Source organism: Coregonus clupeaformis, chromosome 19 (genome assembly GCF_020615455.1).
Source record: "Coregonus clupeaformis isolate EN_2021a chromosome 19, ASM2061545v1, whole genome shotgun sequence".
NCBI lineage: Eukaryota > Metazoa > Chordata > Actinopteri > Salmoniformes > Salmonidae > Coregonus > Coregonus clupeaformis.
In genome coordinates, this window is record NC_059210.1 from 58,158,187 (window position 1) to 58,302,365 (window position 144,179).

Sequence of the window (144,179 nt, forward strand, 5' to 3'; positions counted from 1 at the left end):
AAAATAAACATGAAATAAAATCAACACATTAACCCACCTTAACAAACCATCAAAACCAAAGAGACTGCCATCATTAATCAATATATCACACAAATAATGGAAGAAAAACATCTAGCAATCACCATCAAAGAAAATAAACAGCTTCAAAGCAATAATCAAACATGTTTGAAGGCTATGGTTTTAAATTCCCAATGCAGCCGTTTTTTATATCAATATCAAATCATTTCTAGGTAACAATTAAGTAACTTACTGTAATAGCTTTCCAATAAAATGGGCAAAAATAGCTTTTAAGCAAAAAAACATTTCTCAAGCAAGAATTTTGCTAGGGCTGTCTGGGAGTGGTCTGAGTGGAGATGGGAAAACTGAAAACTAATTGTTATTGACAGAGAGGTTTGGAATTCTCTTTGTTATTGGTCTATTAACCAATTTACCTCATTGCGATGTTACCATGGAAAGCCGAAACTCCCGCCAATGCAAACCTGCTGATTAGAAGGTTCTGTGTAGATTGTATTTTCAACCAGCAACTATCAGGAAATAACAGTGATATCATTTTTTCACGCTTTTACAGTGTTAATTTCATGAGCTGTTGTACAATATGATTTTAAAAATCTGGAAAAACAGAATTTTGACTGGGCCATTAAGGCTGCAGAAAAAGGGAAACACCTCTAAGAGGGCTGAATGTCTGGGTATGGATACTTCTTGCAACAATGAAACACAAAGACAATATACAATAGTCACAAAACACAGCCAGAGAGATACATGAAAAAGTAAATTCAAAAGTAGAAGGACATTGAATCAGATACCCTAACGACTCACTACTGCACCTCCCAAGGCTCAGTCCAGACTCCAAGTCCCTGGAAGTCAAACAGAGAGAAACTGTTTACTTTGTGTGTGTGTGTGACTGTGTGTGTGTCCCATATCATCATCAACACTGTCCGCGTGATTGGCAGCCAGGTTGTTGTTGGTAGAGGTTTAATACTCACAGCTGATTGGACCGATGGTGACGGGATTAAGGGGGACGGAACTGGAGATGGAACGGGATCTCCTTCGCCTAGAACACAACTGTGGAAAGAAACCAAATTGTTTTAGAAGGGTAAGAGAGTACTGCACCAGAGAGACTAGACAGAGAGAGAGAGAAGTGGAACAGACAGACAGAGATTGATGAAGAGTCCATGGCCAGTATTCACAAAGGATCTCAGGAGTGCTGATCAAGGATCAGGTTACACCTCTAATTCACCATGATCTAAAAGGCCAAACTGATCCGAGATCAGCGCTCCTACTCTGAAACGCTTTGTGAATACGGGCCAAGGACTCACTGGAGAGCAGGAGGAGGTCCTCTGGTCACACAGGCTGAGACTGCAGTGCAGGAAGACGTCCCGGTAGTCCCCCTGGAACAGAAACAGCAGCGCAGAGAAGCGAGCCTCGAGTGATGAGCCACTCTCCTCCACCCTGACCTGGGTATGATCACTAGGACATCTGGGGAACAGAGAGGGAGGACCAGGGTTTAACTCATACACAGCTACAAAAATACACAACCAAAAATGGGACCTGATGCCTCTCTGCTTTGCACTCATATCAGCATAAAACAAATTGATTGGGTGTAAGGCACATGAGGTGTGCTTGTACATCAAGTTGCCTCGTGCTACAGTCCTATGGGCCGTCTGGCTCGGACAAGTCCACTCACAAATATACACAGACATATAGCCAAGCACAAACACACACACTCACAGGCCATCATTGTAAATAATAATTTATTCTTAACAGACTTTCTTAATTTACTTGCTTTGTTCAGTCTATAAACTATAAAGAAGCATAAATACTTGTTCTGAATGATGAAATATCTCATAGGGTCGTCAGGGTTGGGGGAATGAGTGGCGTAGCAGTTGTCCAGGACAACCACAAATCGCTCCGTCTCCGTCTCCTTGACGGACACGCCCACATGCAGAGCGGAGCCCAGTGGCAGAGTGACTCTCTGACCCGCTGGGTAAGGCTCTGTGTAGTTGGAGTTGTGGTACAGAGACATGCAGGCTGACGCCTTGGAGCCAATACCTGAAACTCCACCCTCCACCCTGGATCCAAGAGAACAAGCTAAGACAAATGTATTTTATTTATGACAAAGTTACAAAGCTGTAGCTTGTTATGTGCATATTTGTCTGCATTTAATAACAACAAGATTGGATGTGTAAAATGCCATGAAAAAAAACAACATTATAAATATTTCCAGATATCTGACTGACTATTGTTAGAATCCTGAACTAATCAGGGTGTAACACAGATGGGGCGGGACTACAATGTTACATTTACATTTACATTTTAGTCATTTAGCAGACGCTCTTATCCAGAGCGACTTACAGGAGCAATTAGGGTTAAGTGCCTTGCTTAAGGGCACATCGACAGATTTTTCACCTAGTTGTGGTGTGTTGTGGTGTGTTGTGTTGTGATGTGGTGTGGTGTGTTTTGTGGTGTGTTGTGATGTGTTGTGGTGTGATGTGTTGTGGTGTAGTGTGTTGTGGTGTGTTGTGTTGTGATGTGGTGTGGTGTGTTTTGTGGTGTGTTGTGATGTGTTGTGGTGTGGTGTGGTGTAGTGTGTTGTGGTGTGTTGTGTTGTGATGTGGTGTGGTGTGTTTTGTGGTGTGTTGTGATGTGTTGTGGTGTGGTGTGTTGTGATGTGTTGTGGTGTGTTTTGTGATGTGTTGTGGTGTGGTGTGGTGTGTTGTGTTGTGATGTGGTGTGGTGTGTTTTGTGGTGTGTTGTGATGTGTTGTGGTGTGGTGTGGTGTGTTGTGTTGTGATGTGGTGTGGTGTGGTGTGTTTTGTGGTGTGTTGTGATGTGTTGTGTTGTGTTGTGTTGTGGTGTGTTGTGTAGTGTGTTGTAGTGTGTTGTGTTGTGATGTTTGTATTGTTTTCTGTAAAGTGACGTCTCCACTCACGGTAGGTAGGGTACGACGGCCACATCTAGGCTGCTCTCTGTGTCTAGCGGATAGGCACAGGAGAAAGGTATGCTCACGGGTCGGGTGAAGGAGACATTGTGCACATGGTAGATGAATAAACTGTTGGAGTAGATGGCATGGGTGCTGTTGGTCTGGAACATAGATGAAGAGAGGACAGTTGGGAGGACAGTTGGGATGACATTAACAAAATGCTCTGTGGACATAATATAATATAATATAATATAATAAAATATAATAAAATATAATAAAATATAATAAAATAAAATATAATAAAATAAAATATCATATCATATAATATCATATAATATCATATAATATCATATAATAAAGACCTGGTCATGTCTCCCTGAAGTGTGGAAATTATTATTCACATGACACATTATTCATGTGTAGAGCCAGGAGTTTGTCCAGACCACCTGGCCAGTTTCAGAGAGGCAGGCAGCAAGGTTTAGACAAACTCCCACAGTTGTAAACAAAAAGCTAGGCTAGAAGCATGGGTAAATAATGTCTAGACGCTTTTTTCCAGTGTAGATTAAGTTAATGAATTGCCTAGCTGGGCTGTGGGACAGTGGATGCGCATTGATAATTCAAATGGAATTGTGAAAATGATTTCCCCCCAGGATTATCGGGAATAACTAACAGCTATCAACCATTCAGCATCCCAGATCTGAATTTACATTTTTCTAAATATTAATTAACAACTGACAGATACAGTATGAACTGCCCTTCAGTTGAAGTTAATTGATCGTAAGAAGAGAGAATATTGAAAAGGGACAGAAGTCAGTGTTCTCACTCCTCACCGTCAACGTGTTTCCACAGCTGCCCTCCCTGCGCTCCACCTGGAACCACACTGTTCCGTTAGCCTCCTGATGGGAGGAGCAGCGGAGGTCAGCCAGGTGAGCAGAGAACGCGTTCAGACCTGCAGTCTCCAGACCAGCCCGGCTGAGACCCACCTCTAGGAGGCTCCGCCCACACACCAGCTCTGGGCCTGAGATGGAAGGACGCTCTGAGTCTGAGAAAAAATGGGAGGAGGGTAAGAAAGTGAGGAATGAGAGAGAAGAGAGAAAAGGTATACATTTAGGGAGTAATTCACCTGAAGTCAACATGAGCCTGGGTACTTTAAGCCCATAACCATGTGTGTGTTTAAGACTACCAAGAAAACACTGTGTGACCCCCCCCCCAACAAGAAAAATAATATGGAAAAGAAACGACAGGCCCTGGTTATAGCCAAGGCCCGGAATTGACCCTGGTCTAAAAATAAGACACCAGAATGGTGATCTAACTATATCCATAAAGCCTTAAAGAAGTTCTTGATTGAATGATAAAAAATCATGAATATAGATCATTAAAGAATGATACTCCTACCTGAACAGACGACACCAGCATCTTCACCATGATTACAGTTATGTCTCCCAAACCCATTGTGACTGCACCTTGTGAGATTAGATTCGCTGCCTGTACATCCAACGTCATCCATCCATATTGTCCCGTTCCCCTGTCCGAAGTGGGCTTCAGGTGGTGCAGACAGAGCTTCCCCACAGCCCAGCTGTCTACACACCACCTGGGCGTCACTCAAGTCCCACGAGTCATCACACACCGTCCCCCAGCTACCACTGTGGTAGACCTCCACTCTCCCAGAGCAGGAGTTAGGACCGTTGACCAATCTGATCGGGGCATCTGACAAAGTAAAAAAAAAAGAAGAAAAAAAACAGAATGACTTATTGTAACAGCTAGACGTCACAGCCTGCGGTGTTCAATTCATTACCAAGTGCAGGTCGCCATCTGCTGTTGTGGCTAGAATCTCCAGTTTTGCACATTATTATTTTCTAGCTATTTTACCCATCACTGTGCGTGAATACCAAACTGTGAGTACAGCCCTTGTTTGTCAATGTTTTACTGACAAAGTTGTCAATAGTTAAATCATATTTTTGTCATTCTTACAGCACTTATGTATCTCGTTTTTTAATGCTAGCTCTGTAACATTGTTAGCTACATTTTACCAGTCATTGTTAGCAGGCTATTCTTGTAGCTAGCTACCTGTATTTTCGTTTCAGTCATTGTATTATTACAGTATCTTGTTTCATTAATATGTGCCTTTTCCTAGTATTGATGCCATTGTATTCATGTTTATTATTTCCAGACCACATTGTGATCTGGATAAATGGATAGTTCACTAGATAATCATAGCTGGGTGATAATCTCCAATCAACAATAAAGAACCCTAAACTGAGGAATTGTCTCTCTCACCATCTCTCCAATAGGAAGGAGAACAATCTCCATATCTCTGCCTACTCAAACCAGTATAATAGTCTCAGAGGCTTCAGCCCTTTTCAACACTTATCCAAGTTACAATTTAATTGTAAGTGCATTTTACACAAGACTTTCTTAACACTCACCTTGCCACGCTGTCATTGGTGTAATTGCTGTGGTGTTACCAGCCAATGTGGTTGTTTGGATTGTTGGTCCTGCTGTTTCTGTTGTGGTGTTCCAGTAGAAAGGTGGTGATGTTGACAGAGCTAAAGACAGGAGTTCAGTACAAATGTACCTTATATGTCATTTGGTCAGGAAAACCTCTGCATTAACAAGAACACCATTGATCTGACAATACCACTTATAATACCAATTAAGCTGCATCAGACAAGGTTTTAACCTGCAGAGGTGGAGGTGGGATATGGGAAGGTGAGGCACGAGAGAAAGAGACAGATTCACAACAGAACACAACAGAACACAACAGAACACAACAGAACACAACAGCTATTATGTGGCTATTTTCTGAACTGCAGAAACAGAATATTAGATTATCTATGTAAGGGGTTTTCAAACGTTTCTAGCCCAGGGACCCCTGCCCAGGCAAACAGGTGACCCAGGGACCCCCGCTCAGGCAAACTGGCGACCCAGGGACCCCCGCCAGGCAAACCGGCGACCCAGGGACCCCCGGCAGGCAAACCGGTGACCCAGGGACCCCCGCCAGGCAAACCGGCGACCCAGGGACCCCCATCATATGTTAGAAGAAGAAAAACATTCACGTCTTGTCTTATCATCAGGTGAATGATAATGGCAAATAGAAGTTAATCAACATTTTAAAATGAATAGATTTGGTAGACAGTTCAATTATTTTGACCTCCTCACAGGAAGAGGAAGTGTAAACTAGCCTATTAGCTAGAATGATATAGTGCATTCGGAAAGTATTCAGACCCCTTGACTTTTTCCACATTTTATACAGGTATGCCAAGCTTGTAGCGTCATACCCAAGAAGACTAGAGGCTGTAATCGCTGCGAAAGGTACTTCAACAAAGTACTGAGTATAGGATCTGAATACTTATGTAAATGTGATATTTCCATTTTTGCTTTGTCATTATGGGGTAGTGTGTGTAGACTGATGAGGGGAAAAAAACAATCTAATCAATTTTAGAATAAGGCTGTAACGTAACAAAATGTGGAAAAAGTCAAGGGGTCTGAATACTTTTCCGAATGGCAGTGGAGAAAATGTTGCTGTTGTAAAGCACATTTTCTGCAATTCTATACATTTTTTCATTGAGCTGAGAGCAAATTTAGCAGTTTAAAAACGAATGGGCATGTGCCTTGAATGCCCAGTATGGGGAATTTTTTATTCTCCCTGACTGTCTAGCTTTTATTTGATTGTTAGTTCTCAAAGATGGTATTATTTAAGCATACATATAGTTCAATATATTTTCTGCTTTCTATCTAGTTTTGGTCGTACGTTTTTTCCGTCCTGAAAATTCCTACTTAGATGGCCTGCCTAAGAATTTTCTATACAGAAACCCCCCTGTAATTAGTGCAAAGACTGTAATTTCCTCCATATTAAAGGGGAATTCAAGATTTTGGCAATGAAGCTATTTATCTACTTTCCCAGAGTCTGATTAACAGGAACAGCTAGCATGCTAACTGTTCTTGTAGACGTCCAGTCATTGCGCTAACGCTAGTTAGCATTGGCTTGTGAAACTACCTCTAACCTCCTTCATACTGGACACAGAGACATGAAAATGGTCTCCACGATTGTATTATGTTACAGCTAGCGATACTCATAAAATAAATATTTTCCCCTACAAAAAAATTCCCTCCCCAAAATTGTTTGACAAAAAGATACCCCCACAAATTACCAGTACCTCGGGCCGCGGACCCCAGTTTGATAACCACAAATCAATGTTATTTTTAAGAATAGTCAAATTCACGACAGCTAGATCATGTAGGAGTCTGCAAATAAAGCTGATGATAACCAAAAATTCGGAACAGCTGATGTTCTCATCTGTCTGGTAGTGGAATTGTGATGAGTGGGATGGAAGGAGTCAGGCGCAGGAGGGTAATCACCGAATACAGAGTTTATTCCTTCGTTACACAAAATACGCTGGAATAGCGACAAACGAAATAGGCACAGGGGAAACTATCTACCCTGGCAATACACTGTAACGGTATCTCCATACAATACATAGGCACAGGGGAAATATCTACCCTGGCAACAAAATGGTACGAGTAGCTCCACCGAGCTACACTACTCTCACATTCAAACAATCACCCACAAGGACAAGGGGGCAGAGGGAACACTTATACACGGACTGATGAGGGGATTAGAACCAGGTGTGTGTGATTGACGACAAGACAAATGTGATGATGATAATATGGGGCGGCAGTGGTTAGTATGCCGGTGACGACGAAAGCCGAAGCCTGCCCAAACAAGGAGGGGAGGCAGCCTCGGCGGAAGTCGTGACAGTACCCCCCCCTTGACGCGCAGCTCCAGCAGCGCACCGACCCCGGCCTCGGGGACGGCCAGGAGGACGCGGTGCAAAGCGAGTTGGATGGCGACAGTGGAAATCCCGCAACAGCGAGGGATCGAGGATATCCCTCACCGGGACCCAGCACTGTTCCTCCGGACCGTACCCCTCCCACTCCACGAGGTACTGAAGGCCCCCCACCCGACGTCTTGAATCCAGGATGGAGCGGACAGAGTATGCCGGGGCCCCCTCGATGTTCAGAGGAGGTGGAGGAACCTCCCATACCTCAGACTCCTGGAGCGGACCAACCACACCCGGCCTGAGGAGAGACACATGAAACGAGGGGTTAATACGGTAATCAGGGGGGAGTAACAACCTATAAGTGACCTCGTTGATTCTCCTCAGGACTTTGAACGGCCCCACAAACTGCGGGCTCAGCTTCCGGCAGGGCAGGTGGAGGGGCAGATTCCGGGTCGAGAGCCAGACCCGATCCCCCGGTACGAAGACTTGGGCCTCACTGCGGTAACGGTCAGCGTTGTCCTTCTGACGACGCACGGCGCGCTGGAGGTGAACATGGGCAGCGTCCCACGTCTCCTCCACGCGCCGAAACCAGTCATCCACCGCAGGAGCCTTGGTCTGGCTCTGGTGCCACGGTGCCAGAACCGGTTGGTAACCTAAAACACATTGGAATGGTGTTAGGTTAGTAGAGGAGTGGCGGAGAGAGTTCTGGGCATATTCTGCCCATGGCAAGATTACCGACCACTCCCCCGTCCTGTCCTGGCAGTAGGACCGCAGGAACTACCACCTGCCCAGACATTCCATGAACGCCTTCCAAACCTTGGACGTGAACTGGGGACCTCGGTCGGACACTATATCCTCTGGCACCCCGTAGTGCCGGAAAAGTGAGTAAACAGGGCCTCCGCAGTCTGCAGGGCCGTTGGGAGACCGGGCAGAGGAAGGAGGCGGCAGGACTTGGAAAAGTGGTCCACAACGACCAGTATGGTGGTGGTACCTTGGGAGATGGGAAGATCAGTCAAAATAATCTATACAAAGTTGAGACCATGGTCGTTGTGGAACTGGTAAAGGTTGTAACTTACCCGCTGGGAGGTGCCTAGGTGCCTTACTCTGGGCGCACACCGAGCAGGAGGAGACGTACACCCTCACGTCCTTAGCCAATGAGGCCACCAGTACTTTCCGATCAAGCAGCGCACTGTACGACCGATACATGGGTGACCAAGGAGGGTGACATGTGTGCCCAGAAGGTCAGATGATCACGGATAAGAGCAGGCACGTACCACAGCCCAGCTGGACACTGAGGTGGAGATGGATCTGTGCGTAATGCCTGCTCTTTATCCGCGTCCATCGCCCTGTATGACACAGAGGAGAGGCCCAGAGACAACACCCCCATACTCCCGGCCTCCTGCATTGTGGCGCCGGTAGTATGGGGGTGTTGTCTCTGGGCCTCTCCTCTGTGTCATACTGTGTGTCTGCCTTCACGTTCATCGTACCCGGTGTGACGTCACGAGAGGCTACACAGCTTTCAGCGGGATTGCTCAAGTAGTGCAAGGAGACAAGGTTCAAACAAAACAAGGATTTTATTATAGGTCTTGGGAAATTAACGAAAATATAACAAAATTCTGTTCTCTTGTGGCTCTTTAAGGGTTAACAGTTCAGGGATGTCTCTTCCACATCCAAAATCATAATTCTCACTCGCTCAGATAACTTTTCCCCAGCCTTACTGTAGTCCACGTTGCAGCTAGTGGCCAACCCAGCAAAAAGTCCTTCCAAATGTCTCTCACGTATTTCCACAGGTGCATATATCCAAAGGTGAGTATTTCCCAAAGGTAAGTATCTCCAAATCCTTATATTCCTCATGGAAGTGGACGTGCAGCACTCTTGTCCTCCAGAGAGCCCAGGTTGGAGACTGTGTCTCTTCCCTTCCCAAACCTTCAGCTCATCAGCTCCTCATTTGTTTCAGCTGCGTGGGAAGATTGGCCATAGAGGGGTGGAGTTCCCGACCATACCAGCAGATGGAGCCATAGCTGTCTGGGTTTGCAGCCACCTCAGGGGGATGTAACGTCCCTCCAGGACACAGCCTCTCGTGACATCACACATCCCCCTCCTCGGGACCGACGTCCTCGTCGGGGTAAAGGCAGCGAAGAAGGCATCACGCCGGGAGAGGGCGTCCGCATTGCCGTGGTGCTTGCCAGACTGCTCTCTCTTCAACTCCTCCAACTCTAGGACCAGGGACTCAGCCTCCTGTTGTCTCTCCTTGAGTTTCTTACTGAACGCATCAGCCTTGGTTTTAGCAGAGTTTAGCTTCTGTTGAGCAGCTTTCAGTTCCTTCTCTCTCTCTGCCTCCGCATTCTTCATCTTGTTCTCCAACACCTTGTACTTCTCCTCTGCCTTCTTCTGGACCTCCTTACTACTGCGCAGGGTCTCCTCACACTCCTCGATGGTCCTGCGCAGCCTCTCCAGCTCCTCCTGTTGCTTAGGAAGGAGCTCTGTTGGAGTTTAGCCTGGAGGATATCTAACTCTTCTGTCTTCATGTCTAACTGTTGCTTTAACAAACGATACCTCTCAGCGGTCCCCTTCAGACCAGACAGTTCTTTGTCCAGATTCTGTAGCTCCGTCTCTGTGTCGGTCTGGGCACCTGCCATCCCTATCAGAGCCCGGGCGGGAGTGAGTAACTCGGAGGATTGCACCGGAGCCTTCCCAGGATGAGTCTTGCCTCTCCGTTTCCGAGGTACTCGGGTTATCCTCTCCTGAGACTCTCTCCAGAGTGGGTAAAAGGCTGGGCAGTCTCGTCCAATTAGGACAGGGACGGGAGGGAATCAACCACCCCCCCGCCGTCGTGTGTATGGTTCCCCGTGTGCTGGTCATTGTAAGTTCAGTAATGGGGTATTCTCTGGTGTCCCCATGGACACAGGAAACTGGGAGGACTTTCCCCGGGGGTCAGACACGTTGGGCCCACCAAATCCTTACGCACCAGGGTGGCCCGGCTACCAGAATCCAGTAAGGCCTCCACATCATGGTGATTCACAGTTACCGGGCAGGTGGGGGGTCGATCTGGGCCGCCATCTACGACTCCCAAGAGCGAGGCAAAACGGTGTGTGGGTGCTGAGCTGGAGGACTCCGCAGTGGGCATAGGTTCATCGGCTGGTTTCCCACACTGCCAGGAGATATGTCCCATCTCCCCACACCGGTAACACTGTCGAGTTTCCCCCCTCCTGGTGTACTCTTCTTGGACCCGCCTGGTTTCTGGCTCCCCCTGGAGCCGGGATAAGTCCTGACGTGGCTGGGTTCGAGACCTTGGGGTCCTTTGGACGGGTTCTTCCCATTTGTGGTGGGGCTGCCCTCCTGGGGTCTTTTTCGGGAAGCATTCAGCATCTCCGCTGTGGCCTGGTACTTTTCCACAGCTTCCACGGTCAGATCAGCCGTGGTCAAGGCCTGTTGACTGATGAACCGTTTTTGCCTCATAAGGCAGGGCGCGTAGGTAACGATCCACCACAACGGCCTCCACCACCGCCGCTGCTGTATTCCTCTGCGGATCCAGCCATTTCCTTGCGATTCGGACAAGTTCATGCATCTGCGCCCGAGGAGGTTGGTCTGGTTGGAAGGTCCAGCTGTGAAAGCGCTGGGCCATACCAAACTTTGTGAGTCCATATCTGCTGAGGATCTCAGACTTCAGGGCATCATAGTCAGTAACCTGGTCAGGGCCCAGGTCCCGGACAGCATTCAGCGATTCCCCGGTTAGGAAGGGGGGCTAACAGACCAACCCACTGTTGCTTGGGCCAGGCTTCCCCTAGTGGCCGTGGCCTCAAATGCATGCAGGTATGCCTCAATGTCATCGGTAGCTCCCATCTTAGATATAAAGTCACTTGCCTTTATTGGCGGGTATTTTGGACCACCCTCTGTCTCTGCAACTGCAATTCCTCTGCCTTCAGAAGGTTGGCTTTCTTTTGCTCCTCCAAGAGAGCCACGTTTGCTTGCATCTGGGCTTGCTGGCCAGCAACAAGGGCTTTCAATATGTCCTCCATTTCAGTCGGCGGGGAGCCTACGGCCAACTTGGAAAACTGGGTGATCAAACCTTCGGTATCCTCCTCTGACATGCACTATTAACGCTTGAGCGTGCCCGTATTCTCCACCATCTGTGACGTCACGAGAGGCTACACAGCTTTCAGCGGGATTGCTCAAGTAGTGCAAGGAGACAAGGTTCAAACAAAACAAGGATTTTATTATAGGTCTTGGGAAATTAACGAAAATATAACAAAATTCTGTTCTCTTGTGGCTCTTTAAGGGTTAACAGTTCAGGGGATGTCTCTTCCACATCCAAAATCATAATTCTCACTCGCTCAGATAACTTTTCCCCAGCCTTACTGTAGTCCACGTTGCAGCTAGTGGCCAACCCAGCAAAAGTCCTTCCAAATGTCTCTCACGTATTTCCACAGGTGCATATATCCAAAGGTGAGTATTTCCCAAAGGTAAGTATCTCCAAATCCTTATATTCCTCATGGAAGTGGACGTGCAGCACTCTTGTCCTCCAGAGAGCCCAGGTTGGAGACTGTGTCTCTTCCCTTCCCAAACCTTCAGCTCATCAGCTCCTCATTTGTTTCAGCTGCGTGGGAAGATTGGCCATAGAGGGGTGGAGTTCCCGACCATACCAGCAGATGGAGCCATAGCTGTCTGGGTTTGCAGCCACCTCAGGGGGATGTAACGTCCCTCCAGGACACAGCCTCTCGTGACATCACACCGGAATGTATGATGGTGTAAAATCAAACCGGATGAAGATTAGGGCCCACCTGCTCTGGCGAGATTTCAGCCTCCTCACTGCCCAGATGTACTCCAGGTTACGGTGGTCCGTCCAGATGAGGAAAGGGTGTTTCGCCCCTTCGAGCCAATGCCTCCACACGGTCAAAGCTCGGACAACAGCCAATAGCTCCCGATCACCAACGTCGTAGTTCTGCTCCGCCGGGCTGAGCTTCTTAGAGAAGAAGGCACATGGGCGGAGCTTGGGTGGCATGCCCGAGCGTTGGGACAGGACAGCGCCTATCCCTACCTCGGATTCATCCACCTCCACTACGAATGGTAGTGATGGATTGGGGTGGGTCAGTACCGGGACTGTGGTGAACAGACTCCGCAGTCTCCTGAAGGCCAGGTCAGCCTCAGCAGACCAGCGGAGCCGGGACGACCCACCCTTCAACAGGGATGTAATGGGAGCTGCGACCTTGCCAAAGCCCCGGATAAACCTCCGATAGTAGTTGGCAAAGCCCAGAAAGCGCTGCACCTTCTTAACCGTGGTGGGAGTCGGCCAATTACGCACGGCTGAAATGTGATCCCCCTCCATCTCCACCCCTGAGGTGGTAATGCGGTATCCGAGGAAGAAGACGGACTGCTGGAAAAACATACACTTCTCTGCCTTGGCATAAAGGTCATTTTCCAACAGTCGGTCCAGCACTTTGCGAACCAGGGACACATGCTCGGCGCGCGTAGCGGAATACACCAGAATGTCATCGATGTAGACCACTACACCGCGACCAAGCATGTCCCAAAACACCTCGTTCACAAAGGACTGGAAGACGGATGGAGCATTCATCAATCCGTAGGGCATCACCAGGTATTCACAATGCCCCGTGGTTGGGCTGAATGCTGTCTTCCACTCATCCCCCTCCCGAACACGCACCAGGTTGTACACACTCCTGAGATCTAATTTGGTGAAGAAGCGCCCCATGCTTTGACTCGATCACTGACGGAATGAGGGGGAGAGGATAACTAAATCTGATCGTCTCCTTGTTCAGTGGTCGATAATCAATGCAAGGGCACAAAGAAGAAACTCGAGGAGGCAGGTGAAGTGGAGGGACGTATATACCCCTGGCGCAGGGACTCGGTGACGTATGTTTCCATAGCCGCCGTTTCAGCCTGCGACAGGGGGTACACATGACTCCTGGGAGGTACAGCGTCTACCCGGAGGTTTATCGCGCAATCCCCCGCCCGATGAGGTGGTAACTTGGTAGCCTGCGTCTTTGAAAACGTATGCGCCAAATCGAGGTATTTGGGGGGAATAGGCACGGTGGAGGTACTGTGTGGACTTTCCACCGTGTTTGCACCAACGGAAACACCTAGACACCTACCCTGACACTCTCGCAACCACCCCGTGAGAACCCTCTGCGGCCATGAGAAGGTGGGGTTGTGGAGTGCTAACCAAGGGATACCTAATACCACAGGGAAAGCAGGGGACTCAATAATAAAAAAAGTAATCTGCTCACAATGAGTCTCCTGGTAATCATGGTGACTGGTGCAGTAACTTCTTGAACAAACCCGGACCCTAATGGTCGACTATCAAGTGCTCTGATGGGGAGTGGAATGGATAGGGGAACCAATGAAATACCTAGACGGCGTGAGAATGTCCTGTCCATAAAGTTCCCAGCTGCGCCTGAATCGACTAGCACCTTACACTGGGGAACTACCATGTGATCGGGAAAGTAGATGGGTAGGGTACAGTGCGCAGCAGAGGGCTCTGAACCAGTGTGGGTGTTCGATACCTGGGGTGATGCGAAAGTGCCCTGCCTGCCGCCTCCAGACCCAAAAGAGTGTTGACGACTCTGTGTAGTGTACTGTCGCTGTCGTCCTCCGCTCTCTCGGATGGCGGCTCCACCGAGCTCCATCAGCTCGGGATCCGAGTCGGCCGGGGTGGGAATGAGCAGACCCCTTCCAGGACGTCCTCTGGCTGCCAGCAGGTTGTCCAAATGGATGGCCATGTCCACCAGTTGCGTGAAAGACAACATGATGTCCCGGCAAGCTAGCTCCCGTCGGACGTCCTCCCGCAGATGGCACTGGAAATGGTTGATAAGGGCCCGCTCGTTCCACCCAGATCCCGCTGCCAGAGTCCGAAACTCCAAAGCGAAGTCCTGCGTGGTCCTCGTCCGCTGCCTCAGGTGGACCAGCCGCTCGCCCGCCTCTCGACCTTAGGGCGGGTGATCGAAGACCGCCCGAAAGAGGCGACCGAACTCCCCGTAGTTCTCCAACGCGGCTCCTCCTTCGTTCCACACCACGTTGGCCCACTCCAGGGCTTTCCCCGAGAGGCAGGAGACGAGGCCGGACATCTTCTCCCGCTCCGATGGGGCCGGCCTGATGCTGGAGAAATAGAGCTCCAGTTGGAGGAGGAATCCTTGGCAGAGAGCCGCCGTCCCGTTGAACTCCCGTGGTCTGGATATCTGGATCCCTCCGGGTGCTGGGGTGTGGGTGGCTGGATCCGGTTGACCAGCTGGTCTCGACAGATCGGGTCCTCTCCTCTCCAGGTGTAGGACGACCTGAAGAACTCGATCCATTGCTTCTCCCAAGCTGGCCAGCATTGTGGAATGCTCCTGGACCCGTGCCACGACTCCAGGCATGCGCTCCTCTTCCGCTGACTCCATAGTGCGGGTGGGTGATTCTGTGAGAGTGTGATTTGAAGGAGTCAGGCGCAGGAGGGTAAATCACAGAATACAGAGTTTATTCCGTAGGACACAGTTACGCTGGATAGCGTCAACAAAATACAGGCACACAGGGAACAATATCCCCGGAAATACAAGGTACGGGTAGCTCAACCGAGCTACACTCAACTCACAATAAACAATCACCCACAAGGACAAGGGAGAACACTCATACATGTACTAATGAGGGGATATGAACCAGGTGTGTGTAATTGACAAGACAAGACAAATGGAATGATGAGATATGGAGCGGCAGAGGCTAGTAGGCCAGTGACGACGAACGCCGAAGCCTGCCCGAACAAGGAGGGGAGGCAGCTTCGGAGGAAGTCGTGACAGTCTGTGTGCCAAAGCACAACCTGTTTGTGCAACCCTGTCTTTAAGTGCAATGTTAAGTGTAATATGTCTTGAAGTGTAATTTTACACAAAAACAAGACAGCACTTTCTAAAAATAGAAGAATGAAATGCAGAAAAAAATTTGTTTTCCTCTTACCTTGCCACCCTGGCGTGGAGTTAACTACCGATGTGGTTGTTGGGTAGATTGGTCCTCGTGTCTCTGTTGTATTATTCCAGTAGATTGGTGGTGCTGCTGTGGTGTTGCTGCCACCTGACGAAGCTATAAACCGGAGTTCAGAACAATCTTACTTCATGGTCTTAAAAAACTACAGGCTCTAGTGGAGGTTGGGCCAAAACAACAACTATGGCCCCAGGTTATAACCAGGGCCCAGAGTTATAGCCAGGGCCCAAAGTGTAACTTGCCCAGAGTGTAATTTGATCAGAAAAAAACTTTGGGCCGTAATCAAATCATAATGCACAAGATTGATGGTAATCTAACAGTATCCATGAAGTTAAAAAGAGTACAGAATTATAAAGAAGGTTAGTTAAAGAACGATACTCCTACCTGAACAGACAACACCCGCGTCTTCACCATGATTACAGTTGTGTGACCCAAACCCTAGGTGGCCACACTGGGTGAGAGAAGACTCCCTTCCAGAACAGAGAACATCATCCAACCATATCTGTCCATTCCCCTGTCCGAAGTGGGCTTCAGGTGGTGCAGACAGAGCTTCCCCACAGCCCAGCTGTCTACACACCACCTGGGCGTCACTCAAGTCCCACGAGTCATCACACACCGTCCCCCAGCTACCACTGTGGTAGACCTCCACTCTCCCAGAGCAGGAGTTAGGACCGTTGACCAATCTGATCAGGGCATCTGACAAAGAAATTAATTCCCTTCAGTCAAGTTACAACTTTGTCGGATTTGTAGGTGCATTTTACACAAGAAGAGCAAACTTTCTACAGATAAAAAGGATGGAATGCAAAAAAACTCAATGTCTGTGTCCGAATACCCATGCTTGCGTCCTAAACAGTAGTCCGTTTGAGTATGCGAAAAAAAAGTTTAATAGTATGCAACATTTCAAAAATCAAGTATATTTTAAATGCCTGGATGTCATGCTACGTTCGGCTTTGACAACAGCTGATCAATTCGATATGGGGATGCGCCACCGAAATCAACGAATAGCGGGAAACAATGCAATCGCGCATGATGCGTTCTCAGTATTCAAAAATAAAATGTTGTATATTATGTGAATTTTCAAAAATCGAGTATGGTTTAAATGCCAGGACATTATACTGATTTCGGCTGTTCATCTAGTAGAATTCGATGCACACTTTTCAAAATGTTCTACAGCTGCACCATCGAGAGCATCTTGACTGGCTGCATCACCACTTGGTATGGGAAATGCACCGCCCTTGACCACAAAGCGCTACAGAGGGTGGTACGGACAGCCCAGTACATCACAGAGGCCGAGCTCCCGGCCATCCAGGACCTCTATATCAGGCGGTGTCAGAGGAAGGCCCAACAAATTGTTCTAAGCTGTCATATGGAATTGTTTTAAGATGGTCATTTGACTATTTTATTTATTTTTAGGTATAATTTTTAAAAATAAAATAATAATTTGATTAAATATTGAATTAGGCTTTTACTACTATAATGGAAACATATTGAATAACACATTCATAAATGGCAAAAAAAGACAGTAAAATTTTTTATAATTAGGAATAAGGTTTTGAAGTGTCTGTCCCATATCTAGGAGATCTAAGAAAGCTCAGGATATATATATATATATATATATATATATATATATATATATGTATATATATATATATATACACACACTGCATTCGGAAAGTATTCAGACCCCTTGACTTTTTCCACATTTTGTTACGTTACATCCTTATTCGAAAATTGATTAAATACTTCTTCCCCCTCATCAATTTACACGCAATACCCCATAATGATAAAGCAAAAACTGTTTTTGTGAAATGTTATCAGATTTATAAAATAAAAAACCCGGAAGTATCACATTTCCATAAGTATTCAGACCCTTTACTCAGTACTCTGCTGAAGCACCTTTGGCAGCGATTACAGCCTTGAGTCTTCTTACGTATGACGCTACAAGCTTGGCACACAGAGTTCCTCTGTGGAGATGGGAGAACCTACCAGAAGGACAACCATTTCTGCAGTACTCCACCAATTAGGCCTTTATGGTAGAGTGGCCAGACGGAAGCCACTCCTCCGTAAAAGGCACATGACAGCCCCCTTGTAGTTGCCAAAAGGCACCTAAAGGACTCTCAGACCATGAGAAACAAGATTCTCTGGTCTGATGAAACCAAGATTAAACTCTTTGGCCTGAATGCCAAGCGTTACGTCTGGAGGAAACCTGGCACCATACCTACGGTGAAGCATGGTGGTGGCATGTTTTTCAGTGGCAGGGACTGGGAGACTAGTCAGGATCGAGGGAAAGATGAACGGAGCAAAGTACAGGGAGATCCTTGATGAAAACCTGCTCCAAAGCGCTCAGGACCTCAGACTGGGGCCAAGGTTAATCTTCCAACAGGACAAAAACACTAAGCACACAGCCAAGACAATGCAGGGCGGCAACAATGTCATACTCTTTCTGACCAGACGGCACCAGATAGATACGCTACGCATACGGAGACAGAGGGGCACTGTTTCGTTGGCTCGGATGCTTTATCCAGTGAGATACATAAAGCCTCTTGAGAATTGAAGGAAATGTATGAAACACAGAGAGATGAAAGACAAAAGAATGTGTATGTTAAATCTTTTATTTGGCAATTTCTTTGGGAGCCTGGCTTCCCTTGGCATCCATGAATACACGCCACTGTGTACTACGCTATTTGATTTAAATTATATATATATGTAGCTCAATTGGTAGAGCATGGCGCTTGTAACACCAGGGTAGTGGGTTCGATCCCCAGGACCACCCATACGTAAAAATGTATGCACACATGACTGTAAGTCGCTTTGGATAAAAGCGTCTGCTAAATGGCATATTATTATTATTATTATTATAACACTTTGGTTTCACTAATAATATGTTGAAATGGAACCAAATTATATTTTTCTGTCTTCAGTCCTTTTTAAATATGATAGATGGACTATGTGGGCTATGGTATAGGTCGAATGTGATAGTCTGCCTATACCCGCCTTAGTATGCCTATAACTCCATTCCTATTGTATTCAGAGTTTAGATAAATTAAACAAATTGGAAATGAGCTATTATCAGGCTGGTTAATGCGATGCATGTCTGTTGAATTTGGAAAACTTCACCTGCACTCGGCCCCGCCCCATCTACGCAGCCAGTCAGGAGCCTCTACTGCGTTGCGGCTGTAGCATACTGCATACTGCATACTTCTTATTAAATGGTACGTGCTAAAGAGTATGCAACGATGAGTACATAGTATGCAGTTTAAGTATGTAGTACGCTAGTATAGGTATTCGGACAGGGCAAGCATCTGGGTGTGATTCTACATCTGCATTGCTGTTTGGGGTTTTAGGCTGGGTTTCTGTATAGTACTTTGTGATGTCTGCTGATGTAAAAAGGGCTTTATAAATAAATTGGATTGATTGATTGATTGATCTTGCCACTCTGTTATTGGTTCTGTGGAGTTACCTGCCAATGTGGTTGTTTGGTTGGTTGGTCGGGCTGTTCCTGTTGTGGTGTTCCAGTAGGTAGGTGCTGCTGCTGTGGTGTGGCTGCCACCTGATGGAGCTAAAGACAGGAGTTCAGTACAAACTTACTTTACACAATTTTATAATAATAAAGTCCCTAGTGGAGGTTGGGTTATAAAGGGATGGGGAGAAGTGGAGGTTGGGTTATAACGGGATGGGGAGAAGTGGAGGTTGGGTTATAAAGGGATGGGGAGAAGTGGAGGTTGGGTTATAAAGGGATGGGGAGAAGTGGAGGTTGGGTTATAAAGGGATGGGGAGAAGTGGAGGTTGGGTCCAAATAGAATAAACATTTAAAAAATGAGGAAAATTAATACATGAACGAGAATAGGACATTTCCTAAAGAAAATGTGTGCTTGCTTGTCTTGACGTATTTATGGTTGTGAAATCAGTTGTTGTGGGGTTTAAACCATAAGACACCAGGATGGTGATCTACCTGTATCCAGAAAACCTTTACTAAGGTTGTTGATCGAAAAATAATTGATAAAGAAGCTTAAAAAACAATACTCCTACCTGAACAGATGACACCAGCGTCTTCATGATGTCCACAGTTGTGTAATCCAAACTCATTGTGACTGCACCTTGTGAGATTAGACTCGCTGCCTGTACATATAACGTCATCCAGCCAGATCGTCCCGTTCCCCTGTCCGAAGCGGGCTTCAGGTGGTGCAGACAGAGCTTCCCCACAGCCCAGCTGTCTACACACCACCTGGGCGTCACTCAAGTCCCACGAGTCATCACACACCGTCCCCCAGCTACCACTGTGGTAGACCTCCACTCTCCCAGAGCAGGAGTTAGGACCGTTGACCAATCTGATCGGGGCATCTGACAAAGAAATGAATTCCCTTCAGTCAAGTTACAACTTTCTACAGATAAAAAGGATGGAATGCAAAAAAAACTAAATGTCTGTGTCCGAATACCCATGCTTGCGTCCTAAATAGTAGTCCGTTTGAGTATGCAAAAAAAAAAGTTTAATAGTATGCAACATTTCAAAAATCAAGTATATTTTAAATGCCCGGATGTCATGCTAAGTTCGGCTTTGACAACAGCTGATCAATTCGATATGGGGATGCGCCACCGAAATCAACGAATAGCGGGAAACAATGCAATCGCGCATGATGCATTCTCAGTATTCAAAAATAAAATGTTGTATATTATGTGAATTTTCAAAAATCGAGTATGGTTTAAATGCCAGGACATTAAATCAAATCAAATCAAATCAAATCAAATTTTATTGGTCACATGCGCCGAATACAACAGGTGCAGACATTACAGTGAAATGCTTACTTACAGCCCTTAACCAACAGTGCATTTATTTTAAACAAAAAAGTAAGAATAAAACAACAACAAAAAAGTGTTGAGAAAAAAAGAGCAGAAGTAAAAATAAAGTGACAGTAGGGAGGCTATATATACAATAGAATAAAGTGACAGTAGGGGAGGCTATATATACAGGGGGGTACCGTAGCATAGTCAATGTGTGGGGGCACCGGCTAGTTGAGGTAGTTGAGGTAATATGTACATGTGGGTAGAGTTAAAGTGACTATGCATAAATACTTAACAGAGTAGCAGCAGCGTAAAAAGTATGGGGGTGGGGGCAGTGCAAATAGTCCGGGTAGCCATGATTAGCTGTTCAGGAGTCTTATGGCTTGGGGGTAGAAGCTGTTGAGAAGTCTTTTGGACCTAGACTTGGCACTCCGGTACCGCTTTGCCGTGCGGTAGCAGAGAGAACAGTCTATGACTAGGGTGACTGGAGTCTTTGACAATTTTGAGGGCCTTCCTCTGACACCGCCTGGTATAGAGGTCCTGGATGGCAGGGAGCTTTGCCCCTGTGATGTACTGGGCCGTACGCACTACCCTCTGTATTTCGGCTGTTCATCTAGTAGAATTCGATGCACACTTTTCAAAATGTTCTACAGCTGCACCATCGAGAGCATCTTGACTGGCTGCATCACCACTTGGTATGGGAAATGCACCACCCTTGACCGCAAAGCGCTACAGAGGGTGGTACGGACAGCCCAGAACATCACAGAGGCCGAGCTCCCGGCCATCTAGGACCTCTATATCAGGCGGTGTCAGAGGAAGGCCCAACAAATTGTTCTAAGCTGTCATATGGAATTGTTTTAAGATGGTCATTTGACTAATTTATTTATTTTTAGGTATAATTTTTTAAAATAAAATAATAATTTGATTAAATATTGAATTAGGCTTTTACTACTATAACCCATAGAAACACATTGAATAACACATTCATAAATGGCAAAAAAAGACAGTAAAAAATAAATCATAAGGAATAAGGTTTTGAAGTGTCTGTCCCATATCTAGGAGATCTAAGAAAGCTCAGGATATATATATATATATATATATATATATATATATATACACACACTGCATTCGGAAAGTATTCATACCCCTTGACTTTTTCCACATTTTGTTACGTTACATCCTTATTCGAAAATTGATTAAATACTTCTTCCCCCTCATCAATTTACACGCAATACCCCATAATGATAAAGCAAAAACTGTTTTTGTGAAATGTTATCAAATTTATAAAATAAAAAACCCGGAAGTATCACATTTACATAAGTATTCAGACCCTTTACTCAGTACTCTGCTGAAGCACCTTTGGCAGCGATTCCAGCCTTGAGTCTTCTTACGTATGACGCTACAAGCTTGGCACACAGAGTTCCTCTGTGGAGATGGGAGAACCTACCAGAAGGACAACCATTTCTGCAGTACTCCACCAATTAGGCCTTTATGGTAGAGTGGCCAGACGGAAGCCACTCCTCAGTAAAAGGCACATGACAGCCCCCTTGGAGTTGCCAAAAGGCACCTAAAGGACTCTCAGACCATGAGAAACAAGATTCTCTGGTCTGATGAAACCAAGATTAAACTCTTTGGCCTGAATGCCAAGCGTTAAGTCTGGAGGAAACCTGGCACCATCCCTACGGTGAAGCATGGTGGTGGCATGTTTTTCAGTGGCAGGGACTGGGAGACTAGTCAGGATCGAGGGAAAGATGAACGGAGCAAAGTACAGGGAGATCCTTGATGAAAACCTGCTCCAAAGCGCTCAGGACCTCAGACTGGGGCGAAGGTTAATCTTCCAACAGGACAAAAACACTAAGCACACAGCCAAGACAATGCAGGGCGGCAACAATGTCATACTCTTTCTGACCAGACGGCACCAGATAGATACGCTACGCATACTGAGACAGAGGGGCACTGTTTCGTTGGCTCGGATGCTTTATCCAGTGAGATACATAAAGCCTCTTGAGAATTGAAGGAAATGTATGAAACACAGAGAGACGAAAGACAAAAGAATGTTTATGTTAAATATTTTATTTGGCAATTTCTTTGGGAGCCTGGCTTCCCTTGGCATCCATGAATACACGCCACTGTGTACTACGCTATTTGATTTAAATTATATATATATATGTAGCTCAATTGGTAGAGCATGGCGCTTGTAACGCCAGGGTAGTGGGTTCGATCCCCAGGACCACCCATACGTAAAAAATGTATGCACACATGACTGTTAGTCGCTTTGGATAAAAGCGTCTGCTAAATGGCATATTATTATAATATTATTATAACACTTTGGTTTCACTAATAATATGTTGAAATGGAACCAAATTATATTTTTCTGTCTTCAGTCCTTTTTAAATATGATAGATGGACTATGTGGGCTATGGTATAGGTTGAATGTGATAGTCTGCCTATATCCGCCTTAGTAGGCCTATAACTCCATTCCTATTGTATTCAGAGTTTAGATAAATTAAACAAATTGGAAATTAGCTATTATCAGGCTGGTTAATGCGATGCATGTCTGTTGAATTTGGAAAACTTCACCTGCACTCGGCCCCGCCCCATCTACGCAGCCAGTCAGGAGCCTCTACTGCTATGCGGCTGTAGCATACTGCATACTGCATACTTCTTATTAAATGGTACGTGCTAAAGAGTATGCAACGATGAGTACATAGTATGCAGTTTAAGTATGTAGTACGCTAGTATAGGTATTCGGACAGGGCAAGCATCTGGGTGTGATTCTACATCTGCATTGCTGTTTGGGGTTTTAGGCTGGCTTTCTGTATAGTACTTTGTGATGTCTGCTGATGTAAAAGGGCTTTATAAATACATTGGATTGATTGATTGATTGATCTTGCCACTCTGTTATTGGTTCTGTGGAGTTACCTGCCAATGTGGTTGTTTGGTTGGTTGGTCGGGCTGTTCCTGTTGTGGTGTTCCAGTAGATAGGTGGTGCTGCTGTGGTGTGGCTGCCACCTGATGGAGCTAAAGACAGGAGTTCAGTACAAACTTACTTTACACAATTTTATAATAATAAAGTCCCTAGTGGAGGTTGGGTTATAAAGGGATGGGGAGAAGTGGAGGTTGGGTTATAAAGGGATGGGGAGAAGTGGAGGCTGGGTCCAAATAGAATAAACATTTAAAAAATGAGGAAAATGAATACATAAACGAGAATAGGACATTTCCTAAAGACAATGTGTGCTTGCTTGTCTTGACGTATTTATGGTTGTGAAATCAGTTGTTGTGGGGTTTAAACCATAAGACACCAGGATGGTGATCTACCTGTATCCAGAAAACCTTTACTAAGGTTGTTGATCGAAAAATAATTAATAAAGAAGCTTAAAAAACAATACTCCTACCTGAACAGATGACACCAGCGTCTTCATGATGTCCACAGTTGTGTAATCCAAACCCATTGTGACTGCACCTTGTGAGATTAGACTCGCTGCCTGAACATATAACGTCATCCAGCCAGATCGTCCCGTTCCCTGTCCGAGCGGGCTTCAGGTGGTGCAGACAGAGCTTCCCCACAGCCCAGCTGTCTACACACCACCTGGGCGTCACTCAAGTCCCACGAGTCATCACACACTGTCCCCCAGCTACCATTGTGGTAGACCTCCACTCTCCCAGAGCAGGAGTCAGGACCGTTGACCAATCTGATCGGGGCATCTGACAAAGAAATTAATTCCCTTCAGTCAAGTTACAACTTTGTCGGATTTGTAGGTGCATTTTACACAAGAAGAGCAAACTTTCTACAGATAAAAAGGATGGAATGCAAAAAAACTAAATGTCTGTGTCCGAATACCCATGATTGCGTCGTAAATAGTAGTCAGTTTGAGTATGCAAAAAAAAAAGTTTAATAGTATGCAACATTTCAAAAATCAAGTATATTTTAAATGCCCGGATGTCATGCTAAGTTCGGCTTTGACAACAGCTGATCAATTTGATATGGGGATGCGCCACCGAAATCAACGAATAGCGGGAAACAATGCAATCGCGCATGATGCATTCTCAGTATTCAAAAATAAAATGTTGTATATTATGTGAATTTTCAAAATCGAGTATGGTTTAAATGCCAGGACATTATACTGATTTCGGCTGTTCATCTAGTAGAATTCGATGCACACTTTTCAAAATGTTCTACAGCTGCACCATCGAGAGCATCTTGACTGGCTGCATCACCACTTGGTATGGGAAATGCACGCGCCTTGACCGCAAAGCGCTACAGAGGGTGGTACGGACAGCCCAGTACATCACAGAGGCCGAGCTCCCGGCCATCCAGGACCTCTATATCAGGCGGTGTCAGAGGAAGGCCCAACAAATTGTTCTAAGCTGTCATATGGAATTGTTTTAAGATGGTCATTTGACTATTTTATTTATTTTTAGGTATAATTTTTTTAAATAAAATAATAATTTGATTAAATATTGAATTAGGCTTTTACTACTATAACCCATAGAAACACATTGAATAACACATTCATAAATGGCAAAAAAAAGACAGTAAAAAAATTAATCATAAGGAATAAGGTTTTGAAGTGTCAGTCCCATATCTAGGAGATCCAAGAAAGCTCAGGAAATATATATATATATATATATATATATATATATATATATATATATATATATATATATACACACACTGCATTCGGAAAGTATTCAGACCCCTTGACTTTTTCCACATTTTGTTACGTTACATCCTTATTCGAAAATTGATTAAATACTTCTTCCCCCTCATCAATTTACACGCAATACCCCATAATGATAAAGCAAAAACTGTTTTTGTGAAATGTTATCAGATTTATAAAATAAAAAAACCCGGAAGTATCACATTTCCATAAGTATTCAGACCCTTTACTCAGTACTCTGCTGAAGCACCTTTGGCAGCGATTACAGCCTTGAGTCTTCTTACGTATGACGCTACAAGCTTGGCACACAGAGTTCCTCTGTGGAGATGGGAGAACCTACCAGAAGGACAACCATTTCTGCAGTACTCCACCAATTAGGCCTTTATGGTAGAGTGGCCAGACGGAAGCCACTCCTCCGTAAAAGGCACATGACAGCCCCTTGTAGTTGCCAAAAGGCACCTAAAGGACTCTCAGACCATGAGAAACAAGATTCTCTGGTCTGATGAAACCAAGATTAAACTCTTTGGCCTGAATGCCAAGCGTTACGTCTGGAGGAAACCTGGCACCATACCTACGGTGAAGCATGGTGGTGGCATGTTTTTCAGTGGCAGGGACTGGGAGACTAGTCAGGATCGAGGGAAAGATGAACGGAGCAAAGTACAGGGAGATCCTTGATGAAAACCTGCTCCAAAGCGCTCAGGACCTCAGACTGGGGCCAAGGTTAATCTTCCAACAGGACAAAAACACTAAGCACACAGCCAAGACAATGCAGGGCGGCAACAATGTCATACTCTTTCTGACCAGACGGCACCAGATAGATACGCTACGCATACTGAGACAGAGGGGCACTGTTTCGTTGGCTCGGATGCTTTATCCAGTGAGATACATAAAGCCTCTTGAGAATTGAAGGAAATGTATGAAACACAGAGAGACGAAAGACAAAAGAATGTTTATGTTAAATCTTTTATTTGGCAATTTCTTTGGGAGCCTGGCTTCCCTTGGCATCCATGAATACACGCCACTGTGTACTACGCTATTTGATTTAAATTATATATATATATGTAGCTCAATTGGTAGAGCATGGCGCTTGTAACGCCAGGGTAGTGGGTTCGATCCCCAGGACCACCCATACGTAAAAATGTATGCACACATGACTGTAAGTCGCTTTGGATAAAAGCGTCTGCTAAATGGCATATTATTATTATTATTATTATAACACTTTGGTTTCACTAATAATATGTTGAAATGGAACCAAATTATATTTTTCTGTCTTCAGTCCTTTTTAAATATGATAGATGGACTATGTGGGCTATGGTATAGGTCGAATGTGATAGTCTGCCTATACCCGCCTTAGTATGCCTATAACTCCATTCCTATTGTATTCAGAGTTTAGATAAATTAAACAAATTGGAAATGAGCTATTATCAGGCTGGTTAATGCGATGCATGTCTGTTGAATTTGGAAAACTTCACCTGCACTCGGCCCCGCCCCATCTACGCAGCCAGTCAGGAGCCTCTACTGCGTTGCGGCTGTAGCATACTGCATACTGCATACTTCTTATTAAATGGTACGTGCTAAAGAGTATGCAACGATGAGTACATAGTATGCAGTTTAAGTATGTAGTACGCTAGTATAGGTATTCGGACAGGGCAAGCATCTGGGTGTGATTCTACATCTGCATTGCTGTTTGGGGTTTTAGGCTGGGTTTCTGTATAGTACTTTGTGATGTCTGCTGATGTAAAAAGGGCTTTATAAATAAATTGGATTGATTGATTGATTGATCTTGCCACTCTGTTATTGGTTCTGTGGAGTTACCTGCCAATGTGGTTGTTTGGTTGGTTGGTCGGGCTGTTCCTGTTGTGGTGTTCCAGTAGGTAGGTGCTGCTGCTGTGGTGTGGCTGCCACCTGATGGAGCTAAAGACAGGAGTTCAGTACAAACTTACTTTACACAATTTTATAATAATAAAGTCCCTAGTGGAGGTTGGGTTATAAAGGGATGGGGAGAAGTGGAGGTTGGGTTATAACGGGATGGGGAGAAGTGGAGGTTGGGTTATAAAGGGATGGGGAGAAGTGGAGGTTGGGTTATAAAGGGATGGGGAGAAGTGGAGGTTGGGTTATAAAGGGATGGGGAGAAGTGGAGGTTGGGTCCAAATAGAATAAACATTTAAAAAATGAGGAAAATTAATACATGAACGAGAATAGGACATTTCCTAAAGAAAATGTGTGCTTGCTTGTCTTGACGTATTTATGGTTGTGAAATCAGTTGTTGTGGGGTTTAAACCATAAGACACCAGGATGGTGATCTACCTGTATCCAGAAAACCTTTACTAAGGTTGTTGATCGAAAAATAATTGATAAAGAAGCTTAAAAAACAATACTCCTACCTGAACAGATGACACCAGCGTCTTCATGATGTCCACAGTTGTGTAATCCAAACCCATTGTGACTGCACCTTGTGAGATTAGACTCGCTGCCTGTACATATAACGTCATCCAGCCAGATCGTCCCGTTCCCCTGTCCAAGCGGGCTTCAGGTGGTGCAGACAGAGCTTCCCCACAGCCCAGCTGTCTACACACCACCTGGGCGTCACTCAAGTCCCACGAGTCATCACACACCGTCCCCCAGCTACCACTGTGGTAGACCTCCACTCTCCCAGAGCAGGAGTTAGGACCGTTGACCAATCTGATCGGGGCATCTGACAAAGAAATGAATTCCCTTCAGTCAAGTTACAACTTTCTACAGATAAAAAGGATGGAATGCAAAAAAACTAAATGTCTTTTTCCGAATACCCATGCTTGCGTCCTAAATAGTAGTCCGTTTGAGTATGCAAAAAAAAAAGTTTAATAGTATGCAACATTTCAAAAATCTAGTATATTTTAAATGCCCGGATGTCATGCTAAGTTCGGCTTTGACAACAGCTGATCAATTCGATATGGGGATGCGCCACCGAAATCAACGAATAGTGGGAAACAATGCAATCGCGCATGATGCATTCTCAGTATTCAAAAATAAAATGTTGTATATTATGTGAATTTTCAAAAATCGAGTATGGTTTAAATGCCAGGACATTAAATCAAATCAAATCAAATCAAATCAAATTTTATTGGTCACATGCGCCGAATACAACAGGTGCAGACATTACAGTGAAATGCTTACTTACAGCCCTTAACCAACAGTGCATTTATTTTAAACAAAAAAGTAAGAATAAAACAACAACAAAAAAGTGTTGAGAAAAAAAGAGCAGAAGTAAAAATAAAGTGACAGTAGGGAGGCTATATATACAATAGAATAAAGTGACAGTAGGGAGGCTATATATACAGGGGGGTACCGTTGCATAGTCAATGTGCGGGGCACCGGCTAGTTGAGGTAGTTGAGGTAATATGTACATGTGGGTAGAGTTAAAGTGACTATGCATAAATACTTAACAGAGTAGCAGCAGCGTAAAAAGTATGGGGTGGGGGGGCAGTGCAAATAGTCCGGGTAGCCATGATTAGCTGTTCAGGAGTCTTATGGCTTGGGGGTAGAAGCTGTTGAGAAGTCTTTTGGACCTAGACTTGGCACTCCGGTACCGCTTGCCGTGCGGTAGCAGAGAGAACAGTCTATGACTAGGGTGACTGGAGTCTTTGACAATTTTGAGGGCCTTCCTCTGACACCGCCTGGTATAGAGGTCCTGGATGGCAGGGAGCTTTGCCCCTGTGATGTACTGGGCCGTACGCACTACCCTCTGTATTTCGGCTGTTCATCTAGTAGAATTCGATGCACACTTTTCAAAATGTTCTACAGCTGCACCATCGAGAGCATCTTGACTGGCTGCATCACCACTTGGTATGGGAAATGCACCGCCCTTGACCGCAAAGCGCTACAGAGGGTGGTACGGACAGCCCAGTACATCACAGAGGCCGAGCTCCCGGCCATCCAGGACCTCTATATCAGGCGGTGTCAGAGGAAGGCCCAACAAATTGTTCTAAGCTGTCATATGGAATTGTTTTAAGATGGTCATTTGACTAATTTATTTATTTTTAGGTATAATTTTTTAAAATAAAATAATAATTTGATTAAATATTGAATTAGGCTTTTACTACTATAACCCATAGAAACACATTGAATAACACATTCATAAATGGCAAAAAAAAGACAGTAAAAAAATAAATCATAAGGAATAAGGTTTTGAAGTGTCTGTCCCATATCTAGGAGATCTAAGAAAGCTCAGGATATATATATATATATATATATATATATATATATATACACACACTGCATTCGGAAAGTATTCATACCCCTTGACTTTTTCCACATTTTGTTACGTTACATCCTTATTCGAAAATTGATTAAATACTTCTTCCCCCTCATCAATTTACACGCAATACCCCATAATGATAAAGCAAAAACTGTTTTTTGTGAAATGTTATCAAATTTATAAAATAAAAAAACCCGGAAGTATCACATTTACATAAGTATTCAGACCCTTTACTCAGTACTCTGCTGAAGCACCTTTGGCAGCGATTCCAGCCTTGAGTCTTCTTACGTATGACGCTACAAGCTTGGCACACAGAGTTCCTCTGTGGAGATGGGAGAACCTACCAGAAGGACAACCATTTCTGCAGTACTCCACCAATTAGGCCTTTATGGTAGAGTGGCCAGACGGAAGCCACTCCTCAGTAAAAGGCACATGACAGCCCCCCTTGGAGTTGCCAAAAGGCACCTAAAGGACTCTCAGACCATGAGAAACAAGATTCTCTGGTCTGATGAAACCAAGATTAAACTCTTTGGCCTGAATGCCAAGCGTTAAGTCTGGAGGAAACCTGGCACCATCCCTACGGTGAAGCATGGTGGTGGCATGTTTTTCAGTGGCAGGGACTGGGAGACTAGTCAGGATCGAGGGAAAGATGAACGGAGCAAAGTACAGGGAGATCCTTGATGAAAACCTGCTCCAAAGCGCTCAGGACCTCAGACTGGGGCGAAGGTTAATCTTCCAACAGGACAAAAACACTAAGCACACAGCCAAGACAATGCAGGGCGGCAACAATGTCATACTCTTTCTGACCAGACGGCACCAGATAGATACGCTACGCATACTGAGACAGAGGGGCACTGTTTCGTTGGCTCGGATGCTTTATCCAGTGAGATACATAAAGCCTCTTGAGAATTGAAGGAAATGTATGAAACACAGAGAGACGAAAGACAAAAGAATGTTTATGTTAAATATTTTATTTGGCAATTTCTTTGGGAGCCTGGCTTCCCTTGGCATCCATGAATACACGCCACTGTGTACTACGCTATTTGATTTAAATTATATATATATATGTAGCTCAATTGGTAGAGCATGGCGCTTGTAACGCCAGGGTAGTGGGTTCGATCCCCAGGACCACCCATACGTAAAAATGTATGCACACATGACTGTTAGTCGCTTTGGATAAAAGCGTCTGCTAAATGGCATATTATTATAATATTATTATAACACTTTGGTTTCACTAATAATATGTTGAAATGGAACCAAATTATATTTTTCTGTCTTCAGTCCTTTTTAAATATGATAGATGGACTATGTGGGCTATGGTATAGGTTGAATGTGATAGTCTGCCTATATCCGCCTTAGTAGGCCTATAACTCCATTCCTATTGTATTCAGAGTTTAGATAAATTAAACAAATTGGAAATTAGCTATTATCAGGCTGGTTAATGCGATGCATGTCTGTTGAATTTGGAAAACTTCACCTGCACTCGGCCCCGCCCCATCTACGCAGCCAGTCAGGAGCCTCTACTGCGTTGCGGCTGTAGCATACTGCATACTGCATACTTCTTATTAAATGGTACGTGCTAAAGAGTATGCAACGATGAGTACATAGTATGCAGTTTAAGTATGTAGTACGCTAGTATAGGTATTCGGACAGGGCAAGCATCTGGGTGTGATTCTACATCTGCATTGCTGTTTGGGGTTTTAGGCTGGCTTTCTGTATAGTACTTTGTGATGTCTGCTGATGTAAAAGGGCTTTATAAATACATTGGATTGATTGATTGATTGATCTTGCCACTCTGTTATTGGTTCTGTGGAGTTACCTGCCAATGTGGTTGTTTGGTTGGTTGGTCGGGCTGTTCCTGTTGTGGTGTTCCAGTAGATAGGTGGTGCTGCTGTGGTGTGGCTGCCACCTGATGGAGCTAAAGACAGGAGTTCAGTACAAACTTACTTTACACAATTTTATAATAATAAAGTCCCTAGTGGAGGTTGGGTTATAAAGGGATGGGGAGAAGTGGAGGTTGGGTTATAAAGGGATGGGGGAGAAGTGGAGGCTGGGTCCAAATAGAATAAACATTTAAAAAATGAGGAAAATGAATACATAAACGAGAATAGGACATTTCCTAAAGACAATGTGTGCTTGCTTGTCTTGACGTATTTATGGTTGTGAAATCAGTTGTTGTGGGGGTTTAAACCATAAGACACCAGGATGGTGATCTACCTGTATCCAGAAAACCTTTACTAAGGTTGTTGATCGAAAAATAATTAATAAAGAAGCTTAAAAAACAATACTCCTACCTGAACAGATGACACCAGCGTCTTCATGATGTCCACAGTTGTGTAATCCAAACCCATTGTGACTGCACCTTGTGAGATTAGACTCGCTGCCTGAACATATAACGTCATCCAGCCAGATCGTCCCGTTCCCCTGTCCGAAGCGGGCTTCAGGTGGTGCAGACAGAGCTTCCCCACAGCCCAGCTGTCTACACACCACCTGGGCGTCACTCAAGTCCCACGAGTCATCACACACTGTCCCCCAGCTACCATTGTGGTAGACCTCCACTCTCCCAGAGCAGGAGTCAGGACCGTTGACCAATCTGATCGGGGCATCTGACAAAGAAATTAATTCCCTTCAGTCAAGTTACAACTTTGTCGGATTTGTAGGTGCATTTTACACAAGAAGAGCAAACTTTCTACAGATAAAAAGGATGGAATGCAAAAAAACTAAATGTCTGTGTCCGAATACCCATGATTGCGTCGTAAATAGTAGTCAGTTTGAGTATGCAAAAAAAAAGTTTAATAGTATGCAACATTTCAAAAATCAAGTATATTTTAAATGCCCGGATGTCATGCTAAGTTCGGCTTTGACAACAGCTGATCAATTTGATATGGGGATGCGCCACCGAAATCAACGAATAGCGGGAAACAATGCAATCGCGCATGATGCATTCTCAGTATTCAAAAATAAAATGTTGTATATTATGTGAATTTTCAAAAATCGAGTATGGTTTAAATGCCAGGACATTATACTGATTTCGGCTGTTCATCTAGTAGAATTCGATGCACACTTTTCAAAATGTTCTACAGCTGCACCATCGAGAGCATCTTGACTGGCTGCATCACCACTTGGTATGGGAAATGCACCGCCCTTGACCGCAAAGCGCTACAGAGGGTGGTACGGACAGCCCAGTACATCACAGAGGCCGAGCTCCCGGCCATCCAGGACCTCTATATCAGGCGGTGTCAGAGGAAGGCCCAACAAATTGTTCTAAGCTGTCATATGGAATTGTTTTAAGATGGTCATTTGACTATTTTATTTATTTTTAGGTATAATTTTTTTAAATAAAATAATAATTTGATTAAATATTGAATTAGGCTTTTACTACTATAACCCATAGAAACACATTGAATAACACATTCATAAATGGCAAAAAAAAGACAGTAAAAAAATAAATCATAAGGAATAAGGTTTTGAAGTGTCAGTCCCATATCTAGGAGATCCAAGAAAGCTCAGGATATATATATATATATATATATATATATATATATATATATACACACACTGCATTCGGAAAGTATTCAGACCCCTTGACTTTTTCCACATTTTGTTACGTTACATCCTTATTCGAAAATGGATTAAATACTTCTTCCCCCTCATCAATTTACACGCAATACCCCATAATGATAAAGCAAAAACTGTTTTTGTGAAATGTTATCAAATTTATAAAATAAAAAACCCGGAAGTATCACATTTCCATAAGTATTCAGACCCTTTACTCAGTACTCTGCTGAAGCACCTTTGGCAGCGATTACAGCCTTGAGTCTTCTTACGTATGATGCTACAAGCTTGGCACACAGAGTTCCTCTGTGGAGATGGGAGAACCTACCAGAAGGACAACCATTTCTGCAGTACTCCACCAATTAGGCCTTTATGGTAGAGTGGCCAGACGGAAGCAACTCCTCCGTAAAAGGCACATGACAGCCCCCTTGGAGTTGCCAAAAGGCACCTAAAGGACTCTCAGACCATGAGAAACAAGATTCTCTGGTCTGATGAAACCAAGATTAAACTCTTTGGCCTGAATGCCAAGCGTTACGTCTGGAGGAAACCTGGCACCATCCCTACGGTGAAGCATGGTGGTGGCATGTTTTTCAGTGGCAGGGACTGGGAGACTAGTCAGGATCGAGGGAAAGATGAACGGAGCAAAGTACAGGGAGATCCTTGATGAAAACCTGCTCCAAAGCGCTCAGGACCTCAGACTGGGGCGAAGGTTAATCTTCCAACAGGACAAAAACACTAAGCACACAGCCAAGACAATGCAGGGCAGCAACAATGTCATACTCTTTCTGACCAGACAGCACCAGATAGATACGCTACGCATACTGAGACAGAGGGGCACTGTTTCGTTCGCTCGGATGCTTTATCCAGTGAGATACATAAAGCCTCTTGAGAATTGAAGGAAATGTATGAAACACAGAGAGACGAAAGACAAAAGAATGTGTATGTTAAATCTTTTATTTGGCAATTTCTTTGGGAGCCTGGCTTCCCTTGGCATCCATGAATACACGCCACTGTGTACTACGCTATTTGATTTAAATTATATATATATATGTAGCTCAATTGGTAGAGCATGGCGCTTGTAACGCCAGGGTAGTGGGTTCGATCCCCAGGACCACCCATACGTAAAAATGTATGCACACATGACTGTAAGTCGCTTTGGATAAAAGCGTCTGCTAAATGGCATATTATTATTATTATTATTATAACACTTTGGTTTCACTAATAATATGTTGAAATGGAACCAAATTATATTTTTCTGTCTTCAGTCCTTTTTAAATATGATAGATGGACTATGTGGGCTATGGTATAGGTTGAATGTGATAGTCTGCCTATACCCGCCTTAGTAGGCCTATAACTCCATTCCTATTCTATTCAGAGTTTAGATCAATTAAACAAATTGGAAATGAGCTATTATCAGGCTGGTTAATGCGATGCATGTCTGTTGAATTTGGAAAACTTCACCTGCACTCGGCCCCGCCCCATCTACGCAGCCAGTCAGGAGCCTCTACTGCGTTGCGGCTGTAGCATACTGCATACTGCATACTTCTTATTAAATGGTACGTGCTAAAGAGTATGCAACGATGAGTACATAGTATGCAGTTTAAGTATGTAGTACGCTAGTATAGGTATTCGGACAGGGCAAGCATCTGGGTGTGATTCTACATCTGCATTGCTGTTTGGGGTTTTAGGCTGGGTTTCTGTATAGTACTTTGTGATGTCTGCTGATGTAAAAAGGGCTTTATAAATACATTGGATTGATTGATTGATTGATCTTGCCACTCTGTTATTGGTTCTGTGGAGTTACCTGCCAATGTGGTTGTTTGGTTGGTTGGTCGGGCTGTTCCTGTTGTGGTGTTCCAGTAGATAGGTGGTGCTGCTGTGGTGTGGCTGCCACCTGATGGAGCTAAAGACAGGAGTTCAGTACAAACTTACTTTACACAATTTTATAATAATAAAGTCCCTAGTGGAGGTTGGGTTATAAAGGGATGGGGAGAAGTGGAGGTTGGGTTATAAAGGGATGGGGAGAAGTGGAGGCTGGGTCCAAATAGAATAAACATTTAAAAAATGAGGAAAATGAATACATAAACGAGAATAGGACATTTCCTAAAGACAATGTGTGCTTGCTTGTCTTGACGTATTTATGGTTGTGAAATCAGTTGTTGTGGGGTTTAAACCATAAGACACCAGGATGGTGATCTACCTGTATCCAGAAAACCTTTACTAAGGTTGTTGATCGAAAAATAATTAATAAAGAAGCTTAAAAAACAATACTCCTACCTGAACAGATGACACCAGCGTCTTCATGATGTCCACAGTTGTGTAATCCAAACCCATTGTGACTGCACCTTGTGAGATTAGACTCGCTGCCTGTACATACAACGTCATCCAGCCAGATCGTCCCGTTCCCCTGTCCGAAGCGGGCTTCAGGTGGTGCAGACAGAGCTTCCCCACAGCCCAGCTGTCTACACACCACCTGGGCGTCACTCAAGTCCCACGAGTCATCACACACTGTTCCCCAGCTACCATTGTGGTAGACCTCCACTCTCCCAGAGCAGGAGTTAGGACCGTTGACCAATCTGATCGGGGCATCTGACAAAGAAATTAATTCCCTTCAGTCAAGTTACAACTTTGTCGGATTTGTAGGTGCATTTTACACAAGAAGAGCAAACTTTCTACAGATAAAAAGGATGGAATGCAAAAAAACAAAATGTCTGTGTCCGAATACCCATGCTTGCGTCCTAAATAGTAGTCCGTTTGAGTATGCAAAAAAAGAAGTTTAATAGTATGCAACATTTCAAAAATCAAGTATATTTTAAATGCCCGGATGTCATGCTAAGTTCGGCTTTGACAACAGCTGATCAATTCGATATGGGGATGCGCCACCGAAATCAACGAATAGCGGGAAACAATGCAATCGCGCATGATGCATTCTCAGTATTCAAAAATAAAATGTTGTATATTATGTGAATTTTCAAAAATCGAGTATGGTTTAAATGCCAGGACATTATACTGATTTCGGCTGTTCATCTAGTTGAATTCGATGCACACTTTTCAAAATGTTCTACAGCTGCACCATCGAGAGCATCTTGACTGGCTGCATCACCAATTGGTATGGGAAATGCACCGCCCTTGACCGCAAAGCGCTACAGAGGGTGGTACGGACAGCCCAGTACATCACAGAGGCCGAGCTCCCGGCCATCCAGGACCTCTATATCAGGCGGTGTCAGAGGAAGGCCCAACAAATTGTTCTAAGCTGTCATATGGAATTGTTTTAAGATGGTCATTTGACTATTTTATTTATTTTTAGGTATAATTTTTTTAAATAAAATAATAATTTGATTAAATATTGAATTAGGCTTTTACTACTATAACCCATAGAAACACATTGAATAACACATTCATAAATGGCAAAAAAAAGACAGTAAAAAAATTAATCATAAGGAATAAGGTTTTGAAGTGTCAGTCCCATATCTAGGAGATCTAAGAAAGCTCAGGATAATATATATATATATATATATATATATATATATATATATATATATACACACACTGCATTCGGAAAGTATTCAGACCCCTTGACTTTTTCCACATTTTGTTACGTTACATCCTTATTCGAAAATGGATTAAATACTTCTTCCCCCTCATCAATTTACGCGCAATACCCCATAATGATAAAGCAAAAACTGTTTTTGTGAAATGTTATCAAATTTATAAAATAAAAAACCCGGAAGTATCACATTTCCATAAGTATTCAGACCCTTTACTCAGTACTCTGCTGAAGCACCTTTGGCAGCGATTACAGCCTTGAGTCTTCTTACGTATGATGCTACAAGCTTGGCACACAGAGTTCCTCTGTGGAGATGGGAGAACCTACCAGAAGGACAACCATTTCTGCAGTACTCCACCAATTAGGCCTTTATGGTAGAGTGGCCAGACGGAAGCAACTCCTCCGTAAAAGGCACATGACAGCCCCCTTGGAGTTGCCAAAAGGCACCTAAAGGACTCTCAGACCATGAGAAACAAGATTCTCTGGTCTGATGAAACCAAGATTAAACTCTTTGGCCTGAATGCCAAGCGTTACGTCTGGAGGAAACCTGGCACCATCCCTACGGTGAAGCATGGTGGTGGCATGTTTTTCAGTGGCAGGGACTGGGAGACTAGTCAGGATCGAGGGAAAGATGAACGGAGCAAAGTACAGGAGATGCCTTGATGAAAACCTGCTCCAAAGCGCTCAGGACCTCAGACTGGGGCGAAGGTTAATCTTCCAACAGGACAAAAACACTAAGCACACAGCCAAGACAATGCAGGGCAGCAACAATGTCATACTCTTTCTGACCAGACAGCACCAGATAGATACGCTACGCATACTGAGACAGAGGGGCACTGTTTCGTTCGCTCGGATGCTTTATCCAGTGAGATACATAAAGCCTCTTGAGAATTGAAGGAAATGTATGAAACACAGAGAGACGAAAGACAAAAGAATGTGTATGTTAAATCTTTTATTTGGCAATTTCTTTGGGAGCCTGGCTTCCCTTGGCATCCATGAATACACGCCACTGTGTACTACGCTATTTGATTTAAATTATATATATATATGTAGCTCAATTGGTAGAGCATGGCGCTTGTAACGCCAGGGTAGTGGGTTCGATCCCCAGGACCACCCATACGTAAAAATGTATGCACACATGACTGTAAGTCGCTTTGGATAAAAGCGTCTGCTAAATGGCATATTATTATTATTATTATTATAACACTTTGGTTTCACTAATAATATGTTGAAATGGAACCAAATTATATTTTTCTGTCTTCAGTCCTTTTTAAATATGATAGATGGACTATGTGGGCTATGGTATAGGTCGAATGTGATAGTCTGCCTATACCCGCCTTAGTAGGCCTATAACTCCATTCCTATTCTATTCAGAGTTTAGATCAATTAAACAAATTGGAAATGAGCTATTATCAGGCTGGTTAATGCGATGCATGTCTGTTGAATTTGGAAAACTTCACCTGCACTCGGCCCCGCCCCATCTACGCAGCCAGTCAGGAGCCTCTACTGCGTTGCGGCTGTAGCATACTGCATACTGCGTACTTCTTATTAAATGGTACGTGCTAAAGAGTATGCAACGATGAGTACATAGTATGCAGTTTAAGTATGTAGTACGCTAGTATAGGTATTCGGACAGGGCAAGCATCTGGGTGTGATTCTACATCTGCATTGCTGTTTGGGGTTTTAGGCTGGGTTTCTGTATAGTACTTTGTGATGTCTGCTGATGTAAAAAGGGCTTTATAAATACATTGGATTGATTGATTGATTGATCTTGCCACTCTGTTATTGGTTCTGTGGAGTTACCTGCCAATGTGGTTGTTTGGTTGGTTGGTCGGGCTGTTCCTGTTGTGGTGTTCCAGTAGATAGGTGGTGCTGCTGTGGTGTGGCTGCCACCTGATGGAGCTAAAGACAGGAGTTCAGTACAAACTTACTTTACACAATTTTATAATAATAAAGTCCCTAGTGGAGGTTGGGTTATAAAGGGATGGGGAGAAGTGGAGGTTGGGTAATAAAGGGATGGGGAGAAGTGGAGGCTGGGTCCAAATAGAATAAACATTAAAAAAATGAGGAAAATGAATACATAAACGAGAATAGGACATTTCCTAAAGACAATGTGTGCTTGCTTGTCTTGACGTATTTATGGTTGTGAAATCAGTTGTTGTGGGGTTTAAACCATAAGACACCAGGATGGTGATCTACCTGTATCCAGAAAACCTTTACTAAGGTTGTTCATCGAAAAATAATTAATAAAGAAGCTTAAAAAACAATACTCCTACCTGAACAGATGACACCAGCGTCTTCATGATGTCCACAGTTGTGTAATCCAAACCCATTGTGACTGCACCTTGTGAGATTAGACTCGCTGCCTGTACATATAACGTCATCCAGCCAGATCGTCCCGTTCCCCTGTCCGAAGCGGGCTTCAGGTGGTGCAGACAGAGCTTCCCCACAGCCCAGCTGTCTACACACCACCTGGGCGTCACTCAAGTCCCACGAGTCATCACACACTGTCCCCCAGCTACCATTGTGGTAGACCTCCACTCTCCCAGAGCAGGAGTTAGGACCGTTGACCAATCTGATCGGGGCATCTGACAAAGAAATTAATTCCCTTCAGTCAAGTTACAACTTTGTCGGATTTGTAGGTGCATTTTACACAAGAAGAGCAAACTTTCTACAGATAAAAAGGATGGAATGCAAAAAAACTAAATGTCTGTGTCCGAATACCCATGCTTGCGTCGTAAATAGTAGTCAGTTTGAGTATGCAAAAAAAAAAGTTTAATAGTATGCAACATTTCAAAAATCAAGTATATTTTAAATGCCTGGATGTCATGCTAAGTTCGGCTTTGACAACAGCTGATCAATTTGATATGGGGATGCGCCACCGAAATCAACGAATAGCGGGAAACAATGCAATCGCGCATGATGCATTCTCAGTATTCAAAAATAAAATGTTGTATATTATGTGAATTTTCAAAAATCGAGTATGGTTTAAATGCCAGGACATTATACTGATTTCGGCTGTTCATCTAGTAGAATTCGATGCACACTTTTCAAAATGTTCTACAGCTGCACCATCGAGAGCATCTTGACTGGCTGCATCACCACTTGGTATGGGAAATGCACCGCCCTTGACCGCAAAGCGCTACAGAGGGTGGTACGGACAGCCCAGTACATCACAGAGGCCGAGCTCCCGGCCATCCAGGACCTCTATATCAGGCGGTGTCAGAGGAAGGCCCAGCAAATTGTTCTAAGCTGTCATATGGAATTGTTTTAAGATGGTCATTTGACTACTTTATTTATTTGTAGGTATAATTTTTTAAAATAAAATAATAATTTGATTAAATATTGAATTAGGCTTTTACTACTATAACCCATAGAAACACATTGAATAACACATTCATAAATGGCAAAAAAAAAGACAGTAAAAAAAATTAATCATAAGGAATAAGGTTTTGAAGTGTCTGTCCCATATCTAGGAGATCTAAGAAAGCTCAGGATATATAAATATATATATATATATATATATATATATATATATATATATATATATATATATATACACACACTGCATTCAGAAAGTATTCAGACCCCTTGACTTTTTCCACATTTTGTTACGTTACATCCTTATTCGAAAATGGATTAAATACTTCTTCCCCCCTCATCAATTTACCGCAATACCCCATAATGATAAAGCAAAAACTGTTTTTGTGAAATGTTATCAAATTTATAAAATAAAAAAACCCGGAAGTATCACATTTCCATAAGTATTCAGACCCTTTACTCAGTACTCTGCTGAAGCACCTTTGGCAGCGATTACAGCCTTGAGTCTTCTTACGTATGATGCTACAAGCTTGGCACACAGAGTTCCTCTGTGGAGATGTGAGAACCTACCAGAAGGACAACCATTTCTGCAGTACTCCACCAATTAGGCCTTTATGGTAGAGTGGCCAGACGGAAGCAACTCCTCCGTAAAAGGCACATGACAGCCCCCTTGGAGTTGCCAAAAGGCACCTAAAGGACTCTCAGACCATGAGAAACAAGATTCTCTGGTCTGATGAAACCAAGATTAAACTCTTTGGCCTGAATGCCAAGCGTTACGTCTGGAGGAAACCTGGCACCATCCCTACGGTGAAGCATGGTGGTGGCATGTTTTTCAGTGGCAGGGACTGGGAGACTAGTCAGGATCGAGGGAAAGATGAACGGAGCAAAGTACAGGGAGATCCTTGATGAAAACCTGCTCCAAAGCGCTCAGGACCTCAGACTGGGGCGAAGGTTAATCTTCCAACAGGACAAAAACACTAAGCACACAGCCAAGACAATGCAGGGCAGCAACAATGTCATACTCTTTCTGACCAGACAGCACCAGATAGATACGCTACGCATGCTGAGACAGAGGGGCACTGTTTCGTTCGCTCGGATGCTTTATCCAGTGAGATACATAAAGCCTCTTGAGAATTGAAGGAAATGTATGAAACACAGAGAGCAGAAAGACAAAAGAATGTGTATGTTAAATCTTTTATTTGGCAATTTCTTTGGGAGCCTGGCTTCCCTTGGCATCCATGAATACACGCCACTGTGTACTACGCTATTTGATTTAAATTATATATATATATGTAGCTCAATTGGTAGAGCATGGCGCTTGTAGCGCCAGGGTAGTGGGTTCGATCCCCAGGACCACCCATACGTAAAAATGTATGCACACATGACTGTAAGTCGCTTTGGATAAAAGCGTCTGCTAAATGGCATATTATTATTATTATTATTATAACACTTTGGTTTCACTAATAATATGTTGAAATGGAACCAAATTATATTTTCTGTCTTCAGTCCTTTTTAAATATGATAGATGGACTATGTGGGCTATGGTATAGGTCGAATGTGATAGTCTGCCTATACCACGCCTTAGTAGGCCTATAACTCCATTCCTATTCTATTCAGAGTTTAGATCAATTAAACAAATTGGAAATGAGCTATTATCAGGCTGGTTAATGCGATGCATGTCTGTTGAATTTGGAAAACTTCACCTGCACTCGGCCCCGCCCCATCTACGCAGCCAGTCAGGAGCCTCTACTGCGTTGCGGCTGTAGCATACTGCATACTGCATACTTCTTATTAAATGGTACGTGCTAAAGAGTATGCAACGATGAGTACATAGTATGCAGTTTAACTATGTAGTACGCTAGTATAGGTATTCGGACAGGGCAAGCATCTGGGTGTGATTCTACATCTGCATTGCTGTTTGGGGTTTTAGGCTGGGTTTCTGTATAGTACTTTGTGATGTCTGCTGATGTAAAAAGGGCTTTATAAATACATTGGATTGATTGATTGATTGATCTTGCCACTCTGTTATTGGTTCTGTGGAGTTACCTGCCAATGTGGTTGTTTGGTTGGTTGGTCGGGCTGTTCCTGTTGTGGTGTTCCAGTAGATAGGTGGTGCTGCTGTGGTGTGGCTGCCACCTGATGGAGCTAAAGACAGGAGTTCAGTACAAACTTACTTTACACAATTTTATAATAATAAAGTCCCTAGTGGAGGTTGGGTTATAAAGGGATGGGGAGAAGTGGAGGCTGGGTCCAAATAGAATAAACATTTAAAAAATGAGGAAAATGAATACATAAACGAGAATAGGACATTTCCTAAAGACAATGTGTGCTTGCTTGTCTTGACGTATTTATGGTTGTGAAATCAGTTGTTGTGGGGTTTAAACCATAAGACACCAGGATGGTGATCTACCTGTATCCAGAAAACCTTTACTAAGGTTGTTGATCGAAAAATAATTAATAAAGAAGCTTAAAAAACAATACTCCTACCTGAACAGATGACACCAGCGTCTTCATGATGTCCACAGTTGTGTAATCCAAACCCATTGTGACTGCACCTTGTGAGATTAGAGCTCGCTGCCTGTACATATAACGTCATCCAGCCAGATCGTCCCGTTCCCCTGTCCGAAGCGGGCTTCAGGTGGTGCAGACAGAGCTTCCCCCACAGCCCAGCTGTCTACACACCACCTAGGCGTCACTCAAGTCCCACGAGTCATCACACACTGTCCCCCAGCTACCATTGTGGTAGACCTCCACTCTCCCAGAGCAGGAGTTAGGACCGTTGACCAATCTGATCGGGGCATCTGACAAAGAAATTAATTCCCTTCAGTCAAGTTACAACTTTGTCGGATTTGTAGGTGCATTTTACACAAGAAGAGCAAACTTTCTACAGATAAAAAGGATGGAATGCAAAAAAACTAAATGTCTGTGTCCGAATACCCATGCTTGCGTCGTAAATAGTAGTCAGTTTGAGTATGCAAAAAAAAAAGTTTAATAGTATGCAACATTTCAAAAAATCAAGTATATTTTAAATGCCCGGATGTCATGCTAAGTTCGGAAGCTTTGACAACAGCTGATCAATTTGATATGGGGGATGCGCCACCGAAATCAACGAATAGCGGGAAACAATGCAATCGCGCATGATGCATTCTCAGTATTCAAAAAATAAAATGTTGTATATTATGTGAATTTTCAAAAATCGGAGTATGGTTTAAATGCCAGGACATTATACTGATTTCGGCTGTTCATCTAGTAGAATTCGATGCACACTTTTCAAAATGTTCTACAGCTGCACCATCGAGAGCATCTTGACTGGCTGCATCACCACTTGGTATGGGAAATGCACCGCCCTTGACCGCAAAGCGCTACAGAGGGTGGTACGGACAGCCCAGTACATCACAGAGGCCGAGCTCCCGGCCATCCAGGACCTCTATATCAGGCGGTGTCAGAGGAAGGCCCAACAAATTGTTCTAAGCTGTCATATGGAATTGTTTTAAGATGGTAATTTGACTATTTTATTTATTTTTAGGTATAATGTTTTTAAATAAAATAATAATTTGATTAAATATTGAATTAGGCTTTTACTACTATAAACCATAGAAACACATTGAATAACACATTCATAAATGGCAAAAAAAAGACAGTAAAAAAATTAATCATAAGGAATAAGGTTTTGAAGTGTCTGTCCCATATCTAGGAGATCTAAGAAAGCTCAGGATATATATATATATATATATATATATATACACACTGCATTCGGAAAGTATTCAGACCCCTTGACTTTTTCCACATTTTGTTACGTTACATCCTTATTCGAAAATGGATTAAATACTTCTTCCCCCCTCATCAATTTACACGCAATACCCCATAATGATAAAAGCAAAAACTGTTGTTGTGAAATGTTATCAAATTTATAAAATAAAAAAACCGGAAGTATCACATTTCCATAAGTATTCAGACCCCTTTACTCAGTACTCTGCTGAAGCACCTTTGGCAGCGATTACAGCCTTGAGTCTTCTTACGTATGATGCTACAAGCTTGGCACACAGAGTTCCTCTGTGGAGATGGGAGAACCTACCAGAAGGACAACCATTTCTGCAGTACTCCACCAATTAGGCCTTTATGGTAGAGTGGCCAGACGGAAGCAACTCCTCCGTAAAAGGCACATGACAGCCCTTGGAGTTGCCAAAAGGCACCTAAAGGACTCTCAGACCATGAGAAACAAGATTCTCTGGTCTGATGAAACAAAGATTAAACTCTTTGGCCTGAATGCCAAGCGTTACGTCTGGAGGAAACCTGGCACCATCCCTACGGTGAAGCATGGTGGTGGCATGTTTTTCAGTGGCAGGGACTGGGAGACTAGTCAGGATCGAGGGAAAGATGAACGGAGCAAAGTACAGGGAGATCCTTGATGAAAACCTGCTCCAAAGCGCTCAGGACCTCAGACTGGGGCGAAGGTTAATCTTCCAACAGGACAAAAACACTAAGCACACAGCCAAGACAATGCAGGGCAGCAACAATGTCATACTCTTTCTGACCAGACAGCACCAGATAGATACGCTACGCATACTGAGACAGAGGGGCACTGTTTCGTTCGCTCGGTTGCTTTATCCAGTGAGATACATAAAGCCTCTTGAGAATTGAAGGAAATGTATGAAACACAGAGGACAGAAAGACAAAAGAATGTGTATGTTAAATCTTTTATTTGGCAATTTCTTTGGGAGCCTGGCTTCCCTTGGCATCCATGAATACACGCCACTGTGTACTACGCTATTTGATTTAAATTATATATATATATGTAGCTCAATTGGTAGAGCATGGCGCTTGTAACGCCAGGGTAGTGGGTTCGATCCCCAGGACCACCCATACGTAAAAATGTATGCACACATGACTGTAAGTCGCTTTGGATAAAAGCGTCTGCTAAATGGCATATTATTATTATTATAACACTTTGGTTTCACTAATAATATGTTGAAATGGAACCAAATTATATTTTTCTGTCTTCAGTCCTTTTTAAATATGATAGATGGACTATGTGGGCTATGGTATAGGTCGAATGTGATAGTCTGCCTATACCCGCCTTAGTAGGCCTATAACTCCATTCCTATTCTATTCAGAGTTTAGATCAATTAAACAAATTGGAAATGAGCTATTATCAGGCTGGTACGATGCATGTCTGTTGAATTTGGAAAACTTCACCTGCACTCGGCCCCGCCCCATCTACGCAGCCAGTCAGGAGCCTCTACTGCGTTGCGGCTGTAGCATACTGCATACTGCATACTTCTTATTAAATGAGTACGTGCTAAAGAGTATGCAACGATGAGTACATAGTATGCAGTTTAAGTATGTAGTACGCTAGTATAGGTATTCGGACAGGGCAAGCATCTGGGTGTGATTCTACATCTGCATTGCTGTTTGGGGGTTTTAGGCTGGGTTTCTGTATAGTACTTTGTGATGTCTGCTGATGTAAAAAGGGCTTTATAAATACATTGGATTGATTGATTGATTGATCTTGCCACTCTGTTATTGGTTCTGTGGAGTTACCTGCCAATGTGGTTGTTTGGTTGGTTGGTCGGGCTGTTCCTGTTGTGGTGTTCCAGTAGATAGGTGGTGCTGCTGTGGTGTGGCTGCCCACCTGATGGAGCTAAAGACAGGAGTTCAGTACAAACTTACTTTACACAATTTTATAATAATAAAGTCCCTAGTGGAGGTTGGGTTATAAAGGGATGGGGAGAAGTGGAGGTTGGGTTATAAAGGGATGGGGAGAAGTGGAGGCTGGGTCCAAATAGAATAAACATTTAAAAAATGAGGAAAATGAATACATAAACGAGAATAGGACATTTCCTAAAGACAATGTGTGCTTGCTTGTCTTGACGTATTTATGGTTGTGAAATCAGTTGTTGTGGGGGTTTAAACCATAAGACACCAGGATGGTGATCTACCTGTATCCAGAAAACCTTTACTAAGGTTGTTGATCGAAAAATAATTAATAAAGAAGCTTAAAAACAATACTCCTACCTGAACAGAGCGACACCAGCGTCTTCACGATGTCCACAGTTGTGTAATCCAAACCCATTGTGACTGCACCTTGTGGATTAGACTCGCTGCCTGTACACGAGCGTCATCCAGCCAGATCGTCCCGTTCCCCTGTCCGAAGCGGGCTTCAGGTGGTGCAGACAGAGCTTCCCACAGCCCAGCTGTCTACACACCACCTGGGCGTCACTCAAGTCCCACGAGTCATCACACACTGTCCCCCAGCTACCATTGTGGTAGCCTCCACTCTCCCAGAGCAGGAGTTAGGACCGTTGACCAATCTGATCGGGGCATCTGACAAAGAAATTAATTCCCTTCAGTCAAGTTACAACTTTGTCGGATTTGTAGGTGCATTTTACACAAGAAGAGCAAACTTTCTACAGATAAAAAGGATGGAATGCAAAAAAACTAAATGTCTGTGTCCGAATACCCATGCTTGCGTCCTAAATAGTAGTCAGTTTGAGTATGCAAAAAAAAAAGTTTAATAGTATGCAACATTTCAAAAATCAAGTATATTTTAAATGCCCGGATGTCATGCTAAGTTCGGCTTTGACAACAGCTGATCAATTTGATATGGGGATGCGCCACCGAAATCAACGAATAGCGGGAAACAATGCAATCGCGCATGATGCATTCTCAGTATTCAAAAATAAAATGTTGTATATTATGTGAATTTTCAAAACTCGAGTATGGTTTAAATGCCAGGACATTATACTGATTTATCGGCTGTTCATCTAGTAGAATTCGATGCACACTTTTCAAAATGTTCTACAGCTGCACCATCGAGAGCATCTTGACTGGCTGCATCACCACTTGGTATGGGAAATGCACCGCCCTTGACCGCAAAGCGCTACAGAGGGTGGTACGGACAGCCCAGTACATCACAGAGGCCGAGCTCCCGGCCATCCAGGACCTCTATATCAGGCGGTGTCAGAGGAAGGCCCAACAAATTGTTCTAAGCTGTCATATGGAATTGTTTTAAGATGGTCATTTGACTATTTTATTTATTTTTAGGTATAATTTTTTTAAATAAAATAATAATTTGATTAAATATTGAATTAGGCTTTTACTACTATAACCCATAGAAACACATTGAATAACACATTCATAAATGGCAAAAAAAAGACAGTAAAAAAATTAATCATAAGGAATAAGGTTTTGAAGTGTCTGTCCCATATCTAGGAGATCTAAGAAAGCTCAGGATATATATATATATATATATACACACACTGCATTCGGAAAGTATTCAGACCCCTTGACTTTTTCCACATTTTGTTACGTTACATCCTTATTCGAAAATGGATTAAATACTTCTTCCCCCTCATCAATTTACACGCAATACCCCATAATGATAAAGCAAAAACTGTTTTTGTGAAATGTTATCAAATTTATAAAATAAAAAACCCGGAAGTATCACATTTCCATAAGTATTCAGACCCTTTACTCAGTACTCTGCTGAAGCACCTTTGGCAGCGATTACAGCCTTGAGTCTTCTTACGTATGATGCTACAAGCTTGGCACACAGAGTTCCTCTGTGGAGATGGGAGAACCTACCAGAAGGACAACCATTTCTGCAGTACTCCACCAATTAGGCCTTTATGGTAGAGTGGCCAGACGGAAGCAACTCCTCCGTAAAAGGCACATGACAGCCCCCTTGGAGTTGCAAAGGCACCTAAAGGACTCTCAGACCATGAGAAACAAGATTCTCTGGTCTGATGAAACAAGATTAAACTCTTTGGCCTGAATGCCAAGCGTTACGTCTGGAGGAAACCTGGCACCATCCCTACGGTGAAGCATGGTGGTGGCATGTTTTTCAGTGGCAGGGACTGGGAGACTAGTCAGGATCGAGGGAAAGATGAACGGAGCAAAGTACAGGGAGATCCTTGACGAAAACCTGCTCCAAAGCGCTCAGGACCTCAGACTGGGGCGAAGGTTAATCTTCCAACAGGACAAAACACTAAGCACACAGCCAAGACAATGCAGGGCAGCAACAATGTCATACTCTTTCTGACCAGACAGCACCAGATAGATACGCTACGCATACTGAGACAGAGGGGCACTGTTTCGTTCGCTCGGATGCTTTATCCAGTGAGATACATAAAGCCTCTTGAGAATTGAAGGAAATGTATGGAACACAGAGAGACGAAAGACAAAAGAATGTGTATGTTAAATCTTTTATTTGGCAATTTCATTGGGAGCCTGGCTTCCCTTGGCATCCATGAATACACACCACTGTGTACTACGCTATTTGATTTAAATTATATATATATATGTAGCTCAATTGGTAGAGCATGGCGCTTGTAACGCCAGGGTAGTGGGTTCGATCCCCAGGACCACCCATACGTAAAAATGTATGCACACATGACTGTAAGTCGCTTTGGATAAAAGCGTCTGCTAAATGGCATTTATTATTATTATTATTATAACACTTTGGTTTCACTAATAATATGTTGAAATGGAACCAAATTATATTTTTCTGTCTTCAGTCCTTTTTAAATATGATAGATGGACTATGTGGGCTATGGTATAGGTTGAATGTGATAGTCTGCCTATACCCGCCTTAGTAGGCCAATAACTCCATTCCTATTCTATTCAGAGTTTAGATAAATTAAACAAATTGGAAATGAGCTATTATCAGGCTGGTTAATGCGATGCATGTCTGTTGAATTTGGAAAACTTCACCTGCACTCGGCCCCGCCCCATCTACGCAGCCAGTCAGGAGCCTCTACTGCGTTGCGGCTGTAGCATACTGCATACTGCATACTTCTTATTAAATGGTACGTGCTAAAGAGTATGCAACGATGAGTACATAGTATGCAGTTTAAGTATGTAGTACGCTAGTATAGGTATTCGGACAGGGCAAGCATCTGGGTGTGATTCTACATCTGCATTGCTGTTTGGGGTTTTAGGCTGGGTTTCTGTATAGTACTTTGTGATGTCTGCTGATGTAAAAATGGCTTTAAAAATACATTGGATTGATTGATTGATTGATCTTGCCACTCTATTATTGGTTCTGTGGAGTTACCTGCCAATGTGGTTGTTTGGTTGGTTGGTCGGGCTGTTCCTGTTGTGGTGTTCCAGTAGATAGGTGGTGCTGCTGTGGTGTGGCTGCCACCTGATGGAGCTAAAGACAGGAGTTCAGAACAAACTTACTTTACACAATTTTATAATAATAAAGTCCCTAGTGGAGGTTGGGTTATAAAGGGATGGGGAGAAGTGGAGGTTGGGTTATAAAGGGATGGGGAGAAGTGGAGGTTGGGTTATAAAGGGATGGGGAGAAGTGGAGGTTGGGTTATAAAGGGATGGGGAGAAGTGGAGGTTGGGTTATAAAGGGATGGGGAGAAGTGGAGGTTGGGTTATAAAGGGATGGGGGAGAAGTAGAGGTTGGGTTATAAAGGGATGGGGGAGAAGTAGAGGTTGGGTTATAAAGGGATGGGGAGAAGTGGAGGTTGGGTTATAAAGGGATGGGAGAAGTGGAGGTTGGGTTATAAAGGGATGGGGAGAAGTGGAGGTTGGGTTATAAAGGGATGGGGAGAAGTGGAGGTTGGGTTATAAAGGGATGGGGAGAAGTGAAGGTTGGGTCCAAATAGAATAAACATTTAAAAAATGAGGAAAATGAATACATAAACGAGAATAGGACATTTCCTAAAGAAAATGTGTGCTTGCTTGTCTTGACGTATTTATGGTTGTGAAATCAGTTGTTGTGGGGTTTAAACCATAAGACACCAGGATGGTGATCTACCTGTATCCAGAAAACCTTTACTAAGGTTGTTGATCGAAAAATAATTAATAAAGAAGCTTAAAAAACAATACTCCTACCTGAACAGATGACACCAGCGTCCTCATGATGTCCACAGTTGTGTAATCCAAACCCATTGTGACTGCACCTTGTGAGATTAGACTCGCTGCCTGTACATATAACGTCATCCAGCCAGATCGTCCCGTTCCCCTGTCCGAGCGGGCTTCAGGTGGTGCAGACAGAGCTTCCCCACAGCCCAGCTGTCTCACACACCACCTGGGCGTCACTCAAGTCCCACGAGTCATCACACACCGTCCCCCAGCTACCACTGTGGTAGACCTCCACTCTCCCAGAGCAGGAGTTAGGACCGTTGACCAATCTGATCGGGGCATCTGACAAAGAAATTAATTCCCCTTCAGTCAAGTTACAACTTTGTCGGATTTGTAGGTGCATTTTACACAAGAAGAGCAAACTTTCTACAGATAAAAAGGATGGAATGCAAAAAAACTAAATGTCTGTGTCCGAATACCCATGCTTGCGTCCTAAATAGTAGTCAGTTTGAGTATGCAAAAAAAAAAGTTTAATAGTATGCAACATTTCAAAAATCAAGTATATTTTAAATGCCCGGATGTCATGCTAAGTTCGGCTTTGACAACAGCTGATCAATTCGATATGGGGATGCGCCACGAAATCAACGAATAGCGGGAAACAATGCAATCGCGCATGATGCATTCTCAGTATTCAAAAATAAAATGTTGTATATTATGTGAATTTTCAAAAATCGAGTATGGTTTAAATGCCAGGACATTATACTGATTTCGGCTGTTCATCTAGTAGAATTCGATGCACACTTTTCAAAATGTTCTACAGCTGCACCATCGAGAGCATCTTGACTGGCTGCATCACCACTTGGTATGGGAAATGCACCGCCCTTGACCGCAAAGCGCTACAGAGGGTGGTACGGACAGCCCAGTACATCACAGAGGCCGAGCTCCCGGCCATCCAGGACCTCTATATCAGGCGGTGTCAGAGGAAGGCCCAACAAATTGTTCTAAGCTGTCATATGGAATTGTTTTAAGATGGTCATTTGACTATTTTATTTATTTTTAGGTATAATTTTTTAAAATAAAATAATAATTTGATTAAATATTGAATTAGGCTTTTACTACTATAACCCATAGAAACACATTGAATAACACATTCATAAATGGCAAAAAAAAGACAGTAAAAAAATAAATCATAAGGAATAAGGTTTTGAAGTGTCTGTCCCATATCTAGGAGATCTAAGAAAGCTCAGGATATATATATATACACACACACTGCATTCGGAAAGTATTCAGACCCCTTGACATTTTCCACATTTTGTTACGTTACATCCTTATTCGAAAATGGATTAAATACTTCTTCCCAGTCATCAATTTACACGCAATACCCCATCATGATAAAGCAAAAACTGTTTTTGTGAAATGTTATCAAATTTATAAAATAAAAAACCCGGAAGTATCACATTTCCAGAAGTATTCAGACCCTTTACTCAGTACTCTGCTGAAGCACCTTTGGCAGCGATTACAGCCTTGAGTCTTCTTACGTATGACGCTACAAGCTTAGCACACAGAGTTCCTCTGTGGAGATGGGAGAACCTACCAGAAGGACAACCATTTCTGCAGTACTCCACCAATTAGGCCTTTATGGTAGAGTGGCCAGACGGAAGCCACTCCTCAGTAAAAGGCACATGACAGCCCCCTTGGAGTTGCCAAAAGGCACCTAAAGGACTCTCAGACCATGAGAAACAAGATTATCTGGTCTGATGAAACCAAGATTAAACTCTTTGGCCTGAATGCCAAGCGTCACGTCTGGAGGAAACCTGGCACCATCCCTACGGTGAAGCATGGTGTTGGCATGTTTTTCAGTGGCAGGGACTGGGAGACTAGTCAGGATCGAGAAAAAAAGATTAACGGAGCAAAGTACAGGGAGATCCTTGATGATAACCTGCTCCAAAGCGCTCAGGACCTCAGACTGGGGCGAAGGTTAATCTTCCAACAGGACAAAAACACTAAGCACACAGCCAAGACAATGCAGGAGTGGCTTCACGACAAGTCTCTGAATGTCCTTGAGTTGCCCAGCCAGAGTTTGAACCCGATCGAACATCTCTGGAGAGACGTGAAAAAAGCTGTGCAGCGACACTCCCCATCCAACCTGGCAGAGAAGAATGGGAGAAACTCCCCAAATACAGGTGTGTCAAGCTTGTAGCGTCATACCCAAGAAGACTTGAGGCTGTAATCGCTGCCAAAGGTGCTTCAACAAAGTACTGAGTAAAGGGTCTGAATACTTATGTAAATGTGATATATCCGTTGAAAAAAAAAATACATTCTTATAAAAATGTTTCAATAAAATGGTTTTTGCTTTGTCATTATGGGGTATTGTGTGTAGATTGATGAATATTTTTTTTTTTTATAAGGCTGTAATGTAACAAAATGTGGAAAAAGTCAAGAGGTCTATATACTTTCCCTACGCACTGTATTTAACCGATTTGGAATTCAGGCTGTAATGCAACAAAATATGGAATAAGTCAAGGGGTATGAATACTTTCTGAAGGCACTGTAATTGTTTAATTTGTGGATCAACCCTTAGCAGTCATTCTGATTGTCACGCCCTGGCTCTAGGGACTCTTTTAAGTTGAGCCAGGGTGTGTCACGATCGTCTACCAATGAGGAGGACCAAGGCGCAGCGTTGAAAGCGAACATATTTATTAAATAGGAATGATCACACGATCAAAACAACAGACGATAACGTGATGTCTACGGTTTTACACAAACCAAAATAGAACAAAATCCCACAAACCCGAATGAAAAACAGACAGTTTAAATATGGCTCCCAATCAGAGACAACCCACGACAGCTGACACTCGTTGCCTCTGATTGGGAGTCACTCTGGCCAACATAGAAATAAACACCCATAGAAACAAAACCCATAGATCTACACACCCTGGCTCAACATAACAGTGTCCCCAGAGCCAGGGCGTGACAGTGTGTAGAGTTTATGTTTTGTGCTCGTTGTGTCTAGTCTAGTTTTGTATATCTATGTTGGCCAGAGTGGTTCTCAATCAGAGGCAACGAGTATCAGCTGTTGCTGGTTGTCTCTGATTGGGAACCATATTTAGTCAGGTGGTTTTCCCACAGTGTTTGTGGGATCTTGTTCCGTGTTGGTTTGTGTTTTGCACCTGTGGACGTCATGTATTGATTTGTTGTTTTGTTCGTGTATCATTTAATAAATAAGTATGTTCACCTTCCACGCTGCGCCTTGGTCCTCTATATCCACGATCGTGACACTGATCTCTTTCCCAATGATTAGTGCTTTAGTTTATTATGTTGCTGTCCAGCAGTTCTGAATTTGCGATGCACCCAACTGCCCACGTTTTTCTGTGAAATAATAGCCTTTTGATTTGAACATTTGAAAAGTTTTGGTGTTTATGTTACCAGTAGCGGTGCCTTGGTAAAATCACTGGGGAAGCCAATCCAGAAAAAAAAGCCATATTACAACTAGTGTTGTGATAATTGCGTTGTTTGCTCTATAACCTGTTAGTTCATATGCCTTGCCACCATGATATATAGGCCTAAGGCCGAGACAATAAGAAGACACAGTGGCAGAATAGATTCAACCACACATTTGTTTCATTACAAAACTGGAGGGCAACATCTGTCCGGTGAAGTCCACAAAATAAATTGCATGTAACAAACAGTTCATGGCCTACAGCATTGTCAAGCAAGGTAATGTTACCGACATTTCCATTACCGCAAGTCGCAAAGAAAACAGGAGCTGCCTCCACTATTCCAGCACCATTTCAACTTCAACATTTCAACATCATCTAATCACCTATGCTTAGTCTAATATAGTGGCAACTAAATGATACCAAAAACTATTTAGTCCAATCAACGTAAGCTAAATATGATGTGGCTGTCCATGGGACTGATTTGTGTGTGTGTGTGTGTGCGTGCGTACAAGTAGAAAAAACATGTTGACTCACCCTACTTGTAGAGAAACTCCTGCTCTTTCATGTTGCCTAAATGATCTATGACTCTGTCATACAGTACACACTTTTAGTTTTTGTTGACCTAGGCTACCTTGCTAAAATACTTGCTCGCTAGCCTAACTTCCTTTCATGGGAAACAATACGCCAGGCCAGCTAGTTAACATTAGCATACTACATCTAGCTACATGTTGAACTTCCATCCTCTCAGGCCAGGGGCACAATGTATTAATTTATGGTTGGAACAGAATCGTTGTTATAATCATTGGCCAGTACAGAGAATTAAGTAAAATCCAAATCCCTATCTCCATCCATGGCTAATTTAGGTAAGGGCCCATTTTTGCTAGCTAGCTAGCCACCGGAGGACAAAAACACAACGAGATGCAACAATTCAATTTTTCTGTCAATAATGATGTTTGGCTTGTGATGTGATTGGTCTGAAGCCAAATCCAAACTGGCTTCCCTTGACACTTTTGTTTGGTTGACCAGGACCATTCACAGCTGGGCTCACTCAGTTTAGCTCAACGCTTATTGGCTATTATTCTTTTATAATAGCCAATAATTTGGGAGGCCAAATGCTCGCTGAATACACGCCACTGTGTACTACGCTATTTGATTTAAATTATATATATATGTAGCTCAATTGGTAGAGCATGGCGCTTGTAACACCAGGGTAGTGGGTTCGATCCCCAGGACCACCCATACGTAAAAATGTATGCACACATGACTGTAAGTCGCTTTGGATAAAAGCGTCTGCTAAATGGCATATTATTATATTATTATTATAACACTTTGGTTTCACTAATAATATGTTGAAATGGAACCAAATTATATTTTTCTGTCTTCAGTCCTTTTTAAATATGATAGATGGACTATGTGGGCTATGGTATAGGTTGAATGTGATAGTCTGCCTATACCCGCCTTAGTAGGCCTATAACTCCATTCCTATTCTATTCAGAGTTTAGATAAATTAAACAAATTGGAAATGAGCTATTATCAGGCTGGTTAATGCGATGCATGTCTGTTGAATTTGGAAAACTTCACCTGCACTCGGCCCCGCCCCATCTACGCAGCCAGTCAGGAGCCTCTACTGCGTTGCGGCTGTAGCATACTGCATACTGCATACTTCTTATTAAATGGTACGTGCTAAAGAGTATGCAACGATGAGTACATAGTATGCAGTTTAAGTATGTAGTACGCTAGTATAGGTATTCGGACAGGGCAAGCATCTGGGTGTGATTCTACATCTGCATTGCTGTTTGGGGTTTTAGGCTGGGTTTCTGTATAGTACTTTGTGATGTCTGCTGATGTAAAAAGGGCTTTATAAATACATTGGATTGATTGATTGATTGATCTTGCCACTCTGTTATTGGTTCTGTGGAGTTACCTGCCAATGTGGTTGTTTGGTTGGTTGGTCGGGCTGTTCCTGTTGTGGTGTTCCAGTAGATAGGTGGTGCTGCTGTGGTGTGGCTGCCACCTGATGGAGCTAAAGACAGGAGTTCAGTACAAACTTACTTTACACAATTTTATAATAATAAAGTCCCTAGTGGAGGTTGGGTTATAAAGGGATGGGGAGAAGTGGAGGTTGGGTTATAAAGGGATGGGGAGAAGTGGAGGTTGGGTTATAAAGGGATGGGGAGAAGTGGAGGTTGGGTTATAAAGGGATGGGGGAGAAGTGGAGGTTGGGTTATAAAGGGATGGGGAGAAGTGGAGGTTGGGTTATAAAGGGATGGGGAGAAGTGGAGGTTGGGTTATAAAGGGATGGGGAGAAGTGGAGGTTCGGTTATAAAGGGATGGGGAGAAGTGGAGGTTGGGTCCAAATAGAATAAACATTTAAAAAATGAGGAAAATGAATACATAAACGAGAATAGGACATTTCCTAAAGAAAATGTGTGCTTGCTTGTCTTGACGTATTTATGGTTGTGAAATCAGTTGTTGTGGGGTTTAAACCATAAGACACCAGGATGGTGATCTACCTGTATCCAGAAAACCTTTACTAAGGTTGTTGATCGAAAAATAATTAATAAAGAAGCTTAAAAAACAATACTCCTACCTGAACAGATGACACCAGCGTCTTCATGATGTCCACAGTTGTGTAATCCAAACCCATTGTGACTGCACCTTGTGAGATTAGACTCGCTGCCTGTACATATAACGTCATCCAGCCAGATCGTCCCGTTCCCCTGTCCGAAGCGGGCTTCAGGTGGTGCAGACAGAGCTTCCCCACAGCCCAGCTGTCTACACACCACCTGGGCGTCACTCAAGTCCCACGAGTCATCACACACCGTCCCCCAGCTACCACTGTGGTACACCTCCACTCTCCCAGAGCAGGAGTTAGGACCGTTGACCAATCTGACTTGACTATTGGCTATTGCTGATGTTGTATCGGATGTCATTGTTGAGAACATAGTGTCTGCTATGCCGGGTGGGGTGGTAAGCGGTGGTGTCGACACCTGTGTTGGAGAGGTGGTGTTGACATCTGACCGAACTGACAAAAGAGAGTCTCTGATGAAGCATAGGCTACTAGCCACAGTATCATGTACCATCATTATGTATGACTAACAAGACCTTCAAAAAAAATGTCAACTACAATGATGGAAATTGAACTCTGCCCAGATCTTAAACACAAGGACCTGAAACACATAATACCAAATGACCATCAACCATGTTACCTGAGCTATGACCAGTGGTGGCCTGTATGAACAGGAGCAGCAGTGGAGCCCCTGAGGACGTCATTAGGAACACCATCATTCAGATCCAAAACACACCTGAGAAGAGGTTCAGAGTTAGTAGTGGATAGTTAGTGGAACAATTGGTTGATACTGTATATAGTTAAACATCTATAAACCATCTATAGGTGACAATTCACATAAAGTGTTAGTAGGAATTACAAATAAAATAAAGCATAATTGAAACCAAATCCAACAATGTCGTTTCAGTCTGCTAGAATAGTCAAGTCTTCCAGGACCCCTCCGTTGTTGACTTACCACTCAGAGGATGTGAGTGTTCTGGATTTCACCTGGGAGCTCCATTTATACCGTTTCCTAGGACACATCATGTTATTTATACTGTGATTACCGGCATCAAGTTACTTATTCATCGCTTTTAAATCCAAGCAGAAACTAAACTGACAGATGAATAAAATGACTCTTTGTCAGAAAGCCTTGTATCAATATACTTACTTTTCAATAATATGGACACAACCTCCAAATAGAATAGGTTGGGGGTTATGAACACAAAGACAGTTTGTACATTCCAGATAATACCACAGCCAACCCCTTTGTTCCTTTGGCCAACAGCCATGTCTATAACATTTATTTAATGTGTTACTATCAAGAAGTCCTTTGAAGTCATTTGAGTCCATTGCAAAACTGTGAACAAAATAAAAAAAATACATACATTTTTTAAAGGCAAAACTTTAACAGCTCAATTGTAAAAGTGAACTATTTGTTTGATTGTACCCGTTTCTTTGAATGTTTGATACTCCTTTAATTTCCTTCTGCAAAATGAGTTATTTTCACAAAGTAAACTTTCCTATTGCACAAAGTAAACTTAACCCAACCTGCACAAAGTAAACTGACCCTAACCTGCACAGGACAGTTGCCATAGATTCAAAGTGTGCAAGAATGCAGAGAGGCTTTGTCTTTTGTGTAGTAAACCATGACAAACAATCCTGTAGAGCATTTCCACTATCTAAATCAAACATACTAACCCTGGTGGTCAGATAACCTACATTCCCAAATTGTCACGTCATGTTTGCGTCGTGTTGCTGGGAAATACCCAGGATGCGTCCCTAATGGCACCCTATTCCCTATATAGTGCACTACTTTTGACCAGGGAAAAGGGTGCCATTTGGGACTCAATTCAATGTCATTTCTTACAGAAATAACAATTTTCATTATAGGCCTCCACACATGCTTGAGGCTGTTTACCAAAACTAAAGAAGTTGGCGAAGTAACATGGTGGTGTTTTGGAATTCCCACCCCATCTACTAATAAGATTAATTGTCATACGTGTGAGATTTGCTTTACTAGAAGTGTTGTTGGTGCATGCCTCTTGTTGTATAGCTCCTGAAGTCCTAACTGTGCTGTACACTCTCAGATCAAAATAAAAGGGTTTTATTACAGACATAAATACTCCTCAGCACCCCCCCCCCACCCCCCCTCAGAGGATCTCGCAGGTGAAGAAGCCAGATGTGGAGGTCCTGGGCTGGCGTGGTTACACGTGGTCTGCGATGGTGAGGCCGGTTGAATGTACTGCCAAATTCTATAAAATGACATTGGAGGCAGCTTATGGTAGAGAAATGAACATTCAGTTCTCTGGCAACAGCTCTGGTGGACATTCCTGCAGTCAGCATGCCAATTGCATGCTCCCCCAAAACTTGAGAGATCTGTGGCATTTTGTTGTGTGACAAAACTGCACATTTTAAAGTGGCCTTTTATTATCCCAAGCACAAGGTGCACCTGTGTAATGATCTGATAGATTAATTATTAATGACTAATTATTACACCCTGAAACTGTGTATAATGTGTGAGTGTAGGACCAGTAAAGGCTATGGCATTGAGCCACTATTTAGCAATGTGAGTAAGAGTCAGGCCAGACAACAAAGACAACTGAGAAACTAAGATAAAGAGGCCTCCCAATTTAGGGAGGGGAGAAACTGTTATGAAAACATGGTGCAGAATATTGTGAGAACGTGTAGTATATTAAGATTATGTCTTTGTTAAATGTTTTTCATGAAGAAATGGAATGTTGGTTATGTTAGTATCAGAAGGCAATGTTTAGTATAATGTCATATACAATAGACAGGAAGTGTGTGTTGTAGACAGGGGAAACTGGTGATTGGCCAGAAGGGGGAGCCCATCTTGTTGCATTGTTTATAAATAGGGGTACACGAAGAAGAGCGGGCAGAGCAGCCATTAGAATTGGAGGACACTGCTCTCCAGACCTCGCGAGTCTGTCACTCATGCTAAAGCTTGTGATCTGAATAAACCTTATGATCAACGTTCCGTATGAGCAGACTCCTTTTGTTCATCAGCAATAATTGCCACCACTCACTCGATACGACAAATGGCGAGCTTGCCAGGAGTGGTTCTGCAATCCTTCTTTGCTGCATTTGGAGTCGCCAAGCTAACTCAAGCTGACTTCGGTCTGGAGTCATGACCCGACCAGACACAGCTAAGTTGTTGGTTTTGTTACTGCTTGTGTACACTGGAGGAATGTACCATTATGACCGTGCCTCAGGTGGTGTTTTTGCTGATGACTGGGGTCTGGCTAATCATTATACAATTTTAAAAACAGCGCAAAAGTGGTTAGAGTTTAGGGATTGTTTATAGAGATGTGTTGCTTGAATAGTAAGTCAAGAACAGTCGGGGCCAAGATATGTATACAATTTTAGAGCATTGCAGGTTTAGATAAGCCCTCGTGACACACGAGGCGACCGCAGGGTGGGCCAAAATCCGGGAAACGCGTTAGGAGTTTTCAGGTCAGTCTGGGACTGGAGGTGGTGGGACATTTTCTTGGGGGTTGGCTGCTCATCTTCTGTCCGACGGGATATTTGCGTGGGTGGAACTGCTCATTTAAATAGCCATACTCACGGCAGAATAAATTTAGGGCAAACGAAACAGTAATCAATTAAAGACGCAATGCGGGTTTTGTTACATGTTGTAGGCCGCAGTTGGCTAAAGGCTAATGTTAATGCTAAATGCTAAATGTGTGTTGTGTCACAGTGTACCTAAAGCTACTGCTAAATGCTAATTGCTAAATGCTAATTGTGTTGCGTGCTACATGATAACCTCAACCTTAGAGGTCCACTGCGATGGATTCAAGCCTCTTAAACTTGTTTGTATGTGGTGGAACTGAAAGTTCTACGCAAATGTGAGCTCTGTTATGTGTAATTGTGTGAGTATAAGGTATAAAATAGTGACGCTGTAGCGTAATGCTATCGTTCTATTGTGTGGTAAGCATGGGCTTAAGTGGATGTGCGCATGCGTTTGATTTTACGGGGCTAAAACTACAACATGCGGTTGTGCTAAGCCTATAGAACACGGCATTTTGGGTAAGGGTCATAGGTATTTGGCGTTACCCTGCAAGGGGGAAATGGACACAGACAAAGAGGAGAGATTTTAACACAAGTATTTTAGTTTCAACGGCGGCTGGTTAAAGATGAAACTTGTTTTGTGACCTATTGAATTTATAAATTAAATATATGTTGGCGAAGTATAATGAATTGAATTAAATGACGGATTAAAATTAAATAAAAATGTTTTTGAGCGATCTATTTAGTTCTGGGTTAGTCTTAGAGGGAATAATAGAATGAAGGAATATTGAATATGGTTGAAATAACTCAGTGATTGCATTAACTACTAAAATGTGATTCTGTGTCTCTGTTTTTCTGTCATATGAGTGGAGCAATACGATACGACAGGAGAGAGGAGGCTAACGTGTGACTGACGTGCGTCACGTGACAAGGTGTGACGAGGCAGAGTCAGACGATCGGATCAGATATCAGGCTAGTTCACAAAATCATCTTTTACAAAATATGTGATATTTGATGACAATTTCACATAGGCTTGGCAAATACTATTTCATTAAAAATTGCATTTTGAGGCTCTGTGCATAACTGGAGTTTGATTGGAATTGGGTTGGAAATCAGGTACTGACATTATTCGGCAATTAAGATACTTGGGTGCATATTAAACAATGGAATTTATAAAAATCAAAGGGTTGTAAGGTTAGAAGGCTTTGTTTTTGGGATTGCTTTGAAGTTGACTAACTTACATTTACTTGCATTTGATGGGTTCTGGTAAGATAGCCAACACTAATTGATAAATTGGTGATATAGGAAAAAATTGGTTTTAAATTATTCATAATTTTTAATTGGTTTTTTAATTGGTTTTTTATTTTTAATTAAATGGGTTTTGAATAAAACATTTAATTGAATTTTTTAATATTCATATTTTGGGTGATTTTTTTTTTTTTTGGAGTTGTTAGTTTTATATTAATAATTACAGGGGGGAAGCCATAGGCTATACAGTCTAAAATAAGATAGTTCACAATAAAGGAATATAAAAGGGTTGATATAGGGGAAAAAATAGTAATTCTTTAACTAAAGTAGTGTTAGGAGAAACTAATGGCAGATGTTAGTACACCTTTCTCACATACGGATTCAGCAAAAAGACATCCACCTTATGAGAAGAAAGCTTTCAGTGATCATCCAGGAGGGTGATTGTTGCATCAGAGATGAAGATGAACGAATAATAGATAGAGGACAAGCAGAAACGACGATGAAGATGGATCAAAACTCCAGAAGGAAGAAAATGTGAGGTCTGGAAGAAAAGAGGGAGGTTAAGGAGGATGGAACTTAAAGAGGATGAGGATGATGAAGATGAGTGATGATGAAGAGGTCATGGGTGGATATGACTCTGTGATCAGAAGGAAGTTGGCAAGAGAGGAAAGAAGAAGGATACTAGAGATTTGATCTCTGATGGAAGTTGAAGATGAAGAAAGCGATGAAGATTTGGAGATTAAGGGTGCTTTATGTTCAAGAGGATTTTATCCTACAATGACTGGCAAAGAAGAAATAGGAGATATAGACCGAGGCTTATCAGGCCTGGAGGAAGCGACGACTTTGGGAGAGGTAAGAGAGCTAGAGGAACAGCTCGAGACGCTGAAGATACAGAAGAGACAAGGAGAAAACCTGTGGAGAACATTTTTAATCCCAAGAATTGGAGGAGAAGAAGAATACATTGAGGCAAAGATGCTGAAGAAAAGTAAGAAGAAGGAGGAAGATTTCAGCTACACTTCCAGCAACTTTCAGAAGACGGTTATAATTATGGACAGGTTGGTTACTTTACCTGTGATGGAAATGCGCCAGGAGAAAACAACAGAGGAAGATAAAGGAGCAAGTGAAGATCACCTGTTAGTGCCTAGAAGAGACGAAGGGGGGTGTCAGCTGAGGGAATCGATTAGAGAAGAAGAGAAAATAGCTAACAATTGAAGTTAGGGAATCAATGGAGCTCTGCTATAAAAATCAAAGAGAAATCAAAATAGACATACTAATATTAGAAGATACTGTTATGGCAGTGTTGGGAAGAGATGCATTGTTTAAATTGAATTGTACAATAATATGTACACTAGACGACTGGGTTTTTGGGAATCTGGGAATCATGTGCTTAAAAAAGATAATATCATAGGAAGGATGATAATCTATTGTTCTGTCTATTAGACAATCTGTCTGGAAAAATAAAGTTAAAAGGGGTGACTATTATTCTGGGTTACATTCTTACACTAAGGGATTTCAGGCTAGGCTAAAAGGTGTTTAGTCGTTTGCCAAGTGTGTGTAAAGAAGTCAAAGGCAGTTGGGAATTTTCTCAATCACATATTCTAAAAATTTGGTGGTAAAGGGATTTTGTGAATATATCAGTGGAAAAAGGTTTAAAAGTTATGGGAGAAAAGATTAGATTAAAATAAGTTAGGAGGACTAGGTTGAAGGAACTCTAAGACAGTAAGCTAAGTTTCAAAGTTAGTAGTAAGAGAGAGAACAATGGTGAATGACACTTTAGAGTAGGGAGATCAAGGTAATTATGGGTGTATTTTTTATAATCAAAAGTTTGAAAGTCAGGGATTAGAGAAAGGACTGAGAGTGGGGAAAAAGTGACACTAGTGGTGATAGATGGAAGTACAAGCAAAGACAACTTTTTTCTATTGGGGGAAAACTAGGAGTAACTAAGGACATTAACACTTCAGTTTATTAGAACAACAGGGAGAAGCAATTTAACTCTTTCAACATTGATAGTTATTAAAGCCATAAATATATCGCATTTGATTATAAGGGAACCAATACAGCACCAATTTTAGGGGAAAGAATACTTATTAGGGTTAGGATGGGGACGTTCCTCCCATATGGAGAGATAATTATGGAGAATAAGTATTGTTATCAGGACCAGGAGTAGAAGCTGTTGCACCTAGTCAAAGGAGGGATAGTTTGTACAACGATATGAAGTGGAAGAGGTTAGGAGTGACTGTTCACTTATGTTGCGTAATGTTACAGAGAAAGGTCAGGGAGAATATATGTGTACTTATCTAGGGCAAGCATTAGAAGTTGTTCCGGTTAAGAATTATTGGTTAAAAGGCTATGTAATTCGTAAAGTGACGCTTATGATGGAAGATTTCAAATCTGTTGAAGTTTCACAGTCACCAAGGGAGTTCAGGAAGAATATGTTACAGTAGTCACTCCAACAGTGAATAATACACATAGGATAATGGGAACTTTTGCACTAGAAGTAATTAGGGTTGATACAGCAACTAAGTCAACTACTTTAATGGTAACTTTGGAAGGGATTAATGATACGATGGCAATAGCAAATGTAGGGAGTATGACATCGACAACAACTTTTCTGAAATTAAGGGGTTATGTTACGGATGGAGAGTGCTGTCAATGATAAAATAGGAGAACAGATAGTAGTAGAGAGAATATAGATCCATCATGGAGGACAGGATGAGGTCTTTGATTTTAATGACAGACAAGGAGAGGTATCTGATCAGTACCGCTCGTTCTTCTGTTGTGGAAGTTAGAGATAGATTAACTCATTCTGTAAGATCAGTGAGGAATCTTGAGGGTCCATGTCTGTTGAGAATTCCAGCACCAAACATGTTAGACGGTCGCGCGGCCTCTATCAGGTATGGGTCAGTCTTATGCTTTGTCATGACTGTGGTATCAGCAACAGTCATTGACGGATAAAATAATGTCGTTGTCAGAACAGTGGTTTAAGCCTAGGTTTAAGTGTTCTTGGTTAAATGAATTACCCTATGGGAATTGTTAAATGGGAAAGGAAAATCAGGTAACAACGGAACCCTGAAGTATTCAGGTGAAACATTGAGGGCTAAAAGTAGTTTTTGTTCTAATAAAACATATGAGGTAAAGGGTATGTTTATGGGAATAACAGATTGTGATGATTATATGATGACTTTGGATAAGCATGACCTTAAGGGTAGTAATGAGAAATATAAGGTTACTTTTTAATATACCAGGTAGTAAGAAGAGCAGGACTTTGATGGTTAAACGATTAGCTTTTTGACTGACAATGTGACTATTGGGAATTTTAGAGATATTTGGTGGGTTTGTGATGATAAAACGTATATATTCTTACCCTATGGATGGATAGGATGTTGTTAATGTCAACGTTGAAGCTTCCATATGAGGCTTTTACTATTAAAAGAGGAGTAGCACCGAACACAGATCAATCTGAAACTAGAGTTCAAAATAGGATGAAAAGGGACATGTCATAGGCTTCAAGCCTATCATTGAAGGATAAGTCTAAGGGAGAAGGGGGACTTTATTCATGGTATGGTGTAACATTTGGGAAGATCATATTGATAAATATTAGTTATACTTTGAGTCCAGATAGTTCAGATAATATCACTGGGGTTATAGATGCATTGAAGGAAATAAGGGATGCATTTGGAAGACTTGGTTGCAAGATCAGTTAGGCCAGTAGGGGCAGTGATGGGTTACATTTTAATGGCAGCTTTGATAGCACTGTGAATTTGTTACTTACCTTTGAGAAAGTTATGATATTGAGATAGGTTGGAGAGTGATGCCTGGAGACAACACTCAGATGCCGGTGGTGACTGTTCCTGATCTGGACAAGTGGAACTGATGGATAAATATAATTTTTGATTATTGGATCATTTTTCAAATTTTTTTTTTCAATATTAGGGTGATGTTGGTATGATTTATGAATCAAAGGGGGGAATAGGTTTATGTGATTCATACATCATTTATATATCATTTCTATATTCTTAGTTGATATTGATGTTCAATTTGAAAGTGTTTTTTTGGAAAAGATACTGTTTGGTTTCTTTTCTTTTCTTCCAGAAGCATGTGGGGGAACATATGGAGATTGAAATACTCAAACAACGACAATATGAAGGGACAATATGAAACAATATGACGGGAGGAGATGAAACAAGGAGGGTGTGGCCGATTCCATCATCAACAGTCCATTGGAAGTCGAGACTACGGGGAGATGAAGTGTAGTGGACAACATTCCAGTGTCTGCAATGAAATATAGACATGTGTATTTAATTGCATCATAGTTTCAAATGCATTTGAATGGTTTATGAGTTATCTGGAGTACCGAGGTGGTTGCCTGGGGCAGAGGGACCGTGAGAGAATTTTACTGTCTTGATTGATATGGATGGAAGGTTGCCGGACAGTTTTTCGCTCTTACACTCCATAGAGATTTGTTCATATTTCATAGTAATGTATTCATACTTCATAAACAGTTGTTCATATTTCATAGAAGGGTATTTACACTCTAGAGGAGAATGTTTTTGGTTTAAGGTTAAAGATACTCAATAAGATAAATTGTTACTGGTCATAATCCTATTGTGGTCGAGACTTTTTAGTTTTGTCTCGAAGGGGGGAATATGTAGTATATTAAGATTATGTCTTTGTTAAATGTTTTTCATGAAGAAATGGAATGTTGGTTATGTTAGTATCAGAAGGCAATGTTTAGTATAATGTCATATACAATAGACAGGAAGTGTGTGTTGTAGACAGGGGAAACTGGTGATTGGCCAGAAGGGGGAGCCCATCTTGTTGCATTGTTTATAAATAGGGGTACACGAAGAAGAGCGGGCAGAGCAGCCATTAGAATTGGAGGACACTGCTCTCCAGACCTCGCGAGTCTGTCACTCATGCTAAAGCTTGTGATCTGAATAAACCTTATGATCAACGTTCCGTATGAGCAGACTCCTTTTGTTCATCAGCAATAATTGCCACCACTCACTCGATACGACAAACGGCAATAACTGAGTAAAGCAGGGAGTAGGATATGTGTGTGTGTGTGTGTGTATGTATGTGTGTATGCATGTGTGTATATTTGTGTGTGTGTGAACTGAAGGTCAGTAGAGCAGTTTTAGAGTGGAAAACTACAGCCCGCCTACAGAGGGAAGGGATTTCTTTTTGTATGACGTATGAGTATAAAAGATGGACTCTGAAATTGTGATGGCAGAATTCTCAATGAATAAATATCTCTGACTATGCAGACCGGGACTCTGGCACGTTACTTAAATCCCAAAAGACTTACAACCTTTTGGGAGACGCACAGAGACACTAAAATAGTTTGTTAAATAATTCACATAACAGCTTGGTCCTTCGAGCGGATTCCAATACCCTGTTTCTGTCATTCCAGGTAACTCTGAAAACCGTCGACGGGCGAATGATACATTCGTAAATAGAAAGTCCTGCCCTTTGACATTAAGGGTTAAAACAGGCCAGAGGACACCTGATTAATGACAGAGACGGTGACGGAATCCAAACCTACATTGAATCTCGGCTGCAAGGATAAGGTCAGTAGTCTTTATTCATTAACTTGGTGAAATTGATTTGAGGACTTGCTAAAATATTGAAAAGTAGCAAATTGATCAATGCGTAGCCATTTTAAGTGAAATGTGGGGTTGACTGTCAGGAATTATCAAGATTACATTGTGGGGATCAATCCCTCTGTAAAAGTATGAGATAATTCTGGGGGACTAGTCAAGACTACATATACAGGGAGAGGTGGTTGTATAGAGGAGGGAGAACCCATTCCTGTTGTATGAGACTGTCAGGAATTATCAAGATTACATTGTGGGGATCAATCCCTCTGTAAAAGTATGAGATAATTCTGGGGGACTAGTCAAGATTACATATACAGGAAGGGGGTGATTCAAGGTGTTGTTGTGTGAAGCTATTTTGAATTACTTGTTAAATTGACTTGTTATATAGAAGAGGTGGCTAAGGGATTTTTAACAGTACCAACCATGGGGGGCAAATCCTCACAAGAGGTCCCAGAATTTACTGGGGACGAGAAATACTTGATGTAATTAAAATGGAATCCAGGGATAGAAGAAATCTCCATTATGTAACCAGGTGGAGGGAGAGGTATGGTTTTGAGGGACGTCTAGACGCAGATAAATCTCGAATCCATGCTTAAACAGATACATAAGGTGTGTAAAGGAGAAATAAGCAGTGAGAGAGAGAGAGAGTAGGAGGGGGGCCAGTACCCACTGATAGCCTTACCTAATCTATTGGCGGGGAATGAAAGGGGCCCCAGCAACCTTAGATGTATACAGTAATAATAATAATATGCCATTTAGCAGACAGGCCATGAACACAGAGGACGTGGCCAGAGCGGTAGAAGGAATGACCCACCCCAAAACAGGAATAGTAAGGTTTGGGCTGCCGTTAGAGGGCAGTGGGTTTCAGGGGATGCCCAGAGGACACTTTTGCCATGGGCCGATTACGGAGAGTATGTTGGGAAAATAACTGAATTGTGTAATAGCCTCAGAGAGACATGCAATCCATCATGAGCAGAATAACAGACAGGACAGAGCCAAGAAAGAAGAGGAAGATGCAGAGTAACTAATTGCCACTCTGGGAGAGATGGCGGGTAGAACTAGAAACTTAGGAGAGAGAGGAGATAAGGCAGGAAGAAAAGAGAAGTGAGTGAGAGGGAAAGAGAAGTGAAGGTTGAGGTCTCCGTGCCTCCCCCAGAGCAGAGGGCAGAAAGGTTATATCCAAACTTGGCAGACCAGGCATGGAGAGAAAATCCAGATGATGAATACGTAGGGAGGAGAAGGAGAGTGCAGGGGAATAATGTTGCCCCCCACCGGCCCCACCTCCCTATGAGGAAGAAGGGGCTGGAGGAGGAAGGGAAGATGAAGGTGAGGAAGAGCCAGAGGTAGAGGAGTACAGGACAAGGGCAGAGAAAGTCAGACAGGAGAGAAAAGAGAGAAAAGAGAGAGAGAAGTCCATCCCCCAGCTTTGAGCGTGAGGAAGAGGAAGATAAGGCGTGACTAGTCCTTGAGGGAGAAATAGTAGACTCTAGTGGGGGGAAGACTAAGGAACCCTTTGATCCAAATTGTGAGGTGTTTGAATTGGCTACTATTGACTTAGCACTTCAACAGGAACAGAAACCTTATTTGACATTGACAGTAATGGGTATGAAAATTAAATTCCTTTGTGATACGGGAGCCTGCAGGACAGCAACCTGTGCAACAGACAAGCCAGATGGAGTCAGGATTGATGGGGAGAAAATCATAGTGCGATCTGCCTCTGGTCATCAATTTATTGAAAGGTTATCAGCCCCAATAACCCTAAAACATGACCAATCAGGATGAGAGGCAACCATACCCATCCTGATATCTAAGCTGTGTCGGGTAAATTTACTAGGACGTGATGTAATGACTAAATTGAATGTGGCTGTCATTTCCGCTGAGAGGGGAATGAAAGTACACATAGTCAGAGACAATATGGTGGTCTGTGGGGAAGGGGAGCCATGTTATTGGGATAGGCAAGATTTGTTTAGGGTGGGAATAACTGATATTCCCCGAACCTTGATGGAACTTGCTGATGATGTAGTACCAGGCCCCACTAAAATGTCCCCCGATGACCTACACTGTACTCTCTGGTATAACAAACACCCAGGTCCAGATGCAATCTATGAGAAAGCATTATTTAAAACCACAGAAAGGACTATAGCCTTGAAATGGTTTCACTATGACAACACCCACGCAGTAGTGGAGGTGGAAATAGGGCCCCAAAGTCAGAGACTGTTCAGGGAAATATGGAGCCCACATGTGTCCCTAGCAAAGGAGCCAGCAGAGGACTGGAAAGACATGGGCCAGTGGGTATCCAAGGGTAAGAGGATCACTGATTGGGTCAATATTGTGAGTGGCGATCAACACAGCCCATCCACAGATAGTACATTTAGATGAGAATAGCAGATGCTGAGGAGAGGAATACCTGTTGACAGAACAACAGGAGTCAGACTTAAAAGAAGTTCCAGAGCATTTGTGGTCCCGGGGTCCAGCAGACGTAGGATTAATAAAAGGGGTAATTCCAGTACAGGTGATACCCAAATCTAATCATAGGCCATATCAGAAGCAATACCCTATGAAACCAGAAGCAATAAAAAGGTTTGCAGTTTACCAAGAGCAGATTGGGAGGGACCTTGAGGGAGGGCCAATTCCCGGGGAGATAGTGAGGCCAGAAACAAAGGTGCAGTGTCCTGGAAATCACAGTCTGTTTTGTTTTTTTCAGTTCTGCTGGGAGTACATTGGATGATGGGGTTTTGTGTTGAATTAGAGACAGTGAGACTATTAGTCAATACCTAGGAGAGAAGAGAGGTTACGGTAGCAAAGACAGACAAGAAGGAAATGGTAATAGTGGAGACAGGAGTGAGTGGAAGTGTTACAATTGTGACAAAACGGGACATTTTGCTAGAGAATGTGAGGAACCGTGTAGTTACTGTGCAAGGAAAGGGCACCAGTTAAGAAACTGTGGGCAGAAGGGGAAGAGAGAAATCAGGAGTCCTCATGACCTGGTTGTTTGGTTGTTGTTTTTTAATTGGGGTTTTCAAATAAAAAACAACACACCTAGTATGATGTTTATAAAGCCTTGTTGTTTCAATTTTTGGGGGGTTTTCAGCAGGTCAAGGGTGATAGGTCTTAGAGGAGCACACAGTGAATTTTATGGAGTTTTTTAGGTTTTGGCTGAGTTTGGGGTATATATGATTTCTTATGAGAATGAATGTCATGAGGATTAATGAACACTTGGGATAAGTAACATTTATTAAATATTTAGAATAATGGTAATGTTTGGTATTCTATGGGATGGTATTTCAATTGCCTCTGAACTCTGTTTTAACTTTCTGGTGTTAATTAATCATCCACACTGGTAAATTCTGAAGGCATGAGAGGAGGACTTCAAGATAGTTTATTTTACCAATAAATAAAAATAAGGGATGGCAATTGGATGATAAATTACCAATATTACCTAAGTGATTGTTAGGTAGGTGATAATATTGACACATGGGCAGTGACATGTGTCAAAAGGAGGGATGGATGGTAGAACAGATTAGACAACACTTTGTTGCACATGGGATTACTAATTATTTTTAAAAAAAGATGTGTTATCTGTGCTCAAAATAATCACCAGGGCAGACAAAGGGCACCTCAGGGTGAGTATCCTCCGGCTAAGTACCCTTTCCAGCAATTGGAAATGGATTTTATAGAGTTATCACGGAGTGACGGGAAGAAATTTAGAGTAACCCCAGATAAAGATGGGTTATCCTCCTTTGAGAAAGTGTTTGGAAGACCTTACAGAATGCCACAGTTGGCAGGACCAGACAGGCAGACATAGAACTAGAGAGCACCCTAGCAGAACACGTGAGAAGGTCGTTTATTAACCACACCTGTATGTCAGAGGTTTTGTGCCCCCACAGGTGAATTAAAGGAGAAGGTGACCCACTCTATCTAACCAGGAGACTGAAGCAGGCCTGGCGGGAAGGGCCCTACCAAGTACTGCCTTTGCCAGCAGAATAGCTGAGAGATCCATCTGGGTGCATGTCACACACTGTAAAAAGGTAAAACCAGCTACACCTGACGAACAAACACAGAGTTAGGAGAAAGATCCGATCACCACTAGGGCTCCGGGTTGGCTCCTTAACGAAGATTCCCTTACCCTGTCTGATCATCCCTGTGTGAGTTCGATAGAAGGTAAAGCAATGGGTTGGCCTCTGGCATCTGACATGTTCTCAGGGCGAGGTGGGGGATTCACAGGTCTCCCGAGCGGTAGGTAGCTGTCTGATTGTGGGGGCCATATTCCTAACACACACGGACCCTCCTGTTTCAGCCAGAAGTGGTAGTTAACCTAACACAAGTTGAAAAGGCATAGGAGACAGCTAGACGTAGGGAAAGGGGAAATTCTAGGGACTTTAGGGAAGGACATCACCATATGTATGTCACCATGTACATCCTGGGACTATGTAGTTGCTTATACCAAGCGGGGGGGTATGTCAATCTCCATACACAGTTCAGGGACAGGTGTAGTATTGTGAAAGTAGGGAATTATCAGAAATGGCAGTGCGACCCATATGAGGGTAGGTACTGTCTGAAAGTCTGAACTATGCTAAAACAGATTACAGACCTGACAATGAGATATCTTCTTCAACTGGGGCACCCTATAGAGTAAACCTCTCTGAGGGAGGTAGTGACACCGGGGCCGTGGTGAAGATAGTGCAAACTATAGACCTGAAGGAAGTAGTACAGGTGGAAACGTGGTATAGAAATCTTAACCTGTGGTTGGAATGGATTCAGTATACGGCAAGAACTATGTCTAAAGAGGACTGTTTTGCCTGTGGGACAGCCAAACCAGGGTTAACAACTACTCCGTTCCCCTTGACAGGCTTTGACTCTGTCAGGTTTATCCTCCATGCAAGCCACCTGGGAATGTGGTGAAAGAGTCTTGTAGTAACTTGCACTTTCTGTATCCCCTGATAACAAAGTCACCCCGACCTAGGTTGCCTCCGTTTGAAGTCTCAGGGATTCTTATTATTGTTTTTCTAGGACTAGTAAGGATAGGATACAGGGTAGGGCATCTTAGCTCCTGCTCCCACACAGAGAATGTCACACCTAAAGAGACCATGACTAATCTCTCCTCTTTGTTGCAGCCAGAGGATTTTAGGAACCAAAACCAGGCCCATGCTGACATCTGATGGTTGTGTGGTGATAACTGATTGTGAACTCACCTACATACGCAAACAATCAAACGTGTCAGAGACTGGTGAGTTGTCACGTAGAAAGTAGGACCTCCTCCCGGGATCCTTTGATGAAAGGATATATATTGATGGGATCCACAATCAGATCGCAGCTGGGTTTGAATCAAGTATTTTCTGGTGGTCAACAATTAATAAAAACGTAGATTGGATGAATTATGTTTACTATAACCAGCAAAGATTTATAAACCACACTTGTGATGCAATAAAGGGATTAGCTGAGCAGACAGTGGCAACTAGCTTAATGACATGGCAGAATAGAATAGCTTTAGATATGCTTTTGGCTGAGCGGGACAGGGTTTGTGTTCTGTTTGGATCTATGTGCTGTACTTTCATCCCCAAACAATACAGCACCGGACGGGTCCGTGACCAAAGCGCTTCAGGGACTCACCACGCTGGCGAACGAACTGGCTGAGAACTCTGGTATTGATAGCTCCCTAAACGGTTAGTTTGATAACATATTTGGTAAATGGAAAACTATTGTTGTAACTATTCTGGGTGAAGTTATAGCTTCTATGGGTATACTTGTTCTTTGTGGATGTTGTCTTATTCCCTGTGTCTGAGGGTTGGTGAGCAAGGCGGTTTCCCAACAGATGGTGAGATACGGCCCAATCCCGGACTCCGACTGAAGGATATGACCTACCAGGCTTGGTGGAGGACGACGACGATCCAGATAGTTTGAGACTGGATGTTTTCCTAGAACTATAGATCTCTAGTTTAAAAGTTATTGTAATGATCTTTTGTGTATTAAAGTCTTGTTTTAAGTATGATGTACTAGTTACCATTGCTAAAAAGTAACGTTATGCTTTTAATCATGGGGTAACCCTGATGAACCTGTAATGTTTTAATATGCAAACCAACTTATATACTTCAATGAGTGTGATTCATTTCTATAACAACATATATTTTTGTATGTGTGTAATATTTAGTCAAAGGGTGGAATTGATAGATTAATTATTAATGACTAATTATTACACCCTGAAACTGTGTATAATGTGTGAGTGTAGGACCAGTAAAGGCTATGGCATTGAGCCACTATTTAGCAATGTGAGTAAGAGTCAGGCCAGACAACAAAGACAACTGAGAAACTAAGATAAAGAGGCCTCCCAATTTAGGGAGGGGAGAAACTGTTATGAAAACATGGTGCAGAATATTGTGAGAACGGCAATAACTGAGTAAAGCAGGGAGTAGGATATGTGTGTGTGTGTGTGTATGTATGTGTGTATGCATGTGTGTATATGTGTGTGTGTGTGAACTGAAGGTCAGTAGAGCAGTTTTAGAGTGGAAAACTACAGCCCGCCTACAGAGGGAAGGGATTTCTTTTTGTATGACGTATGAGTATAAAAGATGGACTCTGAAATTGTGATGGCAGAATTCTCAATGAATAAATATCTCTGACTATGCAGACCGGGACTCTGGCCGTTACTTAAATCCCAAAAGACTTACAACCTTTTGGGAGACGCACAGAGACACTGAAATAGTTTGTTAAATAATTCACATAACATGATCATGCTGTTTAATCAGCTTCTTGATAAGCCACACCTGTCAGGTGGAAGGATTATCTTGGCAAAGGAAAAATGCTCACTAACAGGGATGTAAAAAAATGTGTGCACAAAATTTGAGAGAAATAAGCTTTTTGTGAGTATGGAACATTTCGGGGATTTTTTATTTTAGCTCGTGAAACATGGGACTAACACTTTACATGTTGCCTTTATATTTGTGTGCAGTGTAATTGGGGTACAAATGCTTGTCACTGGGGAGATACCCAGTAAGGTACACTATACAGTGCCTTCGGAAAGTATTCACACCCCTTGACTTTTTCCAAATTTTGTTACATAACAGCCTTATCCTAAAATTGATTAAATAAAAATCCTCCGCAATCTACACACAATACCACATAATGACAAAGCGAAAATAGGTTATTCGAAATGTTTGCTAATTTATAAAAAGAAAATAACAGAAATACCTTATTTACATAAGTAATCAGACCCTTTGCTATGAGACTCAAAATTGAGCTCAGGTGCATCCTGTCTCTATTGATCATCCTTGAGATGTTTCTACAACTTGATTGGAGTCCACCTGTGGTAAATTCAGTTGATGATTGGACATGATTTGGAAAGGCACACACCTGTCTATATAAGGTTCCACAGTTGACAGTGCATGTCAGAGCAAAAACCAAGCCATGAGGTCAAAGGAATTGTCCGTAGAGCTCCGAGACAGGATTGTGTTGAGGCACAGATCTGGGGAAGGGTACCAAAACATTTATGCAGCATTGAAGGTCCCCAAGAACACAGTGGCCTCCATCATTCTTAAATGGAAGAAGTTTGGATCCACCAAGACTCTTCCTAGAGCTGGTCGCCCGGCCAAACTGAGCAATCGGGGGAGATGGACCTTGGTCAGGGAGGTGACCAAGAACCCGATGGTCACTCTGACTGAGCTCTAGAGTTCCTCTGTGGAGATGGGAGAACCTTCCAGAAGGACAACCATCTCTGCAGCACTCCACCAATAAGGCCTTAATGGTAGAGTGGCCAGACGGAAACCACTCCTCAGTAAAAGGCACATGACAGCCTGCTTGGAGTTTGCCAAAAGGCAACTAAAGACTCTCAGACCATGAGAAACAAGATTCTCTGGTCTGATGAAACCAAGATTGAACTCTTTGGCCTGAATGCCAAGCGTCACGTCTGGAAGAAACCTGGCACCATCCCTACGGTGAAGCATGGTGGTGGCAGCATCATGCTGTGGGGATGTTCTTCAGCGGCAAGGACTGGAAGACTAGTCAGGATCGAGGGAAAGATGAACGGTGCAAAGTACAGCGAGATCCTTGATGAAAACCTGCTCCAGAGCACTCAGGACCTCAGACTGGGGCGAAGGTTCACCTTCCAACAGGACAACAACCCTAAGCACACAGCCAAGACAACGCAGGAGTGGCTTCGGGACAAGTCCCTGAATGTCCTTGAGTGACTTGAACCCGATCGAACATCTCTGGAGAGAGCTGAAAAAAGCTGTGCAGCAATCCCCATCCAACCTGACAGAGCTTGAGAGGATCTGCAGAGAAGAATGGGATAAACTCCCAAATACAGGTGTGCCAAGCTTGTAACATCATACCCAAGAAGACTCGATGCTGTAATTGCTGCCAAAGATGCTTCAGCAAAGTACAGAGTAAAGGGTCTGAATATTTATGTAAATGTATTTTTTAGCAAACATTTCAAAAAACCTGTTTTTGCTTTGTCATTATGGGGTATTGTGTGTAGATTGATGAGGCAAACTTGTTTTTTAATCAATTTTAGAGTAAGGCTGTAACATAACAAAATGTGGAAAAAGTCAAGGGTGTCTGAATACTTTCCGAAGGCACTGTATATACAAAAGTATGTGGACACCCCTTCAAATTAGTGGATTCGGCTATTTCCACCACACCCATTGCTAACAGGTGTATAAAATCAAGAACACAGACATGCAATCTCCGTGGACAAACATTAGCAGTAGAATGGCCTTACTGAAGAGCTCAGTGACTTTCAACGTGGCACCGTCATAGGATGCCACCTTTCCAACAGTTCAGTTCGTCAAATTTCTGCCCTCAACTGTAAGTGCTGTTATTGTGAAGTGGAAAGCTCAGCCGTGAAGTAGTAGACCACACAAGCTCACAGAACGGGACCACGAGTGCTGAAGCGCGTAGCGCGTAAAAATCGTCTGTCCTCGGTTGCAACACTCACTACTGAGTTCCAAACTGCCTCTGGAAGCAACTTCAGCACAAGAACTGTTCATTGGGAGCTTCATGAAATGGGTTTCCATGGCCGAGCAGCCGCACACAAGCCTAATATCACCATTTGCAATGCCAAGCTACGGCTGGAGCAGTGTAAAGTTCGCCGCCATTGGACTCTGGAGCAGTGGAAACGCGTTCTCTGGAGTGATGAATCACGCTTCACCATCTGGCAGTCTGATGGATACAACACGGTGGAAACCATGCCCATACAATGTGCTAATGAGCCCCCTCAGCTACATTGCCCACACAAACATGAAAAAACACAGTGATGATTGTACATTATATTCAAATTATTGTGTACAAAACTTTACCATTATACTAGATTATTTGCACATGTACCCTAAAAGGTACTGAAGAGTACAGTATGTTTACCTCTGAAGATACTTTTAGTAATTTTTAACCTTTTTGTACCCAAGGGAACAATACTGAACCCTAACTGCACCCATATTTTTGAGAACGTACTAGAATACTAAGTGCATAAAATATTTGCCTTTATTTATTTTCACTGGTGATTGGACCCTGAGCCGGAGGGGATGGGAGTGTGAACATGTCTTATGATGCTGTTATGGCAGGGCTCTCCAACCCTGTTCCTGGAGAGGTTTTTCACTCCAACCCTGATCTATTGCACCTGATTCTAGTAATTAGCTGGTTGATAAGCTGAATAAGGTTAGTTTCAAATGGGGTTGGAGCAAAAACCTACAAGAGGGTAGCTCTCCAGGAACAGGGTTGGAGTTAAAACCTACAGGAGGGTAGCTCTCCAGGAACAGGTTGGAGTTAAAACCTACAGGAGGGTTTCTTTCCAAATAAAATAAAATAAAATAAAATAGAATTGTATTTGTCACATACACGTGTTCAGCAGATGTTATTGCGGGTGTAGCGAAATGCTTGTGCTTCTAGCTCCGACAGTGCAGTAATATCTAACAAGTAACATCTAACAATTTCACAACATATACCCAATACACACAAATCTAAGTAAGGAATGGAATTAAGAATATCTACATATATTGACGAGCAATGACAGTGCGGCATGGACTAAGATACAGTAGAATATTATAGAATACAGTATATACATATGAGATGAGTAATGCAGGATATGTAAATATTATTAGAGTGACTAGTGTTCCATTTCTTAAAGTGGCCAGTGATTTCAATAGGCAGCAACAGCCTCTAATGTGCTAGTGATGGCTGTTTAACAGTCTGATGGCCTTGAGATAGAAGCTGTTTTTCAGCCGGCACCACCCTCTGGAGAGCCCTGCGGTTGCGGGCGGTGCAGTTGCTGTACCAGGCGGTGATACAGCCTGACAGGATGCTCTCAATTGTGCATCTGTAAAAGTTTGTGAGTGTTTTAGTTGCCAAGGCAAATTTATTCAGCCTCCTGAGGTTGAAGAGGCTCTGTTGCGCCTTCTTCACCACACTGTCTGCGTGGGTGGACCATTTCAGTTTGTCAGTGATGTGTACGCCAAGGAACTTGAAGCTTTCCACCTTCTCCACTGCAGTTCCGTCGATGTGGATAGGGGTTTGCACCCTCTGCTGTTTCCTGAAGTCCGCGGTCATCTCCTTTGTTTTGTTGATGTTGAGTGAGAGGTTATTTTCCTGGCACCACTCCGCCAGGGCCCTCACCTTCTCCCTGTAGGCTGTCTCGTCATTGTTGGTAATCAAGCCTACTACTGTTGTGTCGTCTGCAAACTTGATGATTGAGTTGGAGGCATGCTTGGCCACGCAGTCATGGGTGAACAGGGAGTACAGAAGGGCTGAGCATGCACCCTTAAGGGGCCCCAGTGTTGAGGATCAGCGAAGTGGAGATGTTGTTTCCTACCTTCACCACCTGGGGGCGGCCCATCAGGAAGTCCAGGACCCAGTTGCACAGGGTGGGGTTCAGACCCAGGGCCTTGAACTTAATGATGAGCTTGGAGGGTACTATGGTGTTGAATGCTGAGCTATCGTCAATGAACAGCATTCTTACATAGGTATTCCTCTTGTCCAGATGGGATAGGGCGGTGTGCAGTGTGATGGCGATTGCATCGTCTGTGGATCTATTTGGGCGGTAAGCAAATTGAAGTGGGTCTAGGGTGACAGGTAAGGTAGAGGTGACATGATCCTTGACTAGTCTCTCAAAGCACTTCATGATGACAGAGGTGAGTGCTACGAGGCGATAGTCATTTAGTTCAGTTACCTTTGCTTTCTTGGGTACAGGAACAATGGTGGCCATCTTGAAGCATGTGGGGACAGCAGACTGGGATGGGGAGAGATTGAATATGCCAGTAAACACACCAGCCAGCTGGTCTGCGCATGCTCTGAGGACGCGTCTAGGGATGCCGTCTGGGTCGGCAGCTTTGCGGTGGTTAAAATGCTTAAATGTCTTACGTCAGCCATGGAGAAGGAGAGGCCACAGTCCTTGGCAGTGGGCCGCGTCGGTGGCACTGTGTTATCCTCAAAGCGGACGAAGAAGGTGTTTAGCTTGTCGGAAGCAAGACGTCGGTGTCGGCGACGTGGCTGCTTTTCTTTTTGTAGTCCGTGATTGTCTGTAGACCCTGCCACATACATCTCATGTCTGAGCCGTTGAATTGCGACTCCACTTTGTCTCTATACTGATGTTTTGCCTATTTAATTGCCTTGCGGAGTGAGTAGCTACACTGTTTGTATTCTGCCATATTCCCAGTCACCTTGCCATGGTTAAATGCGGTGGTTCGCGCTTTCAGTTTTGCGCAAATGCTGCCATCTATCCACGGTTTCTGGTTATGGAACAGGGTTGGAGAGCCTTGTGTTATGGATTAGTAGTTTATGACCCCTAGATTAGCAAGGGAACCACCAAACGTAGTTGGTCTTGTAGAGCCATCTGGTGGGTGATATTGATACAGGATAATGAACCAAGACTTGGCAATATGCCAGGACCTTCTTCAGATTCATTATCACATCCTCAATGTTGTTTCAATGATAAGACAGAAATGTTTAATTGTTTTCTATTTGAGATGAAGTCGATATTTCTAGGTGTCTTGAAATCATACTGAAAGTCAATAAAATATCTATTACATGTTTATTACACCTCTTGTAGTCCTTTTTTTGATCACTGTAATACAACACATTTCTTCAGATCTCTTTTTTTTTGTGACTGACTGGGTTCAAAACTGGATTTCCAGCGCACCACACAACCATGTTACCCTGAGCTGAAGCCTGCCAGCGCACCACACAACTATGTTACCCTGAGCTGAAACCTGCCAGCGCACCACACAACCATGTTACCCTGAGCTGAAACCTGCCAGCGCACCACACAACCATGTTACCCTGAGCTGAAACCTGCCAGCGCACCACACAACCATGTTACCCTGAGCTGAAGCCTGCCAGCGCACCACACAACCATGGTACCCTGAGCTGAAGCCTGCCAGCGCACCACACAACTATGTTACCCTGAGCTGAAACCTGCCAGCGCACCACACAACCATGTTACCCTGAGCTGAAACCTGCCAGCGCACCACACAACCATGTTACCCTGAGCTGAAACCTGCCAGCGCACCACACAACCATGTTACCCTGAGCTGAAGCCTGCCAGCGCACTACACAACCATGTTACCCTGAGCTGATGGAAGCCTGCCAGCGCACCACACAACCATGTTACCCTGAGCTGAAGCCTGCCAGCGCACCACACAACTATGTTACCCTGAGCTGAAACCTGCCAGCGCACCACACAACCATGTTACCCTGAGCTGAAACCTGCCAGCGCACCACACAACCATGTTACCCTGAGCTGAAACCTGCCAGCGCACCACACAACCATGTTACCCTGAGCTGAAGCCTGCCAGCGCACCACACAACCATGTTACCCTGAGCTGAAACCTGCCAGCGCACCACACAACTATGTTACTCTGAGCTGAAGCCTGCCAGCGCACCACACAACCATGTTACCCTGAGCTGAAACCTGCCAGCGCACCACACAACCATGTTACTCTGAGCTGAAGCCTGCCAGCATGGGCATTCTCTTGGGGCGCTAACAGAAGTCTTCAGGTCTAGGTCTCAGGCAACGTTACACACCACGTCAGTGTGGTACAAACCCCCTCTGTTACATCTGGCTACATGTCTGAGATTGAATATTGAGAGCATTTTGAACACTGCCTAATGTTTACTGACTCAATTGAATCAAATAGTAGTGTGAAACAGATGGACTCTTGATCTGATATAAAGGCAAAGTCAATTAGAAACCATTTGATAGGAAAGCTATCGAGTCACTGCCATTGATTTGGAGCGTTTTCAACCTTTTTCTGCTCTCTGTGTGTTTAAGTTGTATTAGTAGGTTCGTATTCTGGGGAAAGGTTACATCTTTATTAATAGACATGCTGGAATGTGATATACTCCTGGACCCTGTAGTATTGTTGCTTAATGATGATTCCAAATTGGCCTTGTGGACAAACAACATCAAATGATTGTTAGCTGGTCTAGCTGTGAATTCCTCCACATGAGCTTTGTGTGCCACACTGACTCAGACAGTTTCAGGACATTGTGATGTTAGAGTTGTCCACTGCTAGGATGAACAAGGCCAAGGCCTCCACACTGCTGACATGGACAGATGGAAGTTCTAAGACATCAGAACTCATTTCCCTGAGGTCTACTGAGTTCTACTGTCTTACTATCGTGTTTCTTACTTTTCTGTGATCACTGTTTCCGTTGTGTTTGGCATGTGTTACAATTTTATTTGTATTTATTTATTATTTATTTATCTATTCTTTCCCTTTTGATTTCCATTTTCATATTTCTGTTTTAAAACTATGCTGTTTTCATTTAACCTATGGCGTGATATGCAAACTGGGACCTTTAGGGGAGGGGGGTTAGTGGGTGGTGGATGGGGTGTCCTTTTAGGGCTTTATGTTGTTATGTCTGAACATGTTCTAAAAATAAATGTATCACAAAAAAGTTATATCATTGACTCCTGAGGACTCACAGACAGGCATCCGTATGACCTTTAACGGAGGTGCTTTGGATCACATAGAGTTGATAGTAAAACACACATCCTTTATTTTGGGGGTTCAAGTCCAAAAAGCTGATAGTAATGAAGTAGATGCTCCAACACATTAGTTCATTCTTAGAAAAGGTTCCAGGAAGAACCTTTTCACCAAAGGTTTCCTAAAGGGTTCTTTGATTGTTCTTTGTTGGGCAAAAGGGTTCTACCTGGAATAAAAAGCATTCCTGGAAACTGGACAGCCGAAGAACCCTTTATGAACCCTTCCAAAGAAAAAAACGTTTTGATCCCTGAAAGGATGTTGGTCATGTCCATGTCCTACTTCATTACTGCTTTGCATCACAACAAAAGAAACAGAATGGGAACATTATGACACTGAAAAGGAAAGTACATGAGCTGTATGTTTAATTGATATCACAGAATGTGTTTTTCAGATCAATGGAACCCCTCCATTTTAATGTTGGCCAGTGGACAGACTGATTGATCTTCTCTCTCTCTTAATACTCCTTGTAAGAGAAAAAAAAAAGATTATGCAGATCTTTTTAAAGCGCTCCAAATGCGTAATTCTCTTGTCCTCTACAAAGAACACCATAGTATTTTAGATCACTGAATGCACGGCCTGTATTTTAGATCACTGAATGCACGGCCTGTATTTTAGATCACTGAATGCACGGCCTGTATTTTAGATCACTGAATGCACGGCCTGTATTTTAGATCACTGAATGCACGACCTGTATTTTAGAGGAACATGCAGGCCGTGCTTTCAGTTAAGTACAGTATTGAGTGTTTAGATTGGCATGATGTTTTGGAGGTCTCCAAGGGAGCCAATCAACTGGTTGAAACCCTGTGACTCGGTACTAGCGTGAGGTCACTCAGGACACATTTCTGGTGTTGGCACTGCCATTTACCACTCGCTAAACTAAGCTGTTTAACATGGCTGCGATCGGGGCAAGCAAGGCCCCCTGTGGTCTCATCGATCCTACCATGCAGTCCTCCCCAGGGGTGCTTTTAGAGATTTGGAAGGGTGTCAATTGGATTCTGAACCCTCTGACCACTGTCCTGTCAGTACGTTCTCCTTAGAACTGGTCACCTAGAATTCTAATTCTAAGAGTTGGAAAGTTGCAACCGGGAGAATGATTTGTTGCTACTCGGCACACAGTGAACCTACACTGAACGGTTTTACATTTCAGGATTGATCTACTCACCGCCAGAGGATTAGAGGACGAACAACAGACGAAGAACAGAGTAGATATTGGTCATCCTTGGCGCATGCCCCTTAAAAGTGGAAATCACTGTGAACTCAGTTTGTAAGCACTGATGCCTTGAGTGCACAGGCGGCCGGTGGCACCTTAATTGGGAGGACGTCTCATAGCAATGGCTGGAACGGAATAAATGGAATAGTATCGAACACATCAAACATGGTTTCCATGAGTTTGATACCATTCCATTTACTCCATTCCGGACATTATTATTAGCAGTCCTCCCCTCACCAGCCTCCTGTGCTTGGGTGACACGTCCAAAAGATGAATCACGGAAATTAACTTCTCAGAAGCCACATTTTCAGATACAGAGAATAAATAGTCCCATTCTCCCCTGTCAAACACATCTGAATCTAAGAATGCACAGGAATGTCCCAATATGCAGGGGAGTGTTGGACATTGATTAATAAAACCTGTCTAATCCGATAATATGTATATCAAAGCAGATGTCTTTCATAAAAGAAATGTAGCTAATATTTGAATGTTTTGATTCAAAAGCTAAATTGGTCTATAAGAGCAACAATTAGACACATCTTTGCAATGCTTGAACAAAAGTTTGAACGCTGCTTCTGTCAGACTTTGACACACTGGTCGAGAGTGGCTTTTACACAGCAATTGTTTTAGACATCCTCAGTGTTGTGTTATTTTATTCATCCTTTATACGCCTACCTGTTTGCTTTAACTCTATTCATTTCATTGTTTTAATATGAAGTGTGTTGCGATTTTGAATGCACTTTAAATAAAGTTTGATTTAATTTAATTTACAACACCAGGGCAAGCTATCACTTCTTCTCACAGGGATGTCCTCTGTCCTCCAGTAGCCATCCCAATTCCTTCCTTCCTGTCTCAGACCTCATTAGAGAGTACCTCAGCCCAGTTCTCCTCAGAGAACATGTCAAACTATTCATAGCACACAGGCTAGGTATGAATCTCCTAGGACATCTGTAGGTAACTACATAGATGCATTCTTACTAGCCGATTGCAACTGCAACCCAATTCCCTCTGAAACAATGTTTTGTGCTATCCTTGGTGGACTACGTCGGATACCATAATGAAATAAATCCATATTCTTTCTACAGATGTATTTATCTATTTGTTTTATGTGGGGGTTATTCAACAGAGATTATTTGACTAGACAGAAGGTAATCTCGTTTAACACAGAACTAAAATCTCTGGTCCTCTGTAGCTCAGCTGGTAGAGCACGGTGCTTGTAACGCCAAGGTAGTGGGTTCGATCCCCGGGACCACCCATACACAAAAATGTATGCATGCATGACTGTAAGTCGCTTTGGATAAAAGCGTCTGCTAAATGGCATATTATTATTATTAAATCTTGCGTAATTTGGTCAGATGCTCGATAGACGTCTGTCAACGAGAGATTAGACTGAAGGCTGATTAGGGCAGGTCAGGTTTTTTTTGCCATGAATCTTGCTCTGGAGGCAGCTCTGCAGAGTGGTCACAAGTCATAACATCTGATTTTAAACATAACCCTAACCTTAACCTTAAATTAAGACCAAAAGGCACATTTTTGTTTTCAATAATGTTTACAATATAGCCAATTTTCACTTTGCAGCTGGTCCATCTAGCTGTAATCGTTCAGTTCTGCCTCAAGTACAAGACTCATCCCAATAAACATCAACCTGCTTAATTAGTCTGAGAGGCTTCTTCATTTGCTTTCATCTCAGTCAGCGGTCCAACACACTTTGAGCACATCTCTTCATCTCTCCCTGAAGAGATCATCAAAACCATCCGGGTGTTGGCTCCCCATTACCCCAGAGACAGGGAATCAATATTGAAACTACGCGGCAGAGAAAGGGTCAATTTAACACCTCGTTCACTGGTCAATTACTTCAACATTCCTTTGACCTTTTTAGGTCATCACCACATTCTCATGTGCCAATGTCATGGGCGGCTTCTCTCTGCCGGGACCACAATGCACCAGGCAGTAACCATTACGCGTCAATTAGGCTGAGTAAGAGTTTTTAGGAGACCATGTGGCTTGATGCCACTCACCAGAGTGGATAGTATGCATGGTATTGATTTCATGGTTCCCCGTAAGAGCAATTAGCATGTTCCCAGCCTGCAGCAGCAACCTGTGAACTCTTTGACCAGCTGTTCCTTTTGTTGCTGAGGATCACGCACATTCGTTTTGCACTCGGCAACAGAACAACAGAACATACAGACACACAGTCACTCTGCATGCACTGCCTCAGGTGCCGCTTGTTAGTGTGGTTTGTCTCTTCAGCTCATTTCAATCCTTTTCAACACAAAATAAGTAAGCATTAAAGGGATAGTTCATCCAAATTATTAAATTATATATTAGTTTCCTTACCCTGTAAGCAGTCTATGGACAAGGTATGATGATAGCAATCCATATACATTTTATTTTTTATTATTTTGTGTTTTTATAAATGTCAATCAATAAGATATAGCAGTTGATTTTGATTACCATAGCAACAAAACATGAGCAAGAAGGGGGGATTGATACAGAAGCTCAAGATACAACAATTGAGAGATAATATTATGGGTATCTAACCAAGGTATTTGATGGTGGAGATGGCATTTGACCAGCCCACTAGTCTTTGTAGCCGTGCCATGCTTTGGTTTTATTTACTTGGCCACCGTTTCCAAATGCTAACTTTGTAGCATTCGTGGAACAAATCCAATGCAAGTCAATAGTACCGATATGTTTCACACTTCATGTCCAAACCATCTATTGAGCTACACAATCAATGTTAGATATTTTAGGATGATTTGGACATGAAGCATTGTCCATACTGAACTCATATCAAGCCATTTGTCATGAAAGCAAGACATGAACAAGAAGACAGGTGTGTACATCAGTGGAGGCTGCTGAGGGGAAGACGGCTCATAATAATGATTGGAATGGCATCAAACACATGGAAACCATGTATTTGATACCATTCCACTGATTCTGCTCCAGCCATTACCACAAGCCTGTCCTCCCCGATTAAGGTACCACCAACCTCCTGTGGTGTACATCCATGTGAATGTATTTTATTTTCCGAAGAGTACAAACAGATGAGTTAAATAGACGAAGCCCCAGATGGATATGTGCACTAGTCCAATCAGAGTGCAGTGCACTGAAATTGTCACGTGACAATTTTACAGTGGCCATTGCTCTAATGCAGGGCTCTCCAACCTTGTTCCTGGAGAGCTACCATCATGTAGGTTTTCAATCCAACCCCAGTTGTAACTAACCTGATTCAGCTTATCAACCAGCTAATTATTAGAATCAGGTGTGCTAGATTACAGTTGGAGTGAAAACCTACAGGACAGTAGCTCTCCAGGAACAGGGTTGGAGTTAAAACCTACAGGAGGGTAGCTCTCCAGGAACAGGGTTGGAGTGAAAACCTACAGGACGGTATCTCTCCAGGAACAGGGTTAGAGAGCCCTTCTCTAATAGGTATGCACAAATCTTTAAATTACTAAGATTATCAGGCTGTTACTGACAACTGTTGTCAATTTCCAGCAGACATGCTGTTATAGGATTTTGTATTCAAATGTATTGGTATGGTGTCATAGATATCACCAAACTAATTAACTCTGTGCTTAATTACTTAATTGTGCTATTGACACAGATTTCACATTATATTGGTCTTATTACTTCTAATTAACATAAATTAAATCCTCACATACAGTACCCTAATTATATTATAACAGGGTACTGTATCATAAAATAATCCATTCATATTGACTCCATAATATAGTGTTTAATCACCCTTTGAAGAGAGAGAGACTGTACTGTCCCTACTGACCCTACTGGGCCACAGATCAATGTTAACATGGAAAAGGGAGAAATTCAAAATCAAAGCCGTCGTCATAGCAACGGCCCCTGCCAGATTCCACCAATCAATGGAGTCCGCAAGGCGATGCGAGAGGCACCAGGCGGGGGAAAAGGCCAGGCGTCCTAGATAAAGAGTCCGGGACGGGGAGTCAGGGCGCCACAACGGGGCAACCCACCTCTTGCACACACACACACACACACACTCACACACAAAGACACTAAGCACCAAGGGGAAGACGGAGAGAGTGAAACGAAGAAAAAAGAAGGAACAGAGAAGAGAGAGGGGATATATATGACTAGATATGGCACACAGCTATGAAGGAGGAATCCCTGCCCGGGTATATCTGGGAAGCCTGCTTGTGGCTCTTTGCTTCCAACCCATCACCGTTGGAGGAGGTAAGGTGACTGTGCGACAGACTGCACTGCATTGCGATTAACTGTTTACTTTGTCTATTTTAGTCACTCTGCCACTTTCCTCTCACTACAGTGCATAAAGAACATCCGTTTCATTTCCTATCCTATTTACATTTCTTATCCTAAAGAAGGGTAGGAAAGAGATACAACTCTGTTTTAGAGGAATATCTCCTCACTCAGTGTGTTGGGGAAACGGTAGTGGGACACATTGCATGTGGGTTGCTCTCTTTAAGCCCTCAGGCACTGGGTTGAGTATTGGAACAGCAGTACTATCCCCCCAGTTCCCACATCCTATCTCTGTCTGTCTGTGGTGTTTTGCAGAGAGAGCCTGAGATGTTTGTTTTTGTGCTGCCTTTGTGAGTCAGAATCGATAAGGATGCTATTTTAGAGACTGAAGAAAATGCTCCTTCCTATATTGAAGGTCTTGACCTGGGAAGCATCAATTGAATTGCACTTTATTTCAGGCTATAATGCCTTCATCTTGCATGGAAGTTTCTTCCTCATGCGTTTTGTGTGCAGAATCCTCACACACACTGTAGGATTTTTCAGTGAGCATATATCTATGTTTAATTTAGGGGATTCAACCCCCCAGCTTCTAAAACTCACTGTGCTTAACTAGAGGAGACAATTCTTAATATTTTATTAATAACATCATCCTCAGATGTATAAATTTTCTGAAGTTCACGCTTCAATCTATTGTAACAAATGGAATGCTTGATTACAGCACATTTAAATTCGGAAGTAAATTAGCCGAAACAAATCAATCTGTCACAATTAAATGGCATGTTAACCTATCACAATTAATATGCTTGCAAAAGTCAAATTGAACTTCTGAAGTCCAATTTTGTTTGAGCTCGGTGAATGACACAAATTCCACAAATGCAATATGCAAATCCCAAAGTTATTTGTCAATGGCCCACAAGCATCAGCTGCCGTCACGGAGATGTAGGCTATAGGTTAGTTGTGTTTATTGAACTGAACAAAGGTTGCTTTGAAGTGGAGGTGCATGATTAGCCGACAGTGGTGATATGAAGACTGGGGGGGCAGTGAGGCAGCTAAGGGAGTGGAGGGGCAGGAGTCTTTCTACCCCTGTGTCTCATTAAACCTACAGTAACAGGAGGAAGCAGCTGGTGTCGTTGGAGGCAGAGCAGGAAGGGCGTTAAAGAGATGTAGCGTGCAGCTTGTCGTGCTGAGACTTTCTTTCATGTGACTCTACAGTGTGCATGTGACACTTGTGCTCATCCTCAAGAAGACCCTGTAGTAAAGAAGGAGGCATCTTGTGGTCAACCTCACAGGAACCCTGTAGTGAAGAAGGAGACATCTTGTGGTCAACCTCACAGGAACCCTGTAGTGAAGAAGGAGACATCTTGTGGTCAACCTCACAGGAACCCTGTAGTGAAGAAGGAGACATCTTGTGGTCAACCTCACAGGAACCCTGTAGTGAAGAAGGAGACATCTTGTGGTCAACCTCACAGGAACCCTGTAGTGAAGAAGGAGACATCTTGTGGTCAACCTCACAGGAACCCTGTAGTGAAGAAGGAGACATCTTGTGGTCAACCTCACAGGAACCCTGTAGTGAAGAAGGAGACATCTTGTGGTCAACCTCACAGGAACCCTGTAGTGAAGAAGGAGACATCTTGTGGTCAACCTCACAGGAACCCTGTAGTGAAGAAGGAGACATCTTGTGGTCAACCTCACAGGAACCCTGTAGTGAAGAAGGAGACATCTTGTGGTCAACCTCACAGGAACCCTGTAGTGAAGAAGGAGACATCTTGTGGTCAACCTCACAGGAACCCTGTAGTGAAGAAGGAGAAATCTTGTGGTCAACCTCACAGGAACCCTGTAGTGAAGAAGGAGACATCTTGTGGTCAACCTCACAGGAACCCTGTAGTGAAGAAGGAGACATCTTGTGGTCAACCTCACAGGAACCCTGTAGTGAAGAAGGAGACATCTTGTGGTCAACCTCACAGGAACCCTGTAGTGAAGAAGGAGACATCTTGTGGTCAACCTCACAGGAACCCTGTAGTGAAGAAGGAGACATCTTGTGGCCAACCTCACAGGGACCCTGTAGTGAAGAAGGAGACATCTTGTGGTCAACCTCACAGGAACCCTGTAGTGAAGAAGGAGACATCTTGTGGTCAACCTCACAGGAACCCTGTAGTGAAGAAGGAGGCATCTTGTGGTCAACCTCACAGGAACCCTGTAGTGTTAGTAATAAATCGAATCAATAATAATTTTAGCAGCAGCGTAGGTATGAGGGATCGCAGTGGTTAGCCATTTAACAGTCTTATAGCCAGGAAGTACAGTAGAAGCTGTTTAGCAGTCTGTTGGTCTGAGCCTTGATGCACTGGTACCACCTGCCGTATGGGAGCATGGAGAACAGTCCATGTCTCGGGTGGCTGGAGTCTTTGGCAATTTTTCGGGCCTTTCTCAGATATCGCCTGGCATGTACGTCCTTCCGGTTGAGGGGGTTGCAGTTGCCATACCAGACGCCAAATCGTATCAGCCTCCTGAGGGAGAAGAGGCACGACTGTGCTGGTATGAGAGGACCATGTTAAGTCCTCGGTGGTGTGGACACCGAGCAATTTAATACAGTATATGAACACTATATTCATGTCATTATCTGCAAATATGGGTTTAAAAACTAATTTAAAAAAACTTTTAAAAAGTTGTTTAGTCAGGGGATTAAAAAAACTGTTTTAGACATGTCTGGTGCTTGTACAGTATAGCCTAGGCAAAATTGTACTTAAAGACAAGTAGCCTTTAGGTTTCATAGCCTACACTATTACCATCCATTATCATCCATTATTATCAATTTCACATAGTCTATTAACAGTGTGCTTTACGCTCCAAGATGCTGACCCTAAACCCAAACCACGGGTAGGATTTCCCCATTAGCGACTGGGTCAGTCATTTCTGAACTGCAGACGAACTCAGCGACTGTTCAAGTTTATGGCCATGTCATCACTGTACTGTTATTTAAGCTTTGGAGGGGAGAGTGCAGAGTGTTGAGGCTAGTAGACGGCTTGTCATAATGAATGATTGGTTAGAGGTTGTAATTCATTGTGAGAGCCAGGTGGGTTTATAGGGACAGCAAGGCTTTTATGTTTTAGAACGATGTGTTGAGTTGCTCGATAGTGGCACATGTTTTAGAAGGAGGTGTCGATTGGCTGAATAGGGGTGTTTATGTTTTAGGAAGATGTGTTGATTGGACAGTTGGATAGGACTTGATGGATGTACCAGTGTTGTCAGGTAGGACAGGACGTCAATCAGAGAGACTCAGGTGTCGATACATTGATCAAGGAGGGTCTCACATGGATTGAGTATCTGTTGGCTGAGTCTGTGTTGATTGGCAGAATGCTCAACTGCCAACTCAACATTCAGTGTCAAAGTGAGTGATGACTGGAGAAGAAGGGCTCTATCTCAATTTGTCTTTCCGCAATTCCTCACCTCCTTCACAACCGTATTGGAGGAGAAGTTCCAAGGGGAGGATGCCATACAGAATAGAGAGTATGGTAAATAGAAAGAGGTTGCGAGGAATCGAGGACAGATGAATTGAGAAAGAGCTATGGTGTTTTCACTTGCAGTTGACCCAGTGTTGAACGGGATCCCTTCATCTTCTCTTCCTGTAGCCGCGCTGAAGCAGGAGGTGGCGCTGGAGAATGGCGCCACAACGCTGAACCACTCCATGGCAATGGTGCAGCGCATGGAGGATCTGCTGGCCCAGGGCAATGGCAGCGATGTGGCCCTCCATGTGCAGACGGTAAACACGGACGAGGTGAAGGTGATCCAGGCGCACACGCTGGTGCTCTCGCTGCAGAGCGAGGTGTTTGAGGAGCTGATGCTCAGCCGCAACGCCAGCACCGTGGTCCTGAGAGAGCCTGCTGACTGTGCTGCTGTCTTTGACAAGTTCATCAGGTGAGGGGACCTGGAGGGGGGAGGAGACATAATGAGTGCACACCTCAGGGGGATGGGGGAGGAACAGAATTGGGCTAGTGATGTTTCAAATTTTGAATAAAAAAGTGACCTCCTTTCAAGTTCAGTAATGCTAATGTTTCTGCAGACCGATCTAGCCTTGTTTTATCTCTGCAGGTACCTCTACTGCGGTGACATCTCTGTGCGTCTGGACCAGGCAATCCCTCTGCACAAGCTGGCCAGCAAGTACCGTGTGTGGAGCCTCCAGCAGGGCCTGAGCCAGTACATGACGGGGCACCTGTCCAGCGACTCCCCGTCGGGCCATGTGGTTGGCTGGTACCAGTACGCCATGCAGATCGGCGACGCCAACCTGAGGGACAGCTGCCTCCAGTACCTCTCCTGGAACCTGTCGTCAGTGTTGCAGAGCGGTGAGTGGGGCTCCATCAGCGACGACCTGCTGCTGTCCCTGATGCAGCGCTCCGACCTCATCCTGCAGAGCGAGCTTGAGCTCTATGAGGCCCTGGAGGCCTGGATCGGCCAGAACCAGCCGGCTGGCCTGACGGTGGAGAATGCCCTGAGGCAGGTGCGCTACGGCATGATCCCCCCGCAGCACCTGTTCCGTCTGCAGAAGCAGTCGCCACTCATGCTGAAATACTACGAGTCCATCCGTGACCTGCTCTTCCTGGCCTTCCAGTTCCACTCGGCCTCGCCCGTCCAGCTGGCCAAATACTTTGACGTCAACTGCAGCATATTCACGCCGCGCAACTACCTGTCGCTGTCCTGGGGCTCGCCGTGGGTCATCAACAACCCCACGCGCGACGACCGCAGCTTCAGCTTCCAGACCCAGCTGGGCCCCAGTGGCAGCGATGCCAGCAAGCGGGTGACCTGGAACGCCCTGTTCTCCCCGCGCTGGCTCCCGCTCAGCGTGCGCTCCGCCTATACTAATGAGATGCAGGCCACACGCACCGACGGCGGCCGTCCGCGCATCATCGTCACCCCAGCCACTTCCAGCCCCGACTTCGCCGGTGTGAGCTTCCAGAAGACGGTGATCGTGACAGCGAGGCAGGGGGGTAAAATGGTGGTTCGTCACGTCTACAACTTCCACCAGAGCACTGAGGAGGCCGGGGATTTCCTGGTGGACGCCGACCTTCACCGCCGGGTGTCTGAGTACCTCATTGACAGCTCCCTCTACCTGCACGTCGTGGTGAAGCCCCTTTACCACAGCCTCATCATCGCCAGGAAATAGGCCAAGAGGTTGTTGTCGCCTTAGTAACCAACGGTTCCCACTAGATGGTCAAGTTGCAATGTCAAAATTGGCTATATCATAAAAAATTATGAAAACCAAAAATGTGCTTTTTGGTCTTAATTTAAGGTACAAGGCATAAGGTTTGCAGTGTGGTTGAGATTAGATTTCAAGAATATAAATTGTAGAAATAGGCTGGGTTTATGACTTTGGAACTTGCCCAGACAGTGACGACCGTAACCAACTGTCCTCCCTGCTGAGTCCCCCTCCTACCCCCCTCCGCCTGCACACAGTCACATATGCACACACCACTATGCCAAACACACTCATATCGCAACTCCTGTTTATTGGCCTGGTATTGGGCACCTTTGTTCAACATCAGTAAATGGTGCTTTTTGCAGTAGTGGTTAAGTTTGTCTCCGAACTGTTTTAGCTCCGAAAAGAGGTGTCTGGTGCCAGCTGTAACTGTACTGCATCTATTAAGTCAATGAAAGTGTTTCAGATAATAACAGTTCCTCCACATCTTACACACATGGTAGTGGCAAACACATGACTGCACTGTATTTGTTTGAGATATGATTATGTCAATACTTGGATATTTCCTTGATTTCCCCTGATTAGAGGAAAGGCACATTCTTTATGACACATTTAACTGTATGATGCTATCTGCATAGCTATAGGATACTACTAGTATATCAAAGTGTCAGTTATTGGTATTGTTTCCATTAGCTGAACTCTCACTTTGTCGGTGCTAACCAAATCTCACAGGATCAAGTGAAGCTTCTTTCATTGCTTTGCACACTGCTGCAACACCATAAGTACTGGCCATTTTAAAAGCATGCATTCATACCATTAGTCACAATTACCCACATATAAGTTTACAAGCCTAAATGTTATAGCCATGCTGATGCTCAGTGACCAGACAATTCCTATACCAGAGTTTCTCTAGAAGCCATTTTGCTGTTGCCCTACTCTTTTGCAAGTTGGGGAGCATTTCTATTGAATCTTTAACCCTACCTACAGTATTAGTGCTATTAGTAGGATTGTGTTGTTGTGAGTAGTGCTGACATAATTAATTATACACAGGCCTATGGATGACATTGTTGGTCTAAGTTATACTGTCGGGTCTTTAGAATGTTACTGTTATTGGTTCATGTAGCTACGGTATCTCTCTATGTCCTCTTCCTATATCCTGAATAAAATTGTATTTTACCCAGTCTGTAATTGGTCTGTTTACTTGATTCACCGTAATATGCAGAACACTATGTGATACAGAGGACAATTGTGAGTTAAGCCTAATTTATACCATACATATGCAACGAAGTAACACAAACGCAAAATAGCGACCCTGTATACTGGCATCACATTTATAATTGCGGGGCTGCAGACGTGTGTATTTTTGCTACGCAACAATACAGGATTGCCATTTTTCATAGCTATTGGTAGCTCTTGTACTTCATACTAGGTTTGGTATAAATTAAGCTTTAATCAAAAACAAACAAGGTAGGCCTATCAAAATGAATTTCACATGCCTTGTATGGGGATATCGCTCTGAAATCGAAATGCTTTGAAGCCATTGAAAAACCACAAATTATATAAATTTTTCAATCATGATTTGTTCCATAAACTGGTCTGGGACATGTCCACACCTGTTGGCAATGACAGCAGAGACTACATATCCCACAACTATGTAAACCAGGGCAGGAAAAACGTCATAACGCATTTGACGCTCGAGCCTTTAGCTGTCAGATTGGTCGAGTTCGTTTTGCATAGCCCGGTGCCCCGGTGAGCGAGTTTACTCATTTTAGACCATTCCATTGGTCCTGAAAAAAATCTCTACACACCCGGGGCACCGGGCCATGCAAAATTAACTCGACCACTTCTTTCGCGACCTAAAAAGTGTAACGTTTGGTATTGTATCGAGTTAAATTCGCTAGCATTCATATTTGTGCTTTCGGTTTATAACTGTTTAACAAGAAGCCCTGTAACACGGAGACAAACTAACGCAACTTGCATGAAGATTGAAACAGACTTGCATCGAAGTTGCAGGAGAGCGGGGTAGATGCAGGGAGGGAGGGAGTAAAAAGTATTTGTGCTTCCCCTCCCCCTCATCAAAGCAAAGGGGGAAATGTCTCTTTCTAAAGGAGGTAAGAATTATTTCGTTTTACTTACAATAGTGTTAATCGTGCAACAAGACTGAGTGTCCGACAAAAATGAATTACTGGAAGTCAGGGTTATGTATTGAGTCATTGCATTATTGACGTTTTTAAAATATCGGTTCGTTTCCTGCTTAACTAACGTTAGGGTCTGCCCTTGTACAAAGTTGCTAGCTAGCTAACTTCAGCTAGCTACATTTTAGTACAAGTTGTACTGTGATGCCCCATTGCCCAATGCATTTATCTGTAACCTGGCTAGAAACCATAACATTATGTGGTTGTTTCCTGTCAATTCTTGGAAATTGAAACAATTGTTTATGAACAAGCGATAACGTTACTAACGTTAGCTAGCTAGTTAGGCTACTTGGGGCTGCAAGTTGCAACTGTTGCTTGCTAGTTAGTTACTTACCTAGCGAACTAATGTTACATATATCATTGTCTATTCGACCAAACGAAAAGTGTGTAGCTAGCCACACCGGTATCGATGTAACGTTAGCTATATCGCGTGCGTTATTTTATTGGGAACACGCATGCCATGCCTCGCGACTTGTCGTTTGATGGGAAAACATGAGTCATGGATTTCTTCCGACAACGTTACTTAGTCTAATATTAGCGTGTGCGTGTTCATATTGTCTCCCACGCATTCTTTCAATAGTTTTTCACTTATATTTGTCTGTCACATATTTTCTCCAAAGCAATGCGAACAAACGCCTGACCTATCATACAGTTGGTCTCCCTCTGACACTAAGTTATCAGTTATGTGATGTGTAACTAGCTAGCAACAGCCAGGCAATGTTGAATAAAAAACGCCAGGTGGAAAACAAATCGAGGCCCTCCTCCTACCTCGCACATGGGGACATTATGTTGATAATGTGAATTTACATTTCATGTTCACTGCGTGGTATTATGCTACACGAGCGTTTGTCCTGGGGATCCCAAGGGGTGCACATTTTGGTTTTTGCCTTAACACTAACGTAACATAGCTGATTCAAAATGTCAACTCATTATCAAGCATCGATTATTTGAATCAGCTGTGTAGTGCTCGGGCAAACACCAAAACATGCACCCCTTGAAGTCCCCAGCAATGCTGGGCTACACAATCCTACTGGCATTACCATGGCTAGGAGAGGCCTGCTCACTGACTGTATGCTGTACAGGAGCTATCCCAGGCAGCCCATCTATAGCCTAGCTACCTGAACGCATGTGTTGACTTGTACTTCCAGTGACTTCTGCAGTCTGTCTTTGTTGACAGCCTGCGACAGTCTGCGGTTGTACAGCTGCTACACTGGTGTGCTATGCTGACATAATTGGTGCTCACCTTCCTTTCGGGAGCAGCAACGGCCTGTTTGCTTATAGTAAAAGTGTAGGATGAACCCTGGGTTTTCCATTGTGTATGGACTTTTCTTGACCACTGTAGCCAGTTTCACTTTGTTTGAGGTATTGGGTGGAGTAGGCCTAAGTGCTTTGCAATGCTTGTTTGTTCATTTCAAGTTGCTGTTGCTTAAGGAGATTTTACAACAAATAATGCACTCTTCTACAATGGTATTTGCCCTGCCCACACAAGAAACGTCAGCTGCAATGTGAGACATTTTCAAGCAACCCATTCAGAGCTAGCGGAGGTGACAGACCATGAAAGTGAGGTCTTTTATCCAGACCAACTTACAGACAGTGCTAGCTCCTGGAGTTGAAACCAAGGCTTTAGCACAGTGGGTTAACACAGTCTGACCTGTGTGCCTTCTGGCTGGCAGCCTGTCTCATCCTGGACACAGATTAAGCCTAGTTCTGGATTAATTTTATCTCCACTGAAAGTGCATTGTAGTCCAGGACTAGGCTTAGAGGTAAACTCGGCAATACAAAAGTATTAGGTATTTTATTCGTATCCCCATTAGCTGTTGCTGAAGCAGCAGCTACTCTTCCTGGGGTCCACAAAAACATGACATAATCCAGAACATCAATAGACAAGAACAGCTCAACGACTGAACTACACACATTTTTAAATAAGAACAATAGAACCCCAAAAAGGTCCTACTGACAGTTACACACATTACTGAGTTACCACACATCAGTACAGGTACCTATACCTAAGAGTTATTTGGGTCAGACAGGGGAGAGGCATTGTGATGTGTGGTTTGCTTGAGTCATTTGAGATGGAAATGAGTTCCACACAGCAATATCGGGCCAATTTCCACAACAACTAAGAACGGTGAAGCACAAGGCTAAACTTCTCTGCTGTTTTGGTCCCGTACCTACCACGTTGTAGCAGTGTGAAGCGAACCCATGCACAGAAATACTGTGTGACAGTGAGAGAGCACTGATGCTCATCCAGAGTGAAAAATAACCTGTTACTTGGAAGATTAATCGTTGCCGGTGTAAACGGGTCGAGTGCCTGTACCCCACTGTGATGGTGGCTCGCGACCCAGCTATTCACATCGTCATCCAATGGGCTGTCCAAGAATTCAGTGTTCATCTTCACACAGAAGATACAGCATACCTTGTACAGGAGTCTTCAAACCAGTGCAACTGTCTGTGACTAAAGCCGGGGTGTGGTTATTTTCCTCTACAAGGTACTGAATCACCTGTAACATGATATGCACACACACCACAGCTACGACTGTAGCTGGATTAGTCAGCATCAATTATTTAATTTTACTGCCTAGGCCTATAGGCTATTTTTGTGCATGGTTCAGGTCGTTGAGGGAATGCTTCCTTTGAAATCTTTGAAAGAAAGCTGCTGTATTGCTCGAGTTGCGTCACGTCCAAGCTCAAGAATCGCAGAGGTTCAATTCTCAATGGCTGACGCGCTCCTTCATTCCATCTTGTGAATTGAATGAGAAATAAAGTTGATTTTGGTTACATACGGCCTCGACTATACACCACTGGTTATTTTTTACAACGATTTACAACGCGCTTTGTGTAGCAGGTAGAACATCACATTGGCACGACCTTGATGGCAAAGCAACGCGTATAGTGGCGCTGAAGTGTAAACGAAAGGGTTGTAGTGCAGCAAGCTTATCAGGCTGGGTTTAGGGTTCGGGTGGATGCATGTACCAGGGGTTCAGAAAGCTGAGGGAGAGCAATGCCCAATGACATCATGTTTCCCAAAGAATCTCACTGACAGCTGTTCAGAAAGGATGAGTCTTGTTTGGTCGGCAGTCATCCTCTCTTACCTGGTCACAGGCAGTAGAGGGGAGTGCACACTTGCCCCTACCCCCAAAACCCTGAGAAAGTTACCACAGTAGGCATCATCCATATGGGCTGCCGTTTGTAACATGATAACTTCCAACTTGTTTTCGGCGACGTCAGACATTCCCACAAAAAAAAGTGTTGGATACTGCATAGTCCCATGCCTGAAATGCTTAGAGTTGTAGGATTTTTAATAGCTCCCTCGTTGATATGAGGCCCGATGTAGGCCTAGCTGTCAGCTAGTCAAATATGTGACCTCAGACGCTCAAGGTATATGTCAGGGAGTTCAGCTGAAACAGAGTGCCACGTAAGATCCGTTCCTGCCATGCATTTTAGCTATGCGTTGCAAGCTAAGGGCGAAATTTAGCCGACCTAAATAGTTTCTTGCCTTTAATTTTTTTGGCCTGTAGATCAGCTTTAACATTGCAGATAGATTGTGGCTTCTAACAATGTAATTGTCTGCATAATTTCCAATCCCCCATATTTATTTTTGGTGGGAAAATAATAATATATAGAACAAAAATATAAATGCAACAATTTCATTGATTTTACTGAATTACAGTTAATATGAGGAAATCAATCAATTAGGGCCTAATAAATGTATTTAAATTGACTGGGAATACAGATATGCGTCTGTTGGTCACGGATTCCCCCCCAAAAAATGGGCCTCACAATGGGCCTCAGGATCTCACCACTGTAGTTTTGTGCATTCAAATTTTCCTTCGATAAAATGCAATTGTTCGTTGTCCGTAGCTTATGCCTGCCCATACCATGACCTCCCCACCATCATGGGACACTATGTTCACACCGTTGACATCAGCAAACCGCTCGCCCACACAACGCCATACACGTGATCTGCGGTTGTGAGGCCAGTTGGACGTACTGCCAAATTTTCTAATACAACGTTGGAAGGGGCTTATGGTAGAGAAATTAACATTAAATTGTCTGGCAACAGCTCTGGTGGACATTCCTGCAGAGCGCATGCCAATTGCACACTCCCTCAACATGAGACATCTGTGGCATTGTGTTGAGTGACACAACTGCACATTTTAGTGGCCTTTTATTGTCCCCAGCACAAGGTGCACCTGTGTAATGATCATGCACTTTAGTCAGCTTGGATTATATTGACAAAGGAGAAAGCTCACTAACAGGGATGTAAACACATTTGTGCACAACATTTTAGAGAAATAAGCTTTTTGTGCATATGGAACATTTTTGGGATCTTTTATTTTAGCTCATGAAACATGGGACCAACACTTTACATGTTGCGTTTATATTTTTGTTCAGTGTATTTTAAATGTAAAAAATATATATATATATTTTCCTTCTTTATTATTTTCCCCTAACCCTATCATCCCTCCCCTAATTGGAGTAAACAAATGGACAACAATACCTATGCCTCTACTTCCAGCTTATACATACTATATACATTTTACGGACACAGTATATTTTACATTAGTTATCTTTTTTGTTTTTAGTCCCAGCCTTCAGCGGTCTAAGGCACTGCATCTCAGTGCTTGAGGCGTCACTACAGACCCCCTGGTTAGATTCCAGGCTGTATCACAACCGGCCGTGATTGGGAGTCCCATAGGGCGGCACACAATTGGCCCAGCGTCGTCCGGGTTTGGCCAGTGTAGGCCGTCATTGTAAATAAGAATTTGTTCTTAACTGACTTGCCTAGTTAAATAAAGGTAAAATAAAATCCTCAACCCCTCCCATCGATCTCTGAAGACTATCCAGTTTGGATTTCTAGCTGCCATGTGTTTTCCCGCTGTGATGTTTCACAAAAGTTCTGAACCTTTCTGTTCTCATGGTCTCTACATATTGTAAATCAAAGAAACATTTTTGTTAAGAGTATTATTATATTATTGATCGATTTTTACTATGACTTTTCAAATCACCCAGCAGTGCTATTTGTAGAGTTAGCGCCAAGTAAATGTTGTAATTTTTCAGCCATTTCTGAACCTGCGACCAAAAACAAGCTACATATCGGCAGTACAAAAACAAGTGATCTAATGATTGTCTCTTCGCAGCTAAATCTGCAGAGCTGGGATGGTTGTATCCCCCATATATACATGTGTGTGTATATATAACATTGGTTGCAAGAATTCTGTATAATCATTTAAATGGAAAAACTCTTACGTTTTGAAACCGGCATCGTTTTGTGTATTACATTTACATTTTAGTCATTTAGCAGACGCTCTTATCCAGAGCAACTTACAGTTAGTGAGTGCATACATTATTTCTTTTTTTATTTTATTTTTTCATACCCCCTGTGGGAATCGAACCCACAACCCTGGCGTTGCAAACGCCATGCTCTACCAACTGAGCTACATCCCCTGCCGGCCATTCCCTCCCCTACCCTAGACGACGCTGGGCCAATTGTGCGCCGCCCCATGGGTCTCCCGGTCGCGGCCGGCAACGACAGAGCCTGGATTCGAACCAGGATCTCTAGCAGTGCCTTAGACCACTGCGCCACTCGGTATCAGTTCATAAACCATGTGCCATGGAATCGGTACATAAAAAATCTCCTCCCAACTATTTTGCAACCTGTATGGTGCAGCTGTCCATTTTTTGGTCCTTAAATGAAACTGGTTTACTTTTTTATTTATCACAATTTTCTTTAGCCAATGTTGGTCTTTAATGCCGACAGACAAGTTCCTTACCGTCTCCCTCTTCCAGTTGCCGCCTTCATTTTTGCGGTAATGCTACAATTAGTTGGTTGTCATTTTGAATAGAGCAGACATTTCCATATATATTTTTTACCTGCTGGTGTGACATAATTCCACCAGTCCCTATTTATATCATTTACAAAGATTATACCGTAACTTTTTTATCTCCAAATGTAAAAAAATTAATAATAATCTATTAGTATATTTGATTTTAACCATAATATGTGTTGTAATATTTGTTCTGTCTTTTCTGGTGGATGAAACTGAAATTGCAACCAGCTTTCTATGGCTTGTTTCAAAAATAGCGATAGTTTGGAGATTTCATTTCAAATAACCGAAAGTGAGCGGTTGTAATCTGAAATGAAGGGGAAAAGGGCAATTTCTTGCCATGCTACTTCAGTTGGGACAAAGGCTGTTTTTACACTGTTGTTCTAGGTCATTTTAGGAAGGTTCCTCAATGGAGGAAATGCACATCTATTTTTACCCTGCTGGGTGCATGTGAGCATAGCACAAGTCAATGAATCTCCCCTCACTGTATTCACTGGGAAGTCAATGACTCTCCCCTTACTGGGAAGCGGGACATCTGCAGTGGCTCATCTGAGGAGAGCATGAGATTCTACCAATCCGGTCTATACGAACTTGCTTTCATCTGGATATGTAGGTTATTTGCTAACATTTAACTTCCTGTGTATGTACTGCAGATAATCCAACCACGATTAGGCTGCACTGTACTACCCAGCCAACACAGCATACCCAACCTAAATGCTTCACTTGAAACATTGCAAAACGTTGCACTGCATTGCATTTATAAACGGTGTCTCTTTGATGCTGTCTGCAGCCTTATTTCAGAGAACCAATGGAAGCTTTAAACAGCAAGTGGTGTTTAAGTGTCTGGTCAACTCTGAGCCAATGTACACTATATATATATATATATATATATATATATATATATATACACATAAGTATGTGGACACCCCTTCAAATTAGTGGATTCGGCTATTTCAGCCACACCCGTTGCTGACAGGTGTATAAAGTTGAGCACACAGCCATGCAATCTCCATAGACAAACATTGCAGTAGAATGGCCTTACTGAAGCGCTCAGTGACTTTCAACGTGGCACCGTCATAGGATGCCATCTTTCCAACAAGTCAATTCGTCAAATTTCTTCCCTGTTAGAGCTGCCCCGTTCAACTGTAAGTGCTGTTATTGTGAAGTGGAAATGTCTAGGCACAACAACGGCTCAGCGCGTAAATCCTCGGTTGCAACACTCACTACCGAGTTCCAAACTGCCCTGGAAGCAACGTCAGCACAAAAACTGTTCGCCGGGAGCTTCATGAAATGGATTTCCATGGCCGTGCAGCTGCACAAGCCTAAGATCACCATTGGCAATGCCAAGCGTCAGCTGGAATGGTGTAAAGCTCGCCGCCATTGGAATTTAGAGCAGTGAAAACGCGTTCTCTGGAGTGATGAATCACGCTTCAACGTCTGACGGACTAATCTGGGTTTGGCAGATGCCAGGAGAACGCTACCTGCCCGAATGCATAGTGTCAACTGCAAAGTTTGGTGAAGGATGAATAATGGTCTGGGGCTGTTTTTCATGGTTCGGGTTAGGCCCCTTAGTTCCAGTGAAGGAAAATCTTAACGCTACAGCATCTAGACGATTCTGTGCTTCCAACTTTGTGGCAATAGTTTGGGGAAGGCCCTTTCCTGTTTCAACATGACAATGCCCCCGTGCACAAAGCAAGGTCCATACAGAAATGGTTTGTCGAGATTGGTGTGGAAGAACTTGACTGGCCTGCACATAGCCTCAACCTCAACCCCATTGAACACCTTTGGGATGAATTGGAACACCAACTGCGAGCCAGGCGTAATAACCCAACATCAGTGCCGGACCTCACTAATGCTCTTGTGGCTAGCTGAATGGAAGCAGGTCACCGCAGCAATGTTCCAACATCTAGTGGAAAGCCTTCCTAGAAGATGAAGAATGACTAAAAGAGTGGAGGCTGTTTTATAGCAGCAAATGGGGGACCAACTCCGTATTAATGCCCATGATTTTGGAATGAGCAGGTGTCCACATACTTTTGGTAATGTAGTGTATCTCTGAGCCAAGTTGTGAAGGTGCTTCCTTTTCCCCTTCCTTGCCTAATGGCCTCTCTGGGTTAGAGGGAACATCATGTCCAGGTCAATGACAGGTGTACAGGACAAACATGTACCAGGATGCATCTCAATCGTCTCAAGTGTCATCCTCCTCCCCTCGTGTCCTTTCCAACACAGATCTTACAACAGAGAGCAGAGCCTGTAATTGGCTACCTGCCAATGTGGCTGGTGCAGAAGACAAATGCAGGGGTCGCTTTAGAGTTCAAAAATCTGCGTTTTCAAAACGCAGACCATCAAGAAGTCGGCTTTAAAAAATATATAATTTCACCTGTTTTATATTGAAAGTCACATTGTTTTGCTTCAATAGTGATCAGAGGTGTGCAACTATAGTTTTCCTTTACAGAAAATACATTAGTCCAACACATTCGGCAGAAAATAGCTTCATTCAACAGACGACAACAGAAGTGCAACGCTATTTGTCTAGCAGCCACACAAATAAATGAGCATTCAATGAAAAGGCAAGGTATTTTTTTGCAAAAAACGATGCATGGCCATCATATTTCTAATGTTTATCATAGAAAGAATGTAGCCAGCTACATTTCAGAATTTTTTGCTTGAAGCTAATCGTGCATTTTACCAGAGAAAAATAAGCTACACCGTGAGAAGTACTGGAGAAAAAGTAGCTCCACATCAGTCAGTCCTGTCTGCTGATAGTGTCTGTCTGAATTCTCATCTGAGTGGAGAAGTGCAACTAAAGCACAAAATTAGTCTGAGCAAAAATTCCAGCATTTAAATGTGCATTTTACAAAACGCAGCAAGATATTTCTTATGCGTTTCATAATTTTTTGTCTGCGTGAAAATGCAGAATTCTGCATTTAACATGACCCCTGCAAATGTATCTGCCAATACCTGCCAGAAATCAACCTGCCTCAGGTCCCGGATGAGAGCAGATCCTATATCTTTCTGCTGTATCACTTCCACTCATCCAATGTTGTGATCAGGAGAGTCTGAATCCCACGTTCCTTCAGTTGGGGTTGTTTTACACCAGCAAGGCCCCATTGCCCTAGCCTGGATGAGAAGTCCCCACTTGTTACTTGTGCACAGTGTTTATGAATGCACTGTAGTGTGCATTTCACACAGGGAGAGGTCTCTGGTCTCCAGCGTCTAGGCAGGAGCAGACCTACTGCAGGAGATGACACGAGTCACTTTTCAGTGAGTATTCTTCTGATTATGTTTGAGACTTTGGTTGAGACAAACCAAAGCGCTCTCATTGTGTGCGGCACTGCTTGTACAACAGTAGGATTAGAAAGAACAGAGGGTTAATGAATGAGGTCATATGTTTCTGCCTTCTTCGTTCCGATTATGAGCCAGTCATTGACCTGTTTCCTATTGTTAAGCAATCACTGGGTAGATAACAAATCCAGCTGTACAGTCAGTAACACATGTTACAGTACGAGTCGGAAGTCCCCACCAAAAACGGAACCACTCCCCCCACCACCACCCCACTGAAAATCAAAACCAAGCATTCTCACAACACGGGTTTCTCTGGTCTGGTTTATTGAACGTGAGAATTGACAGGTCATGGCACAGATAGGTTTTCTGAAAGAACTAGGCTAGGCTAATCTCTCCTCTCCCCATCCTCTTCTCTCATAGGGAAGAAGAAGAACCCAGGTCTCAAGCTCTCCAAAGAGGTCTTTGAGCAGCCCCCACCTGCACCCCCAGTGTAAGGCTTCTTCTGTCATTGGTTGGCTGGATTCCAGGTTGTCTTTTTCGTGGTCACGCTGTGCATCTCCAGATGATTGCTATATCATATTAATGTGGTTCCTGAGATGGTCGGCTAAACACTATTGTGAGATCTCATCATCTGTGCAGCACGACTCCAAAAAAAGATGCCCTGGAAATTCGCCACTGCTGTGTGTGTGTCTGTGTCACAAACGTCATGATGACCTCTGTGCAGATTATGTATTTTGTTTTAATTTCTTAATAATGGTGAAGAAAACCACTGATGCCAGAGAGAAACTAACAAAAGAAACAGGGAGAGTGTGCTGAAGCGGTAGTTGTACTGTAATAGACGATGAGGTTATGGTTTTAGTTTCATATGCAGATGTCATTACCTGAATCTCCTCTCACAAAAAGCCTAAACTATACGACCCAGGATTTAAATGGCATCTTGTGAAAGTACAGTGACACAGTGTGATGTTCAATAAGAGCATTGGTCGTTTGTGTTGACACTTTGATATCGATGTCACATTTTTAACCGAATGCATGGTGTTAATCCCACTACCTATCCTCTCTCCTCAGCCCCCCTCGAGATCTGGATTCAAAAGCCTGTGTTACCATTGGAGAGAAGGTAAGGAAGGGAAGAACGTGATGTTCAGGCTGTAGTACTTCAGTTTCTATCACCTTTGTGGTTTTACCTGGGTCGTGTTCATTAGACACCAAACGGACGAAAATGGACTGAAACAGGAAGGGACTACCTGGGGTGTATTCATTATGCCGATTCTGTTGGAAAACGTTTCTTAAACAGAATGAAACGGGGACAGACCTTTCTGAATCTGTCTAATAGAAACTCATGTTTTAGTTGCAAAACAATTTTCTCAACTGTTTGGACTAATGATTACACCCCTGGGCTTGTCCTATAAGAAGCGCTTATTTTCGTTTTGTAATGCTAAGGTTTTTGAAAACGTTTTCTGTTGCATGCCCTAATAAACACGACCCTAGCGTTTTCTCTAATGCATTTACTGGTTGACTTTGATGTGACTGAGACTTCTCTCACGCTGTGCATCTCAGACAAACATGACGATGACCTCTGTGCAGATGATGTATTTGTTTTAATTTCTGAATAATCCTGATGAAAGAAACCACTGATGCCAGAGAGAAACTAACCAAAACAAAAAAACAGGGAGAGTGTGCTGAAGCGTTAGTTGTACTGTAATAGACGATGAGGTTATGGTTTTGGTGTCAAAATGCTGATGTCATTACCTGACTCATCTGACAGAAATCCTAAACTATACCACCCAGGTTTACCTGGACTTGTCCAATAAGAAACGCTTATTTTTGTTTTCTGTTGTCCTAATGAACACGACTCTGGGGTTTTGTCTAATGCATGTATTGGTTGACCTTGATCTGGTTGGCTGATAGACTTCTCTCTCCACTGTTTCTCTCCTTCTGGCCAGAACTTTGTTATGAAGGCAGATGACTTGGAGCAGATCGGGGAGCTTGGGAGAGGAGCGTATGGCGTGGTGGACAAGATGAGACATGTGCCCAGTGGCCTTATCATGGCCGTCAAGGTGGGTGGAGTGCTCCAGGGTGCATGTTTAGTGCGCAAATGTTGTGTAACGTTGCAGATAGAAATGCTATGAATAGAGACAACACGGTTCCTTGTTCTACATGTCAGAGGCATGTTTGTTCTACATAGCATGTTTCTATCTGAATGTTCCAAAATGTTGTATTCTGCTGAACGCACGTGGTCCCAGTCCTCAAAAGTCAACAGGCATTTTAGATTTGTATATCTGAGATGTTTATTAGATATTTGTGTGCGTGTCACATATAAAGACAAACCACACAGCTCTATCTCGGCGTCAACACTCCTGACCAACAAAGACCTCTGTGCAGATGATGCATTTGTTTTAATTTCTGAATAATCCTGATGAAAGAAACCACTGATGCCAGAGAGAAACTAACCAGGGAGAATGTGCTGAAGAGGTAGTTTAACAGTAATAGATGACTGTAAGGTTATGGTTTTGGTGTCGTATGCAGATGTCATACCAAATTCAACGTTTATTTACACTGGGAAGTCGTACTCTTTAACAAGTGATCCCTGAACTATATTCAAAATACACACATTAAATACATACATTATGGAAGAGCTAATTGGTGTTCCTGTGAGTCTTCCATTCAAATTGCCGTGGTCTGAGCTGAGGGGCTTTGTTCCTTCTAGTGATTGTATTTCTGTGGCTAGTCCTGATGGTCCGTGTCCTCCCTCCCTCCCCAGAGGATCCGGGCCACAGTGAACACCCTGGAGCAGAAGAGACTGCTGATGGACCTGGACATCTCCATGAGGACCGTGGACTGCTTCTTCACGGTCACCTTCTACGGCGCTCTCTTCAGAGAGGTCAGCTCTCTGTAGCACATAGACTGGGTTTACCTGAACACTGTCACTCAGCACCACATCTGTAGCACATAGACTGGGTTTACCTGAACACTGTCACTCAGCACCACATCTGTAGCACATAGACTGGGTTTACCTGAACACTGTCACTCAGCACCACATCTGTAGCACATAGACTGGGTTTGCAGAGGCAGCCCAACTATTACATTTTGCCAATTTATTGGCAAAAGATCTGATTGGTCAAAAGACCAATTATTGGCAAAAGATCAGAATTGGGCTACTTGTGTAAACGCAGCCATAGACTGGGCACCGTCAAATTAACTCTTGTTCAGTTTGTTGTCAAACTACGATGAGGAGTTATCTGGACTTCATCTTAATTGGTAAAACAAATCTGTCCTCGTCTCATTCCCTTCATCAACTGGTTAGAAAATACTTTAACAGGTTGTTACGTTCCCCAGCAAGAAAACCAAAAATTGTCACTCAAACGGGAACTAACAGAGTCACTGATAACAACCAAAAGGAAACAGGTGGGGTTTTAAGAGGGGTTCTAAAAGACACTCATGATGTCCACTGAAAGTCGACTAGCAACAACAACTGGGACCTAAGACATCCATCATGAGCGGCCACAAAATTTCCCCAAAAGAGGCAAACAAAATAAAAACCCACACCAAACTTAAAGACAGGAACCCAAAAAGTGGAGAAAAATTAAAACAGGGATGTTTTTCTAGAAATGAAATGGGGAGAGCCAACTAAAGGTGTTGGCCCTCCACATCTGGAGCACTGGGCCAGCCTCTCTCTTAAATATCACCTGGGCCAGCACAGGTCAAACACCTTCCGAGTAACGAGATGGACAAGCCAGCACAGGTGTAACTCATACTGACTAAAGAGGTGACACCAATCGGTGCGCCCTACGTGCTAAAAGTCCAACCTCAAAACATACATGGAAAAACCAAAACCTTTAACAAGGTGAAAACATTATGGTGGAAGCCCATCGCTAGGCTGGTTTTCAAATACATTTTCATTTCAGGTGCGTTTTCAAACTACGATTAAAAGTAGTCTCCTCCGTATTAATCATGGAAGGACTTATTTGCTTTTCTTTACTGTGTTTTTGTGTGTCACAATGACCTCTGTGCAGATGTATATATTTGTTTTAATTTCTGAATATTCCAATAAAATGTGAATTGAAGGAAACCACTGATGCCAGAGAAACTAAACAAACAACAACAAAGAAACCAGTCTGAGTGTTCTAAAGAGGTAGTTGTACAGTAATGGGTGTTGTCTCTGCGTTGCCAGGGTGACGTGTGGATCTGCATGGAGCTGATGGACACGTCTCTGGATAAGTTCTACAAGCAAGTGATAGATAAAGGCATGACCATCCCTGAAGACATTCTGGGGAAGATCAGTGTAGCGGTGAGTGGACACCTGGGTCGTGTTCATCAGGGCACGCAATGGAAAACATTTTTAAAACGCATTGCAACCAAAAACAAAAATGAGTATTTTGTTATTGGACCAGGTCCAGGTAGTCCCTCCCTGTTTCAGTTAGTTTTTATTCTGTTTGGTGCCTAATGAGCACAACCCTGCAGGGTTACTGAATTAATGCTTATAGCTACAGTATTACATGACGATGACCTCTGTGCAGATGATGTATTTTGTTTTAATTTCTGAATAATCCTGATGAGAGAAACCACTGATGCCAGAGAGAAACTAAACAGAACAAAAAAACAGGGAGAATATTGAAGTACACTTTCATATTGATATGATTTATATTGTCATTTGTAAATAAATAAAATAAAATAAAAAAATAAAATGTACACACCAGGTTGGTATGACACTGTATTAGGACCAGTCACACAGCTAGTCCTGTTCCCTCAGGTTATCTGTCATTAAAATCCAGTGTGTGTAACCGTCTCTGTCTCTCTCCAGATCGTCAAGGCTTTGGAGCATCTGCATAACAAACTTTCAGTGATACACAGAGGTAAATGAAGGACAAGACTGTGTTATCCCGCTGAGCTAAAGCCAAGTCAAACATACATTTCGCTTGGGGAGCTGGGAGCTAACACAAGTCTTCAGGTCTCGGGCACGGTTGCTCATCACTCGATCACCTCCTTTACATTTTAGTCATTTAGCAGACGCTCTTATCCAGAGCGACTTACAGTTAGTGAATGCTTTACCCATGCTGATCTGAAATGTCCCTTTATTTTCTTTGCATTTTTTGTTTTTTTGCCCACCACCACGTTTGGGGGGACTAAACTATTCATTATTATTTTTAAAAAATCTTTATTTTTGTAAATATGTCCCTTCTTTGTGCAGATGTGAAACCGTCCAACGTGCTGATCAACACACAGGGTCAGGTGAAGATGTGTGACTTTGGCATCAGCGGCCACCTGGTGGACTCTGTGGCCAAGACCATGGACGCCGGCTGCAAGCCCTACATGGCGGTGAGTTGGAATGGGGAGAGAGATGGGTGAGCTCTGACACCTTCTCGGCCATGTTCAGTAAGCACCAGGGTTTTGGTTAGCCGGTAATGGCCAGCTTTTGGTTTTAATTTTTTTGGGAAAATCCAAAAAATTGCTGTAGCAAAATATTGCTTTTTAGCCTGTTCATGGATGGAAACACCATCGATGTAAAAGCATTTGACCGGTCATGCTTACAGTGCATTCGTAAAGTATTCAGACACGTTCCCGTTTTCCACATTTACAGCCTGATTTTAAAATGGATTCAATAATTTTTTTCCCTCATTGGTCTATACATAATACCCCATAATGACAAATCGAAAACAGGTTTTTAGAAATGTTTGCAAATGTATTACAAATAAAAAACCGATACCTTAATTACATAAGCATTCAGACCCTTTGCTATGAGACTCGAAATTGAGCTCAGGTGCATCCTGTTTCCGTTGATCATCCTTGAGTCCACTCGTGGTAAATTGCGCTTCCCATTTGCCATTTTATATATGCGACGGTATAGGTAGGCATCAGTACGTCACACCACTTTGTAATGAGCTGCATGTTGAAAACATACTTACATGTAACTGTTTGAAACCTGAACGTTTTACTGCATATTATGAGACGTCTTACCTTCCTTACAAGGAAAATCCGAACATAGAAACGTGGAGGCAATTATTTTATAAGGACTTCCATTTGCCATTGAGACCAGTAGCATATTTCTCGCATGTTCTATTGGTTTTCAAATCAACTTTCTTTCAGTAGCCAAAGGCACAATCCTAGTCATATTAGCAACCCATTCTAGTTGTTGCATCTTTAGTTCTCACCTCTCTCTAAATTGTGTGTGTGGTGCGCTTTTGACAACAGGGTTTTCATGCTAATTGTATTTTTGAACGAACAGCCTTGTGTAGTCTACTGCCTTGTGCTCATTGCTGTGCTAATAATGTGAAGAAATAATAATTTCATAATAATCATTTATCAACATTTTAAATTAACATTCTGATATGTTGCATCAGCCTTGTTGTTTTTTTATGTAGCCTAGGCCTACCGGTTGTATGAATTTGGGATCCTTCGTCCCACAACTGTCCCAGAGTCTGTTTGGAATAGGCTGTTTCTTTCTCGCACAGAATGATAAGATGACCAATAGAATAGGTCAACTTTTCTGCTATGCGGGATATTAGATTGACAGTGATTTTGCTGTTAGTTTCTCGTCTTGTTGGCTGAGGAGAAGTAATGTGACAGTTATTCTAAGATCTTCAAAGTGCGCATCAGAATTCGGTAAGAAGGACGCACGCCGTTGCATCTTTGAGTTGCATGTTCTTTTAAGATGAAAACCATAATCTAAATGTGATTTCGGTGGGTGGACGCCCTAATATTCGTACATTTCTCATGTCTGTTAAATTAAAGTGCTGCCGGTCAAATGTATTGCGCCACATTTTCCTAACGGAAACCCTGGTAGGCACCAGATGGGAAAACGTTTTAGAGAAGTTTGACACGGAATAAATAAAATGAAATGTCCATATTGGACAAGTTAATGTGGTACCTCTTACGTGCCGACTGAACAATACCCTGGGTGCAGCCGCAGCGTAAGGCTTCTTTTCAGTCACAGATTCCTTTTTTGTGGTCAAGCTGTGCTTCTTGCTATATCATGTTGATGTGGTTCCTGAGATGCTAAACGTGACTATGACCTCTGTTTTAATTTCTGAATAATCCTGATGAAAGAAACAACTGCTGCCAGAGAGAAACTAAACTGAACAGAAAACCATGGAGCTTGTGCTGAAGAGGTAGTTGAACAGCGATAGTGAGTAGGAACGGGAAGAGAAAGAGAGGTGGATCTTACACCGTCTGGGCCACATTCAGTAGGCACCACATGGAAAACGTCTAACACAACAAAAATACTTAACACGACCCTGGCCTAGTTGGGGTTGGGAGCGCACTGCCTGAATGAAATAGGATTGGTGCTGGTTGTGTTAACCTCATTGTTTATATGTTATTGTGCTATTCTTATCCTATGTTATGGCGCTGATGTCAATGTAATGGTGGTCATAGTGTTTTCTCTGTTTCAGCCAGAACGGATAAACCCCGACCTCAACCAGAAAGGCTACAGCGTCAAGTCAGACATCTGGAGTCTAGGAATCACGATGGTGAGTCACAGACATGATTGGGACCAAATCCTGGATTGAGATGACGTAAACTGTGCATTAACGTCAAGTACATCCATTCATCTCAAATCGGCATTCTACCAGAAACAACCACACCAATTCTATCAACAGCAGGGTCATGTTCATTAGGCACCACACAGAAGAAAATGGGACTGAAACGGGGAGGGGCTACCTGAATTGATGTTATTGTATTCTGTTGCAACATTAGTTTTACGGTGTACCCTAATGAATACAACCCTGGTCTGAGTGATAATTCTACTGTGTTGTCTCGTGATGATAAATACCAGGCTCCATAGTTGAAAGATGAGCTCCTGCCTGCTGCTCTCTGTGGGTTAACAAACCTCTGTGGGTCTGTCTGGTCTTCTCCCCCCTGCCCCAGATTGAGCTGGCCATTTTGAAGTTCCCCTACGACTCTTGGGGTACACCCTTCCAGCAACTGAAGCAGGTAGTGGATGAGACCTCTCCACAGCTGCCCTCGGACCGCTTCTCCCCTGAGTTTGTGGACTTCAGCTCCCAATGGTAAGCCCATCTCTCTCTCTCCCTGTCTGCGTTCCAAATGGCACCCTCTTCCCTATTTAGTATGGATGGGCATGAGCACTCGAACAGACGTCAAAACGTGCTTTTTAACCAGAGATCCATTTTTCATTTTTTATATATACTGTAAAACTATTTGGTGGAATGGTTCCACACTGAAAATATACAAAAACATTAGTTTGAAAAAGACAATGAGATGTGTTTTCATCAGAATCATTAAGCCTAAACCCACTAAACCAAAGTGATGTCGTGGCTGTAATTCATCACCGTGCGCAGTGTTCAATGTGGAATTGTTAATCCGTTTAGAAAATTCAAAAGAACAGGCAGGGTAAACTAAATCGAAAGTCTGAAGGCCTATATCGAAAAGCCAGATTTTGGTTTGTAACCTTGAAGAAATTGTATTTCAACCAAACTAAGCCCCGTTTCAAATGATCACTCTTTGAGAATAACTGTTCCAGAGGCGCATCACTTCGCACTGGCAACATTTTTCATTTGGAAAAATATTCTGTTCTGTTTTATTGTGTTATATTATATCATGTTTTTTGCGGTAAAATAGGTGTCATGACTGATAAGTGCTCGGGAAATTAACAAAACAAGGCTATGCCATTGCAAAGCCATAGGCTTCTACAAGCAAGCGCCACTGCTGAGGTTACTACCTTTTTGAAGATTGTGTTCCACTATATAATATAACCAGTTGATATTGTTGTTTCAAGAAATTAATCTTAAATGGCAATTGTTTTTTTATTGACTGAAAAAAAAAAAATATATATATATACCGTATTTTCCGCACTATAAGGCGCACCGGAGTATAAGCCGCAGCAGCTAAATTGAATGATATTGAATGATGTGTACATATATAAGCCGCACTGGACTATAAGCCGCAGGTGTTTTAATGTTTTGAATTACCATATGTAAGGGTTCGTGCACAGAGGGGATTGTCGGGAAAGAGACAAACTGTTTCGCTCTCGTAATGTCTGTCTGTATTGCTCTCGTTCTGTCTCTCGTTCTGTCTCTCGTACCACTTTCGGTTCCACTTTTACTTTTGCGCGCTACCTGTCTCACTCTTTTCTGGCCTCCAGCTTTTCCTACTGGAGCCCTCCGCTTAAAGGTGGGGGGCGCGGACCGGTCATAGAGCCCATAGAGTTAAAGTTGGTGGACTGTAACCTGTAAAATCCATAGATTTAGGAGGTCTTCTAGTGGCCGTTAGCTGTAAAAATCCATAGATTAGCCGCACCGTTATATAAGCCGCAGGGTCGAAAATTTGGAAAAAAGGCGCGGCTTATAGTCCGAAAATTACGGTGTGTGTATATATATATACATACATACATACATACATACATACATACATAGTGGGGAGAACAAGTATTTGATACACTGCCGATCTTGCAGGTTTTCCTACTTACAAAGCATGTAGAGGTCTGTAATTTTTATCATAGGTACACTTCAACTGTGAGAGACGGAAACTAAAACCAAAATCCAGAAAATCACATTGTATGATTTTTAAGTAATTAATTTGCATTTTATTGTATGACATAAGTATTTGATCACCTACCAACCAGTAAGAATTCCGGCTCTCACAGACCTGTTAGTTTTTCTTTAAGAAGCCCTCCTGTTCTCCACTCATTACCTGTATTAACTGCACCTGTTTGAACTCGTTACCTGTATAAAAGACACCTGTCCACACACTCAATCAAACAGACTCCAACCTCTCCACAATAGCCAAGACCAGAGAGCTGTGTAAGGACATCAGGGATAAAATTGTAGACCTGCACAAGGCTGGGATGGGCTACAGGACAATAGGCAAACAGCTTGGTGAGAAGGCAGCAACTGTTGGCGCAATTATTAGAAAATGGAAGAAGTTCAAGATGACGGTCAATCACCCTCGATCTGGGGCTCCATGTAAGATCTCACCTCGTGGGGCATCAATGATCATGAGGAAGGTGAGGGATCAGCCCAGAACTACACGGCAGGACCTGGTCAATGACCTGAAGAGAGCTGGGACCACAGTCTCAAAGAAAACCATTAGTAACACACTACGCCGTCATGGATTAAAATCCTGCAGCGCACGCAAGGTCCCCCTGCTCAAGCCAGCGCATGTCCAGGCCCATCTGAAGTTTGCCAATGACCATCTGGATGATCCAGAGGAGGAATGGGAGAAGGTCATGTGGTCTGATGAGACAAAAATATAGCTTTTTGGTCTAAACTCCACTCGTCGTGTTTGGAAGAAGAAGAAGGATGAGTACAACCCCAAGAACACCATCCCAACCGTGAAGCATGGAGGTTGAAACATCATTCTTTGGGGATGCTTTTCTGCAAAGGGGACAGGAGAAGGTCTGTATGGAGGAATGGGCCAAAATCCCTGCTGCAGTGTGTGCAAACCTGGTCAAGACCTACAGGAAACGTATGATCTCTGTAATTGCAAACAAAGGTTTCTGTACCAAATATTAAGTTCTGCTTTTCTGATGTATCAAATACTTATGTCATGCAATAAAATGCAAATTAATTACTTAAAAATCATACAATGTGATTTTCTGGATTTTGGTTTTAGTTTCCGTCTCTCACAGTTGAAGTGTACCTATGATAAAAATTACAGACCTCTACATGCTTTGTAAGTAGGAAAACCTGCAAGATCGGCAGTGTATCAAATACTTGTTCTCCCCACTGTATGTATGTATGTGTGTGTGTGTGTGTGTGTGTGTATATATATATATATATATATCACACATACATACAGTTGATGTCGGAAGTTTACATATACCTTAGCCAAGTACATTTAGTACTCAGTTTTTCACAATTCCTGACATTTTATCCTAGTAAAAATGTCCTGTCTTAGGTCAGTTAGGATCACCACTTTATTTTAAGAATGTGAAATGTCAGAATAATAGGAGAGTGATTTATTTCAGCTTTTATTTCTTTCATCACATTCCCAGTGGGTCAGAAGTTTACATACACTCAATTAGTATTTGGTAGCATTGCCTTTAAATTGTTTTACTTGGGTCAAACGTTCCGGGTAGCCTTCCACAAGCTTCCCACAATAAGTTGGGTGAATTTTGGCCCAATCCTCCTGACAGAGCTGGTGTAACTGACTAAGGGTTGTAGGCCTCCTTGCTCGCACACGCTTTTTCAGTTCTGCCCACACATTTTCTATAGGATTGAGGTCAGGTCTTTGTGATGGCCACTCTAATACCTTGACTTTGTTGTCCTTAAGCCATTTTGCCACAACTTTGGAAGTATGCTTGGGGTCTTGTCCATTTGGAAGACCCATTTGCGACCAAGCTTTAACTTCCTGACTGATGTCTTGAGATGTTGCTTCAATATATCCACATAATTTTCCTTCCTCATGATGCCATCTATTTTGTGAAGTGCACCAGTCCCTCCTGCAGCAATGCACCCCCACATCATGATGCTGCCACCCCCGTGCTTCACGGTTGGGATGGTGTTCTTCGGCTTGCAAGAACCCCCTTTTTCCTCCAAACATAACAATGGTAATTTTGGCCAAACAGTTCTATTTGTGTTTCATCAGACCAGAGGACATTTCTCCAAAAAGTAAGATCTTTGTCCTCATGTGCAGTTGCAAACCGTAGTCTGGCTTTTTTATGGCGGTTTTGGAGCAGTGGCTTCTTCCTTGCTGAGCGGCCTTTCAGGTTATGTCGATATAGGACTCGTTTTACTGTGGATATAGATACTTTTGTACCTGTTTCCTCCAGCATCTTCACAAGGTCCTTTGCTGTTGTTCTGGGATTGATTTGCACTTTTTGCACCAAAGTACGTTAATCTCTAGGAGACAGAACACGTCTCCTTCCTGAGCGGTATGACGGCTGCGTGGTCCCATGGTGTTTATACAACGTGGTACCTTCAGGCGTTTTGAAATTGCTTCCAAGGATGAACCAGACTTGTGGAGGTCTACATTTTTTTTTTCTGAGATCTTGGCTGATTTCTTTTGATTTTCCAATGATGTCAAGCAAAGAGGCACTGAGTTTGAAGGTAGGCCTTGAAATACATCCACAGGTACACCTCCAATTGACTCAAATGATGTTGATTAGCCTATCAGAAGCTTCTAAAGCCATGACATAATTTTCTGGAGTTTTCCAAGCTCTTTAAAGGCACACTCAACTTAGTGTATGTAAACTTCTGACCCACTGGAATTGTGATACAGTGAAATATAAGTAAAATAATCTGTCTGTAAACAATTGTTGGAAAAATGACTTGTGTCATGCACAAAGTAGATGTCCTAACCGACTTGCCAAAACTATAGTTTGTTAACAAGAAATTTGTGGAGTGGTTGAAAAACGAGTTTTAATGACTCCAACCTAAGTGTATATAAACTTTCGACTTCAACTGTATATATACACACACACACGAGGCAATTTAGCAATTATGATTTATCTGTAATGGTTATGATAAATTAGCCATTGTTGTGCACTGTTGGCATATAGATATACGCACACATATTTTTTTCCAATGCGGGCCTTGCCCTTGTGTTCTAAAAGTAGATTTCTTTCCATTCTGAGTACGCTGAAAAAAATCATGTGAGTACTCGGAAAAGTGAATATGTTGAAATGACCATCCCTACTATATAGTGCACTACCTTTGACCAGGATCTATAGGAGAAGGGTTTAGGGCCCTGGTCAAAAGTAGTACACTATATAGGGTGTTATTTGGGATGCTGCCTGTCTGTGGCCTTACTGATGAGGCAGTGGAACCAAACACCACCATGTGGCACTGCCCTGCTGTCCTCTCCCTGTGGGTCCAGGCCTGGGCACTGCCCTGCTGTCCTCTCCCTGTGGGTCCAGGCCTGGGCACTGCCCTGCTGTCCTCTCCCTGTGGGTCCAGGCCTGGGCACTGCCCTGCTGTCCTCTCCCTGTGGGTCCAGGCCTGGGCACTGCCCTGCTGTCCTCTCCCTGTGGGTCCAGGCCTGGGCACTGCCCTGCTGTCCTCTCCCTGTTGGTCCAGGCCTGGGCACTGCCCTGCTGTCCTCTCCCTGTGGGTCCAGGCCTGGGCACTGCCCTGCTGTCCTCTCCCTGTTGGTCCAGGCCTGGGCACTGCCCTGCTGTCCTCTCCCTGTGGGTCCAGGCCTGGGCACTGCCCTGCTGTCCTCTCCCTGTTGGTCCAGGCCTGGGCACTGCCCTGCTGTCCTCTCCCTCTGGGTCCCCTACAGCCTGTGCATCTCTGACTGCTACAACATATGAATGTGGTTGGTGAGACTGATTGTGGGACTTCCTGGTTAAATAACTAAATAGAAACATTAAAGCCTTCTCCAGACGTCATCAGATCTGATTATCTGCCCAGTGTGAATGTGACCTGGAAAAATAGACGACCTGGAAATTAATCCACCTAAATCATGGGGGGCAACCCAGTTGTCCTGACAACCCAGTTGTCCTGACCTAGTTCCACCTTGGCCCACTCTATAAATGTCTTCCTGTTGCTTTCATGTACTCTTTTGTGGTACGTTTATCTGGTGTAAATGTGTTTTGGTGTACGTAGGGTTGCATAATTACAGCAACCTTCCCAGGTTGGAGGATTCTGGATTTCCTGCTTATTCCTTCCTGATTATGGGAATTTTAGTGAAGTTATCAGAATTTTGCAACCCTATGTGTACTAAATCATAGGTTGAACCAGAGGACAGGATCCTCAAAAATGTTTAGATGTGTTGGGGGCTCTTACTAAAGGTGTATTGTAAGAAGTGTCCAGTATTGAGGTCTGTTTCTCAGTTCTTTGTTTTGTTTTGTCTCTGCAGCTTAAGAAAGAAACCCAACGAGAGACCCGCCTACACAGAATTAATGGTTGGTTTTAGATCCTCATAAGCATTTGTTTCTATTCGTGACCAGTGAATATGTGTTATTTTTCTCTCTTCATTCATGCCGTCTTTGTAAAGGCTCACTTCCTGTCTCCGTTTCCTCTTTGTCATGTGTCCACAAGAGGACAGGCTTACCCAAGTGATTAGTCAAACCATAAAGATGATGTATTCTTGTATACACAACGCATGTTTAAATCCTGTGTGTAAATGTTTCTGTTGGACTACTCTTACTTTAGGAGTTGTTGACTCATGGTGTTTTCTCATCTATTTCTTTTTACAGCAACATCCCTTTTTCACCCTGCATGACTCCAAAGAAACGGACGTAGCCAGCTTTGTCAAGATCATCCTGGCAGACTGACACGCCCCTCCACCCACCAGGGTAGGAGGTAGGTGGGACTTCTCCACCCACCCACCAATCCCAGGCCTTTCAGAAAGCTCACTGGAAATGATCTGCCACACAACTCCAACTTTCTGTCCACCTACCTACCCCACAACAGAGGGGTTTTCCCAAAGACTGACTACAGCTCACATAGGCCATGTGGGAGAGCGCTAGTAATATGAACTCAAGATATTGATGTTGTCCACCCAAACTGGAGAGGGTCAACTTGCCCACGGATCCAACAACCCCTTCCCTCCCTCTACTCCTACAAACTGAACTGAATCAAACTCCTCACTGTACCAGTTTTCTGAATGGACAGTGTCAGCAGAAAGTAAATCTCTCGCTACACATACTGTATGTTCATCACTCTGAATTACACAAAGCGAAAAATCGTTCGATAAAATGTGTACGTCTCTGTATAATGAATTGAAAAAATATATTTTGCATTTATGCGTTTATTTCTCTCATACAGTTTGTAACTGTATATTTTCATCAAGTATGAATTAGCAAGGGAGTGTCTTTACTCTTTCTGAATCCTAGCATGAGGTGAAGAGGTGACCTGCATTTCTCGTCTCACCTTCTGGTGATTGGTCAGTGGCTGGACGGCAGCAGCTGTCTTCGGGCAGGGTTTGGGGAGGCTCTGGAGGGGTCAGACGAAGTAATTTTCTTCTTGGGGAAAGTTCAAAGGTGAAAGAAAGCGTGACAGGGGGCCCTGGACAAAGGGAATTGCTAGTCCTACCTAGGAGTATTTTGTGGCATGGGAATGCGAGGCATCCGATATCATCTGACCTCAAAGACATGCCCCTATATGCACACCCCTCTGCCCCGCCCCTTCCTAAACTCTCTCACCCATCTGTACACACCGCTCTGCCCCGCCCCTTCCTAACCATCGCACCCTGCTCTGTCACCAAGAGTGTTGTGAAGAGTGTATTCTCGTATAGTACATGGAGATGGAATTGGGGGAATGATTCTCTTAACTATCCAGACTATACTGCATCTATCTTCCAGTCCCTCTGAGCCATTTAACATATGTATTTTCATTATTCATTATTATTACCTTGGTTTCCTGGATGTGGTTGGGGGCTGCTGTTTGACACATTTAATTATTATTATTATTATTTTTTCATTATCCTGAGTGCAGGACAGGAGCATGTCAGTATCGTGTTTCGCCCCCGAAGCACTTATCTTAACAGAGGTCAACGAAGCCTCATGCCTTACACGTACAGTATATTAGGGAAAATAATTTATGTGTGTTGAAGATGTAAATACTATTTTGGACAACTTTTTCTCTTTTAAATGTAACGTTGGCGATGTGGAGTGATGTGGCAGCAGAGTGGACGTGTACTCGTGCGCTATGCGGCTGATTGATGTGTACTCGTTAGTTTTAATGCAGTCGGTGTGTGAGAGAGAGGTAAACGCAGCCCGCTGACTCCTCCTGTACTCGTCGATGAGCTGCTGCAGCCACCTCTCAGGTTTCAATGCCCTGCTTTAAGTCAGCGGAGGCAGCCATGTTTGTTTCCCCACGATGTTGTACCTCTCTGAAGGCTGGGTAGTGTTCATTAGGCAGAAAACTGAATGAAATAAACAGTGAGGAACTACCTGGACTTGGTCCAAATAAGAAACGCTCATGTTCGGTTCCTCCTGTGAGTAAAGAAGGGAAAGCTAATAAAGAGCTGCTGTGATTTGACCTTTTTTCTCTTGTTGGCCATCTTAGAAGCGGACCACTGTAATCCTCGGAATAGTTCCGTTCCACTTTTTAGTTCCGTAAGCGAACTAGAGCAGTGAACAACACATTAGAATGTAGGGTGTGGTGCCTTTTTTGGCCCATTCACAGTGTGTTTATGGCTATCGAACTTACGGTGTTAGTTCTTTATGGGTAACTTTGTAGTTTGCAAAGCTTAAGGATCTAGAAGTGTAGCGGGACTATTCCAAATAGTACAGAGGCCCCGCAGAAGACACTGATTACTTATGTGTTGAGAAGAGTGAGTACAGGCTGATGAGTGTGGATGGAACTGTACAGGCTGATGACGGTGTGGATGGAACTGTACAGGCTGAGTGTGGATGGAACTGATGGTCTACCTCTCTCATTCACTCTACCCGCCACCACGTCATTGGGTGATTTCTGACAAACTTGAACTGTGGGAAGACGTAATAAAGGCTTTATTCTTAAATAAAATGTGTCCTTCTGAATTACTGTTATCACACAAACCTTGCCGAGTGTCCCGTTTTATCAACTAAATCGCAACCATGATTGTTATTGTTGCTAGACCTTAGAATCATGATTCAATCAAATCTAAGTTTATTGGTGTTGTACACAGTAGCAGATGTTATAGCGGGTGCAGCCAAATGCTCCTAACAGTGCAGCAAAAATATCAAACAAATAATAATCCAAAACTAGAAACAAGAAATCGCGAATGTCAGAACGAAACCAGTGAACAACCCAAATAACACTCAGTAATCCAAATTTCAATCTATGCGTCTGTACTAGTGTTGTCACGATACCAGAATTTTGACTTCGATACCAGGTATAGTACACTCAATACCAAAACGATACCACAGCAAAAAAAGAGACCAGGGAGGACTAATTGGATGTTCTAAGTCCATAACAATTTTTAAACCACGTCAGGGGACCATTTCTTTAGGTCTGGGATTTTAAAAAAATCTTTTACTGTAGTTTTCCCTTATTGCTAAGTGCATGTGCACTTGAATTAGTTTGGTTAGCAGTGGTTCTGTAGGGCACATGATTGAGTTTGCAAAACAAATGGCCACTGGATTGATGCAAAAAAATCATGATTCTGCCTACTTTGTAGTTAACTTTTAATTAGAAGGTTTTGGGGAAAGCCTTTCCATCTATCTGATGAAGGTTAGCCTATCATTAGCGTTGCTAATGGCTACACAAGGTGGTTAACATACACGCACCACACAGATGGGCATTCAGATAAAGATAAACTTGGGCAAATTAATTAAGTTTCTAATAAGTTCAACAGATTTAGTTGATTTCCAAACGTGAGACACCGAAAGTACAATTATAGTACCGGACTGTTCATTTTGTATTGAAAAATAACTGAACTATTTTGTATTTATTATGGATCCCCATTAGCTGCTGCCAAGGCAGCAAAATTAAGGCAGTTATACAATTTAAAAGACATTACAATACATTCACAACAGATTTCACAATATATTGTGTGCACTCAGGCCCCTACTCCACTACCACATACCTACAACACAAAATCTGTGTGTGTATAGTGCGTATATTATCGTGTCTGTTTATGCGTTGCTTCACAGTCCCGCAAGGTGTATTTTTATATTTTTTAAATCTAATTTTACTGCTTGCATGAGTTACTTGATGTGGAATATTGTTCCATGTAGTCATGGCTATATTTAAAATGTTTAGTCATTTAGCAGACGCTCTAATCCAGAGCGACGTACAGGAGCAATTAGGGTTAAGTGCCTTGCTCAAGGGCACATCAACAGATTTTTCACCTAGTCTGCTCAGGGATTAGAACCAGCGACCTTTCGGTTACTGGCACTACGCTCTTAACCACTCCGCCCCTATATTTAGTACTGTGTGCCTCCCGTAGTCTGTTCTGGACTTGGGGACTGTGAAGAGACCTCTGGTGGCATGTCTTGTGGGGTATGCATGGGTCCTCGGACACGGTGCGTCGCTGGGTCTATCCCCTCACCCCCAAGGCTAACTTCACAGACCAGCGGGGGCAGGGGTGTACCCACTCACGCCATAACGTCTACCGGGGCGCAGGGGTCAGCCTGGGGCACGGCAGCCAGATGGAGGAGAACGTTCTGATTGGTTGAGACACCAGCATCGGGGCCAACTGTCATATATCGAACAGCGTCATTGGCAACAACTGCACCATCGGTATTATACTGTTACTGTTTCTACAGGGTCCGTACGGTCATGAAAATCCTGGAAAAGTCATGGAATTTTAAAATGGTGTTTTCCAGGCCTGGAAAACTTTTGGAAAATGTTAGTCCAAAAAGTCATAAAAATGTATTTCACAATGTCTGTTAATGTTATTTATTTAGGCACGGTTTTTAAATATTTAATAAATAAAAATCAACATCAGCCAGGATTGGAATGGTGCATCAGCTGCATGGGCCGTTGCTCAAGGAGCGACAGACAGTAGGACATTGCAGCAGCAGGTAGGCCTAGCCTATAAAATATGGTGGAGAAGATTGATTAGGTAGCCAATTCAAAATATATCTTGTACCCTCTAGTTAACTGTTGAGCTGTTATTAGCATGTATGAATGTTTTCGTCATGTCCCAAAAAACTTTCCGCCGACACTCGCAAATAAGGCCATACAAAGTTGATTAACTTTTTTAAACAATTGATATGATTCATTTCAACTATTATTTTTGACAAAACAAACAATTCACTTTGACATTGTATTAGTTGGGATTCGGTTCAATTGCAGTGAATCGAATCATGTGTTTGAAAATAAAAATGTGATAACCGTGAACATGAATTTTAGGACAAAATATTAGATGTAGCCTTTGGGATTATGTGGCTTGAACTTGTTTTGTAGATACTTCCAGTTGAGTTGGGCATCCAATGTATGGGACATTGCAACTCAATAGATGCTAGTCAGCCTGCAAAGTAAACACTTCCAAGGTAGCTCAGCCCTGTGTAGCTCAGTTGGTAGAGCATGGTGCTTGCAACGCCAGGGTTGTGGGTTCGATTCCCACGGGGGGCCAGTATGAAAAAACAACATGTATGCACTCACTAACTGTAAGTTGCTCTGGATAAGAGTGTCTGCTAAATGACTAAAATGTAAATGTGTCCGAGCTGTGTGCTAGTAGTTCAAACGGACAACTCGGTGCATTTAACATGTCAATACCTCTCACAAATACAAGTAGTGATGAAGTCAATCTCTCCTCCACTTTGAGCCAGAGATTGACATGCATATTATTAATGTTAGCTATCTGTGTACATCCAAGGGCCAGCAGTGCTGCCCTGTTCTGAGCCAATTGCAAGTCCCTCTTTGCGGCACCTGACCACACGACTGAACAGTAGTCCAGGTGCAACACAACTAGGGCCTGTAGGACCTGCCTTGTTGATAGTGCTGTTAAGGCAGAGCAGTGCTTTATTATGGCCAGATTTCTCCCCATTTTAGCTACTGTTGTATCAATATGTTTTGACCATGACAGTTTACAATCCCAGGGTTACTCCAAGCAGTTTAGTCACCTCAACTAGCTCAATTTCCACATTATTCATTACAAGATTTAGTTGAGGTTAAGGGTTTAGTGAATGATTTTTCCCAAAACAATGCTTTTAGTTTTACTTATTCCTTGCAACCCATTCTGAAACTAACTGCAGCTCTTTGTTAAGTGTTGCAGTCATTTCAGTCACTGTAGTAGCTGACATGTATAGTGTTGAGTCATCCGCATACATAGACACATTGGCTTTACTCAAAGCCAGTGGCATGTCTTTAGTAAAGATTGAAAAAAGTAAGTGGCCTAGACAGCTGCCCTGGGGAATTCCTGATTCTACCTGGATTATGTTTGAGAGGCTTCCATTAAAGAACACCCTCTGTATTCTGTTAGACAGGTAACTCTTTATCCACACTATAGCAGGAGGTGTAAAGCCATAACACATACGTTTTTCCAGCAGCAGACTATTCTCGATAATGTCAAAAGCTGCACTGAAGTCTAACAAAACAGCTTCTACAATCTTTTTAACATCAATTTCTCTCAGCCAATCATCAGTCATTTGTGTAAGTGCTGTGCTTGTTGAATGTCCTTCCCTATAAGTGTGCTGAAAGTCTGTTGTCAATTTGTTTACTGTAAAATATCATTGTATCTGGTCAAACACAATGTTTTCCAAAAGTTTACTAAGGGTTGGTAACAGGCTGATTGGTATACTATTTGAGCCAGTAAAGGGGGCTTTACTATTCTTAGGTAGCGGAATTACTTTAGCTTCCCTCCAGGCCTGAGGGCACACACTTTCTAGTAGGCTTGAATTGAAAATATGGCAAAAGTAGTGGCAATATCGGCCGCTATTATCCTCAATAATTCCATCCATCCAAATTGTCAGTGTTGGTGTACCGTGCAACACTAGTATATACAACAAAAATATATACTAAGAAGGATATGTACAGCAGTAGATACAGTCCCTTTGGAAAGTATTCAGACCCCTTGACTTTTTCTACATTTTGTTACGTTACAGCCTTATTCTAAAATGGATCCAATAAAATAAAATGTTAGCAAATTTATTAAAAATAGAAAACAGAAATACCTTATTTACATAAGTTTTCAGACCCTTTGCTATGAGACTCGACATTGAGTTCAGGTGCATCCTGTTTCCATTGGTCATCCTTTAGATGTTTCTGCAACTTGATTGGAGTCCACCTTTGGTAAATTCAATTGATTTTACATGATTTGGAAATGCACACACCTGTCTATATAAGGTCCCACAGTTGACAGTGCATGTCAGAGCAAAATCCAAGCCAAGAGGTTGAAGGAATTGTCCGTAATGCTCTGAGACAGGATTGTGTTGAGGCACAGATTTGGGGAAGGCTACCAAAACTTTTCTGCAGCATTGAAGGTCTCCAAGAACACATTGGCCTCCATCATTCTTAAATGGATTAAGTTTGGAACCACCAAGTCTCTTCCTAGAGCTGGCCGCCTGGCCAAACTGAGCAATCGGTGGAGAAGGGTCTTGGTCAGGGAGGTGACCAAGAACCCGATGGTCACTCTGACAGAGCTCTAGAGTTCCTCTGTGGAGATGGGATAACCTTCCAGAAGGACAACCATCTCTGCAGCACTCCACCAATCATGCCTTTATGGTTGAGTGGCCAGACTGAAGCCACTCTTCAGTAAAAGGCACATGACAGCCCGTCACGTCTGGAGGAAACATGGCACCATCCTGACGGTGAAGCATGGTGGTGGCATCATGCTGTTGGGGATGTTTTTCAGCGGCAGGGACTGGGGGACTAGCTAGGATCGAGGCAAAGATGAACGGAGAAAAGTACAGAGAGATCCTTGATGACAACCTGCTCCAGAGCTCTCATGACCTCAGACTGGGGCGAAGGTTCACCTTCCAACAGGACCACGACCCTAAGCACACAACCAAGACAATGCAGGAGTGGCTTCGGGACAAGTCTCAGAATGTCCTTGAGTGGCCCAGCCAGAGCCCGAACTTGAACCCAATCAAACATCTCTGGAGAGACCTGAAAATAGCTGTGCAGCAATGCTCCCCATCCAACCTGACAGAGCTTGAGAGGATCTGCAGAGCTGTCGTCAAGGCAAAGGGTGGCTACTTTGAAGAATGTCAAATATAAAATATATTTTGATTTGTTTAACACTTTTTTGGTTACTACATGATTCCATACAGTGAGGGAAAAAAGTATTTGATCCCCTGCTCATTTTGTACGTTTGCCCACTGACAAAGACATGATCAGTCTATAATTTTAATGGTAGGTTTATTTGAACAGTGAGAGACAGAATAACAAAACAATCCAGAGAAACGCATGTCAAAAATTTTATAAATTGATTTGCATTTAAATGAGGGAAATAAGTATTTGACCCCTCTGCAAAACATGACTTAGTACTTGGTGGCAAAACTCTTGTTTGCAATCACAGAGGTCAGACGTTTCTTGTAGTTGGCCACCAGGTTTGCACACATCTCAGGAGGGATTTTGTCCCACTCCTCTTTGCAGATCTTCTCCAAGTCATTAAGGTTTCGAGGCTGACGTTTGGCAACTCAAACCTTCAGCTCCCTCCACAGATTTTCTATGGGATTAAGGTCTGGAGACTGGCTAGGCCACTCCAGGACCTTCATGTGCTTCTTCTTGAGCCACTCCTTTGTTGCTCTGGCCGTGTGTTTTGGGTCATTGTCATGCTGGAATACCCATCCACGACCCATTTTCAATGCCCTGGCTGAGGGAAGGAGGTTCTCACCCAAGATTTGACGGTACATGGCCCCATCCATCGTCCCTTTGATGCGGTGAAGTTGTCCTGTCCCCTTAGCAGAACCCCCCCCAAAGCATAATGTTTCCACCTCCATGTTTGACGGTGGGGATGGTGTTCTTGGGGTCATAGGCAGCATTCCTCCTCCTCCAAACACGGCGAGTTGAGTTGATGCCAAAGAGCCCTCTGAATCATTCAGATGTTCATTGGTAAACGTCAGACGGGCCTATATATGTGCTTTCTTGAGCAGGGGGACCTTGCGGGCACTGCAGGAATTCAGTCCTTCACGGCGTAGTGTGTTACCAATTGTTTTCTTGGTGACTATGGTCCCACCTGCCTTGAGATCATTGACAAGATCCTCCCACGTAGTTCTGGGCTGATTCCTCACCGTTCTCATGATCATTGCAACTCTACGAGGTGAGATCTTGCATGGAGACCCAGGCCAAGGGAGATTGACAGTTATTTTGTGTTTCTTCCATTTGCGAATAATCGCACCAACTGTTGTCACCTTCTCACCAAGCTGCTTGGCGATGGTCTTGTAGCCCATTCCAGCCTTGTGTAGGTCTACAATCTTGTCCCTGACATCCTTGGAGAGCTCTTTGGTCTAGGCCATGGTGGAGAGTTTGGAATCTGATTGATTGATTGCTTCTGTGGACAGGTGTCTTTTATACAGGTAACAAGCTGAGATTAGGAGCACTCCCTTTAAGAGTGTGCTCCTAATCTCAGCTCGTTACCTGTATTATTAGACACCTGGGAGCCAGAAATCTTTCTGATTGAGAGGGGGTCAAATACTTATTTCCCTCATTAAAATGCAAATCAATTTATAACATTTTTGACATGCGTTTTTCTGGATTTTTTTGTTATTCTGTCTCTCACTGCTCAAATAAACCTACCATTAAAATTATAGACTGATAATTTCTTTGTCAGTGGGCAAACGTACAAAATCAGCAGGGGATCAAATACTTTTTTCCCTCACTGTATGTGTTATTTCATAGTTTTGATGTCTTCACTATTATTCTAAAATATAGAAAATAGTTAAAATAAAGAAAAACTCTTGAATGAGTAGGTGTGTCCAAACTTTTGACTTGTACTGTGTGTATATATATATATATATATATATATATATATATATATATATATATATATATATACAGTGGGGGAAAAAAGTACTTAGTCAGCCACCAATTGTGCAAGTTCTCCCACTTAAAAAGATGAGGCCTGTAATTTTCATCATAGGTACACGTCAACTATGACAGACAAAATGAGGAAAAAAATCCTGAAAATCACATTGTAGGATTTTTAATGAATTTATGTGCAAATTATGGTGGAAAATAAGTATTTGGTCACCTACAAACAAGCAAGATTTCTAGCTCTCACAGACCTGTAACTTCTTCTTTAAGAGGCTCCTCTGTCCTCCACTCGTTACCTGTATTAATGGCACCTGTTTGAACTTGTTATCAGTATAAAAGACACCTGTCCACAACCTCAAACAGTCACACTCCAAACTCCACTATGGCCAAGATCAAAGAGCTGTCAAAGGACACCAGAAACAAAATTGTAGACCTGCACCAGGCTGGGAAGACTGAATCTGCAATAGGTAAGCAGCTTGGTTTGAAGAAATCAACTGTGGGAGCAATTATTAGGAAATGGAAGACATACAAGACCACTGATAATCTCCCTCGATCTGGGGCTCCACGCAAGATCTCACCCTGTGGGGTCAAAATGATCACAAGAACGGTGAGCAAAAATCCCAGAACCACACAGGGGGACCTAGTGAATGACCTGCAGAGAGCTGGGACCAAAGTAACAAAGCCATCAGTAACACACTACGCCGCCAGGGACTCAAATCCTGCAGTGCCAGACGTGTCTCCCTGCTTAAGCCAGTACATGTCCAGGCCCGTCTGAAGTTTGCTAGAGTGCATTTGGATGATCCAGAAGAGGATTGGGAGAATGTCATATGGTCAGATGAAACCAAAATAGAACTTTTTGGTAAAAACTCAACTCGTCGTGTTGGAGGACGAAGAATGCTGAGTTGCATCCAAAGAACACCATACCTACTGTGAAACATGGGTGTGGAAACATCATGCTTTGGGGCTGTTTTTCTGCAAAGGGACCAGGACGACTGATCCGTGTAAAGGAAAGAATGAATGGGGCCATGTATCGTGAGATTTTGAGTGAAAACCTCCTTCCATCAGCAAGGGCATTGAAGATGAAACGTGGCTGGGTCTTTCAGCATGACAATGATCCCAAACACACCGCCCGGGCAATGAAGGAGTGACTTCGTAAGAAGCATTTCAAGGTCCTGGAGTGGCCTAGCCAGTCTCCAGATCTCAACCCCATAGAAAATCTTTGGAGGGAGTTGAAAGTCCGTGTTGCCCAGCGACAGCCCCAAAACATCACTGCTCTAGAGGAGATCTGCATGGAGGGATGGGCCAAAATACCAGCAACAGTGTGTGAAAACCTTGTGAAGACTTACAGAAAACGTTTGACCTGTGTCATTGCCAACAAAGGGTATATAACAAAGTATTGAGAAACTTTTGTTATTGACCAAATACTTATTTTCCACCATAATTTGCAAATAAATTCATTAAAAATCCTACAATGTGATTTTCTGGATTTTTTTTCCTCATTTTGTCTGTCATAGTTGACGTGTACCTATGATGAAAATTACAGGCCTCTCTCATCTTTTTAAGTGGGAGAACTTTTTTTTTTTTTTGTGGGGGGATGGATCAGCTTAATATTGCAGATAGATTGTATCTTCTATCAATGTAATTGTCTGCATCACTTCCAATCCCCCATGTTTTATTTTTATTTTTTATATATATATTCCCCTTTATTACTTTTCAACCCCACCATCCTTTCCCTACTTGGAGTAAATTAGTGAACAACAACGCCCAGGCCTCTACTTCCGGTCTATACTTACTATCTACACCTTATGGACAGAGTTAATTTTACAATAATTCTATATCTATATATATATATATATATATATTTATTTTTTTGCTCCTGAACTTCTTCTACTCTCAACCTCTCCGATCATTTTCATGATGTCCATCCGGTTTGCTTCTAAATGCCATATCTTTCTAACTGTGCTCTTTCCCAAAAGCTCCCAACATACAACCTATATACTTATTATGGACACAGTATGCTTACATTATTAGCTATCTTTGTTATTATTTGTTGTTATTTGTTATTAGTCCCATCCTTCAACTCTATTCAATACCTCCCATCTATCTCTTAACACCATCCATATAGGATTTCTATTTGCCATATATATTTCAACCGTACTGTGATGTTTTACAAAAGTTCTGAACCTTTCTATTCTCATTGCTTCTACAGATTGTGAATTAAAAATAAACATTTTTGCTAAAAGTATTATTATATTATTGATTGATTGACTATGACTTTTCAGATCACCCAGTAATGCTATCTGCAAGGTTAGTTCCAGGTAAATATTGCAATCCTTTAGCCATTCCTGGACCTGTGTCCAAAAACAAGCTACAAATGGACAGAACCAAAACAAATGATCTAATGATTCTATCTCTTCACAGCAAAATCTGCAGAGCTGGGAAGATTGTATCCCCCATATAAATAACATTCTATTGGTAGCAAGAATTTTATATAATAATTTAAATTGAAAGATTCTAATTTTTGAATCCGGTGTCGTTTTTGCGTGTCAGTTCATAAACACTATGCCATGGGATCGGTACGTCAAAGATCTCTTCCCAACTATTTTGCAATCTATATGGGACGGCTGTCAATCCTTTGGTCCTTAAGTGAAACTGATATACTTTTTTATTTATCACAGTTTTCCTTAACCAATTATGTTCTTTAATGCAAGGCCGACAGACAAGTTCCTTACTTTCTCCCCCTTCAACTTTCCTCTTCCACTTTTGCGGTAAGGCTGCAATTATTTGGTTGTAATTTTGGGTAGAGCAGACATTTCCATATGTTTTTGTTAGCTGCATGTGCGACATAACTCCACCAGTCCTACCGATGATATCATTTACGAAGATTATACCTTTTTTAAACATTCTGTCAAAAAATAAAGTTTTTTTGTCAATTAGTATATTTGAATTTAACCACAATATTTGTTGCATTATTTGTTCTGTCGTTTCTGGAGGATTAAATTGAAATTGCAACCAACTTTCTATGGCTTGTTTTAGAAATAGTGACATTTGGGAGATTATTTCCTTTTCAAATAACTGAAAGTGAGAGGTTGTAATCTGAATAAAGGGAAAAAGGCCTTTCTTGAACAGTGGGTGAGACAATTTTACTAATTTGCTTGAGAACCAGTTCGGATTTAAGTATAACTTTTGGATGACTGAAGATTTTAGTGATAGGTCTAATGCTTTAATATTTAATAATTTCTGTCCTCCGAATTCATATTCATTATATAAATATGCTCTTTTAATTTTGTCTGGCTTGCCGTTCCAAATAAAATTGAATATTTTTTTCTCATATAATTTAAAAACTGTTTGCTAGGTGTAGGCAAGACCATAAGCAAATAGGTAAACTGGGATAATACTAAAGAGTTAATCAGGGTGATTTTTCCACAAATTGACAGGTATTTTCCTTTCCATGGTAGTAAGATCTTATCTATTTTTGCTAACTTTCTATTAAAATTTATTGAAGTGAGATCATTTATTTCCTTTGGGATATGTATTCCGAGTATATCTACATCACCATCAGACCATTTTATTGGTAAACTACATGGTAATGTAAAAATTGTATTTTTAGTGATCCAATACGTAATATAGTACATTTGTCATAATTTGGTTTTAATCCAGAGAGGTTAGAAAATGTATCTAGATCCTCTATGAGGCTGTGGAGGGATTCTAGTTGTGGATCTAAAAGAAAACATGAATCATCTGCGTACAATGACACCTTTGTTTTTAAGCCCTGTATTTCTAATCCTCTGATATTATTATTGGATCTGATTTTAATAGCTAACATCTCGATGGCCACAATAAATAGATATGCCGATAGTGGACAACCTTGTTTCACTCCTCTTGACAGTTTAAAACTTTCTGAGAAATAGCCATTATTTACTATTTTACACCTAGGGTTACTATACATGATTTTGACCCATTTTATAAGAGATTCTCCAAAATTGAAATGCTCCAGGCATTTATATATAAATTCCAGTCGAACTTTATCAAATGCCTTTTTCGAAGTCTGCTATGAATAGCAGGCCTGGTTTCCCATATTTTCCATAGTGTTCTATTGTTTCCAATACTTGCCTTATATTATCTCCAATGTATCTTCCATGTAAAAAACCTGTCTGATTAGAATGAATAATATCCGACAATACCTTTTTAATTCTATGCGCTATACATTTTGCTAGGATTTTTGCATCACAACACTGAAGTGTAAGTGGCCTCCAATTTTGTAAATGGACTGGATCTTTATATTTTCCACTTGTATCCTGTTTCAGTAATAATGAGATCAGACCTTCTTCTTGAGTGTCAGATAATCTACCATTTACATAGGAGTGGTTAAAACATGCTAATAACGGTCCTCTTAGTATATCAAAAAGGTTTGGTATACCTCGATTGGTATGCCATCCAACCCTGGAGTTTTCCCGGACTTAAAGTCTTTAATTGCATCCAGAAGTTCCTCCTCTGTAATTTCACCTTCACGTGAGTCTTTCTGTGTGGCTGTTAATTTGACATTATCAATAGAAAAAAAATCTCTACAATTAGCTTCAGTTAGAGGAGATGGAGGCGACTGAAAAGAAAACATATGCTTAAAATACTTTGTTTCTTCTTTCAAAATATCATTAGGTGAATTATGGGTGACTCCGTCAATTGTAACCAGTTTCATTAAGTTCTTTTTGGTAGCATTCCTATGTTGAAGATTAAAAAAGAATTTTGTGCATTTTTCCCCATATTCCATCCAGTTTGCTTTATTTTTATAATATATTACACTTGATCTTTCTTGAATAAGTTTTTCCATTTCTTTTTGTTTTTCCTCTAATTTATTCTGAGCCTCTATGTTACAGTTTTTATTGCCATCTATCTGTTCTGTTAGACTTTCTATTTCCTTTCTTAGTATAAACTCTTTTGACCTAAATTGCTTTTGTTTTCGAGATGAGTACTGAATTGCATGGCCTCTAAAGGCACATTTAAAGGTGTCCCATACAATAAGGGGATTCGCTGTACCTATGTTATGTTGGAAAAAGTCCGTTATAAATTCCTTTGTTCTAATTATAAATAAATTATCATCTAATAGGCTTTGATTAAATTTCCAATATCCTCGCCCACGTGGAAATTCAGTCAGAGTAATGTATATGCCTATTATATGATGGTCCGACCGCATTCTGTCCCTTATCAACACTTTTTTTACTTTTGGTGCCAACGAGAATGAGATAAGAAAGAAGTCAAGACGACTAGCTTGATTCAGTCTCCGCCATGTATATCTCACTAGATCAGCATATTTAAGCCTCCATACAGTGGGGAAAAAAAGTATTTAGTCAGCCACCAATTGTGCATGTTCTCCCACTTAAAAAGATGAGAGAGGCCTGTAATTTTCATCATAGGTACACGTCAACTATGACAGACAAAATGAGGAAAAGAAATCCAGAAAATCACTTTGTAGGATTTTTTATGAATTTATTTGCTAATTATGGTGGAAAATAAGTATTCGGTCAATAACAAAAGTTTCTCAATACTTTGTTATATACCCTTTGTTGGCAATGACACAGGTCAAACGTTTTCTGTAAGTCTTCACAAGGCTTTCACACACTGTTGCTGGTATTTTGGCCCATTCCTCCATGCAGATCTCCTCTAGAGCAGTGATGTTTTGGGACTGTCGCTGGGCAACACGGACTTTCAACTCACTCCAAAGATTTTCTATGGGGTTGAGATCTGGAGACTGGCTAGGCCACTCCAGGACCTTGAAATGCTTCTTACGAAGCCACTCCTTCGTTGCCCGGGCGGTGTGTTTGGGATCATTGTCATGCTGAAAGACCCAACCACGTTTCATCTTCAATGCCCTTGCTGATGGAAGGAGGTTTTCACTCAAAATCTCACGATACATGGCCCCATTCATTCTTTCCTTTACACGGATCAGTCGTCCTGGTCCCTTTGCAGAAAAACACCCCCAAAGCATGATGTTTCCACCCCCATGCTTCACAGTAGGTATGGTGTTCTTTGGATGCAACTCAGCATTCTTTGTCCTCCAAACACGACGAGTTGAGTTTTTACCAAAAAGTTCTATTTTGGTTTCATCTGACCATATGACATTCTCCCAATCCTCTTCTGGATCATCCAAATGCACTCTAGCAAACTTCAGACGGGCCTGGACATGTACTGGCTTAAGCAGGGGGACACGTCTGGCACTGCAGGATTTGAGTCCCTGGCGGCGTAGTGTGTTACTGATGGTAGGCTTTGTTACTTTGGTCCCAGCTCTCTGCAGGTCATTCACTAGGTCCCCCCGTCTGGTTCTGGGATTTTTGCTCACCGTTCTTGTGACCATTTTGACCCCACGGGGTAAGATCTTGCGTGGAGCCCCAGATCGAGGGAGATTATCAGTGGTCTTGTATGTCTTCCATTTCCTAATAATTGCTCCCACAGTTGATTTCTTCAAAGCAAGCTGCTTACCTATTGCAGATTCAGTCTTCCCAGCCTGGTGCAGGTCTACAATTTTGTTTCTGGTGTCCTTTGACAGCTCTTTGGTCTTGGCCATAGTGGAGTTTGGAGTGTGACTGTTTGAGGTTGTGGACAGGTGTCTTTTATACTAATAACAAGTTCAAACAGGTGCCATTAATATAGGTAACGAGTGGAGGACAGAGGAGCCTCTTAAAGAAGAAGTTACAGGTCTGTGAGAGCCAGAAATCTTGCTTGTTTGTAGGTGACCAAATACTTATTTTCCACCATAATTTGCAAATAAATTCATTAAAAATCCTACAATGTGATTTTCTGGATTTCTTTTCCTCAATTTGTCTGTCATAGTTGACGTGTACCTATGATGAAAATTACAGGCCTCTCTCATCTTTTTAAGTGGGAGAACTTGCACAATTGGTGGCTGACTAAATACTTTTTTTCCCCACTGTATATCTACTAGTTCTAATGTATCCATGACATTCACAATTTCCTTAAGAGCATGTGGGTGATTGTTTGTGGTGTGATTTCCTTTTCGGTCCATTGAGCTATTTAAAACAGTATTATAATCCCCCACCATAATAATATTGTCTTGAGTTGCTTGCAGGCTTGATAATTTATTATATATATTGTCAAAGAATTGTGGATCATCATTATTTGGTCCGTAAAGGTTAATGAGCCATATCTGTTTATGGTTAAGTGGGAGAACTTGCACAATTGGTGGCTGACTAAATACTTTTTTCCCCCACTCTATATATATTTCCACACTATGAGGTTGGAATAATACTGTGAAATTGTGAAAATTATAAGGCCCTTTTAGTGTAAGAGCTGTAAAAAATAGTTTTGGCCTTCCATGGTGACATCACCATGCGGTAAATTAGTCAATAGACCAATAAGAAAGAGTTTCAAACCTCTGCCAATAACAGCACATTTTCAGTTTTCCCCTCCCGACAACCACTCCAAGTGAGTCCTAGCAAAATTCTTCTTTGAGAAATTACTCTTTGCTAAGAAGCTATTTTTAAATTTAATTTTACAATTTTAATTGAAAACTACCACAGTAAGGTACTTAGTTGTTAACCAGAAATGATTTGATATTGAGATAAAAACGGCTGCACCTTTAATAGCCTCCTGACCCCTAATAACACCCAATGTCAACCATTAGAACATTTGCTACATAAACATACTAATATTATAATAAGACATAGGTGGTCAAACATGTAATATATTTTTTTACGTGCAGGCATAGTGTTACCTAAAGTTCATGCTAAAACTTGCAGGAAACTCCCAGGAAGTGTACAGTCCAATAAATAGTAGAGTAGTATTGTGACCGCTCCAATACATGATTGAAGTATCTGTCTCTAACTTGTATTGTGTACTTGCTGTAATTACTTGTATTGTGTACTTGCTGTAATTACTTGTATTGTGTAATTGCTGCTGGTCTTATCATGCAGGGCTCTCCTGAAAAAGAGACCTTGGTCTCTCAATGTGACTCCCTGCCTAAATAAAGGTTAAATAAAACATGCATCTTGGCCTACACTGTTAGACCTGCCATTGAGACAGGTCCTCCATCAATCAAGCCTCCTGACCCTGAGTTGTGTGTCACTAACAGGTTCCACTTAAGTTCATCCTTCCTGAAACCACACACCTTGATTGAGATGGGGGAGATATAGGATGTGTCTGATCCTTCAGATAAAGTAGGGTCCCACGTTCTCTTTCTCTCCAGCCAAACCCTCCCCTAACCCGGACGATGCTGGGCCAATTGTGCGCCGCCTCATGGGGTCTCCCAGTTGGCTGCGACACAGCCTGGGATTGAACCCGGGTCTGTAGTGACGCCTATAGCACTGCGATGCAGCGCCTTAGACCGCTGCGCCACTCGGGAGGCCCCTTTTCATGTGTCCTTGTCCCCCAGGCTCCATTCTTCTTCTCTATTCTGTACCACAAATATTTTTTATCGTTAACCTTTAGTCAATAGATATGTTAAAGAAGAACAGTGTTACAGTACTTGCTAGAGGCTTTGTAGAGAATGTCTGATCAGGAAATAGGGTTATGTTGTTGTCTACACATGCTCACACCATATTGTAGGAACACATCCCAATGAAACAGAGTTTTCAAAGATTGAGAGGAAAGATGGTCGCTGTGCCCCTTCTCTCCTTACACACTCTCTCACACACACACAGACACGGACACACACAGACACAGAGGATTTGGGATGGTATGACTTTTCGATCTGGGCTGTCAGACATAATCCTCAGAGGCATTGTCTGAGTTTCCTTTACAGCCAATTTCCCCATGTAGTTACATTAATTCATCTTGTTCATTATGATAACACATGCAGTTATATTAATTCATCTTGTTCATTATGATAACACATGTGCATGTACCTGATGATATTGCAGTGGTGTCTGTCTTTATGTTGCATCTTCATGGAAGCAAAAGTTGTGCAGCTTTTCATTTCAGAGGCTTCATGAAAAGAAACACAGGCACACATTTCCGTGGCTCTTTTTGAGTTCCTTCACTATAAATGCAACAGCTAACAAAGGATCACTTCACATGACCAGTCCAGTGCAGACCACTCCACTCTGAATGTGTGTCTGTCAAAGACCCAATCTATTCATGGCACCATGGGGAAACTCAATGCCAGGAGACTGCAGCAACCGGCTCAAGAGTTGTGAGGTCCAAGACATGGCCACCAGCCAAAGTGGAGGCACTCTTTTTAGGAAAATAAAAAGTCCACCAAAGCGAACACTTATATAAGGGCAATGAAATACAAGAGCTTTGCTGGAGAAAAGGGCCAACGTCCACTTGAATTAATATCTCTCAATGGAGAGGCAACCTTGGTGCCGAAGGGAATCACTGTTTTATAACAGAAGTTGTTTAAGGCCTTGCCAGAGGATTCATTGAGTGTGTAGGCTTAACTGTAGGTTAGTGTGTGAGTGTGTGTTAGGTATCCCCATATATGGTTGCTCTGTATTGACAAGATCTGTATAGGAAAAAGTCAGCAGACAGACAGTAAGTGGGCCCTAAATCATTTCTTGAATTTGCTAGGGGTTTCCTGTGTTTTTATTCATGTACATTGAGTTGAAAAAAAGTAGACTCTTCCTCCACCCTCTCCTTACCCTCTTTTCTCTCCGTTCGGTCATATCTCTCCGGCTACAGGAGAAGGTTTTGGGCTCATATATGCTCCACCATTCAAGGTAAAGTCATGGAGCTGAGTGCTTGTGGCACCTGGAGAGCAGGTTAATAAGTAATAAACAGCAGACTACCTACTGAACATTAGTGCAGGATCGTCTTCATTAGGCACCCAAACTGGGAGGGACTATCTGGACTTGTCCAATAAGAAGAGCTCATTTTCTGCTGCAAAAGCGCTTCAACACATTTTCTGTTGCATGCCCTAATGACCCAGACAATTGGACCTGGGCTTTAGAGATTCACCAGATCACATGCAGGGGGACAGTCAGGGGAGGGTGGGTTCTGCTCAGAACCAGTCTCATCCTGTCTAGTCCTGCTCAGAGTCAGACTCATCCTGCACACCCAACCCTCAGATTCTTACTGGTGCAGAAACCGAGTGCCATACAGTGGGGGAAAAAATTATTTAGTCAGCCACCAATTGTGCAAGTTCTCCCACTTAACAAGATGAGAGAGGCCTGTAATTTTCATCATAGGTACACGTCAACTATGACAGACAAAATGAGGAAAAAAATCCAGAAAATCACATTGTAGGATTTTTTATGAATTTATTTGCAAATTATGGTGGAAAATAAGTATTTGGTCAATAACAAAAGTTTCTCAATACTTTGTTATATACCCTTTGTTGGCAATGACACAGGTCAAACGTTTTCTGTAAGTCTTCACAAGGTTTTCACACACTGTTGCTGGTATTTTGGCCCATTCCTCCATGCAGATCTCCTCTAGAGCAGTGATGTTTTGGGACTGTCGCTGGGCAACACGGACTTTCAACTCCCTCCAAAGATTTTCTATGGGGTTGAGATCTGGAGACTGGCTAGGCCACTCCAGGACCTTGAAATGCTTCTTACGAAGCCACTCCTTCATTGCCCGGGTGGTGTGTTTGGGATCATTGTCATGCTGAAAGACCCAGCCACGTTTCATCTTCAATGCCCTTGCTGATGGAAGGAGGTTTTCACTCAAAATCTCACGATACATGGCCCCATTCATTCTTTCCTTTACACGGATCAGTCGTCCTGGTCCCTTTGCAGAAAAACAGCCCCAAAGCATGATGTTTCCACCCCCATGCTTCACAGTAGGTATGGTGTTCTTTGGATGCAACTCAGCATTCTTTGTCCTCCAAACACGACGAGTTGAGTTTTTACCAAAAAGTTCTATTTTAGTTTCATCTGACCATATGACATTCTCCCAATCCTCTTCTGGATCATCCAAATGCACTCTAGCAAACTTCAGACGGGCCTGGACATGTACTGGCTTAAGCAGGGGGACACGTCTGGCACTGCAGGATTTGAGTCCCTGGCGGCGTAGTGTGTTACTGATGGTAGGCTTTGTTACTTTGGTCCCAGCTCTCTGCAGGTCATTCACTAGGTCCCCCCGTGTGGTTCTGGGATTTTTGCTCACCGTTCTTGTGATCATTTTGACCCCACGGGGTGAGATCTTGCGTGGAGCCCCAGATCGAGGGAGATTATCAGTGGTCTTGTATGTCTTCCATTTCCTAATAATTGCTCCCACAGTTGATTTCTTCAAACCAAGCTGCTTACCTATTGCAGATTCAGTCTTCCCAGCCTGGTGCAGGTCTACAATTTTGTTTCTGGTGTCCTTTGACAGCTCTTTGGTCTTGGCCATAGTGGAGTTTGGAGTGTGACTGTTTGAGGTTGTGGACAGGTGTCTTTTATACTGATAACAAGTTCAAACAGGTGCCATTAATACAGGTAACGAGTGGAGGACAGAGGAGCCTCTTAAAGAAGAAGTTACAGGTCTGTGAGAGCCAGAAATCTTGCTTGTTTGTAGGTGACCAAATACTTATTTTCCACCATAATTTGCAAATAAATTCATTAAAAATCCTACAATGTGATTTTCTGGAGAAAAAAATTCTCAATTTGTCTGTCATAGTTGACGTGTACCTATGATGAAAATTACAGGCCTCTCTCATCTTTTTAAGTGGGAGAACTTGCACAATTGGTGGCTGACTAAATACTTTTTTTGCATGGTACAGCTCCTCCAGTGATTGGGTTTGTGCCTATTTTGTACACGGTGAAAAAATGAATACAGCTCTACATTTAACAGGGAACCTCCCTATAAGAGGTTGGACTGGACAGTGTATGACAAAGTACAATATGTTACACTCCATGTTTAGAGCCTTAATCTGATGCCAGGTCTCACAATCTTTTGTCCCTCAAAAGGATGGGACATTGGAAGGCTCTATTTTAGGATGTGATCTAGCAAGACAGAGACTGGATCCAGAGACAAAGGACAGTTTTCCCGTCCCAGTGTGGTGGCCTCCCGTAATTACCTCTTGGCCTGATGAAGTTTGGGGACAGACACAGAGGTCACTAATTGGAATAATGAGAGAGAGAGAGCGAGAGAGAGAGAGAGAGAGAGAGAGAGAGAGAGAGAGAGAGAGAGAGAGAGAGAGAGAGAGATAGAGAGAGAGAGAGAGAGAGAGAGAGAGAGAGAGAGAGAGAGAGAGAGAGAGAGAGAGAGAGATAGAGAGAGAGAGAGAGATTACCAGCACTTCATCATTGGATGGCAGCGACAGCCAAGTCTGACACAGGATGTACTTGGAACAGGGATAACAGGGGGATCTATATCTACGTCACAAATGGCACCCTATCCCCTATATAGTGCACTGCTTTTGACCAGGGCCCATAAGTGGGGGTAGTGGAGTAGGAGGGAGTAGTGGAGTAGGAGGGTGGAAGAGGGAGTAGTGGAGTAGGAGGATGGAAGAGGAAGTAATGGAGTAGGAGGGTGGAAGAGGGAGTAATGGTGTAGGAGGGAGTGGTGGAGTATGAGGGTGGAAGAGGAAGTAATGGAGTAGGAGGGTGGAAGAGGGAGTAGTGGAGTAGGAGGGTGGAAGAGGGAGTAGTGGAGTAGGAGGGTGGAAGAGGGAGTAGTGGAGTAGGAGGGTGGAAGAGGGAGTAGTGGAGTAGGAGGGTGGAAGAGGGAGTAATGGAGTAGGAGGTTGGAAGAGGGAGTAGTGGAGTAGGAGGTTGGAAGAGGGAGTAGTGGAGTAGGAGGGTGGAAGAGGGAGTAGTGGAGTAGGAGGGTGGAAGAGGGAGTAGTGGAGTAGGAGGGTGGAAGAGGGAGTAGTGGAGTAGGAGGGTGGAAGAGGGAGTAGTGGAGTAGGAGGGTGGAAGAGGGAGTAGTGGAGTAGGAGGGTGGAAGAGGGAGTAATGGAGTAGGAGGGAGTAGTGGAGTATGAGGGTGGAAGAGGAAGTAATGGAGTAGGAGGGTGGAAGAGGGAGTAGTGGAGTAGGAGGGTGGAAGAGGGAGTAGTGGAGTAGGAGGGTGGAAGAGGGAGTAGTGGAGTAGGAGGGTGGAAGAGGGAGTAATGGAGTAGGAGGTTGGAAGAGGGAGTAGTGGAGTAGGAGGTTGGAAGAGGGAGTAGTGGAGTAGGAGGGTGGAAGAGGGAGTAATGGAGTAGGAGGGTGGAAGAGGAGGTAGTGGAGTAGGAGGGTGGAAGAGGGAGTAATGGAGTAGGAGGGTGGAAGAGGAAGTAATGGAGTAGGAGGGTGGAAGAGGGAGTAATGGAGTAGGAGGATGGAAGAGGAAGTAATGGAGTAGGAGGGTGGAAGAGGGAGTAGTGGAGTAGGAGGGTGGAAGAGGAAGTAATGGAGTAGGAGGGTGGAAGAGGGAGTAGTGGAGTAGGAGGGTGGAAGAGGGAGTAGTGGAGTAGGAGGGTGATACAGGCAGGCAAGCACGTTGATTGTGTTACAAAGCTTTTCCAGGTGGAAATGTTCCTATGTGCAGTCAGTGTTTCACAGTCATAATCTTAGATTGAGTGTTTTTCAACTGTCCTTGAGGTGATTGGTCTTTGCTTTGCTTCCCCACAGAAGGCCATGGTAATGTCATTGAAATGTGTTGGAATAAGGTCATGGGTCACCATAGGCTTTGTATAATGTACTTACCAACTTTTATCCCTTATTTCCAAAGCCTCTAGGGGAGTATCGTCCCCTCTGAAATCTAAGGGTTAGGACACAAAGCCAACCTGTGTATGAATGAAACTCCTCTACCGAAAGGATGTCTCAGGGAGACTGTATCAGGCCATTACATAAACAACATGTTGGAGAGTTATTTGGGATATTACCTGGCTGTCAAAGGGTTGAATGTCTCAGATGCATCAAACCTGGCTATGGTATAACCCATATGTGTCAGTGGAGGCTTGTGGAAGGAGCTATAGGAGGACGGGCTCATTGTAATTGCTGGAATGGAATAAATGGAATGGAGTCAAACGTGGTTTCCATATGTTTGATGTGTTTGATACCGTTCCATTCATTCCATTCCAGCCATTACAATAAGCCCGTCCTCCTATAGCTCCTCCCACTAGCCTCCTCTGATAAGTGTATATGTAAGTATAAGTCCAGGATGCAGTCCAGACCGTGGAAGATCCACGTTGTAGCGCGGTTGACATTTAAAGGTAATTTCCGATTGAGCCGACATCTGCAGCTTTTACTTTAAATGCGATCTCCGTGACCGCGGTAACATTGCCTTAAAATGGTGCATAGCCATAAAAGGGCAGATGGGATTATACTGGTATAGTAAATGTACATGGCCCTGCCCTACAACACTGGAGCCTTTGGGTTTGGGGCCCAATGTGGAGCCTGTGGATATACTGAAAGACAAATCCAGAGAGGTGTAGTCTGAGTAGACTACTTGGCTGTTTAACATTGATAGCTTGATCTCTTAAGTTGTAAATAAATACCTGTGTGTAACTGGGTCTCAAGTGGTCTGCCTGATTAAACTTCTGGAAATATTCTAGTCTTACAGGCTGTTTCATTCAATGCAGAGGCTCTGGGCTTAATTTGCAACGGTTCAAAGAAACAATCCCTGTTTTAATGTGGGCGTGAAGGAAAGTGATAGCCTGGATAGATTAGTGGATTTGATAGCTGAGCCTGGAGAGAAGACGCAGTAAGTCATTATGCCTTGGTGGCAGCCATCCATCACCAATCACCAATCACCAAGGAGGACATCTGACCCCTGTCTGTTTACCACAATGAGGGAGGGAGGGAGGGAGGGAGGGGGGGGGGGTGCATGTAGGTGCGTGCATGCTTGCTTGCATGAGTGGTTTGTTTGTGTGTGTGTGTTTGTTTGTGCTTATGTGTGTGTCTGTGTGTCAGGTACTGTGTTTGTAAACAAACAGATTGATGAGAGACATCTGAGTAGGCAGGATCACCTCTTCAGCAGATCATTACTATTGGACAACTGAAATAGAAGCATCCTTCCAGAGATGTGATGACAGTATATTTCAGCACACTGTCAGAAGAAAATATCTAGATAGCTTGGCACAGTAAAAGCTAACCACAATGTTGTTAAAAGGGTATGGAGACATCTTAAGAGGTGTGCCAAATTCTGCCTCAGAAATCTCTGACTTGATGGAGAGGGTGTACTGTCAATCAATCAATCAATCAAATGCATTTTATAAAGGCCTTTTACATCAGCAGTTGTCACAAAGTGCTTTACAGATACCCAGCCTAAAACCCCAAAGAGCAAGCAATGCAGAGGCAGAACTACAGTGGCTAGGAAAAAACTCATAAGAAGGCAGGAACATAGGAAGAAACCTAGAGAGAAAAAAAAAGCTATATATAGTGTGTCTACCATTTTAGGTCATGTTCATTAAGCACCATAATGAAGAAAACTGACTAAACAGGGAAGGACTACATGGACTAGGAAAATAAACAAACTTTTTTGTTTTCAGTTGTAAAACATTTAAAACAAGTTCTGTTGCACGCCCTAATGAACACAACTCTGGTCTTCTTAAAACGAGTCCAGTTGTGTTATACCAACTGCATTGCTGCCTTGATTAACCTTTACATAAAATAAACACCAGGACACCAACCACAGTTGAGTGTCACGGTTCAGACAGACGACAAGAGGACCACAATTGCGTCACACCAGAAAGTTTATTTAAACTTAAGGGGAAAGGGATGTAGGGAGTGAGTGAAGGCTCCAGGGGTTATCCCGTCCGATGTGCTGGGTCTGTGCCTCCCCCCAGTGGCAGCGATGCGTCCGATGACGCCGGTGGTTGGTGGTCCAGAAGTCCTGGGGGGGGGAGGAAACACAGACACAACGGGGCGGAATGAAACCAGGCAGCAGTACAGTTCAAGGGAAATCCAAAATACGTAGTAGCAAGGCAGAAGGCTGGTCAGAGTTACCGGGATTGAAGAGTAGTCAGGAGTCGTAATGGCAGAAGCAGGTCTGGATCTCCTGAGGCAGAAGAGTATCCAAAAACCAGGCAGGTCCGGGGGTCACAAAACCAGGGTGAGCCAGAAGCGCGAGCAAACAGGTTCCGGGTGTGAGCTTTGCAGACGATCTGACACCGGAGAGCTGAAAGACAGGGCCTTAAATACTGGGAGAGGTTAGTGGGTAATGCAGCGCAGCTGGCAGAGTAATTAGAGCCGAGCAGAGCAGGGACAGGTGGAGCTAGTTAGGCTGAGTAGAGAGAGGGAGGTGAGCAGAGTGGAAGATAGTGGAAACCAATTAAGGTGGTAACCCGGTGGAGTGAGAGGCTCATGACAGAACCCCCCCCCCAAGAGACGGCCCCAGAAGTCCCAAGAGCAACACCACGCCGGGCGGGAGGAGGGGAGCCGGAGGAGGGCTAGAACTCCTCCGAACGGTCCGAGTGAACGTCCTCATCCTCGGAGGAAGCCGGAGGGCCGTGGTCGGGAGATGGGACAGGTCCCGAGACAGGATCAGGCACAGGACAGGAAGCCGAGCGGGCAGGACGGTTAGGGATCCCTCTGGGGCGGCCCCTACGGATAGCAGGTTGATCAGGATGCCGTTGGTGGAAAGCGGTGATGAGAGTCCTATCCACAATCCGACTAGCTGGCACCCAGGTCCTTTCCTCAGGTCCATAGCCCTCCCAGTCAATAAGGTACTGGAGACCCCTACCCCTCCGTCTGGACCGAAGCAGGCGGCGGACGGTGTAAACCAGACCACCATCGACGAGCCGTGGAGGAGGAGGACAAGGCGCAGCAGGGACCAGCGGACTCCTGGGCACAGGCAGGGGCTGCAGCAATCCGGCTGGGGGGCTGGCAGGACGACTTGTGTTGGTTGCAGATGGGGCAGGCTTGGACGAATTCCCGTACATCCTTCCTCAGAGAGGGCCACCAGAACCTCTGGGCGAGCAGGTTGTAAGTGCGGGTGGAGCCAGGGTGACAAGCTAGGCGGGAGTCATGTCCCCACTGAACGACCTGGGACCTCAGGTCTTCGGGGACAAAAAGGCGGTCAGCTGGGCAAGTGCTGGGACCTGGCTGGTTACGGAGAGCCTCCAGCACCTGTTCCTCAACAGCCCAGGTCAGAGCTGCAACGATGCAGGGACTTGGCAGAATCGACACAGGGTCCTTGGAGGGGTCAGGAGCGGAGTTAGTAGGTACTGGCCGAGGGGGTAGTGCGGCGGCAAGCAGGCAGGTTCGGTGGCAGTCCTCTCCCCACTCCCTGATCACCCCGGTCACCCAGTCGAGCTGAGGGTTGTGCCGGGCGGAGCCATGGGTAACCCAGGATGAGGGGTTGGCCTGGAGAGGGGAGCAGGTGAAACTGGATAGTTTCTTGATGGTTTCCGGACAGACCCATCGAGACCGGGGCCGTGACATGAGTGACCGATCCGAGTAAGTGTCCGTCCAGTGCCCGGGCAGGAATAGGAGGTGTCAAACGGAGGTTCTCCAGTCCCAGTTGGCGTGCCAGCTTGATGTCCATTATGTTGGCTTCGGCGCCAGAATCCACCAGAGCAGCCAGGGTGTGAGTTGAGTCAGAGAGGCGGAGGTGAACTTGCAGCAGGGGTTTGCGGTCGGAGGACTGGATGGTCATTGAACTCAACCGGACTCCCCCTATGCCCGGTGAGCTTCGGCCCTTTAAAGGGCAGGTTACCACACGATGTCCGTCACCTCCACAATAGAGACAGAGGTTTGAGGTGAAGCGTCGCTGGCGCTCTGCAGGAGTGAGAGAGGCTCGCCCAATCTCCATAGGCTCAGACTGATCAAGCTGACCTGGGTGAGTGGCAGTAGATGACAGGAGCCCAGTCGGATCTCTCCGAATGCCGGTAGTAGGTGGACCTTGGCGCCCCCTCTCACGACGACGGGTCTGTATCCCTCTGTCGATCCTGACAGTCAGTGCGATGGCTTCATCAAGAGTGGAAGGCAGTTCATGGGAGACCAACTCGTCCTTGATATAGTCAGCCAAACTATGGAAGAACGCGTCCACCAACGATGGTGTGTTCCAAGAACTTCGTCTAGCCAGGGTTCGGAAGTCGATGGAATGGTCTGCGACTGTACGTCTGCCTTGTCGAATACTGAACAGTTCACGAGACGCCTCTGCGGTTGGTGAATCCAGGTCAAACACCTTCAGCATCTCCTCAGCAAACAGGTCGAAGGTTGCACATGCGGGGGTTTGACGTTCGAACTCTGCTGTTCCCCAGAGTCGAGCTCGGCCCGTCAGGTGAGTGATGGCATACCCAACTCTAGCCCCCTCCGTGGCGAAGGTCCTTGGCTGCAAGGAGAACTGAAGTCGGCAGCTAGTCAGGAATGGCCGGACCTGGGTTGAATCGCCGTTGAACCGCTCGGGGTTTCCAATCTTGGGTTCGAGCAGCGGCTGCAATGACCGGGGCAGGTAACTCGGGGGCAGGGCTGGTGGGCAGACTGGCTGGGGTCAGGTTGGTGAGGAGTTGAATGATCATGGCGAGTTGTTGTTGCTGCTGCTGGGACTGCTGCTGGTGCTGCTGGAACTGCTGATGCTGTTGGTGGCCGACCTGAAGCAGAGAGGAGATGACGCCGCTCATGCGGCCTAGCTCTCTCTCAGTGTGTTCCAGGCGTAGCATGGCGGTGGGTTGCTCAGGCTCTTCGGTTTCCATGTCGGGGGAAGTGTGCGCTGAGTCCATGATGGTCAGATCGTACTGTCACGGTTCAGACAGACGACAAGAGGACCACAATTGCGTCACACCAGAAAGTTTATTTAAACTTAAGGGGAAAGGGATGTAGGGAGTGAGTGAAGGCTCCAGGGGTTATCCCGTCCGATGTGCTGGGTCTGTGCCTCCCCCAGTGGCAGCGATGCGTCCGATGACGCCGGTGGTTGGTGGTCCAGAAGTCCTGGGGGAGGAAACACAGACACAACGGGGCGGAATGAAACCAGGCAGCAGTACAGTTCAAGGGAAATCCAAAATACGTAGTAGCAAGGCAGAAGGCTGGTCAGAGTTACCGGGATTGAAGAGTAGTCAGGAGTCGTAATGGCAGAAGCAGGTCTGGATCTCCTGAGGCAGAAGAGTATCCAAAAACCAGGCAGGTCCGGGGGTCACAAAACCAGGGTGAGCCAGAAGCGCGAGCAAACAGGTTCCGGGTGTGAGCTTTGCAGACGATCTGACACCGGAGAGCTGAAAGACAGGGCCTTAAATACTGGGAGAGGTTAGTGGGTAATGCAGCGCAGCTGGCAG

General features: G+C 43.3%; 3 protein-coding genes across 4 annotated transcripts; 2 read left to right on the forward strand and 1 right to left on the reverse strand.

Moving 5' to 3' along the window:
* Window positions 1-463: 463 nt before the first annotated feature.
* On the reverse strand, window positions 464-56,606 carry LOC121551883 (deleted in malignant brain tumors 1 protein-like). Its single transcript, XM_045205122.1, is given in 39 exon segments — window positions 464-854; window positions 984-1,062; window positions 1,317-1,476; window positions 1,821-2,069; window positions 2,930-3,081; window positions 3,751-3,962; window positions 4,316-4,627; window positions 5,347-5,466; window positions 15,643-15,765; window positions 16,051-16,362; window positions 19,127-19,225; window positions 19,696-20,007; window positions 23,368-23,466; window positions 23,841-23,977; window positions 23,979-24,150; window positions 26,922-27,020; window positions 27,491-27,628; window positions 27,631-27,801; window positions 31,163-31,261; window positions 31,638-31,949; window positions 34,703-34,801; window positions 35,176-35,487; window positions 38,249-38,347; window positions 38,722-39,033; window positions 41,813-41,911; window positions 42,254-42,335; window positions 42,337-42,420; window positions 42,422-42,567; window positions 45,308-45,407; window positions 45,880-46,034; window positions 46,037-46,090; window positions 48,822-48,920; window positions 49,616-49,753; window positions 49,756-49,801; window positions 49,803-49,927; window positions 54,950-55,048; window positions 55,616-56,050; window positions 56,235-56,330; window positions 56,550-56,606. Coding segments are annotated over 38 exon segments (5,940 nt in total). The 5' UTR covers window positions 56,314-56,330; window positions 56,550-56,606; the 3' UTR covers window positions 464-834.
* A 28,452-nt stretch (window positions 56,607-85,058) lies between these two features.
* Window positions 85,059-91,733, forward strand: LOC121551596 (BTB/POZ domain-containing protein 17-like). Of its 2 annotated transcripts, none has more exons than XM_045205181.1 (3): window positions 85,059-85,338; window positions 88,944-89,274; window positions 89,449-91,733. In XM_045205181.1, exons 1-3 carry the CDS (start codon window positions 85,245-85,247, stop codon window positions 90,515-90,517), a joined length of 1,494 nt encoding a protein of 497 aa, XP_045061116.1. In that variant the 5' UTR covers window positions 85,059-85,244; the 3' UTR covers window positions 90,518-91,733. The 2 variants fall into 2 exon arrangements, with proteins under 2 accessions (XP_045061116.1, XP_045061117.1); XM_045205182.1 differs by having other exon boundaries at window positions 85,061-85,338; window positions 88,989-89,274.
* Window positions 91,734-92,305: 572 nt separating this feature from the next.
* Window positions 92,306-118,225, forward strand: LOC121551598 (dual specificity mitogen-activated protein kinase kinase 6-like). Its single transcript, XM_045205077.1, has 12 exons — window positions 92,306-92,661; window positions 102,276-102,345; window positions 102,924-102,972; window positions 103,799-103,912; window positions 104,617-104,736; window positions 106,027-106,143; window positions 106,657-106,708; window positions 107,044-107,171; window positions 109,244-109,321; window positions 109,719-109,858; window positions 115,611-115,656; window positions 115,951-118,225. The coding sequence occupies exons 1-12, from the start codon at window positions 92,643-92,645 to the stop codon at window positions 116,026-116,028; spliced, it is 1,011 nt and encodes a 336-aa protein (XP_045061012.1). The 5' UTR covers window positions 92,306-92,642; the 3' UTR covers window positions 116,029-118,225.
* Window positions 118,226-144,179: the final 25,954 nt, after the last annotated feature.

Excerpts from the sequence above, each read along its gene's own strand:
- LOC121551596 (XM_045205181.1), top strand. The coding sequence starts at position 85,245 with ATGGCACACAGCTATGAAGGAGGAATCCCTGCCCGGGTATATCTGGGA. Across the intron at positions 85,339-88,943 it reads ACCCATCACCGTTGGAGGAG|TTGACCCAGTGTTGAACGGG; the intron begins GTAAGGTGACTG and ends TTTCACTTGCAG. Across the intron at positions 89,275-89,448 it reads GTCTTTGACAAGTTCATCAG|GTACCTCTACTGCGGTGACA; the intron begins GTGAGGGGACCT and ends TTATCTCTGCAG.
- LOC121551598 (XM_045205077.1), top strand. Across the intron at positions 102,973-103,798 it reads GTGTTACCATTGGAGAGAAG|AACTTTGTTATGAAGGCAGA; the intron begins GTAAGGAAGGGA and ends CCTTCTGGCCAG. Across the intron at positions 106,709-107,043 it reads ACTTTCAGTGATACACAGAG|ATGTGAAACCGTCCAACGTG; the intron begins GTAAATGAAGGA and ends TTCTTTGTGCAG.